Source organism: Argopecten irradians, chromosome 7 (assembly GCF_041381155.1).
Source record: "Argopecten irradians isolate NY chromosome 7, Ai_NY, whole genome shotgun sequence".
Lineage (NCBI taxonomy): Eukaryota > Metazoa > Mollusca > Bivalvia > Pectinida > Pectinidae > Argopecten > Argopecten irradians.
Window position 1 is genome coordinate 28,364,027 of NC_091140.1, and position 144,179 is coordinate 28,508,205.

The 144,179-nt window shown below is 35.1% G+C and overlaps 1 protein-coding gene and 1 long non-coding RNA gene across 4 annotated transcripts; one reads left to right on the forward strand and one right to left on the reverse strand.

The window, feature by feature from the left end:
* The first annotated feature begins 8,671 nt into the window (after nt 1–8,671).
* LOC138328049 (uncharacterized) lies at nt 8,672–120,789 on the forward strand. Of its 3 annotated transcripts, XM_069274645.1 has the most exons (7): nt 8,672–8,851; nt 28,416–28,588; nt 39,729–40,022; nt 64,762–64,865; nt 66,482–67,105; nt 106,745–109,831; nt 120,695–120,789. In XM_069274645.1, the coding sequence occupies exons 4-7, from the start codon at nt 64,806–64,808 to the stop codon at nt 120,779–120,781; spliced, it is 3,858 nt and encodes a 1,285-aa protein (XP_069130746.1). In that variant the 5' UTR covers nt 8,672–8,851; nt 28,416–28,588; nt 39,729–40,022; nt 64,762–64,805; the 3' UTR covers nt 120,782–120,789. The 3 variants fall into 3 exon arrangements, with proteins under 3 accessions (XP_069130746.1, XP_069130747.1, XP_069130748.1); XM_069274646.1 differs by lacking the exons at nt 8,672–8,851; nt 28,416–28,588; nt 39,729–40,022; nt 64,762–64,865; nt 66,482–67,105 and adding an exon at nt 78,522–80,086; XM_069274647.1 differs by lacking the exons at nt 8,672–8,851; nt 28,416–28,588; nt 39,729–40,022; nt 64,762–64,865; nt 66,482–67,105 and adding an exon at nt 96,653–96,817.
* LOC138328048 (uncharacterized) lies at nt 19,902–24,040 on the reverse strand. The gene is made up of 4 exons (XR_011209154.1): nt 23,658–24,040; nt 23,011–23,081; nt 22,352–22,419; nt 19,902–22,007 (listed from the first exon to the last, which is right to left on the reverse strand). It is a non-coding gene; the product is annotated as an uncharacterized lncRNA (long non-coding RNA).
* Nucleotides 120,790–144,179: the final 23,390 nt, after the last annotated feature.

Here is a 144,179-nt window from a genome sequence, read left to right on the forward strand (position 1 = left end):
AAAGAATTGAAAAAGTGAAGAAAAAAACAAAGATTGGGACCAAATTATTGCCAACCTATATTATTTTGATAGTTTTGGTCTTGCGTACAGGCATTTGAAATGAGGCGTCAAAAAGGGGAGCACGTTTATAAGGGCATGGGCGCTTATGGGGCCGAATATGGTATATCTTAGAGACAATTTCCAATACTGAATAGTATCGTATGGAAATTGATGTGTAGCATGTGGTTCATTGTTTTCCACTTGGTTTTAAGATCTTACTTCCACAGTTCTTAATTTGAATATTTATCAATATCTGATGTTAGCGAACGTTATATGTACTTCCCATATATTCGTCTCCTGTGTATTGTTTAATGTGGTATCCACCAGCTTCTATACATCAGAATTATGGTGGCTGTTACATTGAGCGAAAATTATAGTTCATAATGCAGTGTGTTTATGATAATTTCACATGTTACAATACCTCGGTGAATGAGTATTTTTGAAGTAAACTAACACTGGGGAAATCTTCCACATATCCTTGTCAATTAAGAGCACAATGAATTTCAAAGTGTGAACAGATAGTCTTCATCAATAGATCAATCCCATAGGATTTCATTGATTTAGATGCTCCTCAGAAGTTTTACGCTGGACATAAGGAGAAATAGAGGAGGTGTTTACGCTGTCCAGTGCATGAATACCCGGGAGATAATTAATGGGTTGTTTTCTTTACAGCTGTACCTGTCTATCTGCTACCCCGGGTGTAAAGATCTCCCTCAGAATGTGATGAGAGAACCATAAAGGATTGGGCTCAAGAAGCACCTGGTCTTTTGTGTGTAGCAGACCAATTAATGTCGGAGCTAATATAGCGAGGGTCAGAAGTGGATGCCTTGTATTGCATTATTCCTTATGTGGTGCCGGCGGTGGGATTACATGCACGGCAAATCATACATCTCTGTAGATTATATGCAAGATTTAAATTTTACGGATTGGAGGTAAGAAATTATGGATTTTGACATTGGTTCTGTTTTGTTTAGGTTTAAGTAATTGCCAGAATTAATTAAGGATATGCCAGGTTTTGATGGAGAAAGAATTTTTTTTTTATAGAAATTGTAAGAAAGGTATCAACTTGCAGCTAGAACCTTGCCTCCAATGTGCATCATTGCATGCATAATAAGAGTAGCTAAGGCTATGTCTGCCAGTGTCTTAACTGCATTGTCAAGTTCCATATTTGCATCATACAGAGTTACCTGCCCTTGGGGATAGTGTTTGTGAGGGAAATGCCATATTTTACAATGAAAACATTTTTTCTCAAAGTTGATAACTCTAATATGCAAAGACCAAATTGCAGCCTCACTCTTGTTGATCTCAATTTATATCTTTAACAGTTAGTTTAAACATGGTCACTGATATATTTATTTCATGAAGTATCACATAAGACCCTGTAGAAAGATGAATATTGATCAAGCAGTAAAAAAGCAATGAAACACGATCAGATATGTGGTGTAATATTTTGAAATATTTCAACATGGAGTTCCAATTGTTTGATTTTGTCTCTGAAATCTCTAAACAAAAGCAATTTGATGAAAAATTAAATTTTGTTGTAATTTATTTATGCTTTTGAAATCAATATATGCTTTGTGGAATGGTAAGTTGATATGCTTACATCACACATGCAGAACAAATATTTTTCATTTTCACTGTTGGAAGTCTTTTGTAAAAAATTATCTTATTGTACTGGTGACGTTAAAAATTACACAACTTTTGAGTAGTGAGTCATGGGCCCTAGTATCAAATGTTTCCAGCTTTAACAAAACGGTAAATTTCATAAACCATGAAAATGGCGAAGTGAAGTTGTTTGAAGTGATACGGTGTTGGATCTGTTACAATTAGATAATAGACCATCGTTTACTATGGCTATAGGGTTTCTTGTTTTTAAGACAGGAGAGTTACGCCACACAATTATAAACGTAATGTGCGAGTTAAGATTAATTTAATGTAAGTGCTCTGACTGAGGATTTGGAGATAAAAATGGATTTGTCGACTTTCTGATGTATTAACCTTTCTGATGTGTATTGCCCTATGATGAATTCTTAACTCTACACTACTCTGAACTGGACTATACTATACTTTAGGACAAGATAATATGTTAATTTTATTGAAAGAATAAACTAAGGTTTCTTAGTTGATAATTGTGGGGGTGAGGTACATTTCCCTATATTTACATTTTCACTGCAGCCCCATCATCAGTCTATGAACTGCTATGATTATTGTGATGTCACAATTGTTGTTCAAGCTGACTGTTCCATCTTTGACAATAATGAATTCTTTATTCATTATAGATGCAAAATCTCTTGAGATTTCATCATAAAATTATTATAAAATGTTCATGGAATTTGCCTCTGTCTAGTTGGCATTCAATTTGGCTATGAATGCCAACTGAAATATGTTCAATGCTTAAATTTTCACCGACAAGAAATCTCATAGCAATGTGTTTGTTTATTTTCATGTCCTATTAACAGCCATGGTCATTTAAGTACATGCCAGGTTTGATGGTGGAGGAAAAACAAGAGTACCTAGGGTGAAAACCATCAATCAACAATCAGTACCTGGCAACTGCTCCACATGAGATTCAAACTCGCAACCCAGAGGTGAAGGGTATGTGGTAATATTTAATTATATATCTTAACCACTCTTCAAATGTGCCCCCTCAAAGTAATAAGCGCCCTTTCTTTTTCTGATGTCTTTTATGACTTGATAAATACCCTATTCAATGCTTGCTCCAGACAAAGTCTCCTCAAATCACTGGGGGGAGATTTACAGTGCATGGTTGTGCTGATTCAAAGACAAAAAGGTTTTGCCATATCACAAAAATAAATACCCAACAATAATGTTCTATATCTTGAATAATCAAATTCATGAAAATATTGAAATCCTATACAACTATGCGCGATGTGCAATATATATAGAAGTTTAAATCGTGATCCTTTACATTCCGATCGATGTCATTTCTGGATTGACTCCACAAAATTAGCCTCTCTATTGAATCATAGAACTGTTCCGTTCCTTGCATATAAATGAATTTTGTATTGAATCTCTTGAACTAAAGGTCACACACACAATTTTAATCCTGACATACGGCAATGTCGTGTATGTCAGATCGGTCTTGAGGGTCAGCATGTACAGGTCACATGACCACTTTGAGATACGGAATCTCATGTAATATTCATGCAGATGGATAGCACCTTCTTCGGAAGTTGTCTCTGTGCATATGGGTGTCTTGTTCCATTACGAGTCTAATCCATCTATGTAAATGATGATTTACATGGAAAGCTGGGGTGCCCTTCCTGTACGATACAAGACTTTTAACGGGTAATTGAAAACGTCTCTTCCAAAGATATGCATCATTTAAAGCATGGTAGTCTCCGTGTCAAGCGCAGCGGAGTAGCTAAGCAGGAAAGGTGAGAGTATTATTGATTTGTTCTATGACTGAAAGAGAAATATATGTAATACTTATGTACATTTTTGTGTCTTTAAGTGACGTTTGGAAGGAAAATAAATGTTAAAGCAGAGAAAAACGCTATAGGCTTCATATAATTTACAGTTACATGTTGTTTGCATAATTCATAGAGAAAGCCATGCTTTCTGTTTGCAGATCAGCACATAGGTATGTCATTGCAGGCAAATGCAGCTAAGCAGTTTCTGCAAGTAATCGTATATTTAGTCTGTTTTGTATTCGCATATTAAAAGAGTTATCTGCCCTTGTCACGTATACAGGTATTGATTATGATGTTGTTTGTATACAACAGTAATAAGTTTCATATTTTCAGAGATAATGATGTGTTTTCACTCACTTTCAAATACATGTTTATCAAAACAAGAGCTGCCCCTTAAATGTCTGGACCTGCCAGAATTTCCCCAATATTTTATTTATTTACTGCAATAGTTGACCAGTGGGAAAGAATCAACCTGAGACCCTGTTACTATAATTACAGACAGATTGAAATGCTATCTAACAGAAAATCAGCAGTATATCCTACATCCATCCCCTCTCTATAAGAACATTACCCTCCTTATCTTCCAGGTACAGGTAGCTCATTTGGGAAATGTAACGTATCTAATTATACTTTTTTAGTGTACAGATATAACATGAAACTTGCATTTTATGTATACACAATTAAATAAGCGACAGCTGTGTATACTAACTGCATGCACTATAGTCATATAAGTGTAATTAAATACATGTATATAGTAAGGAAATAATAATGATTATAGAGAATAGATAATATCTAAAAAACTAATGTTAGAAATGCTTTAACTAATTTTATGTGATCAACAAAATAATACACAATTAAATTAAATACAATCAGAAACTTTTTTAACATCATGGTATATTATGCTGATATATATGTTCCAATATGAGTTCCAATATGATTCGATCATTAAAATAATTAGAGTTGGTGTTCGGGGAAGACCCCAATATAATGAAGCATTATGAACATGCCTGCAGATATAAATGTTATTGCAAATTGGAAACCTAATATTTTCCAATAAATAAATGGTGTATACAATGTGATGTATATATTTTTTTATGATCAATTTGTTTGTTAAAGTGTCTGCATTGATCAAGATAAAATACATTATACAATACCATGATCAATAATTGACATTAATTTGTAATACACATGTAGAAGAAAGGATATAATTATCAGGGATTATCTCAGGGCTATACATGTAGCTAGCATTGTTTTTATCAATACCACACAACAATTAATACAATAGGTGGGGACCTGTTTTAGCATTTTATGGATGCAGACACAGAGGCAGACAGAAGATATTGGATGGGGTTGAACATTAATTGAGCTGCCAATATATGAGTTTTGAAAAATTACCTGTACAAATTTTTATAACATCATTCAGGGTTTTTTGTGTTTGATATGCGTCAACATCCGACTATCTACTATAATATATAAATGAATTTGAAAATCAATTATAATCAATCATTATCTTTTTTTCAATGAAATCATCTTTAAACTAAAATACTACTGTATGTACATGCATGTATGGTGCTCATAAAATATCTTAGGGAGATTACAAAGTAAATATCTTTAAATCCAATTATGGAATGCATATATCACAATTTACGTGTACAAATAATATTTAAGAGTTCAAAATGAATTTTGGCAGTAAATCAACCACTGCAACAATCATACAGTGAAATGCGTACTTATATGCATTAAAACTAATTAGGTAAAAAATTTAATGTGGGTGTGGTCTACAAATTCATTTCACATTTCCACAGTGTTATTTAGTAATATTGTGAATGGACTTCTGTAGGTATGTTTTCATCTAAACCTGCATAGATCAAAAACATGTTTATCTTTCAATCTGAATGATTTTCACACCATCAAACATTTCACCCCGCTATGGACCATATAGCTTTAAGATTTGGAAAGCATATATACATATATATACATCAATAATTCAATCCTCAATATGTTTTAACTGGAATTTTACAAACAGGGAGGATAAATAAGTGTGTTATCTTGGGGGGATACATATCTGATGTCCATGCATGCATAGAAAAATTATCTAGGGGAGATAAGTGTAATATCAAAGGGAGATACATATTTGATGGCTATCGAGAAAATATCTAGATAGAAATTAGTGAATATCTAGGGTGGATACATATTTGATGGCCATCGAAAAAGTATCTAGGGGGAGATTAGTGTGATATCTAGGGGGGATACATATTTGATGGCTATCGAAAAAGTATCTAGGGGGAGATAAGTCTAATATCTAGGGGGGATACATATTTGATGGCCATCGAAAAAGTATCTAGGGGGAGATAAGTCTAATATATAGGGGGGATACATATTTGATGGCCATCGAAAAAGTATCTAGGGGGAGATTAGTGTGATATTTAGGGGGGATACATATTTGATGGCTATCGAAAAAGTATCTAGGGGGAGATAAGTTTAATATCTAGGGGGGATACATATTTGATGGCCATTGAAAAAGTATCTAGGGGGAGATTAGTGTGATATCTAAGGGGGATACATATTTGATGGCCATAGAAAAAGTATCTAGGGGGAGATAAGTCTAATATCTAGGGGGGATACATATTTGATGGCCATCGAAAAAGTATCTAGGGGGAGATTAGTGTGATATCTAGGGGGGATACATATTTGATGGCCATAGAAAAAGTATCTAGGGGGAGATTAGTGTGATATCTAAGGGGGATACATATTTGATGGCCATAGAAAAAGTATCTAGGGGGAGATTAGTGTAATATCTAGGGGGGATACATATTTGATGGCCATCGAAAAAGTATCTAGGGGGAGATTAGTGTGATATCTAAGGGGGATACATATTTGATGGCCATAGAAAAAGTATCTAGGGGGAGATAAGTCTAATATCTAGGGGGGATACATATTTGATGGCCATCGAAAAAGTATCTAGGGGGAGATTACTGTGATATCTAGGGGGGATACATATTTGATGGCCTTCGAAAAAGTATCTAGGGGAAGATTAATGTGATATCTAAGGGGGATACATATTTGATGGCTATCGAAAAAGTATCTAGGGGGAGATAAGTCTAACATATAGGGGGGATACATATTTGATGGCCATCGAAAAAGTATCTAGGGGGAGATTAGTGTGATATCTAGGGGGGATACATATTTGATGGCTATCGAAAAAGTATCTAGGGGGAGATAAGTCTAATATCTAGGGGGGTACATATTTGATGGCCATTGAAAAAGTATCTAGGAGATTAGTGTAATATCTAGGGGGGATACATATTTGATGGCCATCGAAAAAGTATCTAGGGGGAGATTAGTGTGATATCTAAGGGGGATACATATTTGATGGCCATAGAAAAAGTATCTAGGGGGAGATAAGTCTAATATCTAGGGGGGATACATATTTGATGGCCATAGAAAAAGTATCTAGGGGGAGATAAGTCTAATATCAAGGGGGATACATATTTGATGGCCATCGAAAAAGTATCTAGGGGGAGATTAGTTAATATTTAATATGTATTCCCTCTAGATATCATACTAATCTCCCCCTAGATACTTTTTTGATGGCCATCAAATATGTATCCCCCTTAGATATCACACTAATCTCCCCCTAGATACTTTTTCGATGGCCATCAAATATGTATCCCCCCTAGATATAATACTAATCTCCCCCTAGATACTTTTTCAATGGCTATCAAATATGTATCCCCCCTAGATATCATACTAATCTCCCCCTGGATATTTTTTCTATGGCCATCAAATATGTATCCCCCCTAGATATCAGAGAAATCTCATTCTATAAACACACTGTACTTCTTTTATGGCCATCAAATATGTATCCCCCCTAGATATAATACTAATCTCCCCCAGGATACTTTTTTGATGGCCATCAAATATGTATCCCCCCTTGAATTTAGACTAATCTCCCCCTGGATACTTTTTCAATGGCTATCAATTATGTATCCCCCTAGATATTAGACTAATTTCCCCAAGATACTTTTTTGATGGCCATCAAATATGTACCCCCCCCTAGATACTTTTTCGATGACCATCAAATATGTATCCCCCTAATCCCACATTTTGATAATACAAGTATCTCCCCCAAATACTTTCTTTTGGTCATGTATTTAAATATATATTTATTTCAATCTATAGATATTTTATCAATTAATTTTCCCTCTGATGGACATTATAATTATAACTGTACTGTACCTCCCCATCATGATATATTGTATAATTTTTGTCCACACGCACATCCTTTTAATATAAGTATCTCCCTGAGATGTTTTCAACAAAACTGTAGATTTATTTCCAGATTCATGCAACTATATATATATATACCTGCATATATATAGTGTATATCCTAATATAAAGTTGAATTACAATTGACACACCATTTTACACTTATATTCACTCATAAAATGATTTACATTGTATTCATCAAATTAGTAAATATATTATCTGAAATAAATATGACAAGTTTTATTTTTATTTTTTTTCCAGATCCAAAATCATGCAATCAAATATGTATCCCCCCTATGTATCAATTGGTACATATATAGACATATAAGCTTATAAATGTGTTTGTATCTATATAACCAAGGTCTTGATAATTGAATAATCATAATTTATATGAATTGAAAATATGTATGCAAGTAATGAGCTATATATATATATCGTTTTAAACATATGGTTGCATGAAAACATAAATAAATTGTATCAATTTGCAAGCACAATAAAATCATGGGATGATGTACCTGTACAGGTAAACATTTGGTAATACCACTGTGTACAGGTGACTATCTGACAGTGCCTATATATAGACACACCTGTACCTGTCCGTCCCACCACTAATTAGGTAGTTAGGTAATACCTGACCAGGTGTAATTAGTTACCTGGTACTTGTAAAGGGACTCCTGGTATATCTTTATGACCATTTGATTTACTGCCAACTAAAATTATAACAATCACTATTGATGTCATGGGGGGGATACTTTTTTGATAGGGGGGATACTTTTTTGATGGGCAAAAAAGTATCCCCGGATACTATTTTGATGGGCAAAAAAGTATCCGGATACTTTTTTGATGGGGGATACAAATTTGATATGACACCCCGGGTGTAAAGATCTCCCTCAGAATGTGATGAGAGAACCATAAAGGATTGGGCTCAAGAAGCACCTGGTCTTTTGTGTGTAGCAGACCAATTAATGTCGGAGCTAATATAGCGAGGGTCAGAAGTGGATGCCTTGTATTGCATTATTCCTTATGTGGTGCCGGCGATGGGATTATATGCACGACAAATCATACATCTCTGTAGATTATATGCAAGATTTAAATTTTACGGATTGGAGGTAAGAAATTATGGATTTTGACATTGGTTCTGTTTTGTTTAGGTTTAAGTAATTGCCAGAATTAATTAAGGATATGCCAGGTTTTGATGGAGAAAGAATTTTTTTTTATAGAAATTGTAAGAAAGGTATCAACTTGCAGCTAGAACCTTGCCTCCAATGTGCATCATTGCATGCATAATAAGAGTAGCTAAGGCCATGTCTGTCAGTGTCTTAACTGCATTGTCAAGTTCCATATTTGCATCATACAGAGTTACCTGCCCTTGGGGATAGTGTTTGTGAGGGAAATGCCATATTTTACAATGAAAACATTTTTTCTCAAAGTTGATAACTCTAATATGCAAAGACCAAATTGCAGCCTCACTCTTGTTGATCTCAATTTATATCTTTAACAGTTAGTTTAAACATGGTCACTGATATATTTATTTCATGAAGTATCACATAAGACCCTGTAGAAAGATGAATATTGATCAAGCAGTAAAAAAGCAATGAAACACGATCAGATATGTGGTGTAATATTTTGAAATATTTCAACATGGAGTTCCAATTGTTTGATTTTGTCTCTGAAATCTCTAAACAAAAGCAATTTGATGAAAAATTAAATTTTGTTGTAATTTATTTATGCTTTTGAAATCAATATATGCTTTGTGGAATGGTAAGTTGATATGCTTACATCACACATGCAGAACAAATATTTTTCATTTTCACTGTTGGAAGTCTTTTGTAAAAAATTATCTTATTGTACTGGTGACGTTAAAAATTACACAACTTTTGAGTAGTGAGTCATGGGCCCTAGTATCAAATGTTTCCAGCTTTAACAAAACGGTAAATTTCATAAACCATGAAAATGGCGAAGTGAAGTTGTTTGAAGTGATACGGTGTTGGATCTGTTACAATTAGATAATAGACCATCGTTTACTGTGGCTATAGAGTTTCTTGTTTTTAAGACAGGAGAGTTACGCCAGACAATTATAAACGGAATGTGCGAGTTCAGATTAATTAAATGTAAGTGCTCTGACTGAGGATTTGGAGATGAAAATGGATTTGTCGACTTTCTGATGTATTAACCTTTCTGATGTGTATTGCCCTATGATGAATTCTTAACTCTACACTACTCTGAACTGGACTATACTATACTTTAGGACAAGATAATATGTTAATTTTATTGAAAGAATAGACTAAGGTTTCTTAGTTGATAATTGTGGGGGTGAGGTACATTTCCCTATATTTACATTTTCACTGCAGCCCCATCATCAGTCTATGAACTGCTATGATTATTGTGATGTCACAATTGTTGCTCAAGCTGACTGTTCCATCTTTGACAATAATGAATTCTTTATTCATTATAGATGCAAAATCTCTTGAGATTTCATCATAAAATTATTATAAAATGTTCATGGAATTTGCCTCTGTCTAGTTGGCATTCAATTTGGCTATGAATGCCAACTGAAAAATGTTCAATGCTTAAATTTTCACCGACAAGAAATCTCATAGCAATGTGTTTGTTTATTTTCATGTCCTATTAACAGCCATGGTCATTTAAGTACATGCCAGGTTTGATGGTGGAGGAAAAACAAGAGTACCTAGGGTGAAAACCATCAATCAACAATCAGTACCTGGCAACTGCTCCATATGAGATTCAAACTCACAACCCAGAGGTGAAGGGTATGTGGTAATATTTAATTATATCTTAACCACTCTTCAAATGTGCCCCCTCAAAGTAATAAGCGCCCTTTCTTTTTCTGATGCCTTTTATGACTTGATAAATACCCTATTCAATGCTTGCTCCAGACAAAGTCTCCTCAAATCACTGGGGGAGATTTACAATGCATGGTTGTGCTGATTCAAAGACAAAAAGGTTTTGCCATATCACAAAAATAAATACCCAACAATAATGTTCTATATCTTGAATAATCAAATTCATGAAAATATTGAAATCCTATACAACTATGCGCGATGTGCAATATATATAGAAGTTTAAATTCGTGATCCTTTACATTCCGATCGATGTCATTTCTGGATTGACTCCACAAAATTAGCCTCTCTATTGAATCATAGAACTGTTCCGTTCCTTGCATACAAATGAATTTTGTATTGAATCTCTTGAACTAAAGGTCACACACAATTTTAATCCTGACATACGGCAATGTCGTGTATGTCAGATCGGTCTTGAGGGTCAGCATGTACAGGTCACATGACCACTTTGAGATACGGAATCTCATGTAATATTCATGCAGATGGATAGCACCTTCTTCGGAAGTTGTCTCTGTGCATATGGGTGTCTTGTTCCATTACGAGTCTAATCCATCTATGTAAATGATGATTTACATGGAAAGCTGGGGTGCCCTTCCTGTACGATACAAGACTTTTAACGGGTAATTGAAAACGTCTCTTCCAAAGATATGCATCATTTAAAGCATGGTAGTCTCCGTGTCAAGCGCAGCGGAGTAGCTAAGCAGGAAAGGTGAGAGTATTATTGATTTCTTCTATGACTGTAAGAGAAATATATGTAATACTTATGTATATTTTGTGTCTTTAAGTGACGTTTGGAAGGAAAATAAATGTTAAAGCAGAGAAAAACGCTATAGGCTTCATATAATTTACAGTTACATGTTGTTTGCATAATTCATAGAGAAAGCCATGCTTTCTGTTTGCAGATCAGCCACATAGGTATGTCATTGCAGGCAAATGCAGCTAAGAAGTTTCTGCAAGTAACCGTATATTTAGTCTGTTTTGTATTCGCATATTAACAGAGTTATCTGCCCTTGTCACGTATACAGGTATTGATTATGATGTTGTTTGTATACAACAGTAATAAGTTTCATATTTTCAGAGATAATGATGTGTTTTCACTCATTTTCAAATAAATGTTTATCAAAACAAGAGCTGCCCCTTAAATGTCTGGACCTGCCAGAATTTCCCCAATATTTTATTTATTTACTGCAATAGTTGACCAGTGGGAAAGAATCAACCTGAGACCCTGTTACTATAATTACAGACAGATTGAAATGCTATCTCCTACATCCATCCCCTATCTATAAGAACATTACCCTCCTTATCTTCCAGGTACAGGTAGCTCAGGGCAAGCTCTCTAACAAAGTACAAACGTTTCCAGATTTCACTGTGACCTCTAATATAAAGGTCAGAGAGATAAAGATGTGTGCCAATTACATCTAATAAAGGTCAGACATGGCCATGTAAATACTCTCCATATATCACTGGCCATGTAATATATCCTCCAATCCCCGGCCAATTCAACAGTAATCATCAGATTTAAAGTACTGCAAGCCATATTGAAGCCCATCACCTGTCTTGAGTAAATCAACTCAACACTGTACAATATTTTCTGAAGGCAGAGAGGTTTTAGAGTATTCCTAAAGTGGGGATATTAGTATAGCATATGGCTTCTGTTTGTGAACATACTCCCACGATTTTTCTCCCGGCAGAGAAAAAATATAGAAGGGAGCATACGTTATGATGAATATCCCTATGTATGTATAAGGTACATTAGTCTATAGTGCCAAGTTTTTAGATATAGTGAATATGACATGCCGTTTCTCTGACAGTTTTCGCTGATATCTTTACGAGAGTTGGATTGTTTCACGGAAAATTGCTTGCAACTTTCTGTTATTTCAGTAGATAAGACTATTTGAGAAAGCATAATTGCTGCACTGCTGGAGATGGTGCCAGTTTTTTCTGTACAACCTGTCTGTCAAAACTGCTGCAAAACGGAAAAATACCTTCCTTAACTTGAATTTGAGGCACACAGGTACAGTTTCACTAACGCTGGCACATACATTGAGTGTTGATCTATATTCTCTGAGAATATTTGGCTGGAAATCCATCAGAAATAGAGATAACTGTTTGAGAGTGGCACATATTTCCACTGCCCCAGGATATTAGAACTTCAGTGAGGAGATGTAAATACAGGAGTCCTGCAGCTGCTGACTGTTTATGTGTTAAGATCATCAAATTTCTGGCTACTTTAGGGATATGTGTGGAGAATATTATAACCACTGGTTGTGTATGGAGAATTCTAGATCTACAACCACTAGTTGATTGGTGTACAGTTGTAGAAATCATTTTCGGTGCCAAAATGATGAGTCTTTGAAATTTGAAGTGAGTGGATATAATATCTCTACAGGTGAGGTGTTCATAATGTTCTTTTACTAAACCTTCTACCAATTGCTTTGGAAATAATTTCTTATTACATGCATTTCAATTGCTCTATGCTTGAAATATGGTTCATGGTTTGTGGGGCATTGTAATATTTATACTGTTCGAATGCAGTTACAGAAATCTTCACAGTTTATCAATTTCATCAAAATTTCAGGCTCATTTTAAGTGTATGAATAGATATTTGATGTAGAAATAAAATTTTAGATAATAGGTTGTGCATTGAAAGATTTGATAAGTCTTGTAACAGATTCATATACTTGAATATTAGGTAAAAAAACCAAGGGGAGTATGGATCTCTTATTGATTCAGAAAACCATATTCTTTGGATTTTCGGAGCTTAAGAGCCATTTTCACCGTCTAGACGAGAACATTTTCATACTCAATGAAACTGTGCTATAGCCTTTTTACAATCACTGATGGATTTCCAAATCCTGCCAATGTGACAAGAGTTCCCTAGCCTGTATTATTGATGATCTATATGGTGTATACTGCAGCCTGTAGACACTTGTGTAATATCCTCACTCTATCTGTGTAAAGCAGACACACAGAAAATATAGCATCTTGTGGAATTCATGGAAGATGATTTAGCATCTTGTGAAGATGATCCCATAAAATCAAATATGATTGAGTATCTCAAAGTTTCAGACAAAAATGTTGTTAGATGTCATCTATATATCTTTAACTCATACACCCCTGCAATTTTTTAAATGGACAGGTCTAATCTTTGATTTAGAAGAGTCTAAATGTGTCTTCAGGGGTAAATGAGCTAATTACAACTTCAAATTATATAAACTAGTTTAATCATTGTCTTTGGTACTCGTGCTAGAACGGGTATCCGGATAACCGGTTCACGGTTCGGTTTCAGCTTGTATCCGGTTAGCATTTAAGCTAGCCGATAACCGCCATATACATTTCGTACTCCCCAAAGTAATGAAATTCCTGTACTAACAATTGTCTTCGCCAATAGTATAAAGTATACATGCTTTCAGAAGCGCAATTTTGTAATGAAATGAAAAGTGTTACAACAACAGTGTTGTTATCGGAAACTGGGTTGTCACTAAAACGCTTATAGGTGTCACTTGGATTCTATACAAACGTTGCAGTCAGTGTGATGTGCGCAAGTGCCGTGTTCAAAAGAAACCATGTGCAGGAATTAGGCCTACTTTGTGTTTACACCAAGTGTTTACACCAATTTCCATTCACCGTCATGGTTTTATTAAAACAAACAAAATTAATCTAATTCGAAGTAATTATTCTTTGAGTTAAATGAGCGTTTCCTGAAAGATATGAACAATTGTTTTGGAATCCAGACGAAGTATGACTAATTCATGGTATCGATGTACGACTGTAACATTACTTAAACAGCTACAAAATTATACGGTTATCCGGTTACAGTTCGGTTAATCCGATCCATTTAACCGGTTGGCATTTTTACTAACCGTTCCAGCACTATTTGGTACTTGAGATTGTGTCAAGTTTGACTTACCGGTAAATTGTTCATTTTTGTCTCTCTACAAAGTGATATAGATTGAAGATTTCAAAACAGGGGGAGATAATCCAGTATGAAAATTAATTTGACTAAGACATTTTATCAGCAGCTTATGATCTAGCGGAGACTATAGATGACTGAATGCAGAATGAAAATTTATTGTATACTAGTGTACATATTAAAATTTTAGCTTTGGTTTATATCATGTTATATAAATTATGACTGGTCATTCACCCTCACTCTTGACCTTATTAAGGCTATGTCCTTGCAGTTTTCACTGACCAAACAAGACCAGTGATATATAGATTTATATAAGGCTGACTACAGACCACCACAGCTGAGTGCAAGCTGTAATTGACCATTATAAATCGGACTGGTCAGTCTCCCAATCCGTCTCCCAGTCCGTCTCCCTATAAATCTGATAATTTGATGTCCTGGTAGAAGTTCACTTACAAATGCTGAACCAGTATATAAGTCCCTATAAGGGCGTTGACATTAATTGGATCATATTGATGCTGCGTTAACAATACACATAGATTTGACATTAGTTTTTCACTAATACTAGATAATAGATCATAATTTCTGATTGATAATTGAAGCTCCTGGTTATAACCAACATTGTATCAGAAAATAATTCTATATGAGGACATCAGTGTCATGGATTGCCACATTTGAGAGCCTCTTAATTTGGTTGAATCGTTTCATACAGATATAGTGTTTTAACATCAATTTAGGGTTTATGTACAAGATGTCAATGACCAATTCCGCTACAAAAGGTTTTTGCTAAATGTACTTGGAAAAATCATTATCAAAGCAGGCACAGAATTTCTCTAATATGACATCAATTTGGGGATTATGTACAGTTCTATCAATGACCAATTCTGTTTCAGAAGATTTTTGCTAGATCTACTTTAAACTTGGATATCATTGTCAAAGCAGCCAACAGAATTTCTAATGAAAATCTACAAGATTACTTTGAAATAGATCTTTCTATTCTAATGAAAATCCTAGATGTATCAACATTTAGTGTTGAGATGTATTAGTAAGAAGTCCTTGTGGTTTTAAGATAATACCCAGCTGTGGTATAAATCAATAGTAAAAGGAGCTGATCTATATGGCTGTACAAATTGGCTCTATGAAACAGTGGTGATCAATTAATTTTGGTAGATTTATCGGTAGATTCCAGCTAGGATCAGACATATCAATACAAAAACTAAGTCTAGAAAATGAAAATGGATAGAGGTGTACTTTGTTGTGTGATCAAGGCCAAATAGACTTAAATCTGTGTTTATTCCTCTTGGTCCTTTGTACAGTTCTGTTTGTATCTGCATGGTGACAACATGCATGACCATCACAGAGTCACACTTGATTAGTATTGTACCATTTACTTTTTGATTTTTTTATACCAAATAACTCATTTTGACAGACCTGTCTATAAAGACCACCCAATGGAACAAGGAAAAAGTGGTCTCTATAGCCAAGTGGTCTTTATATACAGGCCTTATTGTGTTATAAATGACCATTTTAGACGCTGAGAAAGTGGTCTTGATAAGCAGGTGGTCGTTATACAGAGGTGATTCTTAAGGCAAGATTCACTATATATTCATATGTTGGGCCTTAAATAAGGCAATTTATGATGAAGCTGTACCAGTATACTTACAAAGACTATTTTAAGCTTTAAGAATGATGAAGCTATGAATACAAGACAAGAAAAATTAACATAACATTGATATTCTTAATTAACTCATTCACCCCTGAAGACACATTTAGACTCTTCTATATCAAAGACTAGACCAGTCCATTATGAATTTTCAGGGGTGAATGAGTTAATCTCATATCTATAGCTATGTATATATCAACATCACAATATTTTTACAGCTTATCTTTATAAAGAAGTTGTAGTAGTTGTGATAAGAAGCTGAATCACTGTAAAAGCCATCGGTTGGACAATGTAAAAATCTGATGTGATCTTGATGGACAAGCCCATGTCATTACCATATATATAGAGTCTATGTGTTGATAGTTATGGTCTCTGAATCAAGCTTGGCCAGATAAAAAGGCAAGTTATCATCATTATTGGTTATGACAGGTCATAAAATGGCCCTAAACAAGATAAAGGACAAAAAAAGATTATTTATAAATATATTATACAGGGACCCCAGCATACACATTTAATGTCACGACTGAGATGAGGACATCTAAATGGTAGTAACTGCTTAGGTGACATTGATTGGCATCGGATAAGGAGAAAGCAAGAAACTTAAATGAAAACATTGGGTGAAATCATTGAATTTCATGATTCATTTGAAAGTAATATGGAAACTCATTTAAGGGGTATTAATTTCATTTTTACCAATAAATATATCGTATTATTTAACACTTAACTGTAATTTAATCATTTAGCCCTCATTTTATTAGGAAACATTGAAATACTATCAGCTCTACAAATGATATTGATCACAGGTTCAAATTTCCATAATTTAGTGGTCCTTGAAACAATTGAGTTCTGAGGTTCAATTTAGGATATAACTATTATCAGATATTGAATCTGTCACAAAAAAAACCCAACCCACAATCTGCATCTGTTGAACATAGTAATCAGCCGTTACACCAGAAGTTCCATCAGTATTATATATTAGTTCTTTTGTATTAAAATTTCATAATGGACTGGTCTATTCTTTGATTTAGAAGATCCTAAATGTGTCTTTAGGGGTGGATGAGTGAAGAAGCCCCACTTCTCAATATGAATAAGAAGCCTTATTCCTGTAGGTCACTTATCATTAATTAGGACTGAGATGTAAGGCTTGGTTGATAGAACACCATTATTATGACCATTAAATATTGGCAAGCTAAAGCTACCGTCAAAGTAGCACTATCTCCTAACAATGGATGGTGGAGGACATTAATTTGTAGGGTTGACATAGAAACACTGTAAAGATTCTTTGATGTTGTAGCATTGAAACCTTTCATAGTGACATTTTCTCGAACTCGATTATCTCTTGTATTATTTGTGGATCTTAATCATCATTAATTCTGATGTCCAGCATAACTTTTAATGATATCTAATTATAATAAATATTTCTATGAAGTTTTGTTTAGAAATTTGATTCTACTAATATTTCATGTAGTAATAAAATTTCTTTTGAACTCTTTGTTGTTGAATTCCCATCATATTTCTGGTCCATGTTTGGCATCATCAGTATGGATGTTTAAGTCGGCTATAATATCAAAGAATTCTAATATCAAATGTTTAAATAGAATTTAATCTTAGAAATTTATTTCATATTCCGTTACGGATGGATTCTTTTATTTGAAACTCTAAGATGCAACCTTCATGTGTTCTAAGATTATATTTATGCTCATGGGGGAAAACACTAATGTTCTTCACAATTTTGATGATTCCTATTATTTGTCTATAAAATTCATATTAAAAGAAATTTTTTTATTCTCTTTTAAGAATGTTTATTCTAGATGAAAATGTTCCAATAACATTAAAATCGATTTTAAAATTTTTTGTTCAAGATAAATTTTACAACCATCTTCAGAATTTTTGTTCAAGATAAAGTTTAGAACCAACTTGAGAACCACATTGACTTTGAGCCCCTGTTACTTCCTGTAACAAGTAGCAGTGCCTGGTGCTGTCTGTATATAATCACATGGCTGAATGGTTTCCTCCCCCACCCTGCCATTTCCTCCTACAGACAAGGACACATGTCCTATCAACCTCCTCCCCACAGGTGGTTTTTGGTGGGAGCCTGTAAAGTCAGGAACTAGGCCATCAGGCGAGGGAGGGTGCCATTTCTACACATCTTTTATAATGTACCCCTTCCAGAGACCAGTGATAAGGTAACTCTTTTACCCCTGAACTGTCAAAATGGACTGGCCTAGTCTTTGATTAAGAATAGCCTAAATGTGTCATGGGGTATAGGAGTTAAGGGAACTATAGCTTGAGTCCCCTTTCAGAGATTCAACCATATGTAAAGGACATAGTTTTGTGGTTGCAGAGTTTAAAGTTCCACTGCATCTCTACTACAAATAGAAGTTTTTGATAGTACAACTAATCACTTTAGATTTTATACTAGCTTTCTCATTTTGCATTGTCATATTGTTACGGTTTTGAATATTTCTCAATTAGCTCTGAAATTGCTATCTCAGGGCTATAGTTCTTGCTAATTTAGTCTACATATGTGCCTTGTCAAACTTCCAGGAATTCAGAAGTACATTTGTGCTTTATTCAAACCTTTTGGTATAATACCTTGTCCTTGCAGTCATCTGTGCTTTACACCTCTTGCTCTGACAACCTGTGGAATAAGTCTGATAGTCTGTTACTAAGTACCCTACAAGATACTCCTTCCCTAAATGTTGTTAGTCTGTAAATTGCAATGCCACACAAAATTGTGGTTATAACCAACGTCTTCCTGCAAGATACTCTTAATTGTAATACCACAAGCCGACCTCTTCTGTAATTGCCCATCAGTCCTCTATTTTATTGGTCCAAATGAAGTACAGTTAGTGCCAGTCTGACACCTCTCTGCTGAATTAAGAACCCTTTTAGTATTCAGTATTCTACAATGTTCATTGCCCATTCTGTCAGCCCGTAAATTGCAATACCTTACTGTTGCCAGCCTTGTACTTTTTGGATGTGATGACCTGTGGTATTTTTGTCCTATGGCATCTAACTTATTGGTACAAATTATTGTCAGTCTGACACCTTTCTGGTTTAGTATTGATAACTGCCCCCTCCACCAACCCTCCCTTCACCTTTTTGTTGAAGTAAGAAGTAACCCTGTTAACTGCTCCCCCTTTGATCCCTCCTCTGTCTGACACCTTTCTGGTATAGTAAGTACCCCTGATAACTGCCTACTCCTGAACCCATCCTAGACCCCTCCCTAGTCTGTCACCTTTCTGGTATAGTAAGTACCCCTGATAACTGCCCACTCCTGAACCCATCCTAGACCCCTCCCTAGTCTGACACCTTTCTGGTATAGTAAGTACCCCTGATAACTGCCCATTCCTGAACCCATCCTAGACCCCTCCCTAGTCTGACACCTTTCTGGTATAGTAAGTACCCCTGATAACTGCCTACTCCTGAACCCATCCTAGACCCCTCCCTAGTCTGTCACCTTTCTGGTATAGTAAGTACCCCTGATAACTGCCCTCTCCTCAACCCTTCCTCGACCCCACCCTAGCCTGTCACCTTTCTGTTATAGTAAGTACCGTACCCCTGATAAATGCCCCCCCCCCTTCCCCTGTGACCCCTCCCCATGATTGGTACCCACCATGTCTATACTTACCAGACACTCAGTGGGAGAGGGAGAGATTGTGGTGGGTTATCATTTGAGGTGTAGATGGTGCCAAGATCTGTGTCACTTCTCACAGACAACCACTTAAGGTAGCTGGCTCGACCGTTTGAAAGTAATTAACTTTTTTTCATTTATAGATATTTTTAATTGTATGGTCATGCTGTGTCAAAAAATGGACAAAAAAGTGTGTGTCATTGTGCTAGTTTTTTTGCTAGCCTCGTTTGAAAAGTGTTACCTTGACAACGACTTAACCAAACCTTTGCGCAGAAATATAGCACAACTGGACATGTACTTGGTAAATGTAATGCAATAAAATTATATGGAAATATAAGATTTTTTCATTTGTTCTTACTTTAATGTATTTGTATGGATGTCTTGTGACTATTAATAAATATAAAACATAAATCAATGTATTTATTGTTTCCTAGCGTCGATTTAAAAAGTGTCTCCATGGCAACGTTTCCCTCATTTTTCAGTACTGATATATAGCAAAATGAGTTGTCCATTTTAACATGATAAAAATATATGAAGGAATAATTAACTTTTTTCCAAAGATGCACATTTTGCAGAGGACATCCATATCTTTATAAAAATGATGAGAAAATGGCATGTCATTGTCCAAAGAAAAAAGTTATTGGATGTTAAATCCATAGCAACCGTTTTCCTTAGCAACATTTTTCTTAAATGTATAAATAGGGTTGTTGTGTACATTTGAATGTAACCTAATGTATATTTTTTTCTGATAAAGACATGTTATGCATGTAAAGATGATAAAATATTTGTTTTTCAATGAAAAACTATATTTTGGTTAACTTTTATTAGTAACCAACCGTTGCATAGCAACCAAGCAGTATTCTATACAAAAGTCTTACCTGGATTCAATTTTGCATTCTATTCAAAGTTATTTGATATTTATAGCATTAAGAAAAAAAATTGTCTTTGAGACATTCATAAATTTTCATAACTAAAACAATTTTGTGATGAAAAAGTACTCTATGAAAGGTTGTGTACCCTAGCAACCACTTTCAAATATTCCCCCTTCACATAACTGAATACTTCATAGCAATACAATTGCATTTTCATACATAGGAATGCTCAAATTTTGTGGTTTCTAAGTTATTTTAATCAAAGATCTCAATTTTTATATTAAATTATTAGCATCAAGGGGATATATGAATGTAAATTTTATATATATGTAAAACAACCACTGATAACAGGGCTGAGGTCTTTGGTCACATGACTTCCAAGATACCTGTTTGGAGGTCAGTGATTTTTATCAATGTACTATGTCTTCCCTCCATTTCCTAAACCTGGTACATACCTTAATGCCCCTGGCTGCTTAAAGGAAATTAAATAAAATCAAACTTAAAAACCATAAGAATTCCACATAAAAATCTAATAGAAGCAAGTAAATAACAAATATTGTTTATGAATTATTTCCCATACATGTATGTAAGCAGAAAAAAACATGTAATGGCACTCTATGATGACAACAGACAAAGCACAATAGCAAATTGGTATCCAGTCTCTGATGCAACATCATTTTATAGATTATCTTTTATAAAAAATCATCTTTTAAAATTTATTAAAAGTTTGTATCCTTAAATGATGATTAACAACATCAATTCCTGTAATATTTGATTTATTCAAAAATGAAAGAAAGAACAGAACTTGAGCATGCATAATTAATATATATATATAAGACAGATGTTCTGCTCATTGAGAAGTTGAAATTGACATAATCACAAATATGACATAATGAAACTTTTACAATAAATTCAGAAAAAGTTCTGACAAAGGAAAGATTAGCATTAAAACTATCACATTGATATTAAATGTATTATCTATACATATCATAGATTACAGACTAAAAATCCAACATTTAATCATAATGTTTTGTTTCTAATATCCATGAAGAAATCAATCTTTCAACACTGAATGTTGAATGATTACCAGCAACACTCAATCAACTAAGACATCTCTTAATAGTTTCTGTAAACATATTTCCATAATTAGCTGCAGTGCACAAGGCTTGAGTTATGTCCCCTGAAAGCTGCAGATTCAGTTCTCAACATATGCAGACAGGAACAACAGTTCAACTTCTTTTGAAAGCACAGACATAGTGTTCCTTATCACAGTTTGCAGTTGGTGACATGGTCAGTTTATTTACCAATCATGGAGCAGTGTCCTAAAATTCAATCAAGGGACATCATTATACAATAGGTACATGTAACAGGATACTGATGGCTCAAAAACAAGTTAATCTGTCTCAGTAAGCATCCATATGTGCCTTTCATCCTTTAAGACACATTCTTATGTCTTGATTCTCATGTAAAAGACTTGCAAGATCATGCAAAATGGAATACAAATCACAAGTAGTATGGGGGCATTTTTACAACTTCAACTGTTTTTCAGAAAAGGGAGTGGCGCTTATAGGGGGGAGGGGGGCACTAATTACGTACATATATATATTTACAGATTGCTGCTTTTTGTATAATTTTGACCTAATAGATTGTTTTCAAATATACACACCTCTAACAACATGTGAAAGTGCTCTTGTATTGTTCCTCTTCTGCCAATCTCTCCTCGAATCCTGAATCCTGATAAAATAAAGATGGGTTTGTTACATGACAATTTTATCGATTTAATCATTCTCATAAATTGTACTGGTCTATTATATGAATTATACAAAATCCACACAAAATGGTAAATGGATACACTGTTATTGTACATTTTATCAAAATTTTGAATTCATTGTGACAGGCATTTTTTTTATCTAGGATGTACATGAAGTTAAATAGATTTCTTTTATAATATTTTATCCCTTCAATCTTGATTGTGGATCAAGATAATTCATTTGAACTGAAGTCCATGACCAGTATGCTACAGATCAATACATACAATGAAATGTACATTGTAGGTCAAATTAATTATGAACCCATACATGTATCTCTTTATTATGACTCGGTAATGTAGAAAAGTATAATTATATAACAGTAATTGACAATATAACCTACACAGACACATGATTAAACTTGTGTTCACTTTATATAATTCATTCATTCATTTATTTCAAAATTTCATATTGACACAATTCAAATATGTATTATGATATCAACCCATATTCATACAATGTATGTCAACTTTTGTACACATGCATGTTTACAAAGCTTCCTCAGAAAATCACTTACAACATGGATATTGGATAACTGCTAGCAGATCACAAAATGTCAGCAGCTACATATGTCAGCATGTGTCACACCTATAAATTAAAAAACAAGATTATTAATTTAGATAAAAAACTAAATCAATTTAATATTTTAGAAAAAAAAGTATGTTACATGCTAATAAGCAACATGCACAAGTGACTGTACATGGTGAATTCTATAATGATGTGATGTACATGTATAATGGCATATTACAATTATATGTAATAGAACTATGTAGCTGGCCCCGAAGTGTCACTCATGAATACCCTTTATGTAGGCTTACATGTACACATAACAAATACATGTATGTACTATACATAAATGTAACAACATCTAACCTGGATATAATGTAGATAATATGTTGATGTGACTCATGTATTTTTATCTGTTTATGTCATTTGCATAGTTTTGTCAAATATATCTTGTTTCCCCCTAAGCAGTGCACATATAGTACACGCAGAGAAATATCTGAAATCGACACTGTCTGACTGCAAGTTATAAACAGACTGTTGATCTACTGAACTGAATTTCTTGAAATATTAGAGAAGGATCGAAAATAATTAGGTCCAGACATGGATTATTTATTCGCTTAATTTGATTAAAGCTTAAAGATAATCAATATATCTTACCGTGTCCGCTTTGTGGTCTTCGTAATGCATGTCAGTGTCGTCAGTGGATTTGTTGTGATTGTTGCTCGGCCATCGGTAGCGATTTGGCCTTCAATAAAACTTCCAATCCCCGTTTTCTATGCAATAAATCATTCTCTCATCTTCCTGTGTGTCTCAATAATCTACCTTTTTGGTTTAAAACGACCTAAATTATTATCAAATGCCTCTACTCAGCATGATAATGACATACCACACACTCGTCTGGTCTTGGCGTCGATAGTGACCGCCATAACCGGAAGTACGTATCATTGTCGTAAAACGAAATATATTTTCTTAAATTCACGTTTCCTGCATGTAATTTGACTGACTTATCAATAGTATAGTTTACTGATCAAATTAGATAATTTATAACGTCTTTTTTTGGATTTATTTTGCGAAAAAAATATACGACAATCGTGCTGGTTTACGATGCGCGCGCGCATTCAAAATCGGCCGAGCCAACTACCTTAATGGCTGTGGTATAGGGATGGTCACTAACAGCTGGACTGGAGGTTCTGATAGTTTTGATTCTGTGCCCTCTATGGATATTTCAGAATTTGCTGATGAAAGAACTCTAGAGAAAAGACATACATTCCTATGTATAGTACACCCTGAATCTGACCTGTACAGGTAAAATTATGCCTTGATTTTCCTATACCTTGAGCTAAGTTAAGGGTCATTGGTCGAATATTTGCAGCTTTGTCCATTGTCACTTGGCCAGCAAATTAAAGCCCAAAATTTGCCTCCTGGTAGATGAACCATTGATTGATTTATCATATAAAGATCAATTAAAGTTAAGGTTATGGACACAATGTACAAAATGTCTAGAAGTTCTGAACTGGTCAAAATGTCGGTGTTTTGCATATTTTAGAGTTATCTGTCCTTGCTGGTAGGTATTGATTGTTATATCATGTGTTTGCGAGCGTAGCGTCATACTTTTCAGAGAAAACAATGTGAATTGCGCTCACAGAATAATGATGTAACAATCGGTACCTACCCGCAAGGGAGCGAACTCTGTGCAAAGACGGAATAAGCAATATTTTATGTTTTGCTGGAAATACAGAGCCCATTTTACAAGGCAATTAGCGGCATGATTTAATGGAATTATGACTTGAAACTAAATGTTAACATGCTTCTTTTAAAAGTAATTCAAGTTGTCATTATAAATCATTATAAAGTATCATCAAAGAAAACAAATAGAACGAAAAATTTAAGTCATTCACTGTTAGTTAACAAAAAAATCTCAGAAAATCATAGTATTTTGGATATTGTGTACTGTGTAGTCCATGTTTTAAGAGATACCACCAAGCAGTAGTTGAAAGCACATGGCTTTAATGTTTACATTTGGAGGGGGCGGGGCTACATGAAGGCCTTCTCAGTCAATGGGATCCTCAAACTGGTACATAAACTTGAGAAGGATTTGTAAATTTCTGTCTCAACCTAATAAGATAATTTAAGAAACTACCTTCAGGCAATTACATATCTGTAAATGTAACCATGGTCTATTTCCCATGATAATTTTCTTGTCATATTTTCAAAATATTTGAAGTCATGCAGCCTTCCTTCTTGTCTTTGGTTGTTCCCTCATGATCTTTGAATGATTGTTGTTATGTTGGGGTGCATCTGAAGGAGGGAGTATAAGTCATCTGGACAATAGGTCTTGGTTGTTGAGTTAGAGGAAATCCTGAGCTTCACAGAGAAAAACCAGCGAGCTACAATTAGGGACTATATAAGTGTAGCCACTAACACAGACCAGTACATTTCTCAGAATCAATAACAATGTTAGACCCCTCCATTTCTGACTGATCCATTTGTCCAAAGAAATTTGTACCAATAAATTACTATAGAACCTAAGAATTTGCACTTTCAGATTACAGCACTCAATCAATTTTCAAAGGTTGTAAAAAAGTCCAACATAGTTACTGTTTATACAACCCCAGACTTATAAATAATTTTTTTTTTCATCCTTAACTTTTGGTTTGTTGCGGTTAAAGCCTCAAAGCCTCTTTGATACATTTTAGTTCTATTCCGTATATATTGAAATAACTCTATCAACGTAAATATCAAAATATTGTTATCTATTGCAACAATATGTTATTTGCCAATTGTTCGGAAATTAATCAAGTAAACATGTAAACAAGGGAAGAGTAAATATTTGACAACCTTTATCAAATTTGTGTGAACAACGACAATTCTCGATCAATATAAGTTCTGTAGTGTTATCATAAAGCTGTCTGGTAGTTTGTGTCAGAAAATTACGAGTACAATGTGGGTTTTGTCAGAGTAGGTAGAGTTCTAAATAAAAATCCTTCAAGGTACAAACATGTTTTGAATAAAAGTCCTCAACAAAGTAGTTTTCTTTTGGGATTATAAACTGACCCTGGTTTGACTCCAGACAGATTTGTTATGGCCGGAGACTTATACAAATAGTCATCGGGTTAAAGTAAATAGTTCCGTTTGGCCATAAGGAATCATTCACTGCCACAATGGTTAATGCAGTACTGTACTACCTCTGAGGTTGTACCTGAGGTTAAAGAAGTTGATTCGTACTGATATTTCTACAGAAGTTCATTAGTTATTTTTGTACAAGGGCTTGACCTATTCCACAAAATCTCCATTAATGAGTTTCTTAAGAAATGCAAAACTTCTCATTACAGATATATATTAAAGAAAATCCATAGGGTCAATGAACAATTTTGTAGAAATCAGAAAATTGTGACCATGCATGGCTTTGATCCTGATGAAATTTTTACGTTTCTATAAAGGTCTATAGGTCTATGAAACCTTCACAGTACTTGTATTGATGAACATTATAATGGTATTTTGTGTATACAGTATTTTAATTTTAGAACAAGTATTCTAAAATCTGATGATAAATTGACCTTTGGGAAATTTGCAAGGTCATATCAAATGAACGTGGGCATGAGAACCAAATGTCAAATCCTATTTATAGTGTTGTTCTGCAGACCATTGGGAATCTATATTTGTAAATGCATTGGATGCATTTTGTTTTAACATTGAGATAATTTTGGGTATAATTGATTTTACCTTGCATTGTCTAAATGGATGTGTCTGTGGGATGTATATAAATGTTTGATATTGTGTAGACCTTGCTGTGTAAACCTTTTATACAATTATCAGGGATAGTGAACTTATAATCTGCCTTTGGTATTTATCTCTTGATTTTAAATTCTCATGTGGCAGCCCACCAGTCCCGTGAATAGAATTAACAAAAAAAGTAAACAAAAAACGCCTTATTATACTCCTATCAAATTTGAACAGAAAATGATTCAATCAGATGGGAAGGAACAGGATGGACATGGATACCATTGCAGTTGTCCCCACCCCCATGCATCCCCATTACATTGATGCCATTGCTCCTAAGCTCCCCCTATCCCCACCCTCATAATATATAGCCTGAACATAGAAATATCAATAGATTTAGGATATATTGCTGTAATATCAGTGACATTGGATTCTGAAGTTCCATAGCAAGGGTAGATAACCTTGTTCATTTGTATTAATCATGATTCAGCTTAAGAAAATAATGTAAGGTTTGGTAACCAGCATTTGAACTTGATAACATTTCTCTAACAAATGCAGGACAATTATGAGAGCTTTTTGCCTTAATAAACTAAAAGAACATTATAAACTCCATGCATATCAATCTCCACCATAACATCAATCCTTTCAGAATTTGTTACTGCATGAAAGAATGAGAGATATATGGCTTAGTGGGTTTGTTCATTAGAGAATCGGTCATTTCTAAGTGTTTCCTGGAAGGAAAAGCTATCCAATAACAAGGATTTTGTGTAGTGTTAATTATCCCCAGTGGAATGTCCAGAAATTTTATGTCCACCAGAATGACCAGCAGATGGCCATATCTCTATAGCATTGACCATTGGTCACTGATGTTTGATGTCACAAATTCAATATTTACTGTTACCATGGCGATATAGATGCCACCTGAAATCTCTCTATGAGCACTGGAGTAGGACTTTTCAGAAAGCACAATTGTGACGTTGAGTGGTATTATTTGAGCCTTGCAATTTTTGAAATAGTGACTGCCTCAGTACACATTGGATCTATGACTTCAACAAATTTTATGAATTCTTACGAAAATAGATACTTGTGTTGTCATTTCATGTTTGCTGGGTGACCGAATTTGAAGATAAAATGTCATTGTTGGAAAGATTATATGTAAATATTGTGGTCTCTGTTCATCGTTGAAAAGGTTTGATATTTTAATGGCTTATGTGTAACGGATAATCAATATTGTTATTTATTCATTTTTTGGAGAACTTTCAATGACAGGGTATTATTTTCTATTGTGACGGTCAGTGTAGGTGATTAATGATCTGGACACTGACCAACAATGTCCAGTTCTCCATTAACAATCTGACCAATATTGATGAGATTTTAATGCTTATAGTTTACATATTATCATTGTCTGCCGATGATATGGGACCCATTTATCTTGATGACTTTCCCCTTCCCACCACCATTTTAAAGATGACGTCTGACGGTGGATTTAAGGACAGACTGGAATCTAAAGTGTAAATATATCATTACTGTCTAAATGCATTACTGTCGGAGGAGGGAGGAACCACACCGCTAAAAATAAACCTCCACCCCGCTGAAGAGACCTGCGTGTTTGTATATGGATTATATTTTTTCTCTCAAGATATTTTAAATGGATGATACATGATTTCTGTGTATAGCAATCTGTTTAATTTACAGATGCCACTCTTGAGAAAAGCGTGTGTACGGAACTGTTGACAAACATCAGTGACAGTAGTGATCGACTCCGAACTTACTACCACCGGTGGACGACGTTAAGTAGAATCTATGAGTGCTAATAAAACAGCTCTGAGGACAGGCTCTGGCTTCTCTTTGATACCGAGGTAATTCAGGTAAACATATTTTATATAATCCTCTCATAACTCATTCATAAATTCTCCACTTGAGTTAAAAGGTCTCAGGACACTTGACCAAGAAAAGTTATCAGTTTCACCTTTTCTTACATGTAAATGGGCAAAATTCAAAAGAAAATTAGGGATATTTTATAGAAACAATTCAAGTAAACAACATCAATTTCATCATGAAATTTCAAGAGGAAAATTTAAGATATCTTATTTAAACAATTCAAGAAAACTTATCACTTTCATTGTGAATGGGCAAAATTCAAGAGGAAAATTAGAGGTATTTTTAAACAATTCAAGAAAAAAAGTTATCAATTTCAGCTTTTATAAGATGTAAATGGGCAATTTTATTCAACCTGCCCAACGAAGTTGGCGGATAAGCGCATAGAGTTGAAAAAATGAAAAGGTGCCTAAAGATGCTGTACCGCTGACAAATGGTATTTTTTCTCTATCAAAAACAGGAACAGACGATTTAGTATTTTTCTCCAGTTACAAAAGGACTTACTTTACATAATTACCACCATTGAAAAGTTTGAGCTTCTAATTTTACTTCAACATGAAAATATTAAAAACAATTAATTGCATCCCGAAAAAATTCCAAGGCACTTAATGTCCTATATGGAATGAAGTACTGATTACGCATGCACCAAAGCAAAATAAATTGTTTCATATTATTTTTGTGCTTATTAGACATATATACACACAATTAAATACCAATTCTTGTTAAAATAATGAATATCCTTTATGCACTGTCAGCGGTGGAGCATCTTCATTAAGACAAAATTATTTCCTACATATACTGTACATGTACAGTTTTGATAGTCTTGGACTAATTTAAATTGAAAACTCAAAAGAGGATGGGACATACATAAGGACATGAGCGCTTATTAGGTAGAATATATGGTAATTCAAGAGGAAAATGGTAGAGATATTTTATTGAAACAATTCATTTCAAATGCTTTGTCATCAATTTGTAAATGGTTCATTAAGAGCTAGGAAGGAGGACATTATCAAGTGCTAGCTCTATTCCTCTATCCAGATGGTCTGATGGATGAAACTGTCAAGCTATCATAATATCACATCAATATTCCTATATTTAAGTGTTGCTGAAGCCTTCAGAGACTTTGTCATCCATGAGTGGAATTTCAGATCCAATTTCTGGCCTACTTTGTTTCTGCTGTCATTCACAGTAATGCATTGCACAATTTTTCTTGATGCTGGTGCATATTTTGTGCAGCTCAGCTGCTTTGTAAACTGTTCATTGAAAAATGAAAAAACTGTACAACTTTCAAATTCAAATCTGCGGCATGTCTTGTTGTAAGTGAACAGGAGCCACAGTGGCAAAGTGGTTAAGATGTCCTGACATATTACCACAAGTCCGCAGTCTCTGGGTTGAGAATTTGAATCCCATGTGGGACAGATGCCAGGTACTCACTGCTGGTTGGTGGTTATTCTTTGGGTACTACTTCTTTCATCGAGCCCTCAATCTCAAGGATGCGAATTGGAATCCTATGTGGGGCAGTACCAGGACTGACTGCTGGTCGGTGATTTTTTTCTGCAGGTTGGATCTCTGACTTTCCTCCACCAACAACCTACCTGGTTTTTAAATGACCCTGGCTGTTAATAGGGCATTAAACTGATAAATAAAGCCAAATATAAGGGAACGAAACAAAATTAAAAAACTGACCATCAAACCTGTAGAGATGGTTTTCCTCTCCATATCGAAGATAATATTTCAACTGAAGACAAAACTTTAGTTGCTTTCAACCCTAATGTCATCTCAAAGTCAACACCACTACAGTTTGTATTGCAATTTTTAAGAAATTTTGAATAAAAGGTTTCAATTTAATCATTTTGGAAAGATAAGCAAGACTTTTAGCTGAAATCAGCAGAACCCATTGAGTTGAACAGGGACCTCTAGTTCTAATTGTGTGAAATATCAAGGTTTGGTATACATACTTGCACTTCTGCACAAGATGGTCGATTATAGATTTGAACATTTTACATTAGTCAGATATATATAAGAAAATGCCTTTATAAATCAAAATGTTATTAAATGGAGATAGATTTTTTTAAAGATAAATGATTTCATCCATATATACAAGTCTATTGTCAAATGCAGATAATTGTTGTGTCTGAAAATGTTATTTATAGTCTCTGGATGTTTGTGCGTTGTGAGATTGTCTTTAGTACTTTTGGCTATAATTGAATGTCACCAGTCTGGAATATACAGGCTTAATGGCTTCAACTTCAAAATAGATTCAATCTGATTATATTTTTATCCAACTCTTATAATCATGCATTAGTTGTAAGGTTTCTAAGCACTCTTGTTGCCATGGATACTGATGAAAGAGAAACAATCTGATTATACTATAAGTAAAATCGTGGACAGTGCATGATTCCATACAAATAGCAGATTACGACTTCCATTTGCTGCAAATTCATTTCATAGTGTTTATAGTTACGAGCACGAAACATTTACCGTAACAAGCTTTGTAAAAGTTGATACATAGAGCTTGCAAGGATAACAAGTCTTTTTGCATGTGGTCAATCAATATGCTGTATTATGATCTCAACATAAATCTAAGGTATAAAAGCATGGTTTAAGTCTTGTAATGTGGAATATCCTCTCTGTTACAAAGTGGGATGTGCTTTTATAGTTTCAGTGCCTCAATCCACAAAAAATCTAAAAGGAGTCCCACTTTCAATCAGTCACTAAATAGGGCAAAAACAGCAGGATATTTTATCTTCTTGTTGATTTGGTACTGTGAACTTCAAATATTGTTTCAGTTGGCAATTATATGTGATGTGGGACAGTAAAGCCAGGTAGTCTGACTTGTTGGATGGGGATTTTTTCTCTGAGTACTCAGTGCTGCACACATTTTCTAAATTCTGCACATTCTCAATTGACCCTGGTTGTGAAAAAGTAAGAAGAAAAAAAAGCTTTGGAAAATATAAATCTTCTAAAATGGATTTACTACCTCAGTGACATGAGCAACTCAATTGCTATTATGATGGTAACATAAATATGGGAACTATAATTGTAAGCTATTGATTTTCAAGAAGTGGGTCATATATTGCATGTAGAAAGCATTTAAGGAGAATTTAAGTACTAGCTTTGCTGTCGGTATAGTAACATCACATAATGTCTTTGGGACAACACTACTAATGTCGTCATTGTATTAACCTATCATTGTGTTTTCCCTAAACTCCTCTAATGTACTATAAACCACTTTAATTCACAAAGTAGAGTAGAAATATCCTAAAATAGGTTTGATTTTCATCAAAATTAGAGTTTTTGGCACAACTTGGCATTTCCTGCCAAAGCTCCGAAAATAAACCGTTGGCCCACATTACAACAGACTTGAAGGCTCTCCCATATACAATTAGCTCCATATACAAACAGGGCTTACCGTTCAAGTCAAGGCAGTTCACACCAAGCCGCAAGATGTTTATTTTGTTAACGTAATATAGAAAATGTATGCTAAGATTTGGGTATCAACTCCGAAGCCAAAAACTATTTGAAAATTCAAGATAGCAAAGAGTAAAGATTGGCAGACAACATACATGGTAAATCAAGTATATATTGTTTTGCAAACTAATGTTTTAAAAATTCTCTGTGTAAAAATTGTAATACTTTTGAAAAGTCTTGAGAAATGTAAAGTAGGATTGATTATTCATTCCATTCCCAGTGTATCAGTTAAAAAGATTTTATAGCTTAGATCTGTATAGGATAGATGAAATTTAGCCCTATAGAGTTCCAAGTTTCTTATAATAGATAACCTGAATGAATTATTCTGAAATTTTCTAAAATTCTAAATACTCCACAGTTAAGACATTCATTTTTTAAGCCTAAAGGTATTGCTTCAATCGATAACTTTCCTTGGGCTTAGGTCGTAGAATATCAATAATAACCTATACTTCATGTATTTGTGAACTTAAAAGAGAATTAGTTTACATTGATTTATATATATATATGTATATATCTGTAAGAGAAATTTGTCTATCCATCCTGATGAGAAAGTATACTGTCTACAAACCGGAGATACAGGAAAGAAATCAATGTATTTGTTAGTCTGAGCATTGAGAGTCTCCATTTTAGTGGGACCGACTATTTATTGTAGTCGTCAGGTGCAAGGCCCTCAAAGTGGATTCAAAATGATATTGATAAACCAGCATGTTTCTTTCGTTTTGTGAAACAACATGACTTGTTTGCCTTTATAGTTTCTAATGTACAATATTAAATTTGATTTGGAGATGAGAAACTTTTAAGGAAGGCTAAATGAGAAAGTTTTAAAATAGCTAGGCTAGATGGGAAATATGATAGAAAAGCTAACTTATCGTGATGGTTTTGCCCATTGGTTAATCAAAATGTATCCCATTTCTTGGGAAACCTTTAACAATTTGTTCAAACATTTCTTTCCCCAATTCAGTTTCATACATCTCCCTAAAAAATGAGTTATAATCACAAATTTATCGTGATTAACTTATTTTCATTTGTTTCCATTATAAATTTGTGGGCGAGAATATATCAATTAAATGTATGACCTTGAAAATCTTAGTTTTCTTTGTAAGATATAACTTGATGATGACCTTGAGAACTTTATATAAATACATTCTAAAACCAGGAAATATACCCACTGATTTAGGTGTTATTATGTAAATACTGTTAGGAATGTAATCTGTTACATTGAGTAGATGGTAATTAACATGGCAACGATCTGACTCTGACATAACTACTCTAATCACTCCTGATCGCTGATAAACTCCATTCACCGATCAGTTGATTATGGTGCACCCGGGCATTCATTCCAATCCTCCGCAGGAATGTAAACAAATCGTCCTGAGTATATCTTTTAGAACTTTTGTTTACCTGCGTAGCTTCTGTGGATTTCAGGGTACAGTGAACATCTCTGTCATTTTTTGGCATCAGTATAAAGCAAAATGTCCTAAGATACACAAACAGGTTGGCTGCAGTGGTAGCATGAGTGTTGACCTTTTGTGAGAATGCTGTTTATAATATTTGTGGGTGTATACCAAGAGGTGTTGAAAGAGAGGATGCAAATTCCTGATCTATTAGTAGTTCACATGTGTTTAAAATGATGCTCTGTTACTCAAGCTTAATTTATTACATATAGATGGCTGGTTATGGGGTATGTTAATTGGTGATTAAAAATAGTGTAATAAAGAGTTATCTCCCTTGGTAATTTTCTCAATTTAATTGGTTTGAAAAGACTCTCTCACGTAGCTAGACTGCACAAGCATCAGTTTCTGGAATATTGAACTTTGAAGAAAATTTGGTTTTAGAATTTGGTCACTATATAATATCCCTGATTCCTTAATGCTCAACTAAGGGGAGATAATTTTGTATAAGAACTATATGATTTTATCTAAAAAATCAGCTTCTTGTGGCCAATCTTTGTCACAATTGTAGCAATGTTTCTCTTTTAATATATTTTCTGGCTAGAACTTTGATTTTATGAAATATTATGACATAATTTTTTTACAATTTAAAAGAGGGGATAAATAACCTTGGCGAAACATCACTGTGAATTGAAATAAATTGGAATCTTTATACAAAAGGCTATAGTATTGATGAGTTGAAAAAAAAATCTGACACTTAGATAGATAAACTAATATAGCAGATCAGTGAGCAATAATTTTAGCTGGATATTTGTTGGAACTTTTACATTTCCTGGCCATTTTTCTTCCCTAAACTCTACTTTGTTTAGATTTTCAAGCCACAGCACAAAGATGTGGGAGAACCAGACCGGTAAAGAGCACCTGTTGTGTGTACAAGGCTGATGATGAGGAACTGACACGTTGTAAATGATGGGGGTTAGAATTATTGTTATTACTATAACATGTGTCTGGTCAGCCACAATCAACATTTCAGGCCGACTGCTTCAATAAAATGTTTATATGTTTCCTCAAAGTACTGTCAGTCAACAGACCAGGAGGAAATATTCTAACTAAAAGAGGCAGGGAGTATTTCAACTAAACAGGCTGCCAGAGATTCTATCCACTAGCTTAGAGGCAAAGTGATTGATTCTAGTAGGGCCTGTTACAGAATAAAATTGGTGTCACATGTTCAATTAGAATAGAAACATATTACAGAAATTGGACCAGATAAGTAAATATATATATGTTGTATGTGTCCATAACATAATTTCCATAGGTAAAAATTAGGTTGCAACTGGCCTGCCAATCGTTATACTTGGCAATTTTAGTTTCTTGTGAAGGGGAGAAATTGACTGGTCTGTCCTTTTGTGGTTGTTCTAAAAAATAAAATCCATTTCACTCTTGCAAGTCGCAATGCTGTTCTTGGTGAATGTGTTTGTTAAGGTTGTGTTGTAAACATTTGCAATAAATCCATGCACCGAACATTTAACACCAGAAATAAATCACTGGTTAATTTGATAAACTCACTTTACAATTGGATACCTAAAATACTAAAAGTAGATAAGCTGAATAGATTTTGAGAAACAGGTGGGCGTATTGTCAGGAAATAAGCTAATTACATATATATATATATACAGGTATTTATGGTAGAATTTAGATATATTTCTCATGGTAGCAAGGATCCACCATCAATTTGTTTTTATTGACTGAAATCCAAAATATTTAGTTGTAAGTATATTTTGGAAATTGGTTAAATTGCCCTAGGTGTAAATGTCTTAAATTATTTAATTTTGTCACCGTAGATAAAAAATTCTATATCTTTCTGCGTTACAGAAACCTGTCGGATTAAATAAAATCATTGTTTTAAATATCTCTCAGTCTTGAATTATCTTTTATGATATTTTTGTAGCTTTTTAACATTTAGAATCTTAGCAAAGATCATTTCTTGGATAGTTTCAATTCTGTGACTGTTTTAGAAAGAGAGATTTGATTCAGAAATATTCTGTGGTATAACTTGCTGTGAATTCTGTTTTTGAATTGATCAGACGGCAGTTTGATTTAATTTTGATTGTAAGTGAAGGAAATTGAGAGAGACGGGAGTGCCAGGAGAAAATGGCTTCAAGGTTTTCCGGGGTTGACTGAGACGAAACAGAACATGTATGCGACTTCTCTTGTATTTGATTACAAGAGTCTTAAAATGAGAGGGCACTAAGGTTGGAACTTCTCCATCAGGATTACATCACAGCGATAACTAAAATTTGTTTGGTTCAATTTATTTTCAATTTCTGGAGTTCTGCGTTACTACAAAAGAATGCTGTTTTGAAATTGGATCTTGCTATTTTACATGTAGGCATGTGTGTCTTATCAGATGTTCTTCAGCTTTGTTACATTAGTATGATAACAGTATGTTAGATTGAAATTTATAGAGAGTGCTTATCACATCTGAAGTGTTTACCTAGCGAGGTCTTGTTATATAATTTCATAACTTTACAGATCATAATTTGTTGACTCTAAATCTTTGCATCAATTTAGGGGTTTTGAGATACTTAAAAATAATGAGGGTTGTGTATAAATCCCACCTTGATATGACGATTGTGACATAAAAAAATTGCATCAAAATATGGCATCATAATTGCTAAAAGGTGGAGGGGGATAGTCAATCATGATAACACGTTACCAGTGTCTTTAATTTCAAAATTGATTTTTGTTGTTCTTTCTTTAAATCACGTGTGCAATATTTCTATCCTAATGATGCAATAATTAAGGGACTTTCACTATAAGCTATACCTATTGAAAACATACGTTTCAATGAAATATATTCATACAAAAATAGGCAAAATATTCTTCTACATTCAGACTGATCTATTAATTTACCAGAGAGAGAGGCGAGGTAGAGAAAACAGAAGTGCATGCCTTTTCAATGTTCCTACCAGGGTTTGAACCAACAACCTCTGACTGAATTACATACCTCAGCAACTGACTATACTAAAGAAATGTTCTAGATTACATTAATTGAATTAATATTCTTACCTGTCCGCTCTCCGTATCGTTTGATACCTGGATGCCATCCACTGTACTATTCAATGTATCCATATTCACAGTTAAAGATATAGAAAAATACCAGGTGATTGTTTCAACGGTAAAAGAAACTATAAAAATGACCTACCTGTTCATCCATGTCTTTAGATACCTGTACAGCATCCATTGTGTTTACCGTATCCATGGCCACGGAAAAATACAGGTGAAAATATTGGAAGATGGAAGCATCTGATACTATCGAATACCTAGTGTTGAGGAACAGCAGGTTTTCATTACTTCTAAATTGGTGGGAGCGTGTTTACGGGTTGGTCTATCTATAATTAATGTGATTTTGCCTTCTGTTTGGTTTTTAATGTGCAAAAAATCACCGAGAATAGTACAGGTATGACGCATGCACAGGTATCTATAAATGGTCCCTTAATTCCCATTCTAACACCTGTACGTGTACATTAATTATGGAATTTGCCAATTAATGCTCACCTTTGGTTATTACTGACTTATCACTGTAAAAATTGTGTTTAGGTTACAATGTCATATATAAGAATGTTTGATATCGATGCAAAAGTTATGCATGTAAATTTTACGACGCAAAAAAAAAGAAAAGGCATCTATGAGATTGTATGTTTGGTGGGTTACCATTTGGTTTCAAGACTTATAACTCTTTAGGAGCTATTTAAGTATGAGTCAAAATACCTGTGAGATATGAGATACATGTACATACATAATTAATTATATGTAAGCTAGACAGTTCTGTTCATATGCTCAGGAGATTTTTCATATCAAATTCACAAATAAAATCCATATACAACATCTGCATTGATTCTTCACTACACTTACACCTATCTATTAACCCATTCTACAGAATATTTTCAATTTAGTATCCAATTAAGAATTTTTGAATTCCTGAATTTCGATGGCAAATTAGTTACTCCCTTTAATTTTTCCTTGATACACATTCAATTTTGTTTCATTGTAAATCCAGTAAGTCTTTATCCTTGATGTCAAACTTGATCAATAAGTAAATTAAGCTACTGAAATGCTGTTTGCTATTTCAGTATCTGGTAATTTTGTTTTAAAAGCCTCAGTCATTGAGAGAATGCTTTTATCGCCGATATTGTTAAGTATTATCCATTGGATTTTGCCATAAACTTCTGTAGGGCTGTTTGTTGTGATGTAATCCGATTATATAGAGGAAGCTGAAGCATCATTTCAGTTCATGTGGACTCGAAATGGAGAGACAAATTGTAAGATATATTAAAAGGGATTACTACACAAGCATTAGGATGGTATACCTACAGTTAAAAGTTGCTATAAGAACCTTAACTTTATCACATCAGCCTGTCATTTGTGTTGGGCAAAGATTTCTGCTGTTAAACAGAATCAATGATTATTTATTAAATCTGTGGGGACTAGCAAAGTTACTTATAGGCATAGTATCTTATATAATACACATATTGCAAACATCAATATCTTATAAGAACCTTGACGGGAATTGAAAAATGCTATGTCACCATAGAGTAATTGATACTCAATTAACCACTTCTAATATGTAAATGGCGATTGTATCATAATGATATTGATCTTTATTGAAAGTGATAAAGTCAGATTTTGATTGAAGTTAATTACATTTCAATGATAAAGTTAGTTAGCTACTTAGTTTATTAGATTAAATGCCCTATTAACTGCTAGGATCATTTAAAGAAGGCCTTCCATGCATGTGATGTGATATATTGGTGATGTAAGTGTGTATTTTGGGAGGTTGCAGTATGTTTGTTTTGTGTCTCCTTACAATATTGGAACTCTTGCTTTTTTATAGTGCTATCTCACTGAAGTATGCTGCCAGAGATACATAAACCAGTCATCCCACTTCCCACCAGGGACTGTGAAGAACTTTTACACAACCAAGAGATACTAAGAGATCTCATCAGATCTTGTATCATTTGTGTTGATGTTCATTCAAGGTCACAGGGATAAAATCTTTTGAAAGTTATTCGTTGATTTTCAAATGTATGTTAGAGATTCAGATTAATGCTACAGGCCAATTGGGCCTCATGTTTTAGACAACATGATCAGAAATATCTGATCACTTCCTAGACAACGCTAGATTTTCACATTAAAAAAAAAATAAAAGATAAAAACTTTATTTTCACTATCTACTTAATGACAGTGAAAATTATGCAATTTTACTAATGCAGTTGCAATATTTATATACTTTTTAGGCAAACTAGTAATAAATCTGGAATTCAAAAGGATCTATAAAATCGCATGTAACAATAGCAGTTGAGTTGATGGAGCAGAGCTTTTGATGTATGAGCTGGCTTGAGCCATTATTGTCGTACACAGTATTATCACAAACCTCCCGAACTGCATGGGAGTCGTAATCACTGCGACTGTACACATCTACTGAAATCATCGGAACAATCTATAAACATGACATAGTATTCTATAGACATATTGTTAGTTGACAGTATCTGCATGGAATTGGAAAATGGTACATTACTGTCAGAAACATAATGGTGCTTGATTTTTGTTTATGGGCAAAAATCCTTCAAAGGATTATTTGAAGTTGTCTCTGATATCCTGCAATGCTTTCTCCCGCAATTTTTCATCCATTAGATTATTCAACTGATCGCTGTTTTGAGTTACGAGTTAACACATGGGAACTGTTACATCTGTAATGAATCAAGAATTTTATGACAAGTTGAACACTGGTAAAAACACAAGTTCATGCATTGTAATTAAAATCCAACGGATTATTTACAGGTTTCGTCTGTTTTAAACATCAATTCTTCACACTCACATTTTGATAGTAATCGCCATATTTTTGCCCCAACACGAGCTGTAAGTTTTGTGTCTTTTTAATCGTTTGTCAGATCTCGTCAATATTTCCTTGTCATAGTTATGATATTGATAACCTTAACTCGTAATCATGTTAAATCTCTGAAGTAGCCTTCAAAGCATTGCCTTGTCAGCAAGCTTGGAGTGGTGTTCAGGCTTGCTATTCTGGCACAGTGAGTATAGGACCAGATTTTTGAGTGCTCTCTAGTTTGTCTCATTCTGCTTGCTGCAGCGACCATAACACAGGAGAGAATTCTGTTTGTAAAGAGACGGCAGTGAACAGTGACTATCAACTCCATTGATTTCTATGCAGGGTTTCACTAACTGTTCGCTATGTATTTTTCTCCTACAGAAACGAAAACTGCACCAGGATGCCATTGAGACACGAGGATCTTGCTGTTCACTTTTCTTCTTCATCGTCAGCAGCCGAAATGAAACCTGAGTAGTTGATGGGAAATAATTACTTTCTCAAGAAATTTGTGTTTTGTTAGTTTTTAAAAAAACATTGGCGTGTGGAGCAGCTAGCTCGTCTAATAACCTTGGATACGGATGCTGAAAGTGATTAACTTCAAATTTTACACAGGAAGTGACTTGGATTTTAGTTTGATTTCAAACACTACTTTCTATTTCTGGTCATTTTCTTCAGGTAAGTTCATCATGCCTTTGTTTTTCACCTAAGTGTGAATGTTCATTCTTAAAATGCATACTTGGAAAAGTTATACACAACGAGATGCAAATTAAATTGGCGTGTCTGTTGGTAATCAACATTTTGGAGGGAAAACCGTAAACTAATGGAATATAACGAAGCAATTAGTTTTATAGTGTAAGTTCTTACAAAATACTTGTTATGTAATATTTTTTACAACTTAGCCACCTCAGTGTGTATCTTCAGAAATATAAAAGAGGTTTTTCAAATTGTTCTTGTTGACAGACAATGTACAATGCAGATATTCATGAATACATCTGAGTTATATTTCAATGATGAACTCTGCTCATATTTCTAAACAATTAATACCCTGTTTTCAAAAATATGTAATTTAATAACAAAAGTAATTAACTCACAGAATATTAATTGATTGAAAATATTTGCTGTATGCATACATGTGAAAAAGCTATAGAGCATATCGCGTAAGTTTATGTTTGCATGAATATTTTACAGTTGTAGTTACAACAGTGTGGGTCTACTCCGATAGTGATCCTCGCGTTGTGAATGGAGACCATTATAAGAAACATTCTGCATGTAGCATGCAACATGCATTAGCCTTCTATTTTAGATAAGACAATTTATAGGTATTACTATGTGAAAAAACCCAGCACTGCAACATGTTGGCTTTAATTCTGGCTGGCGTTGGGGTGTTGATCAGAAACATTTGGTTTAACCTGCATTATTACAGGTCGTTGTGGTTTTGCCAGATAGTATTCATTGAGGGATTTCCATGTGATACACGTAATTTTTCTCAGACAAATTTTGATTAAAATGTTCTGATCACTACATGTACAGTATAGTTTGTATCCCAATAACCTAAATTCAAACCTCGTTTACTTTAATCGAAACCTCGTTAACTTTAATTTGGAGTCAGCAGGACCAGGATGACATGTACATGTATATTTATTAACACTCAAAGTTCTGTGAATTTACTTGAATACATATAGTGGGTTTTTGTTTTGTCGGTTACAACAAAATATTTAAAAATAACAGTATTAGAGTCTTCAAGGTATAAACTTGTGTTAATTAATGGGACTCATTTTGGTTCACAAATTTTATTCTTGTGATATTTTTTGAGGTCACACAGTAGGCCCGTACTGAATTCATAGTTCTTTCCATTAATAAAAATCAAAAGTTATATTTCTCAAATGTTGCATAATGGATAAATGAAGTTTGTACATCAATTTATTTCTGTAAGACTGTGTGAGACAGTATCAATTTTCACATCTGATCACAATTGTGGAATCATTAAATGCATAAGTACCAACAGGTAACATAGAAGCAGTTGTACATGTTACATATTGCATGTGCAATATGTAACTAAAACTCTTCATAATTTCTTATTTATCATAAAAGTAAAAGATAGCTTTAAGAAGCATCTGATGAAGATGTTTTTGATTGTCTTGAATTAGTTTAAGTATCTTCTACATTATAACGATGAAGTGTAATTAAGATAATTGGGGTACAGGTCGTAGATAAAGGAACAACTGGAGAATCGTTATAGGGAGTAGAATTCTTCTTTAACAACAACACACCTGGATGTATTTGGACTATGTTCTATGTGCATTAGAGACGGAAATCTTAGCAGATTGTGTTACCTGGCAGCTTTCTTTAATAAACTGAACTAGATTCAATGGTGGAAGCAAAGTCTGGTTAACTTGAAGTGGAAATTAGAAAACTTTAGAAAATAGAAATATCTAAAACACAAAAACAAAACACCAAAAAAAACCACCACTAAAAAATTATTTTTCGAACCTGATTTGTCACTTTCAGGGCTTTGAAGGGTTCTTACTATATAATTAGGGAGGAATAATGGACCCCATTTCTGATGTAAATATTTTTTTTTTATTTAACCAAATTCCCTAGAATACAGTTTATTTTCAAAATGAGGTCAAACAAAAAGGATGCATGGGTAATATAGAATTTGTCGATCTCCACTGCATGTTTGTTCATGACATGTCTGAACTCTAGGTCTGTATTCTGCCAGAGGTCAGCCTCCGCTATTTCCCAGTGGTCAAGTAACTATTGATTGTGCTCTGTCTAATTGAATGTTTTAATCAATTTTGTATGTTTGATTATGCTGACATTTTATTGACGGAGCAAACCTTTCAACAAACAACTCTAAAGAGCAAAGTACACGCAGTATAGTCTCTCACTGGAGGACGACATGCCGTATTTGATTGACAAGGCGCGTGTTCTGCCCCGTCATCAAACATGCAAGATATGCAGCATGTCTGTAGGTCTTTGATAGTCAACGTTACCATTTCAGAAGTATATGATACAACAACATCACTTATATAATGTCCTTTTCTGAAGTTGGCGTGGAGACAGTTTGACTACCTATTGCAAGGGTACAGGAAATACCGAGCCTTTTTGTCGTAGCTGTATTCGATCACCTCTGCCTTTTAGACAGATTTATCCTTTTTCTCCTGACTGCTGCTGGTAACGTCATCATCACTGCTATTATGAAGCACTTGGGTTGGTGGTGTTTTATTGCCGTTGGAAATAATGGCCACCAATTTGATTACTCGTACAAAAGTGAAACATTTTATTGATGTCAAAGCTCAAAGTAGAAATCAAAGACTTTTTACAAGAAAATCATTTAAGTGGTGATGTGTCTTTAGCATGCAATTCTGACTTGTTTGGGAGTTGATGGATCACTTACACTCTGCCAGAGCTATAGCTAGACTATCGGTATGTTAATGCTATCTAAATATGTTTATATTAATAAAAATAACCTGTAAAACTTGTTAAATGATCAAAAATCTGATCATTAAAATCTTTATTTTTTGATATCTTAATGTCAAACCTGTCTATAACGACCACTCAACAGAGAATGATCATTATTGCAAGTGTTCTTTATACACAGGACACATTGTGTAAGAATTATCCATTAAGGATATAAATTATAACGTCCTCTTAAACAGGTGGTTGTTATGCAGAGGTACTCATGATCAGCTAATACAAGGTACCATTAGAGCTAAAAGTAGTTTAACATCCTACAACAAACAGGATCATTTAAGACTGTGACAGGTTTGTTGGAGGAGAAAAGCCAGAATACTCGGAGAAAAAACACCAACCAGTCAATACCTGGCAACTGCCCAACATATGAGACCTGAACTTGAGACCCATGAGGTAAAGAGCTTGTTGTAATATATAAATATGGGATATCTTAACATCTTGTCTACTACTAAATGACATGATTTATAAAAGAAATTGCCTTATTTTTATATGGTATAATTGTTTTCTCTCGGAAATAATGAAGTAAAGGTTAATCTGGATGTCTATGAAGATATATCACCATTCATTACTTGTCTAACTATAGCATGACTGTTGGAATTTAATTTCCAAAAGATAACCACTAAATATAAGTGTCCCTATAGCTAATACACATAGATGAATGGACTTTTAATTGTTGACTTTTCCCTCTCTGGTCTCTTTTTTGTCTTCCTATCTATATTTAACCTGAAGTAGAGGTAACTGTACACTGGATGAAAGAGGAATTAAAATCAGTCTGTTAGGAATCAGAAATGTTGGGAGGTCAACCCAGACTTTTGACCTGGCTGTGATGACCTGATTTGGCCCGACCTATCCAATTAGAATGTCAGAATCAACTGGTATGTTTTGTTTTGTGTGCTCCTTTGAGTTGGGACAGAACAGAATCTGGAAATGTAAATTATGGACTTAATGTAGAACCTGGAGATGTGTGTGTATTGTGAACTTTTAGCTAACAGTTAGTGTTGTCTTCTGTACAAGGTCTTGTTCATCATTGCCAAAAGTTACAATAAACTAGCAGTGCTATGTACTGCTCAAGTCTTGGCAGTGTTTGGATTTTGTGGACTATGGACCAAAAAAAGTGTTGACGTTGTCTTTTGGGATCAACCAGCATATCAAATCAGTGCCTTTATATATAGTCAGTACTATGCTGTTTTTTCACCATTTAGCACTCATTGTGCTTCCAGCTTTATAAACTACTGTTTTCAGAAGTATACCTTCTAGACCACAGATTTACTGAAGTTTATAAAGGACCTCCTACTATGGACATTTTGGAATATCTGGAACATGCAGCCATAAGAAAATCTGTGAAATTAAAAAAAGTGTCATAATGTGTCTTATGCAGTAATGATGTGTATGTTGGAAAGCGTTTTGAGCAAAGTAGATGGATGCTACACTGTGTGTATAATCTAGCTAGAGTGAAGTAATATGTGGTAAGTTATCAGTTCTTACTAATAACCTCATTAACACAAGTGGAGAAGTGTTGTATTTAACTAAAGTGTGAAAGCACTGTCATCTTAAAGCTTGATCACTGAATTATATAGTGCCTTTAGACTGGTGAATTTGTTGTAATAAAAGTATGGCAATAACATTTCTGGTCCAGATGATCTTGGACATGATCATCATTCACAAGTACATTTATATAAACTGACCCCAATGTTAGACTGACGGCTAGACTGACCACACAGAGGTCATCTAGTGAACATTTGTAGGTGATTAAAGCTACAATTGCCAATAAACCTGAATTGAATGGGGTGTGAAGTAGTCTCCATGTTCACACCCTAGTAATGTTCTGCCTCTCACCTGTCCGTCACAATTATATACCTGCTGGTCAAGTTATTGTTCAGTACTATTTATTTATCAGATGGTCAGTCTTTTGTGGTCAGCCAATTTCAACCCAGACCCATACATCACCATTGTCCATTTTATGTCCTCTATGGTGAGACGATTTTGACAGTGACTGACTTCTGGTCATCATAGATATGGGAAGCAATTCATTGACCGATTCACTGACCGTTATGATCATGATGGAGGTCAGTTTATTGTATATGTAGATTGATAAAAAGCACAATAAATGTGTATTGACCTGAATTACCAAAGATTTGATTGATTCCTTGATGAATTTTTATGACAAAGTCTCATTTATATACGCATTGATGTCCCTGAATATTTATGAATATGGTATCTTTCACCACATATCAATGAAAGAGGATTTTGTTTTTTACTTTGAAATAATTGGCTTGTTTAGTTGTCTAGAGCTGTCTTTCAGTGTAATGTTCAGCACAAAGGGTCTATGAAACAATTGGTTTTTCTGTGTAATATATATGACCTACCTCACTTACGAAATGGAGCCAGAGATACAGAAGTTCTATCACAAGGAGACACAACACCAACATACCACAGCCTCCTAAAAATAGTCATGGACTCACCATATACAGTACATTGTTTACAGGGGAATCAGCCTTGAATGACACAATATCAAATGAAGCAAACCAAAGAATTCAATAGATAAACCTTAAACTTGAATCTAAATATATATTACCGTAATGAAGGTGATATATGTTGCAATTTTAAGCTTGTGTCCAAAAATGAAATATATGATGAGATGTTTTCATAAATTGTGCATGTAGGTATGAAATGGAGATCCATGTAATGTTGTTATATCCTGATTATTGTCTATAAGGGTAGGTAATGAAGACAAAGAGTGAAGTAATTGCCAAGCTGATAGTGTTAATTGTGTGATTGGCCACAGACAAGGGATGTGTAATTGTTTATTATGGCTGGGTATATAAATAAGATCAAAGCTTTGATATACACATAGGAACAGATGGTATAGGTGTTCTGGGAGGGAAAGTACATCAGAATACAACAGATACTGAACAGAGTTAGATCTGATTATGTAGCAGGCTTATTTATTCTAGTTAAGGGTAAGAGTCAGTACTATAATTGGAGTTTGGTTGTTTTATAAATAGCCAGGGTCATTTAAGGATTTCTCAGGTTTAGAATTTGTTGAGGAAATCCAGAGTTTCTTAAAGAAAAACCAGTTGATCTTCAGAGAATACGTGGTATATATCTGTTCGGGATCAATGGACTGGATTTCCAACTCAAAGCCAGAGGTGGAATGCTGTAGAAACACTTTTACACAACTATAGTAAAATAGGTAACAACTGCATGTGATAGCAGTGCTTTCATATACTGAAAAGTACTTCTTTAATGACACCCACCAGTCTTGTTCAACTGATAAAGGGGATACATGAACCAGTCATCACACTCACTAGAATCTACAATTATATTCACGCACTCAGGTATTGTCTTGGCTAGGTTGGGGGATAGAATCCTGATGCAGAGCCTTTGTGATAATTCATGAATTTTCAAAAAGCAAAGTGTGAGGTTTTTAAAAAAAAAAGGTATAAAAATTTTGAAAGGCATATCGGTGATGATAGCATTTTCACAGAAAAATTAAAAAAAAAAAATACAAAAAAAAACCTTAAGCGCGCTTCAAGGTGTAATTTATGAAAATGTTTAAGAACTGTTATTCAGATATTGGATCTGGTAAAAGAAACACTTGTTTCACCAACCACATGTGTTATAATGTATCTCCCAGACTGTAGCTGATAAAGCACTTGTAAAAGTATTATTGTTTTTTCCCTGATTATGAAAAAACAAACATAATTGAATTTATTGGATGGTGAGCTTTAAGAGTAATGAAATACATCGCAGAATACCAGATAAAAATTATGTTTTGGTTTGGATATTGCCCGCTATCTGTATTGTAATTATGTTATAACAACTTTTGTGATAGCAACCATTCCCCTTCCTTATATCATATATTACAAAAAAAAAAGTAAATGACATGAAATTAGACGTAGAAAATTACGGTGGTTATGCTGAAGGAGCTGGCTAAGGGAAGAAGAATTACATTTTTGAGTGTGTTTGTGGAATCTGGAGCTGTAGTATCATACTGGTAATATTTTTCTGCCGTTAAGTGTAAAAAAGTGAAGTGACGTCTCTAGACTGCCAGAAACATTTCTTTGGATGCTTTTAACAGTTGTCTGAAGTTTCCAGTAATTATGTGTTGGTGCAGTTAGTTTTCGGTGCCAGCCGAGCATTAATATACCTCGGGCCATGGAGAAATGGTGAGGACTTACTCCATGGTCATATACATCTTTTACTTCTCTCAGACTGAATTAATCTTTCAACCCATGAAAATCTATCAGTTTTGACATTTTGTTAGCTTTGTCCAAGAATTCTCTTTAAGATTATAACTCATGTTATGTACAAAATATGGGTTCTGTCCTCAAGCGATCAAGAACAAATGTTTGTGTAATGCATATCTATATATTGTAATTATTGCACTCTTTATCTTTAAGACTAGTTTTTGCATGTTATTTCATTTCAATGCCTTTTTCAATATTTTGTATTTATATATTACAGAGTTACCGGCCCTTGCAGTTAGGTATTTATTGTGACATCATGTGTTAAGGGAAGGTAACGTCATATTTTCCCGAGAAAACAATGTGAATTTCACTCAAAAGATAATGACATCGTAATGGATACCAAATTTCGCTCAAAAGATCATAAATGACGTCATAATGGATACCTATGTGCAAGAGAGGTAACTCTGTAATATGCAAGACGGAATTATGCAGAGAAAGTGTTAGCTGTCATGGACTGCCATGATCTGTACAGTACATATATATTCAATATCTGCTGGTTTTGGTACATTTAAGGTAATAGGACTGTCAGGGATTGGTGAGTTAAGGCTATTGAAACAGATTTGAATAAAAAGAGAACATCTTATAATATAGCTGGATTTTTGTTATAAAAGTGTCGTTATAAATTTGTAAAAACATGTCTATCATGACACAATGTAATTTCCTGTACTCTTTTTTTTTTGGCACATTTCCACTCAATATGATTATTCTCAGTTACCAATGATGATGCCATTTGTAGGGGTTAATTTGATAATAAAGAGTACTTGTAAGGTTCAACATGTAGGCTGACATAATTTTACATACACTAGCCATTTCAAAGAAACAAATGAATATAGCTTTGTCACTTTTCTGGTTCTTCTAAGTTTGGATTAAATGGTTATATCACTATAGCTATGAAACCTGTGGTATGCCTGAATCTCCTATAATGATGTGCAGTGCTAATTACAATTTAAGTAATTACAATTAAAGTACATCAATTGACATTTACTGAATAGTCAAATGTCAAACTTTAAAGTATCTATTTATATTCTAAGACGCTTGCCTGCAAGCGAGCAGGTGTTTTTTAGAATAAACTGAGAATCTCATCTAGATTAAATGATATAATGGTGCCTGGTGTATCAAATATATGTTATTGGTCATTAACTTTCAAAAATTTGAAAGTGTACATCAAGGTGGTATTATTTGTCACGAAATGTTGAAAAACAAATCCAGCGAGGAAAAGTTTTTCATCGCAGTGATATTGATTAAACCATCATCTGGAAAAAGATAGCTCCTCATGTCAACAAATTAGTTTTGAGAGATCCTTGATTTTGTTGCAATTCTTCAGATATGTAATTGCTTGTACAATTTGGAGTCTTAAGTGTTTCTCATATAGGATGCCAAATCTGTTTGAAGGCTGGAGACTTTCTTGTAGACAAAGATTATATATATAATGTTGCCAAAGTTTTAGACACATATAGAACAAGAAAATTCCATTACCAAATGATTGCATTTTTTTATATTAAAAATAATTCATGACAAATGAACTCGGACATTGATATATACACAGGTACACTTTTTCTGCAAGCAAATTCTAATACTCGCAGCAATGAGAGCACTATTTACTCGGGACTACTTAATGTGCTGCAAAGTATTGCTATGGTAGTCACTCCCGAAATAAAATGATTTTTGCTCATAAGTGTCCGTGAGAGTTTTAAACATGTCATAGACAGTGAACGATATCAGAGTCAAACAGTAAGTATATTTTGAAGTATCTACAGTGATCTTTCAGTCAAAAGCCCAATGTAGCAAGTCTTGGGAAGCATTTGAAAAGAATGAAATTACTTGATTATTTTCCCATATTGTTGAACTTCACTTCCTGTCAGTGGATTTTGTGTCTGTATATTGTTATTTGTGCTTTAAATGAAGGCTTAAAATACTGGCGAACTGGGTGGATATGGGAATTGATATAAAATTGATTTAGTTGTGCTTTGTATAGCCTAGACAGGATACACAATTTCATGCACGATCAGATTCATTGAGTCTCGTATCGACGACATTTCTACACTTTCAGGCTGTTTTTTGTGGAATTAATGTCAAGATGAAAGGAAGCAAAGATATTTAAGGTTTCAATTCAGGCACATCAAGAAAAATGAACAGAAAATTGTGTAATGATCAGAAGTTTATAACATGATTTTAAATCCTCTATTTCATTCATTTTCTTTACATTTCAACTTATTTAGTTAAGTTTCTTTTTATTATATGTATGCGCTGTAGGCTTCAGGTTGCGCTGCCATTCACAAAATTTTAATTGCACAGTATCAGCGATATCTGTAAAATCTAGGTCATACATGGTATTGAAATGTTGAGGCTAAAAATAAAGTTTTCATTCATAAGACTAAATTTGAAATGGTAATATAAGTGTTGCCAGAGACACAAGATAACAGTAAATGTAGGTCAGTGTTATTAAGTTTTAATAGCTTTTAGCTGAAATAATAAACAGATGCACTTTCAGTAAGGGCGAATTTCTTCAGATTTGCTAAGTGGTTTCATATACATACACTGCTGTAGATATAAATGAATATATTCAAATTAGCACACCAATTTGGAAAAGTAAGTGGTATGTTTCAACACGTTACCTCTAGGTTGCGAGTTTGAAACTTAACATATGTCACATATAGCAGTTGCCAGTCATTTAAACTATAGGTTGGTGTTTTTTCTCTGTGTATTACGGCTTTCTGTCACCTTCTAAACCTTGCATGACCCTGACTGTAAATAGGATTTCTAAAACAAAAATAAAATCCAAACTCAAGGCTTTAACATGCCCCTTGATGTTTTGCATTAGGTTGACAAGCCTGTCATTTATATTTTTCAGTTTTGTGAAAAACAATATTTGTGAAAACTGTAATGTTGGAATTGGGACCTCGTACATTCTCTGACCTATTTTGTGTCACAGACTGTCTTGCACTGGGACCTATATAATCCTATTAGACAGCATTGACACTAGCCAATTAGATAAACTCGATGTTGGGAGATTTCAGTTTCCACTGGGACAAGGATGTAGGTATATAGCCCTTAAAGTTCTCCTTGTAAAATAGATTACTACAGGGACTTTACATGAAGGTTGCGTTTCATGGCTCTGTCTTAGCAATTGAAGTAGATATTGGGTAATTTGTTTGTTACCATAGTAACATGACAGGTTTGAATTCCCATCGCTTCTTTGGCTCTGGTGTCTTGTACTTTATTTCTGCCATTTGAAGATGAATTGTTAGGTCAATAATACAAACACGTGATACAAAATAGCTTCAGGCTCAGGAAAAAAAATATAATTGAAGTTTCCCTTTATCTGATTCTGACAAATGGGGACATTTGCAAATTAGTTTGTAAAATCTCTTTCCTATAGGCTTTGCTTGCACTGCAGTACAATGCAACTGAGATTACTGCAAGGGATTGATAAGGGACACAATTGCGAGATTTGAGTTTTCACAATGTATGGCCATGCAGTTGAAGTCAATCAGGTTATCATTTTAATTTTCTTGGTTCATAGATCTGTAATTGTTGAGTTAATAAATCAAGATTGATATTTTGGAAGTAAAAGATTCATTCTTGAATAAACTATTTCCATTATCATAAGCCTAAATTCTTTGTTATATAGAATTGCTATTGGACCTTGGTAACAATTGTCATTGATGTCCAACATCTTCTATGATTTGTCAGTTTCTGTCTTACTGGTGAACTCTACGATTCCATTGATTCCTTTCAGACTTTACTCCTTGTCCAAATAATGGAAAAATCTGCCAGTCATTGAAGGTAATTAAAAAGTCATCCATACTGGTTTGCATTAATTGAGATGGAAGGCTGGGGTCCTCCTGTCGGAGTGTGGTGACTGTATGTACTGTAGTACAGTACCTACTGGTACAATCATTGAATTCAGAATTACCTCTGTAATTGTCACAGCAGACGGCTGTAATTACATCTGCTGTTTGCTAAAGTGGAAGAGATGAAGCAAAAGTCAAGACTGCTAAATTAATAACAGTTACTTGCAGACACAATCTAAGCTTCAAATGGACAATTTCCTGTAAAAAGATTCCTAAGTGTGACCTTTATCAGACAATGGAAGCGGCTTAAATGTTCTGTTCCAGGAAAAGGCTACAAGATACAGTCAAGATTGGCTATTGGATTCATACTAGTGCAGCAGGTGTTTATGTAATATGTGTGAGCAGCAGCATTGCTTTCTTAAATACTGTAAATGTACTGTTAGATAAATAGAATTGAATGGCATATAGTGGTTAGTGTTCTTGTCTGGTTCTGAATATGATTGTGATGTGTGCTTTAGCTGGCCTGTTAACTGGCTGGTAATTATGGTTTTAAATACTGGTATATGAAGAATTTCTACAAGCTATTGCTGTAGACATATGATGCTATCACATGAGGTCTCATTGTGATGTTGATATTACAGCCCTATAAAGTTTAAGGACAGAAAAGCATAGTAGTTAGTGTATAGACTGTCTTTACGGTTGCAGGAATGTTCTTACTCAAGATATGAGAATAAAAATGCCATGCGCATTCTGAAAACCACTTAGAGAAAATGTCTCCTTAATGATTGATATGCAAAATAATATGAATGGCATAGATATAGTGCTTTAGACATACACCAAGACAATAATAGTATGATTCCCAAATTACAATTAAGTCTATCCAGTGACACCATTCAAAAATTCTGATCCATACAGTTTGGTGCTGAAGTAAATCTGAGCTAATATATAACCATCTGAAATGTTTCAGCACAAAATTGTAATATTATATTTGTACTACACATAAGTTAAACTCTTATAATCCTTCAGAACACATATACCCTATAATGATACAGAGTAGCTTTACTTTATACTGTACAAACTGATAAGGTAAAACACTATTATATCTCCACAGAACATCACATTAAAAATGACCCAAGTGTTCCCTAAAAGCCTGAAGTGCAATGTTTATTCAGAAAAACCATCACATGTAATTAGCTTCTTTAAGCTGACAGATGGATGATGGATTACCTAGCTAGGAGAAGTTTACTAACTCCTGAATGGAGCTGGGCTAGCAAACCAGTCTCTTCTGTTCAGTATTACATATATATATGTAGGTACACTGAATCACTGTTTCTCTCAGTATTATTATGGGATATATTACATGATCAGACGATAACAAATGGAGACAAAATTATCTTTTGATTAAAAAATAGTATCTTTTGCATCTTTCGCTGTTGTGTACAAAATTTTTTTAATATAAAGTTAAGTCTGTAGCATAATATACCTGTGGGAACTCTTACACACAGTTATAGATAAATCTATATCCTGTTTCTGACTATGGGGCCGTGGTTGCCAAGTGGTTCAGATGTCCCAATATTACCACAAGCCCTCCACTTTGGGTCTTGAGTTTGAATCCCAAATCAAGAAGTTGCCAGGTACTGACTGCAGGCTGGTGGTTTTACTCAGGGTACTCAGACCTTCTTCCTTAAATGACTCTGGCTATTATATGATTAAAACCAAACATATCAATCCTTCAGATTTTGGAATATATACTGTTTAATATTTATTAATCTAAATGTAACATCCCTGGAGTTCGTGACCACTTTTAAACAGAGACAGTTGTAGATGCATACAGCTGTTGTTTAAACCAAGTTGAAATAAAAACCACTAAATGAATATTGAAGTTTATACCACATGCTGTACTTTCAAAGTGCATCCTACTGTATTCCTGAGTCTGCGTGCCATAGGGGACTATATAAATCAAATGAAATTGCCTCTAAATCTTGCCCATATTTCGAAATTGGAATGGGAAAAAAAATCCATTGTAATTTCCTAAAAACATTTCAAGTTTAAAGTATATTATGTAAGATGTTGAGGGATTTGAGGGGACAACAGAACTGTTAAGCTGCCTGCTTGTATTTGGTTTTGATAGAGCTTAAATCTCTGTAATTATCTCTGAGGGATTAAGTAATGCTCACACAGCTCAGACGTATTACAGAGCAATTTCACTACCCATTAAGAAAAAATCTTTTTTGCACCAAAGCAACAATTTATCAGCTTCTCAACACATTCTACCACCCACAGAATTGCAGGATTCCCAGCCTCCCTCCACTGCAACTGTGGCCGATGCAAGTAATTACACCATCTAACATTTTAATTATACCAACAAAAAATCCAGAATTTGTTTTTAACACACGCATGTAAATTGTTGCAGGGCCTCATAGAGAGCTGTGTTGGTTTTGAAATGTTGAACTTTTTTCTTTCATCTGTTTTATCATTCTCTGGGAGTTTTGTTCACTGTTGGTCCATTAGTTTGACTAATATAAACAGGATTCGCCTCCTTAAGCATCAAAGACAAAATTGTGTCGGTTGAAGTCATTGTACAATGTTCTTACAACTGGATTCTGATCGCTCATTTCTCCATCTGTGGATGTGAATAGCTGATAGGATGTACCAAGCCAGAAAGAGATAGCTGAACGAATGTTTAGGGTGACGACGCCTTCAAGGTAAAGTCTACCAATTTAAATTTTCTGCAAGTCGTTGGAATGTTTCATATCAACAACCTTTCATCATTGTATCCTATGACTGCCAAAACAATTGTATTCTCAGACTTAATGTGGTAGCTATAGTACCCAATAGTTTTGTGCCAATATATGTAAGTTTAGTTGTATTCTCTGGTGCTCAGTTGAACCATTATCTTGCCTACTTACTTAGCTGAGTCTTCATTTATTGTCAAGTCATATTACTTTGGCGGTTAATGACCCAGGTTATGACAGCTCTAGACCTCTGTAATGGTACAGAGGTTAATTAAGGTTCCAACTGACAAACTCAAAATTGGCACTTTCTACTGTTCATTCTGTTCATTACTGTATTCTCTGTAATTAGCACCCCACCCTATAAGCGCCCCTCCCCTTTTCTGGAGAAGGAGTTGAAGTTGATAAACACCCCCATCCCATGGCTTTAATGATGTATGTTTTACAACATGTGATGTTTCAAACATCAGCATTGTATTCAATATTGCATGAATTACGAGTCTTTTACATGTGAATTAAATTGTGACATGCATAATGTGTCTCATAGATTAAAAGGCATATGCATATTTACTGTAACAGATTAATGCTTTTGCAGATTTTTCTTCGTCCACAATTTACAATTTGGTTCACTAATAAGCGCCCCCTTTGTTACAATTTTATAATTGCCTTGGGTGCTTATTACAGCAAATACGGTATTTACCTCTAAAAAAAGTTGGAGACTTTTGTCAGTCTATAGCTAAAAAGATTTCTTTTTCATATAAGGTAAAAGTGAAAAACTCTTCTATTATCCAAAACTAGTTATTTGTGATTTGGTATGTTACCACCAAGAACAAAAGATTTGTTTTTGCACAATTGCAGCAATGCACGTGTGTTTGTTTGAAATGGGAATCTTCCTGGTCTGATAGTGTTACAGTTTCAGAATGAAAAATTGGATTTATGAAAAGCTTTCACAATTGCAAGATAAATTTCCTGGCGTTTTAAATTTGATCTGGCAGTTTGATACACATGTTGACAACAGTTGTTACAATACCTGCTCCATTTCAAAGAAACGCTCCGAAATCCAATATCTAATGTCATCATATTGATTGTTATCTTACATATCAAGGACATCAATTAACTGCAATTTGAGAAGTTCGTCTAAAAATGTAATATAATATGACTGTAAAGTTTATTCACCCCTGGAGACACATTTGGACTCATCTATTTCAGAGGCTGGAATAGCTCACTATGAATTTTCAGGGGTGACCAAAAAGTTGATATATTTGAGGCCCAAGAACTTTGAGTGATGGAAATGTTGGGGTGTGTAAGGGTTTATACTTGGCACCTTGATACACTTGTTAGATATATATTTGATAGATCAGCTTACCTAAGGTTATACATTTTAGGTGTATCAATCATATTCCTTGGGTGTGGAGTGTAATGTTATGTAAGTTTTATGACTTATATTTTGACCAATCATACAAAACGGATTGATTGCCTGTAAGCCTGATGTTATATGAATGACTTCATTGAGATGTACTTGAATCAGCTGGTCTTGGTTAAATCAGATCTCTGTTCAAGGTATTATGAAGTCAAAGGTTAGTTTAAAGATGCTCCACCGCCGACAGAGCATAAACGATACTCATCATTTTAACAACAATTAGTGTTTAATCGTGTGTGTATATGTCTAATTAACACAAAAAATAATGTAAAATAATTTATTTTGCTTTTGGGTGCATGAGCAATCAATACTTCATTCCACATAGGACATAGTGCTACGGAATTTTTTTGGGATGCAATTAATTAAATTCTTAATATTTTTGTCTCTTTTGTAAAAATTGGAGCTCACACTTTTCAATGGTGGTAATGGTGTAAAGTAAGTAACTTTTGTAACTGAAGAAAATACTAATTCCTCTGCTCCTGTTTTTGATAGGGAAAAATTGCCATTTGTCAGCGGTGGAGCATCTTTAATAAACATTTAATTTCAGTTTGTACATTTTGTCAGTATAATGTGACAGATTGAGGTGTGCTATTTGGTGTCAGTGAACTCTGGTGTGTTTCAGTGAGATAGCACTATAAAAAGGACAAGAATTTCACTATTACAAAGATGCGATATACAACATGGATATACCACAGCCTGCCAAAACACCGACATTCACACGCATGGCATTCATGGGAGGCCGTCCTTAAATGATCATGACCAGTTTAGCTGTTGATAGCTTGGGCATAATGCCTAACCAACCAACCAATCAACAATGGCATATAAAGAAAAAAAATGTATTTAATCTCCATGCTCCTAATATAGAGGTGGTTTCACTTCCGTGTGGTGCTTCCTGTTTGGACATGCATACATTAGCAATTAAGTGTTTTTACTTGCTCCCTTGACATGGCATGGCGTACTGACACTAATTACACTTTGGCATAATTATGTTTTCTTAATTGCATTTATATGTTTTAAGCTCAGGATATACTGCATCTATGTAGTTAAAAGCGTTATGCAGAATGCGAGTCATAAAAAGAACGAGCTTGCATATTATTATGCAAAGGTCATCATCCAGAGGCTATATGTTTTTAAAATGTAGGTCAGAATTTCACTATAACTTTGGATTTTTCATGGTTAAGTTAAGACTGTTGTTTTATATACCTTCAGATATCTCCTCCCATATTTTTAATGTTTTTTTTGCACATAGACAAGTAGATGTATTTATTTAACAGACCATGGTATATAGGTGTATATCTGTAGCAGGTGACAATGATAATCAACAGGTATGCTGTCTTCTCACATTGATGGTGTACAGGTAACACTGGCCATTTACAGGTAAGGTTACATTTCAACTTCTGTTTGTTGTAATGGAAATGTGTAGGCATACATTACTGCAGAAAGGTGATACTTATACGATCATGTGCTGTATATTTTAAATATTTTGTGCATATTAAGTTATATTTCTGAAAAAAGGAAGCAACACTGCGGTCTTTCATACGTATAAGAATGAAATGTGATAATGCACCTGTGCATACCTACAGCTGTTTTTGACCTGTGTGTGCTTTAATTAAAAAAAAATATATTGCTGTTAAAATTAAAAATGGAAAAAAAAATAATTTAAAATATTAATTACTGCAGAACAGTACTGATGTTATAAATACAACAAGCTATTTCAATACCACCTCACCATGTGTCATCTTGGGTGGTAGATTTCTAAACGCTTTCATGACTATACTGTATCCTAAGGCTACTGTGGCCAAGTGGTTAAGATGTCGCGACATATTACGACAAGCCCCCACCCCTAGGTCACGAGTTTGAATCCCATGTGGGGCAAGTAATGGTTGGTGGTTTCTCTCCAGGTACTCTGGCTAAAAATTGCTCCAACTATAAACCTGGTTACAATGTCCTTAAATGACCCTGGCCCTTATGAATTGAACCAAACCAATCTGATTCAGTGTTTCGTATTAAAGCTGTGTATTTATTTAAAGTAGATCAAATAAACGAGAATGATGACACGAATAAAATGACAACATTGTATATCTCTACTAGTTATGAAAATGTATATGACCATCTGTTGCCTCTTATTGTTGTATATTCAATCAAATTGATAATATATTTATGTATCTATTTCTGTAAATATGGATTTTGTCCTGTTTATAGGAAAAATACTGACACCATACACTATTTACATATGTAATTGACGAAGGAATTGATCAGGGAGTTTCTCTAAAAGTTTCATGTTTTACATCATATATAGTATATTAGATATTATAGATTTGTGTCATAATTTTTTCTCATGTTTTATCGTTGTGCTAAAGGTCGTTGCTAAATACTTGATAGATACCAACATTTTGTCTGTTTCTTAGATTCTTTATTTTTATTTCATCTTGGTCTGAAATCCAATTAACCAAATATGTATCTCATGTCAGTTGTCTCCCCCTATTTGAACTTTTCTTGATTACAAAAACTAATCTAATTTATAATCTGTAATTATACTTTATTTAGCTTCCCATCAACTTATCCCTGGATCCTCTGTTCACGTCTCAACCTTCACTATCCCAGCCCTCGATCTATCCTATGTACTCTATGTTCTAGCTGTGCACCATAATCCTTTTGTCTGCTCTAATGAATGCCTTTCTCCATCACCCGGGGTTCATGTAAGGTCACCCTGTGTCCTCAGGCCTACCCCTCCCCTGTCTGACCCCCTAGGGAACTGTGACTGATCAGTACACTGATTGGTCTAGTCTATCAGTTCCACATTAGATTACCCTCCAATCATGCCCCTCCCCGGTGTCGTTTGTTTTGAGGGCAATATCAATGATGGAAGACAGACATTCATGTGACAGCTGTTTTATGACATTTTATGGTCAATATTACCCGACTAATTGCCATGGATTTTCTGCTCGTTGATTTTGCGTGCCACAGCATTATGACAGTTTATAGATCTTGGTCGGAACAATCCTATGTCCTTGGTCATATCATCAGGAGATACAATCTCATTAAATTCAGTAATATGCTGCAAATTTTTTTTATTACTAATCATTAAAAATTCAGAAGGATCTCCGCTAGATTCTGTTTTACTCTGAAAGGCAATTGTTTGACTTCAGTTTTGTGATTTCACATGTTTGCCTTGTATTATGTACTTTGTATTAGATGACCATCATATTTGCTTGAAAGGAACCTGGAGTTTATTATCATAAAGATCAGATATCAATGCTTCCAATTTTAATCCCAAAATTCTAGAATATTAAAGCTTTGTTTATCCATGCATTTTGACAGTGATAAGCATACATGTACTTTTGTAAAGAAAATTGGATAACCATCCCATTGTTTGATACACTGCCTTTGTATAGCGATCAAAGCTATATTAATATTAAATGCATCATAATGCCATTGTATGTTTGGACATATGTCAGTAATGTAGCATTGCATGTGTATTATGATATAACAAAAACACTAGCCATTATTGTGTAATACAAGCATGCATTGTGTAATTTAAGATAGCCTTGTCAGATTTACATGGTTAATAAACCGTTATTATGTTATCCAACATTTTAATATGTATTCAAGAAATTTGATATCATTGTAAATATTTTATAAACTTAAAAAAAAAAAAAAAATTACCCGATGTTTTGTTTGTTTCTGAATAACTGATTTAGTAGGGGGAAATTGCATAAACAATCTTTTCAATTTCTATTATGTATATCTTAACATTGTAGCATTGAATGGAGTTGCATGAAATCTACAGTAAACATGCATTACCTAAAATCAATGTTCAGTGCAAGTCAAAGTTGAAACGTGTATTATAAATTTACCAATGATTATAAGAGAGAACTAGATTATAAACCATTATTAGATCAAACATGTATCATCATTAGGCCTCTTTTTTGTCTTGACCCTAAAATGTCACATTCAAATATTTCTTCAAATCAGTAATCCATATTTCATAAATTGAATGGATTAGGAACAGATCATAGATAAGTAGAATGAACATCTTTTATGAAGCAATTGGAACTAGGGAAAAGGGTAAAACTGTAATTTTATCATACTTTGTAGTGTTACAATTAAATACAGAACATGACTGACTTGGCCTGAGTGTAACACTGTGTAATCCTATATACTATACACCCACACCTACTGTAATCGACCAAGTAAGCGCCCAGTGTGCTTTAAAAAATGAAGCAAATAAGGGGGTGTTGCAAAGAAACAAATTTGAACTAGCCTTTCATAAAATGATTATACAAAGTAAGCTATAAATCAATTTACAAAAGAAATCAATAAAGAAATCCACAGTTGCCATATTCCACTCTGTATTTAATTTGAAGTAAGTGAAATTGAAACCTAAAAAAGGGGGAGGGGCGCTTATAGGGACAGGGGTGCTTATTGATCAAATACAGTATAAGATTATCTGTTGTCCTGTAACAACCAGGATAAGGAAGGTTAAAGGTGTATCACTTGAATCTCCATTGCCTGTAGTAGCAGCTAATTCTAGTTCAAAAGAGGAGTGATGAAGGTGGTTGGTGAGGCTGAGAGTGATCAGTACAGCTCTGCCTGATAGCCATCTTGTATCCTCTTCATCTGCTATCACCATCAGTATCTTTTTACACCACTGCTGGTGTCGATTATCACATCATTTAAATTCTTTTTATTACGCCCTCAGGAATTCCTACACAAGTGTTATTTTGGAGGCTTTCAGGAGCTTAATGGCTTGATTTTGTTGTGGGTAAGGTTGCTTATTTGGTTGGTAGAGGTCATTATAATGTGGGCAAGGTCACTCATCTGAAGGGCAAGGTCACTCATCTGAAGGGGAAGGTCACTAATCTGAAGGGCAAAGGTCAATGTAATATTAATAGAGCAATGGCTCCCTGACTAACTCTTGCTGAAGTGATATTGAAGATAATGTAGACTGCAAAAGACATTGATTTTAGGACAAAGTTTAGTATTGTTAAGAACAAATGCCATTAAAAGCTTTTCAAGACCAATGGTCATTTTATTGAGGCATGTTATAGGTCATAACATCATTGAGGTCAAAGTTCATCGAGTATTGAATTTCTGTTTGAATTTTCATGCTGTGTATAACTGATTTCACTGTATGAATCAGCCATAATTTGTCCATCTTTCCCTGTAGAAATTTCCATTCATGACTTGTTAATTATACTTATTCAAAACTCTCTTTAGATATATTAATATAAATATATACCCTTGGCATCAGCTCAATTACAGCAGCCAATTTCTGGATAGATTAGTTTATCAGCTAATTTTAGCTAGATGTTAAGATAGGGTTGAAATTGGGTGTGCCTGACCTGGATAGGGATACAAGGATCTATCAACATCAACAAACTGAAGCTTTTATGAATATGGTTTCATAAATGATAATACCACCCAAATGGTAAAAATGCAATTCAAAATTGTTTTAGATCAGAATAACAAAATTAATGTCATCTTTGTGCTGCAGCATCTTTAGGATGACATCATGGGTCAGTAGATGTTAATATTCACTGTGTCAATCTAACGTAAACAAGAATCTAATATTGGAATATTTTTTGTTATTAAACAATTAAAATCGATTTACAACTTCGAAAATAATTACTTGTTGTTCGTTTTAAGTGTAAATAATTTACTTATTTATCAAGTAAGCGAAACGATATATTATTGCCTGTTCACATACGTATGTGTGAGGTCAAACGAAGGTGCAAAATGTCATCTCCGCCTATTCGAATACTCGGGTTATTTGCATATTTTCTTCTGGAAAATGACTTATTCAAATAAGCGGATAAATCTTGATGAATGATATTTGACTTTTGGGCCAGAATTTCCCCAATATTGACTCAGATAATTGAGATTTGTATCAGATGTCACTGCTTGAATCAAATTTCTGTTTCTGTAGCAACAGATTTCATTAACAAACTGGTGAGAGTATTCCGTACAGATATTTCATAGCAGAGGCAATATTTGAATTGAATTTAAATAAATCTAAATATTTCAAACTTCCCCAAATGGCATCGCATGTCCCAGAAACATTTTCAAATGTGGTACAAGATTTAATCAAACCTTTCATTAAATAATGTTTTCTGAATGTGATGAGGATAATCCTATCAATGAAAACAATAGTTTTTCTCGTTAACCATGTAATTACGTTATTTGGCACAGCGTTGATCATTCAGTCGGCTCTAATTGTGTTGTGTTGTTATATCAGGATTTTTATTGCCATTCTGAATATAATCTTAATTCAGTAATCAGCACAAGACAACCATCTTGTCTCCATCACATATCCTTTTTCATATGTCAAAAATTAGAAGTGAAGGAAAAATCCTTTCTAACGACTGGAAATGACGCTGTCAATCCAACCAACCAGGTACTGTACATGACTTTGCATTTTGCAAATAATTGTGTATGCTGCGGTGTTTGCTCCAACATTGAATTGCACCAGGCATGGCTTTTTACTGCCTGAAAATCGGTCAAATGTATTCTATGTCTTGAAAAAAAGATCAAGTAACTATGGATAGGAACAACTTTCCTAAAATTGAAAGCATATAGCCACAGTCAATATTGTAATGATTTAAACTTCAGTGTTTCATTGACACATTTAGAAACAATTAAATGTATAATCATTGTGAAAATTCTATTGTTGATACAATGTATAAATTAACTCTCAATGCTAGTTAAAAAAAATTAAATAGCTGATGGTTTTGAACCTGCTCTTGAAAAAAATAGGATAATTTAATTCCAAGATCAGTTTTAAGTTAAGAACAATATTGCAGTAAATCTTTCTTCAAAATTGCCTTTGAAATAGATAAAAATTGAATAGCTAGTTGATGGTTTTGAACCTGCTCTTGACAATTTAGGATAATTTAATTCCAAGATCAGTTTTAAGTTAAGAACATTATTGCAGTAAATCTTCTTTCGAAATTGCCATTGAAATACCTAGATATAATATTCTTGCAAGATTGATTAAAAAAGTTCAGAAAATAAAATCAACTTTATAAATTTTAATTTTTTTATTGATTTCAACTGTATGATTCGGCAATTAAATGATTTTTCCATTAAAGTAATTATACAACTGATACCGCTGAACCTAGACCCCTGACATTAAATCCTTGTTAGCTGTGACAGAGAAAGTGTAGTTCATTAAGTTGATGGAAACATCTCCCCCAGCCTTTCTATTTAATTAAGAACTGTTGCAGAACAACTAGTACAGTAGTAATTACACATCTTATAAAACTCTCTCTCACTCTCTAATTAATTGTTCTGTCATTACTGAACTTCAGCAAAATGGATACGGTACTCTAATATTTCAATTCTCTTGTAAAAGTACCAGGGAGACATGAATTACAATGGTTATTTTTCTTTTGCATGATGAAATACAGTTAACTTTACATTCAAACTTTCTGTTTCTGCTCCTCTGCCAAACACTTTGTAATGTTTCTTTGTATCAATTAATGAAATTGATTGTTCTGAGTGATTTAACTGAGGACTTAGTACCATTGTAAAATCTTTGTCATTTTTATGCCCCTTCATGAAATGAAAGTAGAGAGGGGAGTAATTGTTACCCATGTCCATTGGGTCATATATGTCACATTGATGGCTGCCTTGGATACATGATTGAGGCATATAACACATATGCTTAAAGCTTTTTTTCCATGATAGATCTAGAGTAGCAGGAACTCTGTACTGTGCTAAATTAGCATGACAAATTAGATGTTTTGTGTGCCGCAATAAGTGTAGAAAACCTCTGACCTTTTGACATTGACAAACATCCCTAGATTGGATAAATTTAAAGGGGCTGACACCGTGGGGGGATGAATGTTTGATAAAATGAAACAGGCTTTAATAACAGCAACTTGTATTTAGTGTTCAAAACACAAATTTGCTTCAGTTTTTAAGGCAGCATGGCAAGATGCAAAGGTCAAGGTCATTTGAAGAAAATAGATTATTTTATCATTGAATCATTCAATGAATGGGAAAAACAAATTGTCCATTAGTATCTGTCTAATGTAACAACTAATTTGTATAATTAAAATTGAATTCAGGTCAAAGGATTGATATTAATGCATTTGGAATCAAAACCCTTCCTAATTGGGTCAAGGTCATGAATATTTCTAATATATTTGTTGCAGAAAATTATTAGAGATGATGATATAAAATTATTAACTGAAATAGGGGGTGGGGGGGTCAACTTTTACTTACTTACTTTTCTTTTTTTTTATTGCAATTTTACTTCAATTTGAATATAAATTCCCTAGTTTTAAGACCAAATCTACATCAATGGTACCCTTTTGATATAATTATGGTAATTATGGAATTACCATAGATCGATAAGGCTAGAATGGGGTTCCTGTTTATAAATATCTTCAGTCATTTCCATGCTTTTAAAGAATGTTAAAGTCTCACATATTACAAAAAGTGATTTGGATCATGTGCTTTAAATTGTAAGAATAAACATTGCGTTACTGATTTCAGTGAGATTTCTCCATTCTTTATTTATCTCAAAACTTCACTTAAAAGGAATGTTGGAGAAAATTGATTTAGACCTTGCATGTAGAGACATAATTTGTAGCCACAGTGTCTGGCTTCGGTACGTTTGGAAACAAGGAATAGGAATTATAGCATTGTTGACCTACCTATCAAAGGTGTTAATTAACCCACACAGGTAGATGTCTACCTGATAACGTATTGAGGTCAGAGGTCACGTTTGTTGACATTAGAGTTTCAGCTCGGATCAGTTTGCATTTGATATTATTGTACCTTTAATAACCTTAACGACTAGCCAGGTGTTTCTTTGATCTGCCGTTAGAACCATTCAGTAAAAATATCCCTCAGATCATGCGACGTAAAATTACGTAAAATTGTGTTTCGTCAACACCATAGAATATCTGGGCTATCACATCAGCTGTAAGTCGCAGAAAATCTATATGGTTCTGTATGGCGCCTTTTGAAATGCTATACTTGCAAATTAGGAATTGGTTGATATTCCTTTGTTGGCAGTATAGAACTGCTTGAAGAGAGAGAGAGATCTACCAATGGAAGCTACGTCGGTAATGATGCTGCGAGATCGCGATCAATTTACAGGTATAATGAACAGGTAGACCTACCTGCTTAATGAATTTTTCCAGGCAGGTGACTGTCTGTTATGGGAGTTCATGTAAAGTTGCAAATCGTTCCAGTGGGGATTTATAAATATACAATGTTGTTGCATGGGGTGTGAAGTATTACGTACATGAAATACCTGTTCTCAGCGTTCCTTGGCGTACCTGAAGGGTGTCGATGCCAGGTATGCCAGGATTTATAATATTCAACCAGGAAACATCATATAACATTTCCTAAATGGCGTAAGTGCATTGCGTCATTCAGATATGAAGGTATGGATTTGGTATTGAGAGGGTGCTGAGAACATACTAGGCTGGTGGAAATCATATTGATGTGTTGTATGTTGGTGACGATGATTGGATTTCTAGCCAACAAAGGATAATTTCAGTTCCCAGTATTGAAGCTGTTTTGTACGGTACTTTAACCTCCACAGGAACTGAGAGAGCATATATTGTGTCTGTGGTCAGGGAGCATATATCAAGTCTCCAGTTTAGGAGTTATATTGGATGTATAGGGCTGAGGTTGAGAAAATGTTTATGGCCAGAAAATTGCTAGGTTCTGGTTGTGAATGAATTTTGAAATGTTGTGTTATGAAATGTTGTGTTATTTCAGATGAAGGAAGTACATCATCCCACAGTGTCGGATGGTAGGATGAGATGAGTAAGCAAGCTGAGGAGGACTACAGAGCCTTGGAGCTGTACCTCATACAGGCTGAGGTAGGTATAGAACAGGGAGCTGTACCTCATACAGGCTGAGGTAGGTATAGAACAGGGAGCTGTACCTCATACAGGCTGAGGTAGGTATAGAACAGGGAGCTGTACCTCATACAGGCTGAGGTAGGTATAGAACAGGGAGCTGTACCTCATACAGGCTGAGGTAGGTATAGAACAGGGAGCTGTACCTCATACAGGCTGAGGTAGGTATAGAACAGGGAGCTGTACCTCATACAGGCTGAGGTAGGTATAGAACAGGGAGCTGTACCTCATACAGGCTGAGGTAGGTATAGAACAGGGAGCTGTACCTCATACAGGCTGAGGTAGGTATAGAACAGGGAGCTGTACCTCATACAGGCTGAGGTAGGTATAGAACAGGGAGCTGTACCTCATACAGGCTGAGGTAGGTATAGAACAGGGAGCTGTACCTCATACAGGCTGAGGTAGGTATAGAACAGGGAGCTGTACCTCATACAGGCTGAGGTAGGTATAGAACAGGGAGCTGTACCTCATAACATAGACAGGCTGAGGTAGGTATAGAACAGGGAGCTGTACCTCATACAGGCTGAGGTAGGTATAGAACAGGGAGCTGTACCTCATACAGGCTGAGGTAGGTATAGAACAGGGAGCTGTACCTCATACAGGCTGAGGTAGGTATAGGACAGGGAGCTGTACCTCAGTAACATAGAACTAAACGTTGAGACCAAGATTCAGGATTATATACTTTGTATTTTCATGGATATCATATCTTCTGCAATATTCCATGCATCCAATTCTTATACTCTGTAAACATGGTGACCCCCTCTCAATCCCCTCCCACACCCACCCTCAATCTCTAAAATGTCCAACCCACCCACAGCCTTTTTCCTATCCTTACCAGATCTCTATTCTTTGTCTTTTGTCCTCACTATTAGACTGATTAGGGATAAACTCTCCTGCATTGTATCATGTCCTCCTCACCTTTACAGCCATGCTATTGCGATCAAGATAATAATTTCACAACAGGTCTATCTGAGTCACAGAATTTTTTTTATAATTGCTAAAATTGCTCACCTATTTCAATACCTATTCAATATTTGTTGACTAGCAGAAAGAAATAGCCCCATGGAATCAATAATAACTTTTTAAATTGAGAGCTGTTTCCTCAGAGTACCTGAGTGACCTTGTCATCCCATCTGATTTCATACATTCTCGTTGTTTCATATACCTTAAACACCTTACATTATCAGACATCTGAACGATGCCTTGTCCACTGAGCCCTGATAGGTTAGATTACAGTCGAAACAATGATACCAGTACGCTGTAACACTGATCTATTGTTCCTGATGACCACGGAGTCAAGATGAGTTCACGATGGACACATCATTATTGTCACTTGAGCGATCCCCTGTCATTTCAAGGTCAACAAACGCGACCACTCCACCCCGGGTACATTACATATAGACAACGAACTGATAATTTTTCTTCCTGAGTGTCCATATTTCAAATTTATTACTAATACAACAATGGAAGATGTATTTGGAAGATAAATGGGTCCATTTTAAAGTGAAATAAATATTCGAAGTTTAAAGGTCGTTTGTATACTTAGAAGTAATGCGATCTTGTTTACTTTGTTGCAGGAAGAAATAGGTTTGACCCTCTCCGGTACATTTAGCCCCCAGGACTTCTGTGGACCAGCGGGATCTGAAGATCACCATGGCAACAACAACAACAATGAGATGTGTACTAGCGACCTTACAGGGTCCTCCACCAGTAGTAACCTTGACCTTGATACATCCATCGGTTATCAGGAAAAAGGGGAGGCAACTGATGTCACCAAACTAGATTTACCCGGACAGACAGTGGATTCTGGGTACTCGAGTCAACACAGTAATGACCTTGAAAATGAACTTAACAGTACAAGTAGCACAGCTCCTGTGAATTATCATTACCAGGGGGAGATAACCTGTGAAGGTAAACATGACCTGGCAGGGTCGCCAGTGGACTGGAAGCCACTCAATGGTCAGGCCGAACAGACGCGAACTGTTGATAAACACCAAAACAAAACACGAGCTGGCGATTATCTCGCGAATAAGACGTCTCTGGATGGTTATCACTACATACCGGAGATAAGCGACGTCGACAACTACTGTTTCAGCGACAAAGACCTGCTGTGCAGTAGCGAGGACTTTGGAGATAACCAAGATTTAGGAATACTTTGCGGGCGTGGCATGTCGATACACGATAACAATTGGAATTTACAGGTAGGTACTATATGTGCTGTCGTCTGCTTATTAAATTGATGGAATATTTACATGATTGTCGTTTCTTTTGTTTGACTCCTAGTAACATTAGGTGATTATCATCATGGAAGTTGTAGCAGATGTTCATGGAGAGGTAAGGTAGTCATTGTTTTGATGATTTTTTATGATATAAGTAAGAATTGATTCTTTCTGATGCTAGAAAATCAATCATTTTGGACAAAAAATGTGAACTTTTGATTTTGAAAATGGAAACACCATAGCTATTGTCTTTTTAGATTCTACCATTGACGGATCGCTAACTGTCCATCAAACCGCGTGTGTCTTTGCATTTTGTATTGTGTATACTAATATGTTTGCTCAGACTTCAAATAGGTAAACATGCGATTGCGAGCGTGAGGCATGGCTATACAAACTGTTTGGCAGATACCAAAATGTTGCAGGAAAGAAATTTATTCATCTCAGAATATTTTTTAATGCAACTCAAAGGGACAATGAGAATTGGACAATACAAAAGGCATATAACTTGAAGTGATAATTAAAGCAGTAATTTTTACTCTCTTCATTTTTATTCAAAAATACACAGGATTGTGGCTTGTCTGTTGAATCCCTATATCTTTGAACCGTTAGAGATATCTCCTTTGGAAAGGAATGCACGGTTCAAGTTGAAGATTATGTTATAATCTTTTAAGATAATTTGTTGTGATATCCGGATTTGTAAACAGGCATTTTAGATACCGTTTATATCTTAACAAATCCAATAGGATGGCCCTAACCTGGGCCTGATAATCCTAAAGGATTTAATGATTTTGTGATATTAAAGTTTGAGGCCATGTACAGTTTTCAACACTACAAAAACACAAAATATCTCTAAATGCCTGAATGGCCTCTTAAGACCTTTGTCATCATGTGTTACCATAAAGAAGATGATTAAGAATTATTACTTACAGTTTTGAAATTTCGATAGTTTTGACATTAATCTTATACGAACTTTGACCAAACGTTTTGCAACATTTAAGTACTTTTTTGGAAAATCTTGGGTTACATAGCTTGGAATCAAGCAACATATATTCAATATTTTAGCTAGTCTTTAGATGTTGAAACACATTGTTCTTCTCATCATAGAATTGATTATGATGATGATGATGTGATGATGATATGATGATATGATGATGATGATATGATGATGATGATGATGATATGATGATGATGATGATGATGATGATGATGATGATGATGATGATGATGATGATGATGATATGATGATGATGATGATGATGATGATGATGATGATGATATGATGATGATATGATGATGATGATGATGATGATGATTGTGATTACATGTCATAGTATCACCATTTACTTTGGGTGTCGTTTGTTGCTGTCCTTATTTCATTGTGAGATACACACTCAAAACTTTGTTGGTTCCACTTCCTTTTATTACTATCTCTAACATGTATATACAGTATCCTTACACACATTGTTCCATGGAAACATCTGCCTTCTGTCTTTCTTTCTCTTACTTAGTATTGTAATTACTTTAGTACAAACTCTGGACACTCTATAATTCTCTGTCCAATTCTGACCACATCTTCCCAATCTTAACTTTCAACTTGTGTCTCTCACTTCAATTCTGTCTCTTTTATTTCTCTCCTATCCCTTATAAGCTACATGACTAAATTTCTACTTTTACTCTGACAAAATCTACTATTTCTATTGGCTAGTTTATCTATCTGGAGGCGGGTCTTCATCTATCCTTTTGAAGTCTTAGGTGACCATTATGCTGTCTCTGGACCTTGTTTGAAACTATCAATGGCTTTAATTAAATTGACCATGCTTCCACACACCATTGTCCTCTGTGTGTCCTCCATCCTTACTTCCACACACCATTGTCCTCTGTGTGTCCTCGGTCCTTACTTCCACACACCATTGTCCTCTGTGTGTCCTCCATCCTTACTTCCACACACCATTGTCCTCTGTGTGTCCTCCATCCTTACTTCCATACACCATTGTCCTCTGTGTGTCCTCTGTCCTTACTCCCATACACCATTGTCCTCTGTGTGTCCTCCATCCTTACTTCCACACACCATTGTCCTCTGTGTGTCCTCCATCCTTACTTCCACACACACCATTGTCCTCTGTGTGTCCTCCATCCTTACTTCCATACACCATTGTCCTCTGTGTGTCCTCCATCCTTATTTCTACACACCATTGTCCTCTGTGTGTCCTCCATCCTTACTCCCCACACATTGTCTCTGTGTGTCCTCATCCTTACTTCCACACACCATTGCCTCTGTGTGTCCTCCATCCTTACGTTCCACACACCATTGACCTCTGTGTGTCCTCCTCCTTACTTCCACACACCATTGTCCTCTGTGTGTCCTCCATCCTTACTTCCTACACCATTGTCCTCTGTGTTGTCCTCCATCCTTACTTCCACACACCATTGTCCTCTGTGTGTCCTCCATCCTTACTTCCACACACCATTGTCCTCTGTGTGTCCTCATCCTTACTTCCATACACCATTGTCCTCTGTGTGTCCTCCATCCTTACTTCCACACACCATTGTCCTCTGTGTGTCCTCATCCTTACTTCATACACCATTGTCCTCTGTGTGTCCTCCATCCTTACTTCCACACACCATTGTCCTCTGTGTGTCCTTCTCCTTACTTCCACACACCATTGTCCTCTGTGTGTCCTCCATCCTTACTTCCACACACCATTGTCCTCTGTGTGTCCTCCATCCTTACTTCCACACACCATTGTCCTCTGTGTGTCCTCCATCCTTACTTCCACACACCATTGTCCTCTGTGTGTCCTCCATCCTTACTTCCACACACCATTGTCCTCTGTGTGTCCTCCGTCCTTACTCCCACACACCATTGTCCTCTGTGTGTCCTCCGTCCTTACTCCCACACACCATTGTCCTCTGTGTGTCTTCCGTCCTTACTCCCACACACCATTGTCCTCTGTGTGTCTTCCGTCCTTACTCCCACACACCATTGTCCTCTGTGTGTCTTCCATCCTTACTCCCACATACCATTGTCATCTGTGTGTCTTCCATCCTTACTCCCACATACCATTGTCATCTGTGTGTCCTCCATCCTTACTTCCACACACCATTGTCCTCTGTGTGTCCTTCATCCTTACTTCCACACACCATTGTCCTCGGTGTGTCCTCCATCCTTACTTCCACACACCATTGTCCTCTGTGTGTCCTTCATCCTTACTTCAATACACCATTGTCCTCTGTGTGTCCTTCATCCTTACTTCAATACACCATTGTCCTCTGTGTGTCCTTCATCCTTACTCCCACACTCTCATTCCTGTTGTTAACATCCTTACTCCCACACTCTCATTCCTGTTGTTAACAGTTTTAACTAATTACTTTATTGCTTTCTCTGAACTCTTCTGATGACACTCATTCTCATTTTTTCAACTGTCATACTAGCTTTATATTATTGTTATATGTCTATTGGTGAAACAATTGAAATGTTATATTTGACATAATCATGATGATCGTGACTTATAGATCTACAAATAACGGAAGTTATAATTATTTATCTATTTTGGAAATGGAAGCAATTTATGTGAAAATATAAAAACTGTCAAACATACTATCAAAGGCATGATGATAAATGTTTTATCACTTTTGAAGTGGAAAAACAATTTCCTCTTTGGGAAATTCATTGTTTTAAATTATTCAAAAAAGTATTCAAAATTCAGGATAGAGGAAGGCAATTAACGATTTCTGTATGTGACTGAAAACAATTTTCCTTTTCAAGATATTAATTGTTTGCATTTGTTCTGATATTGATTCATTTTAAATATGGAGGAAATAATAAACAATTTCTCTGTGTAATTTGAACCTTTAATCCTTTTCCTTTAAAAGGATCAATGACGATTGGGTGTAAAAAAAGTATAATGATTTTTGACGTTATATGTACAAGGTCGAGGTCACATTAAACAGTTTATTACAAGTGTTTTACAAGGTCATCAAAGTCTTTTCATTTTCTTCAGTTTGGCTTAGATCTTGGACTCCTGACTAGTTTTAAAATAGACCAAGAAATTAGTACATGTTGTGGTACATATTTGATTGGTGTTAAAATGTCACAATTACCTGTTCTTAGAGCTCCACTGTAGGGTAATATAACACAGAGGGATCATTGGTAGACATCACAGATTAACGATTCCACCTCATGCCGAGATTTAAAGACTTTGGTCAGGAAATACATCTAACTATTGAACTCCAGTGTTACTTACAAATGTTGTATAAATTCTTTTGTACAATAAACTTTTGGTAGCAGGTCTATGGTAAGTTTTCCATCCATTGTGAAGTAATTGATATAAAATAGGAATTGTTGTACCTCAAATAACTTTAAGTTTGATTTGAAATTTATACCCCAACGTCTTACTGTACAGTTATATTGTGAAATATTTAGCTTTAATTTACAAATTTATATGATAATTTCACAGAACATCAAATGATATGTGGTAATGGATTGTTATTTTTCTAGTCATATACAGAATTATAGCCCTTTGATTAAGTATAGGAAAAATTGACTTGTCTTGTGCCATAAATCTAAATCATTGTTGATAGTCATATAAATACCCATGAATCATAAGTTTCCTATATCTATTCAGTTAAAATGTCATTGCCTTAAAGAACTCTTTATGTTGGAAAAGGATATCAAATGCCTCATAGATTTGAGTTACTGTCTTTGAGGACAAAAGTTTGAGGGTATTTAGTGAATATTTTAACTTTTTGGGAGATTACCAGTCGGTTTCCTTTTAATAAAAGAAATTCTCCACTCGGCTGAATTAAATGATAGGCTGTACAATTATTGTGAAAGTTTACTGAAGTCGTGTACTGTTTCACATTTCAAGGATGTGCTGAAAATAATTAGGTTAAAACTAATTTGAAAACTACCAAAATGTAATATATTTGTTTAGAAAGAGAAAACCATCAAAGAATCACCTGTGTTGACCTATTTAGAGATGTGTTAAAGAGATAATACCTGTGTCTATTGGAGTGGAGTCAGATAGGAATGTCTTGTGTAACCTGATAAACTTGACTTTTAAAGGTGTATAACCTTAATTGACAAATGACTAGGCACTTTATGCTACATAGATACTATGAGTGAAATGCACCAGATAAAAACAGTAAAGAAAATACATTATATTTGAACTTGCACTAATACTTTTCACATCATTGAGGTACAGTGGTCCCTCCATCATAAGACCACACTTTGGGAATGAAAAAGTGACCTGGTCTCAATTGGGAGGTAAAATCAATATTACTATAACTATCGTAATGCACACGACACTGGTCTTATGAGGGAGGGTGGTCTCTTGTCAGAGTGGTCTTATTTAGAGGGATTACTGTATACATTATACATTATCAATATTTATTCAATGTTATTCTTATGTATATATATGTGTTTAGAAGTTTGACGGCATTTCCCTTTGAAACATCAATGAAAGGCAACAGATGTGCTTCAAATCAATTCGTATAGCCACTATCTTGTATTATTATGATCCTTAAAAGTATTTAAGGTAGAGTTGATACTAGCTGTTTTGATGTAAGCATTTGATGTAGGGTTCTGATTCTGATAATTTCAGAAGAACAATTACTGATATTTTCTAATTAAAATAATATAAGATATTGTATCAGCTATACATATCAAATATATCACAATTGTTGTAACTGGCATTTAAGCGCGAAATATTTCGAAAAGTCGTGAAACAATTGAGTCAGTTAGCTTATACTTGAAATCCATAGAAACGCAATGTCATTGTATGGGCAGTTGATTACTTTGACCTTTATGAATTAGACCATAGAATAGAATCTTGACTGTCCAGAATGGCATGGTCAGTGTTTTTCGTTTTGAGGAATCAGGGACTATTAGAAACCATTGTGTTATCTCAGCATTTCTTGAATTCCTTCATTCCAGCTTGATTGAGATATAGTCAAATATCAACCACCTCTGTATAAAGACCAACTGCCTTAGTGACCACCTCTCTATACAGACCACCTACCTTAGTGACCACCTCTCTATACAGACCACCTACCTTAGTGACCACCTCTCTATACAGACCACCTGCCTTAGTGACCACCTCTATACAGACCACCTACCTTAGTGACCACCTCTCTATACAGACCACCTACCTTAGTGACCAACTCTATATATAGACCACCTACCTTAGTGACCACCTCTCTATACAGACCATCTACCTTAGTGACCACCTCTGTATACAGACCATCCACCTTAGTGTCCACCTTTCTATACAGACCACCTACCTTAGTGACCATCTCTCTATACAGACCACCTACCTTAGTGACCACCTTTCTATACAGACCACCTACCTTAGTGACCACCTTTCTATACAGACCACCTACCTTAGTGACCACCTCTCTATACAGACCATCAGCCTTAGTGACCACCTATCTAAACAGACCATCTACCTTAGTGACCACCTCTCTATACAGACCATCTATCTTAGTGACCACCTCTATACACAGACCACCTACCTTAGTGATCACCTCTCTATACAGACCACCTACCTTAGTGACCACCTCTCTATACAGACCACCTACCTTAGTGACCACCTCTCTATACAGACCATCTACCTTAGTGACCACCACTCTATACAGACCATCTACCTTAGTGACCACCTCTCTATACAGACCACCTACCTTAGTGACCACCTCTCTATACCGACCATCTGCCTTAGTGACCAACTCTATATATAGACCACCTACCTTAGTGACCACCTCTTTATACAGACCATCTACCTTAGTGACCAACTCTCTATAAAGACCACCTACCTTAGTGACCACCTCTCTATACAGACCTCTCTATACAGACCTCCTCCTTATACAGACCACCTCTCCTTAGTGACCACCTCTCTATACAGACCATCTACCTTAGTGACCACCTCTCTATACAGACCATCTACCTTAGTGACCAACTCTCTATAAAGACCACCTACCTTAGTGACCACCTCTCTATACAGACCTCCTACCTTAGTGACCACCTCTCTATACAGACCACCTAACTTAGTGACCACCTCTCTTTACAGACCTTTTGCCTTAGTGACCACCTTTCTATACAGACCACCTGCTTATTAAGACCACTTTCTCAGGGTCCCACTGATGGTCAATTTCAGCACAATATGCCTTTTGTCTTAAGCCCTGACTTGGCTTTACTTCTTGATCCCGTGGTAGGTCTTTATAGACATATTTAACAAAGTTATTTTGACCCACCTTAGTCTATTTTTAAATGTAAAACAAAAAAAACAAAAAACTCCACATTTAAATTTCCTTAACATGCTTCCTTATCTTTATTTGAATGATACAACACCTACACTGTAGAAACCACAAAGGAACTAGAATTGGATTCATGTTATACAATAAAACACTGATAGCAGAGGAAAGAACAATTGACTGACGGCTGTGTAACAAATGTTATAGGTGTGGTGTGAAGGCTACAAACTGCTGCAGTCACTTACAGATAAAATCCACCTGTCCTCTGGAATCATTCCGACAATGGTAACAAAATACCTAGATATTTTTTTTTAAAACAATACTTTGAAGTTTTACATTATAAAATTTTCGACGCAGTTTAGAGATATTTAGTTGTATTGAAAGAAGTTTTCCTGTCAGAACCAAACTCAGGGTAGAAAATGTTGCTCAGTGTCTTTGAATGTACGTTTCAGTGAGATAGTACTGTAAAAGTTGGAAATAGTTTTCTTTATCACAAGGAGACTTAAAATGAGTTTAGTGCAGTTTAAAACGTTATCTAGCGTATGTTTTTGCCTATAACAAACACAAACAAGGCCTTCATGAAGCAACCTTAATGGTTGATTCTAACTTCTTTAAATCTAAATACCCTATTCAATTTGAAATACCAGCATATTGTTGTTCTTATACAAATATTTTCAACATCATTTTCAAATAAATATCAACTCAACTTCTCGGATTACTCAAAGAATTACCATAAGTCCAGCTGACTTTAAGTTTACTGTGTTGTACTGAATTTAAAAAAAAAAAATATTGTTATTGGCGTAGGTGTAAGGATGCAGTAGCTTGACTGTATTTCATTTTCTTTCTTTACTTCCTTTTTTTCACCTGACAAAGACAAGGTATTTCATTTTGTTCTTAATTAACATACCTGATAGGACCAGACAGGTATAAAAAACATGTTAGGGGTGATAACTTGTACACTTTTATATACGGTGATGAATTATTCATGAGACTCATGGTTGTGACTTAATTATGGAGAAACAAGCAAACAGGTGTGTCCAAATACCAAGTGACAGTAAATGTTCTAATATCAACTGTTCACTTGTTGTCTGGTAACAATGCCACTTATCAGTAAAATCTGTCTATAAAGACCACCCAAGGTACAAAGAAAAAATGGTCTTTATAGCCAGGTGGTCGTTATAGGCAATGGATAATGTATTGAATTTGACCATTTGGGACCCTAAGAAAGTGGTCTTATTAAGCAGTTAGTCTTTATACATAGGTGGTCGCTAAGGCAGGTTTGATTGTATAATTGGTTTGGATTTTCTACCTAATTTTGTTCTAATAGAAATGTAAATGTCATACTTTGACTTATTATAAAGTGTATTGAATTAAGGTAAATTCCACAGCTGTTTTAAGTTCTGTAAATAACTAAATGCCCAAACCTGTTTTCATGTAAAAAAAAATGTTTCAGAACTCAATATTGATAATAGATTTGGTTGGATTTGGTTTCAATTGTTTTAAGTCTTTTAAAGATTTTAGTCATCTGCGGATATTCCAGGATATTATAGTGTGGACCTTGACAAAGTGATCATATATAAAGTAGGTGGTCTTTATACAGAGGTGGTCACTATTAGGCAGGTTTTGCTGTACTTGTGATGTTTGAGCTATAGTCTTATTGTAAATAACCTAGCTCATTTTTACCATAAATGCTCTATATGTGATTTTTAAGGTAAACTTCGATGTAGAGAATTCCTTTATTGTATGTTATATGTTCAAGATCCCATGTATGATTGATATTGTAAGCTTTCATCGAGATCTGTGTTAACAATAAAGAAATGAAAAAAGGGATTACCATATAAAAAAGTGTGCTGTCTGTGTCAGATAAGAAATTGTGAATTACAGACGCATTAAACGACTGTAGTCACAAAACAAGAATAAAGATTAGTTCACTGATGTTGTTAAATAGTTTGCTGAAAGTGTATGATAAAGATATGCATACATTAACACAGATATCATTGAGTATAGTATATGGAAAGTGCCCTATAAATCCTAACGTTTACCTGGAAAGTACCTGATAGATGAACGGGCGGTGATAAGTTCAAAATGGCTATTAACTGTCTGGACAGATTCTAGGCGATACTTTGGAAAAATTTGTAAACAAAACTCAAATTTCTATCTCTCTTCATTTACATTATTAAAATAAAAATAGCTGATGCTAAAGTTTTCATAGAAGTGGGGAAACAAGAACATTGCTAAAGAGTTTAAATCTTATGGAAATGTTCCCTACCATTTGTTATCAGCAGAATGAAAAATTGTGAATCTGATATTTTGATTGGCAATAATTGCGTGCATCTTTACATATGATTTATTTATTTATTGACGGAATATGATATTTATTAAACGGAAACTTACAAAGTGAAAATTAAATAAATCAACAAGGTCATTGGAGTAAAAGTAAACGACCTTGATTAAGTAACACGATTGATTAAATGATAGATGGACAGATGGTATTGTCTTGTGATACAGGTAGATTGGAGCATTACTAATGGACATTCTATAAAGGTTCTCTAATGGTGGGAGTCGGTCAGGTCATATGTATAATTACAGATCATTCACCTGATTATAGTACAATACCTAGCGGTTAGAACTGACCATGACTGACCACTACACTATACCTGAGTCTAGACACGGAACATATGTACACCTGACCGAACACCTAGGCTTTCTTTGATGATGCAGAAAGGAAAGGACGTTTGTGTGCATGTTTAGGAATGGCTGACATCTTTTACACCAAGAACCTTAATGGATAATGATATAAATTTGGATTCATGTTCTACGTAGATCTCGCATTCCCTCGATTCTGTATATATACAAGATACAAGTAATTGTGAAAACCAGTGTGGGAGTTAATAGAATGCATTTCATATTATTAGCAGTAATCGTGTAAATTTGATGTGCGATTCACCCAATATGGAGCCAAATGATGACCGATAAATATCAAATGCAATAAAAATAAGTTTAAAGGTACAGGAATGCGACAGAGTAGAACAACTTTAATAACAGATGACCAGAGTCACCTTAAGTGAACACGGCGACTACAGGTTATAAAACATCTTTGTCATTCCTTCATGTGTGGTAAATGTGTTTTGTGGCCAAAAAAATGTCTGGATGGAATACGAGAATCGTTCGGATGAGTTAGAGATATGTGTGTGAAGGGTAGTAATTACACTGTGGGTATCACTGAGAGGTGATATAGAAGTGTTATATGGATGTGTACCTGTAACTTACCTGTAACGAACTTTTAACATGTGTCACACAGGTAAGGAGGTTAGCTAAGGTACATGTTGTAACAGTATATGTACAGGATTCAAACTTATACAGGAGAGTGGAGTTTAATTTATGTGTATGTAGATGTAGATATGTGGGCTGTCACTTCGAAGGAATATGTATGTAATACAGTTAGCACATGTTACATTTGTACAAGTGATAGATGAGTATATATCTACTTCAACCTTCACCTCTTACAAATCGTAAACAGATATACACTGATCCTAAGTGAATGGTTAATGACATATCAATTTACTCAATGATTGAGTATGATCCCTACATGTTTCCTTGTGGTGCACCAAACCCTTCAGGTAACATCTCTCTTACAAACTTCATCATCACTTACTTCACATCAAATACCTCTTTAGCTACAAGTTTTTACTTCACATGATATTCTTAGCCATCAACAACTACACCAGAGTATTTCCCATATCAGATATTCTCCCACATCAGATTATCTCTTCAGCTACCAATCTCCAACATCAGATTATCTTTTCAGCTACCAATCTCCCACATCAGATTATCTCTTCAGCTACCAATCTCCCACATCAGATTATCTCTTCAGCTACCAATCTCCCACATCAGATTATCTCTTCAGCTACCAATCTCCCACATCAGATTATCTCTTCAGCTACCAATCTCCCACATCAGATTATCTCTTCAGCTACCAATCTCCCACATCATATAATCTCCCACATTAGATAATCTGCCACACCACCCATATATAATCTAGCTCCCACATTATATAATCTCCCATATATTTTCCACATCATATAATCTCCCATATTAGATAATCTCCCACATCATATTATCTCCCACATCATATAATTATCCCCACCATATAATCTCCCACATCATATAATATCTCACACCATATAATCTCCCACATCATATAATATCCCACACCATATAATCTCCCACATCATATAATATCCCACACCATATAATCTCCCACATCATATAATATCCCACATGAGATAATCAGATAATACTACCAACCCTTGCATCAGCTAACAGAACACACATTTCCTCACTATAGAAATTTGTTATGAGAATCTTTATAGATTATCTGTTGTTCTGTTGTAAATTTCATTAATGAAGTGCTCTGCAATTATTAGAACATAATTGTGTAACATTTAAAACTTTTTAAAGCATTATAACTCTTTTAGTCAGCATGAATGTCTAACAGTTAACTATTGTGCGATCAAACTACAATGTTCACGAACATATGTTTTTGTTACAACATAAAGGATTTAATTCAATGTGAAAAAAATCATTTTGGAATGCCAGTGCAAAAGTAATATTTTGTGTCAACACAGCGTAGTGAGCATTAAAGTTCATCATACGGCAGAGTGGTTTTACTGCGGTTTGGTACAGGATGGGGGATCTTGGCTGTCATACCTTCGTGAAGTGACGGCCTTTACCTGGCTGTGAAACGGGGATTTAAAGAAGACACCAACAACAACATGTGCTCAAGGACTAAATGGCCGTGACTACAGCGGAATAATTAGGAAAAAACGTCAGGTATCCAATTGTCAGGGATAGAATCAACCTGTGAGTTGGAGGAGATATATTGACTTCCATTGTCTGTGATGTGACTGATAAAAGCATTGTGTATATTCTGATGGTGGATTAATCTATATACTTATACAAAGCAGAGGTAGATAATACCCCGATAGTGATGTACAGAGGAACTCATTTACAGATAAAAAACATCACCAGATGAGACTGCTGGAATGCATTCATTATCCATGAGTGGAACTTATCGGTCACCAACTCGTTGTCAATGTTAGTGGATTATAGTGCTGGTGTTTAATCTGTTATAGTGGACAGGATCGCCGCATGGGATCAAGTCAAAATACTCATGAATTTCGGAGTAAGAGACAAAATTTATCTTGTCCCAATAGACCTGATTGGGTCGTATAATCCCAGGGGGAGTGTAGATGTGGTAAACAGTTTTACATAAACTACACCTGGAGTTGAAGTTTACTACCCAATAAACCTGGAAACTGCGGTCAGTTTTATTGACTCTATATTAGTCAATGTTACTGCTCGCACACTATCAACTTGACCTCCATTGAAGAAGTTTACTGTTGGTATTCATAACCATGTGTGTAACTTGTGGCATGTGGCCATGTGCTAATGAGGAAATGTACACTTGGTGAAGATTTTAAATGCTCTTCAGGGATCTATTATACTGATATTATATATACACAACAACTATGATGTTGTGGCCACTGTGTTTTGGATCTACCGTAATGTGATTTTTCGTGATTCCGAGGAGATTTTTTCGTCATGACATCCAATTTGTATTACCTGGATCCCAGGTACAGGTATAAGGACACGTCGTACCGAATCTTCCTGGAACTTCAGCGGAGGAAGGACATCAAATTCCCTAAACAACTGGTATGCACTATCTATTATTAGACGATAAATCTATACATTGAACTCATTTCAGGTTAAGATGCTACATGTCAGCTTTAACAACAGACGTCATACTATATACCTTCAGCATGCTAAATACAAATTACAGTAAAAATTGGGTTGGATAAACTTTCAGAAGTTGATCAATTCTATATATTTATCATTTGATCTACCTATATAGGGGACAAGACTAAAATTTTAAATGGTGCAGGAGGAAGGATCTCAAATTTTATAGCATGTGGATTTTTTTTTCATTTGTTAATTCCCTCTATTTTGACTTCTATACATTTTTCAAACTTTACACATTCTCAAACATAAAGGAATATTTTCCTTAAATGTCAGATCTGTATACTCACCTCCTTTGATTGCTAGACAAACATTAAAGGTGTGCTATATACAAATAGAATTTTAATCTGGTAGATATTAAAGTATTTGAATTTAATCCCAAAAAGGTGTTTTGCAGAAGATTTAAAGTTAATAGGCTCAAACACACTATATACACAGCTTAATATCTTGACTGCATAATCGTAGCCTGATGAAAGACACACCCATTAATCACTCGCTATATATATATAGATCTCGGCTGTATGTACATAAATTAGACTTTATGTAATGTGATTTCATGCATGAGTAATTAACTACTGTCATAGCTAAATCAGGGGTGTTAAGTCTAGACCTGTGTAATGGTATTGAGGATAAGGTGTTGAGGGTGGCTTGTAATCCTGAATAGAGATGAGGGGGGAAATAAGGAATATGGCTTGAATGAGAAGGAAGAATAAGGTACTGCATGAACAGAATGAGGGGGGGAATAAGGATACTGACTGAACAGAAATGAGGGGCTGGGGGAATAAGGATAAGACTTGAACAGAAATGAGGGGGTGGGGGAATAAGGATAAGACATGAACAGAAATGAGGGGGTGGGGGAATAAGGATAAGACATGAACAGAAATGAGGGGGTGGGGGAATAAGGATAAGACATGAACAGAAATGAGGGGTGGGGGAATAAGGATAAGACATGAACAGAAATGAGGGGGTGGGGGAATAAGGATAAGACATGAACAGAAATGAGGGGGTGGGGGAATAAGGATAAGACATGAACAGAAATGAGGGGGTGGGGGAATAAGGAATAAGACATGAACAGAAATGAGGGGGTGGGGGAATAAGGATAAGACATGAACAGAAATGAGGGGGTGGGGGAATAAGGATAAGACATGAACATAAATGAGGGGGTGGGGGAATAAGGATAAGACATGAACAGAAATGAGGGGGTGGGGGAATAAGGATAAGACATGAACAGAAATGAGGGGGTGGGGGAATAAGGATAAGACATGAACAGAAATGAGGGGGTGGGGGAATAAGGATAAGACATGAACAGAAATGAGGGGGTGGGGAATAAGGATAAGACATGAACAGAAATGAGGGGGTGGGGGAATAAGGATAAGACATGAACAGAAATGAGGGGGTGGGGAATAAGGATAAGACATGAACATAAATGAGGGGGTGGGGGAATAAGGATAAGACATGAACAGAAATGAGGGGGTGGGGGAATAAGGATAAGACATGAACAGAAATGAGGGGGTGGGGGAATAAGGATAAGACATGAACAGAAATGAGGGGGTGGGGGAATAAGGATAAGACATGAACATTAATGAGGGGGTGGGGGAATAAGGATAAGACATGAACAGAAATGAGGGGGTGGGGGAATAAGGATAAGACATGAACATAAATGAGGGGGTGGGGGAATAAGGATAAGACATGAACATAATGAGGGGGTGGGGGAATAAGGATAAGACATGAACAGAAATGAGGGGGTGGGGGAATAAGGATAAGACATGAACAGAAATGAGGGTGGGGGAATAAGGATAAGACATGGAATGAGGGGGTGGGGGAATAAGGATAAGACATGAACAGAAATGAGGGGGTGGGGGAATAAGGATAAGACATGAACAGAAATGAGGGGGTGGGGGAATAAGGATAAGACATGAACAGAAATGAGGGGGTGGGGGAATAAGGATAAGACATGAACAGAAATGAGGGGGTGGGGAATAAGGATAAGACATGAACAGAAATGAGGGGGTGGGGGAATAAGGATAAGACATGAACAGAAATGAGGGGGTGGGGGAATAAGGATAAGACATGAACAGAAATGAGGGGGTGGGGGAATAAGGATAAGACATGAACAGAAATGAGGGGGTGGGGGAATAAGGATAAGACATGAACAGAAATGAGGGGGTGGGGGAATAAGGATAAGACATGAACAGAAATGAGGGGGTGGGGAATAAGGATAAGACATGAACAGAAATGAGGGGGTGGGGGAATAAGGATAAGACATGAACAGAAATGAGGGGGTGGGGGAATAAGATAAGACATGAACAGAAATGAGGGGTGGGGGAATAAGGATAAGACATGAACAGAAATGAGGGGTGTGGGGAATAAGGATAAGACATGAACAGAAATGAGGGGGTGGGGGAATAAGGATAAGACATGAACAGAAATGAGGGGGTGGGGGAATAAGGATAAGACATGAACAAAATGAGGGGGTGGGGGAATAAGGATAAGACATGAACAGAAATGAGGGGGTGGGGGAATAAGGATAAGACATGAACAGAAATGAGGGGTGGGGGAATAAGGATAAGACATGAACAGAAATGAGGGGGTGGGGGAATAAGGATAAGACATGAACAGAAATGAGGGGGTGGGGGAATAAGGATAAGACATGAACAGAAATGAGGGGGTGGGGGAATAAGGATAAGACATGAACAGAAATGAGGGGGGTGGGGAATAAGGATAAGACATGAACAGAAATGAGGGGGTGGGGGAATAAGGATAAGACATGAACAGAAATGAGGGGGTGGGGGAATAAGGATAAGACATGAACAGAAATGAGGGGTTGGGGAATAAGGATAAGACATGAACAGAAATGAGGGGGTGGGGGAATAAGGATAAGACATGAACAGAAATGAGGGGTGGGGGAATAAGTATAAGACATGAACAGAAATGAGGGGGGTGGGGGAATAAGGATAAGACATGAACAGAAATGAGGGGGTGGGGGAATAAGGATAAGACATGAACAGAAATGAGGGGGTGGGGGAATAAGGATAAGACATGAACAGAAATGAGGGGTGGGGGAATAAGGATAAGACATGAACAGAAATGAGGGGGTGGGGGAATAAGGATAAGACATGAACAGAAATGAGGGGTGGGGGAATAAGGATAAGACATGAACAGAAATGAGGGGTGGGGAATAGGATAGACAAAAAAAGTGGGGAATAAGGATAAGACATGAACAGAAATGGGGGGTGGGGGAATAAGGATAAGACATGAACAAATGAGGGGGTGGGGGAATAAGGATAAGACATGAACAGAAATGAGGGGGGGGGGAATAAGGATAAGACATGAACAGAAATGAGGGGGTGGGGGAATAAGGATAAGACATGAACAGAAATGAGGGGTGTGGGGAATAAGGATAAGACATGAACATAAATGAGGGGGTGGGGGGAATAAGGATAAGACATGAACAGAAATGAGGGGGTGGGGGAATAAGGATAAGACATGAACAGAAATGAGGGGGTGGGGGAATAAGGATAAGACATGAACAGAAATGAGGGGGTGGGGGAATAAGGATAAGACATGAACAGAAATGGGGGTGGGGGAATAAGGATAAGACATGAACATAAATGAGGGGGTGGGGGAATAAGGATAAGACATGAACAGAAATGAGGGGGTGGGGGAATAAGGATAAGACATGAACAGAAATGAGGGGGTGGGGGAATAAGGATAAGACATGAACAGAAATGAGGGGGTGGGGGAATAAGGATAAGACATGAACATAAATGAGGGGGTGGGGGAATAAGGATAAGACATGAACAGAAATGAGGGGTGGGGGAATAAGGATAAGACATGAACAGAAATGAGGGGGTGGGGAATATAAGGATATAAATAGAACATGAGGGGGTGGGGGAATAAGGATAAGACATGAACAGAAATGAGGGGGTGGGGGAATAAGGATAAGACATGAACAGAAATGAGGGGGTGGGGGAATAAGGATAAGACATGAACAGAAATGAGGGGGTGGGGAATAAGGATAAGACATGAACAGAAATGAGGGGCTGGGGGAATAAGGATAAGACATGAACAGAAATGAGGGGTGGGGGAATAAGGATAAGACATGAACAGAAATGAGGGGGTGGGGGAATAAGGATAAGACATGAACAGAAATGAGGGGCTGGGGGAATAAGGATAAGACATGAACAGAAATGAGGGGGTGGGGGAATAAGGATAAGACATGAAATGAGGGGGGGGGAATAGGATAAGACAGAAATGAGGGGGTGTGGGAATAAGGATAAGACATGAACAGAAATGAGGGGGTGGGGGAATAAGGATAAGACATGAACAGAAATGAGGGGGTGGGGGAATAAGGATAAGACATGAACAGAAATGAGGGGGTGGGGGAATAAGGATAAGACATGAACAGAAATGAGGGGGTGGGGGAATAAGGATAAGACATGAACAGAAATGAGGGGGTGGGGGAATAAGGATAAGACATGAACAGAAATGAGGGGGTGGGGGAATAAGGATAAGACATGAACATAAATGAGGGGGTGGGGGAATAAGGATAAGACATGAACAGAAATGAGGGGGTGGTGGAATAAGGATAATTAAGGCATGGAAAGAGATGAAGGTAGAAAAAGGACAAAACAAACCACATTCAGAAAAGTACAGATGGAGATCATCTATGAAAATTTTCTTGTTACGAAATGTACTTTTAGTGAATAGAGGTATGGTGATCGAGCTCTTAAAAAAAAAATAATGATTGATGAAAAAATAAATTGAGCTTTTGTGGCTCAGCATTTTAGATAATTGATATCTGAATGATAATCTCATTCCTCAAAATAGAGGTTTACCAATATTGATATCTTTTAATTGCTGTAATCCATTTAAGTATGGTTATATCGTGGTATTAGGTTTGAAGGTCATGTCAGCCTTATCAATGAAGGTCAATAGTGGTATTAGGTTTGAAGGTCATGTCAGCCTTATCAATGAAGGTCATATATAATAAATGTGTAAGATTATATACATCAGAAAATTACATAGATTATGGATGTCTGACACATGACCTTCAACCCTGACCCCTAATGGTTCTGGCCGATCCCCTTACTGTGTATGGCTATATAGGAGCTTTGATTTACCATGGCACAGTTCACGGCTGTCACAAAAACATAAAATTATAAAAACCTTGATCACATACTTAACTTGGTACTATATATAAATGGATTTCAATATTGATAAAGCTGGTGTCCCCCCAAATTTAAAAATAAGAAAATTGAAATATATAATTAAGTTGTTGTTCGTTGTTTTTCCATGTTAAATTTGTGTTTATTTTTTCAAAAGCCCAGATAAATATTGATTTGTCTCTTAATTGTATTTATAAATAATCAACTCTGTATACTTACTAATACTAAATAACAGTTCATTGTTAACAAGGATCTATACACAAAGGTAATTAACTTCTAGATGTAAAGACTTATTAGTGAGTCGTTGAAAATTGTAAATTGAGCTGTTCTGAATATTGAAGAATATTTTACAGACCTTTGGCTAGACATTTCCTAGGGCCGTAGTTCTCTTAACAATTACATTTGAATTTTGACTAAACCTCTGAACTTATACATAGAATATATACACCTGCATACTGATGTATATTTTTCAACCTTTTTAAAAATTGTTCATTCATGAATATATTTCTAGTAATTGACTGGCATGCCTTGGTGCAGAGCCAATAATGTGTTTATGATTGTATCGCGGCTTGTTTGAAAGCATAGGAGATATTGCAGTGTGCTAGGATAAAAGCATACCTGATTACATGTAACGATAATTACACTGCACTTCTGGCTATGATATATATATACAGCCTTGTTATCACAGGTGTTGATCAATAGCCACATACAAACATTTCTAGATAGTTAAAGTGTTTGAAATAATTCAGCAAAATTTTATGACAGCAAAGCAAAATGTTTCACTTCCTTTACAGCAGAGGTGCATGGCCAATTGATTTGTCAATCCTCTGGGTTTTGAGTGTTAAAACATGTGAACTTCTACTTTTTCCCCATATGGCCATATCTATATATATGACAATTGAACTTTCACATACACCTTATAATGATATATGATACATAACAATGTGGACCTATTCAAATTGCGGGTATAAACTTAAACAAAGATTCAGTTAAGCAAATATCACAGAGGATAAATACTTTGTAGCGACCAAGTCTTCATCTCACACTGTACATTAGATGTGTTTATATATTGGCGGATACTCCTGTTTATTTTTGAGATACTGTGTAGATTGTAGCCAGATGTTGCTTGATGTATCAAGGAGATTATAGGTAGAAATTCAGGTAAAATTTTAGATGTTTACAGTCACATTCAGTTCAACATACGATTATGTACAAGTTACTTGCTTTGAACTTGTAATAGATGTCAAACCAATACAAGTTTAAGCTCAACTGTGGCAAGAAAAATGAGTTGGTTTTAAGTTCACCGACATTTAGAGAAAGTGCGTTTATTTTAAGCTTACCAATTATGTCTACAAAAAGTCTTGAGTTTAAAGTTTTAGTCTTATCCAAAATGGAAATTAAAGCAGGCATAAAATGTATTAAGCTTCAATTTGGATTCTTTTTACTTCAGTGAGGTTGCATCATTTTGAAGCGTGCTTGACTGTCACATCCTTGTTCAATGAAACCAGTAAAAATACTCCATTCAATTTGTAACAAGAATTGCTGTCACCATTATACAAACTAGATCATGATATGTGCAAATTATGTACCATCCGGTGACAATATGCTGTAAAATAAAACATTTACATAACCTTGATCTGTATCACGTAACTGTCACCACACTAAAATAAAACATTTACATAACCATGATCTGTATTGTGTAACTCTCCAATACAGACCATAGATTCCATTAGCTTTTTGAATACGTAGCAATCCCCTCCGTAAGAGTACATTTAAAAACTTGAGCCAATCGCTACATTAAACTGTCTTGAGCAACAGGTGAAGCGGTGGGATTTGTAACTTATGTTAATCGTTATGACAGAGGAAATAGCCGTCTGGGCCATAACAGGAAGATAAATTTCTGGTTTAGCAGTTTTTTGTTGCCTTTTCAACACTTTTATGGTTATGTAGAGCTTGGAAACATTTCCTCTTTTGAAAAGTCAGAATATTTTGAAAATCAATTTGTTAGCTAAAAAAAAAAAAAAAAAATACATTAAGATTTAAACCTAGCTGTGGAAAGCTTGTACCTATTTCATGATGTAGTGAATAGTATAGCTGCTTAAGGTAAAATGATATATAAATTTTCATATCAATTTGTTGTTTTGTTTAACTATCATTTGGTTATTTTAATACAGGCATGTTCTGAACAATTTTGACAAATGAAAGAGAGAAAAAAACGAAAACTCAAGGTTAATTGACTCAAATTTCCCTTAGTCATTTTTGATATGAAACCTTTCTGTCGTAATCAAGCACTTATGAACCCCTGGTAGGTTCAAATTACTTAACACGATTTATGCAAATATTTCTATTTTTTTTGTCAAACTTCACTGTATCAATGATTACATTCGTAGTTTTGATGGCAGTTATTTTAAAACTCAATTCAAGTTCAAGTTTGACTTTCTGAAGAAATCGTGACCTCATTCTCGTAATTGCCCGACACCCTATACACGAAGATTTCAATGAAAGTAACTTCTATTTATGTTCCAAGTCTTTCACGAATTAAAATACAGTGTCACTGTTTGTGTATGTGGACTCGTTTAAGACACCAGCACTTTTGTTGTTGTACACGGTTGACAAGACTTTACTACAAGGATGAAACCCCTCTGAGGTATCCACCCCACACACTTCTATCCCACTAGCCACGATCTTCCTATCGTAAAAGTTCACTGGGCTTGACGAGATTTTATTTACCTGACCACAGGTATTCCATTTCCTGGCCAGATGACTTATCACAAGTATGACTTGAAGTTGTAGAGTTTGGCACAGGGGCCAGTGTTTGCTTTAAATCTAGCGATCCCGACTTAACCAATATGGCACGGTGTTACAATCTACAGCATTAGCTCCTTATCTGCCTAAGAAGGCATCTAGATACCTCGTAGGCAATTGACCTTACTGAGGCTAGTTTACCCCGTAATTCCTTCACAATAACACTATTTAAAGGTATTCTCTTTTATACTACCGCTGTACAATGTATTTGATATAATATTTGTCAACAAGATCTGGATATTACCCGTGCTATTTTGAAAAATCTTTATTGAAGAAACCCAGGTTGAATAGGGATTACAAGATAGAATAGAGAGATAGTTGGTGTCGTGTTACGTAAAAGACCAGTCAGGGGGTCCCTGTCAGCGCGATTACAGGTAAACTTGTGTGTCACAGTATAAGTACTAGTAGCCATATAGTGACCAAGCAATATATATCGTTAAAGAAGTACTGGGTCACAAGAGATATTTACCTGTACTCAGACGTAATTCCTCTTTTGAAACTTTATTTTACTTAATTTATGTCACACTGGAGTTCGGACGCATGCTAATTGAAAGGAATAATTGACCTGATTTAGAAATTGAGAAAGTCAATTGGCCTACATTTGGGATGTGTGTGTGTTTACCTGCATGTAAAGGTGTGGTGTACACTTTAATCAAATTACCTTGACAAATTTAACAGGTGTGCTATGTGTGATACTATGGATCAAATTGAAGTCAGAACTTCAGATTTCATTTCTTAATGTGCGTGTGCTATACATTCATACGGAATATGTGATAGCGACAAATGATATATTAGGATAGCGTCAACATTACTTATCCCTGGTACTACAGGTAAGAAACTCTACTTAACCAAGGTGATATGTTTGTGACTGAAACTAATAGGAAACGTCTCATCATTTTATCCCTTGTGCCATGTGACCATCCAACACCTGGTAAGTTATTCTGACACCTGAGTTAATTTGTCGTAGACCATTATAGATATATATATTCACAGTGACATACTCTACCCTTGTATACTTGGTATGGGAGTGGATGTGACCCTATTAACTAAATTCCTCACATGTTAGCGATGTTTTTTAAGGAAGATAGTAAATATAATGTCTGGGTTTAATTGTGAACATGTGGTTGGTGTAACAGTGCTGTATTAGATAGAATAAAGCCATATGTATACGCTCTGTATAATTGCTGTTTTACTTAGAGTATATTGTAGTTTGCGGTGTAGACAGGTGTAATTTCACGGTCTATGTTTGCCTGGTATGTTGTACATTATAAAGACATTGGCTCATCCCTCTACCTCTATTCTATAGAATATCATTGGTACGCTCATTGGTATGGTTCATTCCACTGTCAACGTGCTTCTCTTGATTAAAGACTTGAGTACCTGTTGTTTTATTTAGACTTGAGTACCTGTTGTTTTATTTAGACTTGAGTACCTGTTGTTTCTATAATTGTTTATTGCCTATTGTTTGCTGATTTTGTATCCTCTGCTTAAATTTTGCTATATGTTGCTCGTTTGGTTAAGTTTGGTGTTGTTTCTATGGTGATGATACTGTTGTTTCTATGGTGATGATACTGTTGTTTCTATGGTGATAAAGCTGTTGTTTCTATGGTGATTATACTGTTGTTTCTATGGTGACGAAGCTGTTGTTTCTATGGTGATTATACTGTTGTTTCTATGGTGACGAAGCTGTTGTTTCTATGGTGATGGTACTGTTGTTTCTATGGTGATGCTGCTGTTGTTTCTATGGTGATGAAGCTGTTGTTTCTATGGTGATGGTACTGTTGTTTCTATGGTGATGCTGTACTGTTGTTTCTATGGTGATGATACTGTTGTTTCTATGGTGATAATACTGTTGTTTCTATGGTGATTAAGCTGTTGTTTCTATGGTGATTATACTGTTGTTTCTATGGTGACGAAGCTGTTGTTTCTATGGTGATGGTACTGTTGTTTCTATGGTGATGCTGCTGCTGTTTTTATGGTGATGGATTTGTTGTTTTTATGGTGATAAAGCTTTTGTTTTTCAGATTCTATGAAGATAAAGTTGATGTTCCTAAAACTAAATAGATCTAGTTTTCATTTCTCAAGTTGTATATTTAGTTCTATGCACAGTGATAGAGCTGGTGTTTCTATGGGATATAGCCTTGTTTTCCATGAGTATTGCTACCATGGATTATATGGGCATATAACCTTGGTCTCTGGGAATAACTGGGCTATTTCAGGGATGCTATAGTTGTTGACTTTGTCTTTTACTGACATAATCATTTCTGTATTTGTACATGCCAAATTGGTAATTTGTTCAGGTCATTCAACTTTGTTCTTCACCAAACTTTACCTTGTATTTTCAGCGTTTGCTGAACTATGACCTTATAGAAACTAATTTTGTATTAAGAAACATTCTGTTTGCAGAACGATAGGTTAAGTTTTCTAGCAGAAAGGTACTTGCGAGGCCTGAAGTACAAGCTCATTGGATAGAAAACCCTCAAGTTACAATTTAGAATTTATTTATAGGCCTATACGATTTAGGCGTTAAAAGGAATTGCATTTGTCAAAAGCGAGTCAAGATAAAAATAGATTATAAATTCAAAAGAGGGTTAATTCCCCTGGCCATACAGTTCTCGGCTCCATGTGCGGTTGCTGGGTTGATAAATACATTACATCTTGGGTTCACGAGTAAATAATTTCATTAACACATGAACTTGTCGGGTTTTGTTATGAGAAGTATCGTGTTTTAGGACCTATATAACACCAATGTTTGCTTAAAGTCAACAAAATATGCATCAAGGCATCATCATGTTGCTAAGTAGCGAGGTCCGGGGTGAACGAAGGGGGAGACCTCGGTATGTATGAAGGAAAAACGTCCAAGATAAAAGCGTCTGTATAAGGTATATCCTTCCTGTGCACAAGTGATGAAGATACTACCATCATTAATAAGCTGTCTTCTTTAACACCTGGATAGAAAGTGAAGTACAAAGTGCCCTTTTGGCTAAAAAATGACTCATTTGCCCCTGTGTCATTGTGTCCTCTGTTTCTCAGAGCATAATTTCTGATGAAAAATAAAGACACAAAATTAAATATTTGGTTTAAATAGTTTAAATGTCCTGATAACAGCAAGGGTCACTTAAGGAAGTGCCATGTATTTAGGTGGAAGAAAGTTAGAATACCCAGAGAAAAACCACCAACCAGCAGTCAGTACCTGGCCACTGCCACACCTTGGCTTTGAACTTGTGACACAGACGTGGAGGGTTTGTGGTAACATATATTTCTTTGTCTTTACATCTTGGCCATAACTGCGGTCCCTTTTTCTGTTTATGGCATATCAAGTTTAAGAAAAATTTGAGAAAAAATTAATATGATCTGGAAACATTTCTGTTTGGCAAATGTTCCTAGCAGCATCCTTGAGTAGAGTTCCAGGAATGAGACACTACTAAATATCAGTAGTTCCCTGATTTGGATGGATGCAAGATTCCAATTTTTTTATTCCACTTACTAATGTGCTGGCAGCTAGGGAATGTACAGCATATTTCTTAGTTTTTGGATGACTTATGTTCATGTAAAGAATTGGCCATATATTGATGCAGTACTTAGGTTTGCTTGTGTTGTGACTTGATTGTTAGACACCCTTCCCACAGTAGCCAGTCACCTAGACAATGTGCAATGGTTAGGAAATGGATGAAAACCAGAGTAACCTGAGAAAAAACAAGCAGCTGTCCAGTCACATATGTCTGATTATTTATTTCTGTTCATTTGTTTCCACATTGAACATATATATACTGAAATATGTTTCAAAATGCTCTTTCCTTGTGGGAACAAAGCTTGAAAAGTCATGAGTGCAATTTATGGATTAAAGTTCTATCAGAAATCAAATGCAATTTGATCAAAAATGTAACCCAAATCGTAGTTTAAAAGCACATGTATACCCCTAAAGGTTGATTTTGATATGGATTAATGTTAAGATAGTTCAGGGTAAAAAAATTTACAAAAAATGCCCTGTGATCCTTATCATATATAATAATAATTTAAAAAGGTGCCTAAAGGTAGTCTAAAGTTTCTTAAGTACTTAACGTCAAATGAAACATCAAGGGTTTTATGAATGAATAAGGATATTGATGTAATAATTTGTTTTAATATTAAGTTTCTCCAACAATAAAAATGAAACTATAAGGATATACTATTGAACATTTAAACTTTTTAAAGTTATTCTGCTGGTTACGGAGTCTCTAAATTTTTGATAATATTGATATGTAATACCGGATGTACATTAAAAGGTTTGAATAGATCGCGATGATGGACAACTTTTTCTTTTCTTGTGGATGTATTACTGAAACCCTTAATGTTTTTATAAAGTGTTAGAATTCACAACTTGAAAGGGCTGAAGATTGACTGAATCCCTTCAGGGTCAGACACGTTGTTTATGTTATTTATTGTCAAGAACATCAAAGAGTGATCTCAACCATCAACAATAGGAATGACGAATCTCATTAATACAGTCGCCCCTTTGTTTTGTAAAAATGCTTCGTAAATATTTTGTGTATCATAAAGTCTAGTTGAGAAATTTAAGAAAAAGCTGGGCACAAAAGAAACCACTAATTTTACTATGAAAAAAAAAAATTTACCTGCAAGTTTAAACTGCAATCCATGCAGATGTAAAGTTATTTGAAAATAATGTATGGAATATCCAGTTATCAAATAACCAATTTCCCTTTATTATAAGTAATGATATCCAAGATCCGAAAAGGAATTTTGAAATATGTTGAGGTCACGACATCAACTTGAGTGCTTGAATGTGCCTCTACCTATGGGGGACCACAAGTTCCGCTTTGGTGATTTTGAAAGTGGAGACTATGCAGCGAAGACAAAAATGTGTCATGTTTTGGAAGTGTAGAATTGGCTGTCATTTTCAAAGGGGGTCATGGTAATAGTAGCTTTAATGTGATGATTTATACATAGTCTTTATGGTAAATACTACAGAAGTGTCCGGTTTCTTCTCCCGCCAGTTTTTATGGCCAGGCCTGAAAGCTAAATGACTGGTTATCATTGCTATGGTTGTGTGTTGTAAGGTGATGGGGTTGGATAAACAGTCGTTAATGTGATAAGCACCCTATATTTCTACTTTGACAGTCTGGGAGAGACCTGTCCCTCTGAACGACTGTTTTAGTGTCTCCTCTTAAGTTGTCTCCCTTTGTCTGGAAAGTATCCTTGAGTTTAGTTTATGGTATACAGTATTTGAATTGTCTGTGGAGCCTGTTACCTGGTCTGTATATCGTTATTATGTATCATAAATAAATTAATGTCTCCTTGTATGTGCATTTATCAAAAGGCATGTACTAATTATGATGACTTGTCTTAAATAACTGTGAAATTATCTCCCCTTGAGTAGCCATGCTGCATACAGTATCCCATATGGAGAAGATGAATGTTGTTTGGATATGGAATCTAGTAAAGGACTGGTGAAGACGTAAAGTTATTATAATATTGAAATCAGTAGACTGCAACCTTAAGGCCCAGTCCCACTGGCGTTTAGGAAGATTTGCGAATGTATTGCGCACAAAATTGGCTGATATTCGCTGAACATACGCAATATTCTTAAATCATACTTGTATCTGTCGCCCAACATCCACACACGTCCGCAATTATCCGCAATGGCATGTATTTCCTTTCCCAGGATTTTTGAACTGCACAAAATTTTGATTGCGGAAATCATTCGCATTAGATACGCTATTCGTACACAATACATACTCAATACATGCTTACTGTATGCGTGTATATCCGCTGTTATTTGTTGATATCCGCAACTGACTGGGTTTTGTGGCTTTATAGCGAACTGGGACAGTGTGTAAAACAAATGTATAGCATACTTTTACATTCACATCGCGAAATAAAATAATTTGTAGCGAATGTATATTGAGTTCAGCGTTTGTATTGCGTCTGTTTTGCATTTGATTTGAGAAAACATGTTGCGTAAACCAAAACTACTGTATAAATATGGCAAAAATCAACATATTTGTCTATTATTTCCTGTCCGTCAGGAAGTACAGGTGTAATAATGGGTCATCGGCAATAATACCAATGCAGCGTAACAATGGTATTTAACAACATATTAATCTACTTGTTCAAGTCATGAAATTGTTTCAAAGAAAGAAAAGAAAAAGTTATCTGCTTTGATTTGAATTTGAAACAGACTGGACCTTTGTATCTGGAGGAGTTAGGATGAAAATTGCAGCTTCCTTATCTTTGTTGCAGTCGTGTTGTGAAAAGCGATACCGAAAGGCCCGAGCGCGCTTCTTTTACCTCCGTAATTCAGATGCCTTACATGCGCAATACAACTGTTCTTTCCGCTACATCTGTGCAATGCATTATTAATAGATTCGAAATATTTCCGTAACAATCGCAATACTTCGATCTGTTTCCTCAATATATGCATTATATGTTCGTAATTGTTAGTTACGTGTTCGCATTGTTGGATAATCTTACCGATTTTGTTGCGGATGACAATGAACGGCCAAAATTTATAAACTAAATTCATCTGTAATTAATGTGCTCTTCAGTGGGACCGGGCCTTTAGAAGGAAAGATAAAATGCAGGTCTTCTTTAGAACTTTTCCCGGCCCCACCACCAACTGACACTGTTTATTCTCAAAAGGAGTTAATTTACACTGAAATTAATGTTAAATGTCAGAAAATGTCAGAAAACTAAAAAGGAAATACCTGTAAAATAACCAGATATAGCATTCTGTTGAATGTTGTGTCATATACAGTATTTCTGAATTAGATAGTGTATATGTAAACTGGATCTCATTTTAGTATACTACTTTTAAATATGTTGTACCTATATGGCTCTGTGTATTATATTGGTTCAGGGTACTATATAGGTAAGAGTCATTGTACTATTTTCTCTGCTGGGGTCTGCCAGGAATGTTTTGACTTACACTTGACCTGAGAGTGTGTGTATTCTCTCAACACTATCAATATAGAGACATAGGCCAGGTCATTGCAACCAACATCTCTTCATACCACCATTCATAAGTCTAACCGGCTGAAAAGACACGATTTGATATCTATCAATTAGAGATTTATTTGAACACGCCTACAACACTAACTTCGAAGGTCATGTAGTGTGGCCGAATTTTGACATTCCGCGGATGACTTGCAGGAAAAATTATGTATTAAGTTACCTGAATACTTACCTGAAAATTTATCACCTGTTTGTTAGAGCATATCAAAGTGACAGGTAATGCCAGTCACTTATTGGTGTATGTGATCTATAAAGTTTAACTATCAAACAGGGTTTAGCGAATTCTTTGTCAAATGAGTATTCAAAAGGAGAGTACTGTGTCATATATCTTATGTCAGAATGATATTTCCCTTGAAAATTTTATTGTATTGAAATGGATGCATCTAAAATAAATTATTATTTAATTAAAATGTTCATATACACAAAGCCTTAATTAATCCAGACTGAGCATGCCATTGTTTCATTAGAATACATGAAATAAATGAAATCTGATATGTAGATTTTATTTGAGAGTTAGCCATGCCACATACCTGTATTAAGTTCTCTCTTGTGAGCCATGCCACATACCTGTATTAAGTTCTCTCTTGTGAGATATGAGATCTGTCCCTTGGGATTTGGATTAAAGTTACCAGGCTTCAGATGAGGATGATTTTGCATCAGATTATTAAAGCAAATTAAGTATCCCCCCACCTCATCCCCTCATCCCATTTTTCATTCATTATCTCTATCATACAACGTTCTCCTTATGTAATTGTCAGCTGATTATTAAATGTTTTGTCGACAGTTAAGACTATGGGAGAGGTAATGATTGTATGCATTGTTTGTGGGGGGGGGGGGGGATTACATTATCTTTTTTTTTAATAGGGACAAGATTAATTTGTAAAAACTGACAATGTTTCATTCGTTCTCACCTCTACTTACTTAACCTATTCCTTTTATACCCTTGAATGCCCACCGACAATATGAAGGTCAAATTGACCTTGGGAAATTCAAATTTAGCATCTATTGAATGAAGGAATTTAAAGTATCATGTTTTCATTTTTATGCAAATGTAAAATTTTGAATATGAGAATGTGGGTTCATACTTAAAGGTTTTAGATGATGTGTTCATTTTGTTTGGAGACGGTGTAAAGAAACGATGGCTTTTCTTATGGGTGAACTTCCTCTTGGAATTACTTGTGTTTTATGAGCGTGTTGTGAAAACTTTTACCAAATTAATGTTACTTCTTCCTTGTCCATGAAGGTTTAATGTCAGATCATAGTTTTTATGTGATGAGATTCCGAGGAGAACGGATAGGAGATTGGTGTGTTTGGATTAGTATCGGAGACATCTCGACATAACGTGGGATAATATATGACGTAATCCGCTGGGAATCTCTATCAGAGATGGATTAGAATGGGCAGCATCAAGGATACACATCTTAAATGATTTTGAAGGAGATCAATCGCTGGCGTAGCTTTATGTCGGAAGCTGCTCAGCAGTAAAGAAAACTGAGATACAGTCTCAAGCTCCTAAAGGATTCTGTTTATATAGATATATTGATCCTGTAAACTCTTGAATCGAATACAGCGTCGATGTAGAATGGGGGATATGGCATCAGAAAATCCAGGGATTTATTCCAGCGTGACCGGCGTGGTCACTGGTCTCTACAACAGCCTTCGGGTAGGGTTATACTGTATGTCATTCCTCCTTTCTTCTTTGTAATATCCTAGAGAATGTTAATGGTTTCCTTACTGCTTTGAAATATTGCACACAGTGAACTCTCTGCATTTGTCATTGTACCATATTAGTTTACTGGCATCTTGACTTCCAACACTATATAACCATCCTCTGGAGGCTGAGATGATTTATATAGAGGCAAGGCTGTAGGGCTGTGGTTTTTGTCCAGGTACTCTTGCTTTGCTCTACCACAAACAGTATACCTAGTATGTTCGTAATACAGTCAAACCTATATCTCAGTGACCACCACTGTATAAAGACCACCTGCTTATTATGACAATTTTCTTATCGTTCCAATAATAAGCCAATTACATCACAATTTGACCAGTGTATAAAGACCACATTTCCTTTAAAATTGGTCTGAAAATTCTCAATAATTTTGCTGTGATCATATTAAACGTTAAACAAAATATTGATATCTTAATAGTGATGTAAAACTATAGCCCACTGAGGGTTGCTCTAGAACTAGATTTAAATGCATCTAATTTACTTTCATACGTATATGATAAGGATTCTTATCGTGTATAGTAAATTAATTTGTATGTGTATAGTAATTAACTGCTTTCATCTTAATTACATTCTTCCAATTCGACCATTACAATTATTCTGCCATGAAATTTTAATCTTGTAATCAGAATTGCAGAATAGAGCCTTGCTTAAGTTTAAAATCTACTTGAACCTTTGTTATATGTCGTAATACAACGAAGCTATAGTACAATAGGAAGAGTTGCAGAGTTGTCACAGACCACCCAACCTGAGCCAATTAGGGCAATATTTGACCCCCATTTTGCACCATTACAAAGCATTTTTTGAAACCTAACAAACAAAATGCAACACAAGACTTTGGGAAGAATTGAGCCATGCTCTTCATTAAGCTGCATGGCCTTATTCAAAACTTTCTGCTGACACCAATCGAAAAATTAGATATTGTATTTTACTGACTGCAAACACTCAATTTGGCTTCAAATTATGCTCAAACTTCAGAAATGTTTCAAGTTTCGGACTTAACAGGGCTACGTGGTATTCTGCTTAACTATGTGTTGAGTTAAGAGTCCAGCTGAGACTTGTTCCCAAAAATGTTTGTAATCAAAGGGTGGAAGTAAAGGCAGCATAATCATTTCCGAGTGTAATAAAAGGCTCTGGATTAATTGCCCTTGACCCGTATATTTGAATTGATACTCATCCCTAATGACTTGCCAGTGATGCCCTCTATGTGCAGAATCCAAATCAAAGGGCCGTAATCCTAGGGGTTGATACTCTTCATTGACGTATTGATTATATACTCTTGTTAAGGATTACCATGATTTAAATACCTGTCGTAAATTTACGCCTTCATCAGTCCTTTTCAAACAACAAATTCAAATTTTGATCTCTCTTTATCCTTTACCTAACAAACCCTTGCAAAGATTGTCAGAGAAAGGAGATGAAAATTACTACATTCTGACGTACACATAACTTCATATCTCAGTGTTTCCTGTCGCAGGTGATGTCTTCTATATTTAAAAATAAATCTGTCATAGCTTGAGCCTTCGAATTTCTGTCAGTTTTTACCTCCCCTGGACTGGAACAAGATTAGATTGTTGTCAGGTATTTATCCCTCTGTCAGTCCATCACGCCATCCACCTGTTTTACAAGATCTAAATGCTATAATTAGATCTTGTCCTGTTACCCAGAGGGAGATGGGGGAGGGGACTATTGTTTGAGATAATCTGTTTGTATGTCTTCCCCAATATTATCTTTTTAGGCTTTATCTCGATAAACTCCTGTCACTAAATTTATTTCTGGATCTTAGGTGCATCAGTGTAAAGCAGTGCATGGGACATGTACCAAAAGACAAAATAAAACTTGTACATTTTGTACTGACTTTGTTGAAGTTCATAACAATAAACAATTGTGGGAATCCTAAATTGTCAACAAACTGTGATATCATTACTTGTTTCAATCAACCCAAATATTGCCATTTTAAAAGTTTTTAGCTGGAAAACAAATAAGAAATAAAACTTCTTAGGAACTTACCGTATTTCACCGCAAATAAGACCCTCCTCCCAGAGAAGAAATAAAGGTCAAAAGTGGTGGGGGGTCTTATTTGCGGACAACCCGCCTGATAACATCGATCTATGAGGTCGCCATCTTGGATTTTTTAATGTCCTGTCATCGTTGTAACAGTCGTATGACAGATGGGTAACAGCAAGATGTTCAAGTATTTATAATAATAATGAAGACGTATGAGTAAAATTAAATCAAATATTATGACAAATTAAAATATAATTTGTTAAACAATATTAGGGCAGTTGTAAGTCTGAAAGGAAACGCACATTTTTGCAAGAGTCACGCGGACATTCACCAATGAATCAAAACGAAGAAACAGCATCATAAGCAATGTCATTTTAATCTAGAAGTTTTAATAATCGTATTGTTATTTTAAAATATTCAAATTAGGTTATTGTTTACGATCACAACTACATCTCCGTCTTAGTAAACACGTGAATCAATCGCCGTGAATCGGAAGGACGATCGCCGTTCAGACTCAGGCCTATTTAAAATTCATTGCAAACGTTTACATATCAAATTTGTTCATAGACAGAAGAATTTACGTACATTTGTCTCAGTCAAATGAGCAAACGATCGTGATTTAACTTCAACGTGCCGACATGCACTGATGCAGTTGTTTGTAACATCGTACACACATGTGTAGGAAAATGGCGCCGGGTTCAAGCCATACTTTCACATTTTGACACCGGGTCGTGTTTGGGAATTTGATCGGTATTGCTATTGATACGACGATAGTTTTTGATAATATTTCAGATATTAATCCAAGTATTAACTGCATTAAAACATCGTAGCAAGTATTTTGGTATCCAGAGTAAAATACGAAACTTTTCTGCTAATCATATTATACTGACTGCGTAAACAAAACATGGCGGCCGAAAAGTAAAGCATGGTTTCTCCAACTGATCATGAACTACAGGTACGTTACGTTCACAAATAAACATATTTGAAACTGTAAATGCCTTAAGTAGATATTTTAGGTAATGATTGTATTAAGTTAGAATCTACGAATGCAGAAACGATCAATGACGAATATCTTTGCCGATGCATATAAAATATGACAAGCCGTACGAACACTAAAACGTGTTGAAGTGTTCATGGAAACAAATATCGGCGTATTTTGTTGAAAATAGCCTCCGATTAAATATAAGCACTGTTCACATTTCGTAGTTATTGATAATTAAATTAAATCACCCGTGAATTAACTTGAATTAAATGACAAAAATAACAAGCACACAAACAGTTCTTTACTACGTGATTTTTCTATGCCGATAAAATAAACAAAAAAAGTTCCGATACAAAGTCATTTTGGTGATATTTTTAATTACTCCATTGCTCAAATCCATCATCCAGTAAACTGAAAAATAGGTGGGGGGTCTTATTTGCAGACATCCCCCCTAAGTCTGAAAATGTGTCAAAATAGGTGGGGGGTCTTATTTGCGGGAGGGGTCTTATTTGCGGTGAAATACGGTAGTATTCCTTGGGATCATTTGATAGAGAGCCTTTCAATGAGATTTATTCTCCCTAAAGTAACAAGCAACAGTCCAATTCAGCTATATTATTAGTCCCAAGAGTCTGCTAAGTATGTTTGATTTGGTTTGATTATTTCAACTTTTAACAGGGACCATCCCACCGACCATCCCACCGCTGCCACCAGAGATTCTATCTGGCAGTTCATTTATCCAACATCCTTTTAACAGCAACCATCCCACCGCTGCCACCAGAGATTCTATCTGGCAGTTCATTTATCCAACATCCTTTTAACAGCAACCATTCCACCGCTGCCACCAGAGATTCATTTATCCAACATCCTTTTAACAGGGACCATCCCACCGCTGCCACCAGAGATTCTATCTGGCAGTTCATTTATCCAACATCCTTTTAACAGCAACCATCCCACCGCTGCCACCAGAGATTCTATCTGGCAGTTCATTTATCCAACATCCTTTTAACAGGGACCATCCCACCGCTGCCACCAGAGATTCTATCTGGCAGTTCATTTATCCAACATCCAAGCCCAAACAACTTGGATAAGGGTTAAATACCTGAAGTTCATTCAGTACACACTCCTCTAATGAAAGAGGATTATATACATCAGTTAATGCTACATTGGGTGGTCACATTGTCTTTTAATTTGATAAAGTTAATTGTTATGTTATTTTGTTTCATTACCTATATAAACATACAAACAATTTCTGTGATAAAACAGTATTTCGGTGACATTTGTGCTAAAAGGTTCTGACTAGATTTATAATTGTTGCAGTTTCTGTACACCATTTTAGCACCTGTTTTGTCTCTGTGCCAAGTAATAAATTGGCTTACATACTAAATTTGGCTATCTCTGTAATTAGACATGCTATATTAAGAACCCATGCTCTCTCTGATCTGTTTTGTCTAACAGGATGGAATTTTTGTATTGACACTTGTAGGATTGTATCACCCTCAATATTCACTAATAGCATCAGCCTATAATGTAAACTTAGAATAAACCATACAAGGGAATTGCCGTATTCGACCCAATAAGCGCTCAGGGCATTAAAAAAAAATGAAGAAAAAAAAATGAATAGGTGCTTGATAGACAAAATTATTGCAAACCTATACAGTTTTGGTCTTTATGCAATTGGGCAATTAAAATTGCTTATTAGGTCGAATATGGTAAGTTTAAATGAATTTTTTATATTAGAGTCTGTCTTCAGGTAAAGGAATTCCTGCATAGGTTTAAATGAATCCTTTTATATTAGAGTCTGTCTTCAGGTAAAGGAATTCCTGCATCTACGTTTTATATTGTTATATTAGAGTTAATATCATGCAGTTTTTATTCTGAAGCTTTCGGGTTGAAATGTTTAAGCAATTTCAGCATATATAGGCTCATCGATGTTCAAAAAAAGATAAACGGGTGATTTTATCTAGACTCAAAGCTCTTGACGATTCACCGACTATTTTCAAATCCATTACAAAATGAAATATATCAAACGATTAGGTGTGAGGTGTCAGGAACGAGACATAAAATCAATATGCTATGATCCCACTGGACATTTGAGCTTCCTTGCTGTTTGGAGAGGCAATGGTATTAACTGAAAGGCATGGCGAAGCAGGTTTCTGACAGGAAGTTTAAAAATGATGAACATGTTCATTACTGTCAATTAGGGTAATGGACACTACTGGGAAAGCGTTCTATTGATGGTTCCTACATGGGAAAATACAGACCAAATTCTCACCGTACAGTTCATTATATCAATAGCATGACAGATTGCTCAAAGTATTTGTCTAAATTACACGGAAGAGTTATCTACGATGATGAATTTAGGGAAAAAAAATGATGAAGAACAGGTTTTGACGTTTAATTTGCTTCAGTGGGCTGTTATGATTAATTATGTGGCATTTATTGGAGGATAAGTAAATTACCAGATGCTATAACATGGGGAAATTGGTGTGGTTTTAGGATGTGCTACAAATACAGACAAAAAATGGGGGGAGGGGATGTGGTTTTTTTTGTTTGTGTTTGTGTTTTACTTATTTTTGTTTGTTGTTGTTGTTTTGGTTTTTTTTTTTTGGGGGGGGAGGGGATTTTTATTGGATTTAATTGTCAGAACTTTGTATTAATCACAATTATCTAGGCACCTACCTAATCAAGATAGAACTATAGATGCTGGTACCTTCATATACCTAGCATATTACACCCTTAAGCTGTATATATAGACTTGTAGAATGTCTTTAGCTCGCCAAACCATACAGTATTGCTGAGGGTTATGATGTAACGCAGGCACTGTAAAGAATCTGTCCATTCACTTGAGTATTGTGCTGTTACTTGTAGACATTTTCTACTGTAAATGAAGGGTTGCCATGGTAACTCATGATTATTACCTCATAAGGTGAATGTGATGGAATGTATAACTACGATTTTGTCTGGCTTTTCTGGAAGTCTTATGCATTATATGGCGGCAAATCAGATGTCATTGTGTCAGCGAAATGGTCCAGGGAAAATATGTCTTGTTTGGTTACGTTACGCCAGACTATCAATTTGGTGCCATGCTACATCCTCATAGGTCAGTTTCTATGGTAACCATATAATATTGATGAATTCGGGTGAGAAATTTGATGAGTTTTTCGTCTCATGTAGTATTTTTTCCGCTACATAAACTAGTTGCTTATTGCAGTTCTTGCTGAATCAGTAAGTTGAAGTAGGTTGGGATTTGAGCTCTGTCGGTAGGGATTTGAGCTCTGTTGGAAGGAATTTGAGCTCTCTGATCCGTTTAGACGTCTGCTCTAACACAGAAATGGTGCAGCTCTAGAAATAGATCTGTCTTACTAGATAGAAAAAGCTGTTGACATACTAGGAAGATATATCATGTAACATTGAAGAATATTGTAAGTTGGTCTTGTGTAGACTTTGGGAAGTTTAGCCTTACAAAACTACTTCTCATGAAGAGCTTCATGGAAGTTGACTTTAACTCATAGCACTGGATGAAGTTGAAGAAGAAAAAAGCATAATTATGAAGCAGTGAATTAAATTTTTAAAAAATAGTTATGATAATTAAAATAAATTGATTGTTACTGGGGACATATCAATGCATTCACCCCTGAAAACACATTAGACTCTTCTAAATCAAAGATTAGACCAGTCTATCATGAAATTTCAGGGGTGTATGAGTAAATGTTTAACAGAATCTTAAATTGTCTTAAGGTTGTTTGAACCTGCATGCCCAATGACAAAAGTAATTGTCATTAATTATGCAGTTTCATAAGGTTTCTAAGGTAATTTCAATACAGATATTGATTATAGCTGAATTAATTTGTTAATTAAAGTGTCGTACTAACGACCAAGGTCATTTTAAGACATTCAAGAATAAGAAGGTACTGATATTCCTGGAGAATCTACATACAACTGCTTCACATGTATAATTTCAATGCAATTGAGTATTTAAACATAATCGTTTTGTGATACAGATTCATCTGGTGATATCAGCTGCCAAACTGCTTGTCTTTAGTGTATTCCAATCTTCCCTTCAAGGAACTGTGCATGTGATAAGAAAAATCCAAGTCATTTAAAATCTTCAGGGAAAAAAAATCACTCCATTTGTTTGTGTAATTGTCATTTTGATTGAGAACAAAAACCAAATTGCAACGACATTATACATGAAAAGAAGATCTAAATGGTTTTACAAGTGTTGGGGACAGTCTTCGCTATTATAGATTCCCCAGAAATGTTTAGATCATCAACCACAAATTACTCTGGAGCCTACTTCAAAACTGCTGAGACATTTAGTCTATGAAGGAGATATTGTAAAAGAGTAGAGGGGGGGGGTGTTCTAATACAGTGCATAATTATGCATCAGAGACAGACATCGTAGCATGTTACGTAATAGGTAAATACGCAGAGCCAGGTGTCTTCAGGCTAAGTTTGATTGTGGATTTGTATTGTCTTGGCGTTGATCTGAATTAAAATCATGAAAGACTTCTGGAATTGCTTTGGGTTTGAAATTAATGACTCTGTCTGAAGAATGCTTTGTGTTTTCTGAAAATGATAAGTTGCTGTTTTTGGATTTGAAGCCAGTCTGCTGATAAGAAATATCAGGGATCTAAAGTTATCAGAATACATGTTATGATTTCAAAAACATTTTGAAAACACTTTTCTATGATCATTTTTATCATGAAATGTTTCTTGATAAATAAAAGAGGGAATTCTGCAAATATCTTGAAGTGTCAATATTATTATGCGTATAATAACACTACTGCGATAACATTGGTAAGATTGTCTGGTTTCAAGTCTTGTGTGGCAGCTGAGAATAGGATCCATTTGTAATCTGTCTGTCATAAAGGAGTTCATTATTTGAACCTTAATTTGCATATTTGAAAAGTCTTAAATTTGGAAAACCAATTTTCAGAAAAACTTTGTAAGGTAAAATAATATAGATATCTACTCTAAAATCTTTGAAAACCTGTAAGTTTGAATACCACAGAAACTAATTGTGTATAAAAAATGAAAAAAACATTGATAGTTATAATGATAGATTCATATGTATTAATAAACATAAGAAGGTTTGTAGTCTAATGTTTATTTTGTTGAGGAATAAGGGAAAAATAGTTCTTGTACGAGCTAGATGATGGTATTGTCAGTTTAACAGTGACATTTTCTTGACTTTTCTGCAGCCTATTGAACTTCAATTGTTGTTTATAAATAGGTCTTGTACCAGCAGACCTTTGAAATAAATTATTTTGGCTATGATTGCATGCACATGTTACATGATAAGGAAGCATTTCAAATTGACAAAAAGTTTCAGAATTCTTTTGATAAATTGCTTTCTGATGTCTTTCTACATCCATTTAGATCATCAACTCAAATTGTCTTCTTACCAGAAAAAAAACAACATCAATAAAAAAAAACGGTTATTTATTCTCTCTTATTTCACAACTACTGAAATAGAGTAAAAAGCAGCTACAAAAGAAAATTTGAGATATCTATTTTCTTAATGCGTTTGGTGTGCGTTTGGTGATCATGTAGACGTATCTGTTTTACTCAAAATCCAATTAAAGTTTAACATTTGGCGTTGGTAGCAAACTGAAATCCACTTTTAAAGTGCGATATACATTAGTATGTGACACGAACAATAGGACGATACGTTACATTTGAAATTGAAGCTGCGATGTTCATGCAGTTTGTATTGTCATTGGCTGTGGTCCAGGTAATGCATACTGTCTGAGAGAGGGCGTACTCGGTTGACACATGCCAGCTGTAAACCCAATACCGAAGGTGCACTCGGTTGACAGCTTCCTGAAACTTTTCTATTCAATGAATTTGCATAATTCAGAGTTATCTGCCCTTGCAGGTAAGTATCGATTGTTGCTTCATGTTTTGTGAGCATTTAATGTTACCTTTTTCAAGAAGAAGAAAAAAACTAACGTAAATTTTGTTCACAAAATGATGATGTAACGATTGATACCTATACCCACAAGGACAGATAACTCTGTAATATGCAAAGATGGGAAAATACAGAACATCATTTGAAATGATGGAACATTATACAATATCTTAATAGTTTATATGCAGAACCTTGTGTTTTAATTTTGAAAATGTTGAAATAAAATTGTTAGCAGCTGTTCAAGTATTTAAACAGATTCGAGAGCAGCTGTTTCGAAAGGTTTGCTGAATCTATTTTAGATATTTAAATGTCAGAGATTTGTAGTGTGTAAATATATCAGTCTGTGGAGTGAAGTTACAAAGTAAACATTTCAGCCGTCTATAAATAATAATATACCTGTAGGCTTGCTACTGTAGACAACCTCGCGTCATATAGCTATTGTTATGTGGAAATAAGCTAGGTAATCAAAAACAAATGTTAATAGCTAATTAAAATTTATTTTTCATGAATATACATGGTCATAAAATGTGATACTGTTTTCAAATATTCTAACAGAAAATTCTTGGTGATCAATGTGAAATCGACATGGCACATATTCAAAACAGTTGTAAATGAAGTGGTTTTATTCCATCTTTCTAACAGTAAAACATTGTTTCTTTAAATGATGTATGGTTTAGGGGAAAAAACTCAGAATAGTTAAGCTCTCATACTAAATACTAAAATCGATCTTGGGAGATGTTGCTGTCTATTTGAGCTAATCCTTTATAGGTTTAGTTAAGATGATAGAAATGTTCTGTTTCCCAGTGGTATTAAAGGATGCCAAAAGTTTTAATGATCTCAGATCCTGCTTCTCATTCCTACAATCATATTGATCCTGTTAAGCTTTCGTAGAATTTATGCAATATGGGCGAAGTATCAATGGAATTACTCTAAAACCTTTCTTAACTTTGTGTCTTTTCAGGAGCTAACTGCAGCCATTGCCGAGGAAATACGGGTCCCGGATGCCGACAGGAAAAAACAAAATGGTGATAAAACAACAGATTCGGAAAATTTAAAGGTCGTACTTGGAGAGTGGAATGACGATTTAAATGATTCTTCATCATTAGAAGATGATGCTGTTCCCATAGCAACGTGTAACCTGGAGGATTCTGTGTCGTTGCTTAGTGATGTAAGTTCTGAGGCCGTTTCCATAGAGACCTCAGAACTAAATCAAAGGACACCAAGTGCATGTGTATGCCAAGTGGAGGCTGTTGTTCATGAAACAAAATCTTTGGAACCTACACAAGAGGATATAAAACTTTCAAATAATGTCAATGTTCGTTCTGAGGAAAAAAATCCTCAGAAATGTGAAAATAAAATATCTTTAGACGATAAAAATATTCCAAATACTCCACCAAATGATAATTCTATAGATTTATACTCAAGATTTGATATCAGAGAAACAAATATCGATGAGTGTGGTAGTGATTCTTCGGAGATAGAAAGAGATATAGTTTCCATTGTTGAGAAATATACAGAGGAATTAAATAATACTACATTGGATACATGTACCAGTACTACCAAAGAAGACAATATTTCGACTCAATGTGTTGAGGATTCCTATGATTGTGAAAGAACAATATCAGTTGAACATTCTATAGTGAATTCTGTTTGTTCAACAGATCCACATAACAATTCTACTCTAGAAAAATTGTGTTCTGTGGATTTACAAAACAATTCCACTAAGGTAGAATCTAGCTTGAAGGAAAGTTCCACTTTGAGTAGTTCTACTGAAGAAGGAAATTCTACTGACAATACTGTGTGTTCAAAAAATCTTTTATGCTCTTCTGACGCACAGGAAAAATCTACTGCAGATTCTGTCTATTCTCCTGCTCAAACCACTCCAAATCCTGTGTGTTCACCTTGTCTTCAGAATTCTGTAGTGGAGTTAGATCATTCCGCGCCTGTGGGCAAAACACTAATGAATATTCCTGTGACAGATCACATCAATACAGAATCTGTAGGTAGACAAGATCTAAAAGACAACCAGAACAGGAACCCAGACATTAGACTAGTAGCAAACAGTGTTCTGGTAGACTATAACAAGACAAGGTCATCAGTAATTGCGGAGAGTGTGTTATCACCCGTCGAGGAAGACATCAGTATACCAGAGTTGTCTTCTCCTGTTGTTGTTGGTGATGATTCCGTAAAGCATGTCACTAACTCTGCAGTGTCCGCTGACATCACAGTGTCACCGGACGAGCATGATTTTCGAAAGTCCGATACTCACGTTGATAGGCATGTATATGATAATGTTTACGTAGGGGAGGTTAAATGTTCGCCGTCACATGTCGGCGCTTTCGACCAGAACGAAGCAGATGTAGGGCGGTGTAGCACTCCAACTTTCGTTCCATCTGTCGACCGGACAGAACAAATCATAAGCCTCACTTTGAATCAACATCGAGTGCTACGAAGGTCCAAAACACTGCCAAACTTTTCGCCATCAAAGAAAAAGAAAAAGTTAAACAGTTCTGCTGTTGCTGATGATCATGTTCGTTCTCCATACAAGGGAGATAATTATGTGTTCAGAGACAGTTATTTACGTGGTTCTACTAGCTCCTCCCCCGGGGGTCTACTAGTCACTGATATAGACGACCCAATGCCTGTTTTAAACACTCCAAAACATACACTCTCAACAACTGCTGTGCAGACATCTTTCGATGACGGTAGTAATCCTTCCAGTCCGAAGCATGCAGTGAGTCTCTCACAGCAAATCAGTATAGGTACCAACACCACTGACTCGCTGGAAAGGCCGAAGACTCGAGCAAAACGGCTGGAGAGACTTCAGCAGTCGGGGATCTCCAACTCCGCCACTACCGAAATTTTCCACGATAACAGCAATATCAAGGTCAACCCAGTTGGTCATGTGACATCTGTACCAGCCAATCACATTACTGCTCTACCCAACCATGCATCTGTGAAAAGTGTTTCCCCAAATCATAAATCTGGTTCACTTTCTAATAATGTGGCTGATGAGAATGTTACGCCGTCGAATCATGTGACTAGTGTTTCAAAAAATCATGTGACTGTTTTACCATTCAATCAGTTGACTAAGGTTTCCACAGCTACTCATGTTAACGTGATTCCTTCGAGTCATGTGACCGTCAGCCAAACTCTAAACCAAAGCGCAAAAATTGTGAATAATATAACACCGAAACCAAAGTTACCAATGATGGAACCACTGCCAGTTACCTCCCCTGCAAAATCTCCTGTTCCTAAGCCGTCAAACTTCCCTGAAAATTTCCAGCCAAAATCGCAACAAGGATACATGATTCACGATGAATCTCCTGAAATGCAAGTCGTCGTTAACGCTACTAGTCCTGTGTTACTAAGGCGTAAGCCGTCCAGCACCAGAAATAAACAACGGGATAACGCAAGGAAGGAGCTTGAAATGTACGCAAAAGATAATGAATATTCAAAAGTCAAAAACGAGTCGAAGTTCATGGACAAGGACATGTCAAAAACATGGGATGGTGTTTCGCGTAAAAAGTGGAAGCAGTACTATGCGCCTATAATGCAGTCCATGCTTCAGAACGGAGCTACAACTGATGAAAATTGTAATGTGAAATTTGGTTCCCAGAGTCTCCAGCAGAAAACTCTCCTAGATCAAATGCATAAGAAATACTGTGCATACCAGTATGAAAAAGGATTAGAAATTCCATGTCTAGCCCAACAACCCCTTGTACTCAAACCTAGCCCTCCGCCTCCAGATAGAATGAGATCTAGGTCCTGGCTACTTAAAAACTACGCAATAACTCTACCAGACCCCGCAGGTGGCTCCAAATCCATCACCACAAGTGGCTCTAAGCCCGACACCGCCAGCAATCCAAAGCATGACTCCACAAAAAGTAGTTCAACTCCAGGTTCCCCCATCCTGCCTCCTTCTAGAGACGGGACTCTGAAGAGACGGAAATCTGAAGACCATCAAGCTTATTCTACAGACAGTTCAAGGGACACAACTCCAACAGCCCAGCTCTCACCAACCACTCCAGAGTCTGATGGAGATCTGGTAAGTGATTTAAGATTTACCTCCCTTGGTATGTTGAAAATATGATCTGGTGAAACTGGTGTGAGATGTTAGTGCCATTGTTAGGATTAATCTGGCTCGAGGTCATTTGTACCCACGTTTTCTTATTCTTTCTGATTTTTTCGCCAAAAAAAGGGTGATAGATGTATTTTTTAAAAACAAATCCTATCTCAATTCTATATGATTTTGTCAAAACCCTTAAAATCTCAAACCTCACTGATCAAATTTAATTTTTCCTGCTTTAATTCAGTACAAAATAATCATATTTTGGAGAATCATCTTTTTTTTCATCTGTTCCAAATTCAATGCTTTTGATCTGTCAACCTTCAGATGAATTTGACCAAATTACTGTGCTCTGCCATTACCTATGTGGTATAGTTACAATTTTTACCTTGGAATGAATACTGATACTTCACAAGGGGGGTCAAAATCAGGTGACAACGCTCCTCATTTAGATCTAAACGTATAGAGGCTTAAGCTGTGTGAGATATGAATATACACCTATTCTACAGTATGTGCTAAAACAGAATATGGGTCGCAACATTGAGTTCGTTTTGTTTCATAAATATTCTAGGATATAGTTCACTCGGCTGGCTATTGATTGGATGAAGAAATCTTACTACCTGGTGGTATATATTTCAATACAGCATATCTCAAGAGGTGTGAAATATAGATTATCCGGGATGAAGTTTGCTGTAATAAATTCCCACTAGCGGCAATGAGTGATTAGAGTCATATTTTGGCTGTGTTTAGCTGTCAAAGACATTAAACAAAATATAAAATATCCCACCGGAAAAGGTAAAAGGTAGCGTTTTAATGTTACACTATGTAATGCTTGCCATAGGGGCTTCCTGTTGTTCAGATAATCCGTCCAGATTATCAGATCATTTTAGTTTATAAACAGAACTTAATCCGCTTTAGAAACTTACGTCCTTGTCCTAAAAGCTTACAAACATGTAACACTTTGGTATTGTTGGAGAGAAAACAATCCAGGCTAGTTAACTAGTAGTCAGGTATTATTTACTTATACTGATTTCAAAGGTGTGAATAGATTTTGTTTGAAAATCTGGTAATATATGATAATCTGGCTTTAATTTTGTTAAATCTCTTAAATCAAACATATATCTATTTGATGATTTATTTTACCTGAAAGACAGCTACAATAGCTCAGGCGTTGAATTTAATACATACTTTTACCTGTGTGAACTTTTATAGACCCGAATCCTTTAGTAGTTTAGTTTGTTAATCGCCAGGTAAAAACCATTTGTAATTTTACGTCAAATTCTATAGGTATCTAAAGATCAGGCATATCGACAGTCAGCCACCAATTTATTATGAAGTAAAACTTTGACGTATAATCCCTAAATCTGTGTAAACGTTTATTGATCCATGACCTCAACACCCCTCTAGGCAATAATGGACTACCCATTCCCTGTGAGAAGTGTTAAGTACAGGTAAATAGACTGATCCTTACCTAGGGGTGTCCAAAGATAGGTGGGTAGCTAGGATCTCATACTTGATTACCTGTATACACCCTTAACCCCGGCGAGGAGGGAAAACGTGGTCAAGACGAAAATTATTATAGGAAACGTTAACCATGGATAACTACTCACGTTTCATTCCTGATCCGATAAAAGTGATCTAATGCTGCAAGTGGGTTCATGAAGGATGACTTCTAGCACGTATGCCAGCAAAGCACGTGTAAAAAACAACGATATTTGTTGACATTTTGTGCAGGATATATAGTACCCCAGAAACACTCCACAGGATCTGTTGTTATTATGCTTCTATAATGGCCGATTTGTGTGATGTGTTTAAATCGCTGTCAATGCTGTTCAGGCCGACTGGTAAAAAAATCCAGGTAAGATTTCACTAATTGGCAATTTACCTGTAATTTAAGTGAAATTAATGTCACGCCAGTCGTTTACTTCACACTGATATCTGACGGTGATATTTATATTTCATCGATAAGTAGATGTTTTTTCAAATTGACTCGAAAGATTTTGTTATTTACGTGTTAAATCATTTATATACTTCATATTGAATGGGATAATAAAATCAAAAGGAAATAAAAATTTATTATTGGTAGTTAGAGCTCTTCTGATAGAATTACACTAAACATCTGAAATAAATCATTGAATATTAAATGGTAATGGTATAAATTCTGAAGCTTATAAATTAATTTGGGATGTTTCTCTTTTTTTTTAATTTTATCTGAAATATAAGATAATAAATAAATCACAAGGAATTTTATTGTACTTTATTTTTCATGCATTATAATCATATGCAAGAATAATATACAATATTCAGATTGATCACTTAAATGCTACTATTACTAAATTCTTTTCAAAATGTAAGAAATTTTTGTTTTAAAAAATGATGCATGACATCTCAAAAAAGTTACATTCCACCTTTACTTTTAGAAAATATAAAACAAAAAAATGCGGACACAATGGTATTTTTTCTCTTTCAAAAACAGGAGCAGACGAATTGGTGTTTTTCTTTGTTTACAAAAGTTACTTACTTTTTATCATTACCACCATTGAAAGTTGAAGCTTAACATATTTAAAATAATTATATTTATAATTGCATCCCGAAAAAAATCTGTGGTACTATGTCCTGTATGGAATGAAGTACTGATTGTGCATACATCTAAAGCAAAATCAGTTACTCGATGTTATTGTTTTGCATTGATTAGGCATAGTATAGAGTATTGTTTGTGCGCTGTCGGCGATAGAGCATCTTAAAGCTTTGTAAACATTTTTTTTAGAAATTAAAACACATGATTGGGTAATTCAATTAACATATTTCTATAAGTAGGTATAAATTAATCATTATCCAGGTAAGAGGGACTATAATAGGTGTGGAGAGTTGGACAGGTGTGACCTGACCTCCAGCCATACATACAATATAGGACATTTATTATCACTAATGTGACAATGCTTTATTACCATGAGCTCCATATAAATCATTGGTATAGTAAAACTCTATACAGAGCCCAGGATAGGGCTGACCCCAGGATAGAACCGTAACCTACAGAGATGGAAATCATGATTACTGATTATCATAACATAATTAATAAATGTCCAATTTAGGAATTCTTTATATAGAAATGACCTTGACATTTTCATTGTCACACAGATATGTCAGTTTACGGATATTAATTTCAGAAAGTTTTGCGGACAGTCATATGTCATGATATTGCTAATGTTTTTCAAAGTTAACTTGTCATATAAAAACTTGGCCGATTGTTCTTTTTATCAAACACAGAAATTGCAAGTGATTATTTATGGTAAATCATTATCATGATTTTATAGGAAAATGTATGTTAGATGCAAAGTGTTGATCATTTTAAGGCTCCAAATGTTTTCAAATGGAACCAAAGTTGAAACAAGGATAGCTAGTTCTCAAAACTGTCAGAAAAGACTAATGGATACAGATACTACACCAGGAAAATTCAATGGCCCCTTTATATGTTCTAGGGACACCAATGTCTCTTTTAATGTGAGCAGGTAAAAATTGGCTCCTGATATTGTTTCAAGGGACCAATTGCAAATTGGCTTTTGATATTGTATGAAGAGATTAAATTTGAGGCAATTAAACTCACACCTATTGTATAATTGTCTCCAAACTATTGGCTCCCAATATTGTCTGAGGTGACCAAAGTGTCTCTCAGTACTGTCTGAGCTAGGTGACCAAAGTGTCTCTCAGTACTGTCTGAGGAGACCAAAGTGTCTCTCAGTATTGTCTGAGGAGACCAAAGTGTCTCTCAGTATTGTCTGAGGAGACCAAAGTGTTTCTCAGTATTGTCTGAGGCGACCAAAGTGTCTCTCAGTATTGTCTCCGTCTGAGGAGACCAAAGTGTCTCTCAGTACTGTCTGAGGCGACCAAAGTGTCTCTCAGTATTGTCTGAGGAGACCAAAGTGTCTCTCAGTATTGTCTGAGGAGACCAAAGTGTCTCTCAGTACTGTCTGAGGAGACCAAAGTGTCTCTCAGTATTGTCTGAGGTGACCAAAGTGTCTCAGTATTGTCTGAGAAGACCAAAGTGTCTCTCAGTATTGTCTGAGGAGACCAAAGTGTCTCTCAGTATTGTCTGAGGAGACCAAAGTGTCTCTCAGTATTGTCTGAGGAGACCAAAGTGTCTCCAATATAAGGATATCAAAATGGCTTATGATATTTTCTGAGGAAAGCAAATATTATCTGAGTATAAGGCATACTGTTTCTTTGTATTGTCAGAGGAAACTACAATTGTTAGAAGAGACATAGTGAAATTGGTTTTTATGGTTAGTTGTCTGGGTTTTAGATAAACTAAACACTATTTAAGGCGATCCAGCAGAAAAATTTACCAATTCCTTGCTTGAACTTATAGCCATAATTCTGCCTGCACATGTATACATATATTCAATGTTGCAGCGAATTTGAAATACAAAGTCAAATGTTTATTATAGTTGTTTTGATTGACAGCTGGCAAAACGTCAATTAAAGCCTACGTCATTCCGAACAAAATCATACCCAGGTGTGCTTATGTCACAACTCTTATACCGTCAAATTTTAAGTGGTCCAAATAAAATTAGCTTTGTTTCCGTCGGTAACATCATAGAAATGTTGATACAAAATTTGATTTATCCCCGATAACACCCTGTACCCCCTGCGGCTTTTATCAAAGGATTACATAGGTAATGATAAAAACTACATGTATAAACCATCTTACCCTCTTTAAAGCCGAGAGCTATTTATTTGCATTGAATTTGATGAGAGGTCAGCATATTTCGTCTAAAATGTTACCTTAAGTTGACCTAAATGTGTTTCACAGCACGTAGTTGGTGGGAGGCTAAGTAAATATATATTTTGTACAATGTTTCCAAAACAAACTGTGAACGTTTAATCCATAAGACATCATTTGTAGATCTACAAATTCATAATATGGCTCCACCTTACCTCAGACTTAAGGTCTAGCTACCCTTTCATTGTGGATTTTCTTTGAGGCCCTTTATATACCACTTCAACATATTCTTTATGGTAGCTTTTATCAAAAGCAGATAGTCTTTCCAAACCAGTTTACAACAGACTAGAACAAAAACATATTGTACCACTTTCAAAAAATCTTTGTGATATTTTTTTGGTGATATTAATTGTGTAACTGTTAGAGTAGCCATTGTCGTAGTCTTGAAATATTTGTTCAGAGATTATTTGTTTGACAAAGTGTTAAATGTTTTGAATATTCTGCTTTGACCTCAATGCCATTTTCATTTTTAAATCTACAAAAGCATAGCTTAATTCTTTGGGTCAAGCATTACTTTAACTTGTTTTAATCTTTTGCTGTTTTTGAATGTCATAACAGTGTCCGCCGCTTTAACCTAAATATGGTTTAATTCTTGAGCGAGAAGTAAAGCATTATAAGTAAGAATGAATTTCCTGTATGAAGTCTTGATCTCTCCTTTCTATATGGGATGGTCATTCAGTGGTCAGTGTAGGTTAGGTGATAAGGAATGACTAATGTTATGACCTTTAACTGTAATGTCCAGTAGTAAACTGTAAATGATTTATGCTACCTAGAAAAAGTTAAGGCCGATCTTTCAACATGTTATTGCCATGAACATATAAATCTAGATGTCCTGAAAAGTACTTCTTTGCCATAATATACAGACATTTGTGAAGTCATTTTTCTGGAAAGAGTGTAAGTGTATATTTGGATGATAAGTGATTAGGGTAGTATGTGTAATTTCTCATGGATTAGGTTGATTTCATTTTGAAGGTAGGTCATTTAGAATTTTACCTGTACAATTTCAGGCATTGTAAGAAATTTTAATAAATATAGGAAGCAATGGAAATGCTGACTTTTTCAAATTAGCTAATGTTTTGATAAATCAATTTTGAAACAAAATTAAGAGCAATATTCATTTCAATAAGTATTAAAACTTTTTTGGCAAATAAGCTGTTATATGTGGTATACTTATTTGTATGAAAAACTAAATAATTTTACATACATTTGGAATCAAATAAGCTATGCATTTGTAATACTTTTAGAGCTCTTAAAATCTGTTAAAGGGAGATAATTCACTAATGGGGAAACTTAAGTACTTAAAACATTGCTTACAAAAATTATCTTGTCCATATATGTACAGAGAGGTATATATGTCAGCAGGAATCCTAATAATGTCTTTTAACAAATATCAAACACAGTTTACCATAGTGAAGGTGACATTCAAGGTGAAGTGGCCATACTTGGAATTATTTCGTTAGAATTTTTGTGCTATATACTTTTCTGATTAACACATACTCCCAAAACAATCTCAGGTACTATGAGATCTGAGGTATCATATTCTAGACTTAATATCTAATTTCTCCTTCTGAGGTGTTCTGTCTTAATGATATAAAAGATTGAAATGCTATGAGCTTTTAACACATTCATGTATGTATTGACCTTCAAATGTTGGCAACCTACGTACGTTATGATATAGTTTTCTATCTCCCCATTTAGACATGAAAAAAGTAATCCTTTGTGCTTTAATCCAAAGCTGTATTAACTTAATCCCAAAACCTCAGAATATTTAGTTTCATATGCCTGGCTCATAATTAGTACATTGGATAATTATAATGTTCTGTTTTGATTCAAGTGTATATTGAATAAACAATCCTGTGCACCATGCAGTTGTACAGAGCAGCTTGTGGATATTTGCCAAATATTACAATAACTGTTTATGTACAGATTTACAAAAATTATAAAAATAACCCTGAATGCATGCAGGCTACATATAAACACTATTTGCATTTGGCAAACATCTAGAACATATGGATTATCATTAGTTGTATCAAATTTTGTAGTTACAAAAAATAATTGATCCTCATGAATGCTTCTTCTTTTAAACTGATTGGTTCCCTTATTCGTTTGAGTCAATGTCAAACCTGTCTATAAACACCACCTATGGGATGACAAAATTTGTCTGTATAGACAAGTGGTCTTTTTACACAGGTCGGATTTATTAAAATTGGTCATTTGAAAGTAGGTGGTCTTATTAAGCAGGTGGTCTTTAAATGGTGGCTTTGGCAGGTTTTTTGTACAGATGGGGGCCGCTGTGGTCGAGTGGTTCAGATATCCGACATACTACCACAAGCCCTCCACCTCTGGGTCGTGAGCTGGAATCCCTTGCGAGGTAGTTGCCACGTACTGAGCAACCACATGGTCAGTAGGTGTTTTTTTCGGGTACTCCGGTTTTCCTCCACCACCAAACCTAGCACATCATTAAATTACCCTATTTGTTAATAGGATGTTAAACTTATAAAACTAAAACCTGTACAGATGTACCAAAATCAGAGCACATGTTCCACATGTTCAGGTTGTCAGATAAAAATTGTGGCAGAATTATTAGCCTATAGAAAATAAGGAAGCAGCGCTGAGATCTCCACATCTGTCTATCATAGCTCCCGTAAGTTACACAGTACCTGTCAGTAACAGAACCCTAATATTACCCGGGGTGTCCAGTTCACACCTGGCCCATCACGGACACATGTCCTATATCCCTATGATGGCTACCTATTAATGTGTTAATCGCAGGTAACTCTTTGACACCTGGGCCGTAACCGCCTGTCGGTTTTACCTGACTGACCCGGGTTATTACCTGATTATGGCGGTCACCTTCTCACCTGTGTGGGTGTAATTAATGACCCCTCTGGTCACTTCCTGGCTCGAATCCCTTTGATCTTTGTCACTTACAGGATGTTTCTGTCGTGTTACTGCAATAATGTTTAGGTATGACTCGGAGAATCTCCGGCCATCTCACATTCCATTGTCCAATTGGATAACAATTTGACTGCATGGTCTGCTAGTAGCGGTATGATCATCCAAATGGCTGTAACTGACCATTAGACAGAATTGGAAATTGCTATGCCCATTAATTTGATTAATTGGTAGTGTTAATTGATATAAAAGATATTCTTATAAATATGGATGCACTTCTTATGACTCATGATCTTAGAAAGGATTGATGATTAAGATAATTTTGTTCTTCAAAGCAGAATTATCAGGCTGAATTTGATAATGATCTCAATATTGCAATAAAAATTTGTAAAAAATGACATGTTTAAATGATATTAAAAAAAAAAATGATATAATTTAATGAAAATGAAATAATATTTATAATCTAAAACATTTAATACATAGAGATTTTTTTTTTTACTTTATTTGAATTTTTGTTCTGTGTAAAAAATTAATACATGATTAATTGATTTTGGTTAAAAAAAACAAGTTTCAAAATCTGCACTGAGTTTGTCCAAAAACCATCAGAAAATGGGAGGTAAAATGAAATTAGAAACTTGACCCTTGTTTGTGTAGATTTCTGTAGATTCATCTGAAATGAATATGCAGGTGCTTGGATTGTAATATAACAGGTGTCCAATAGTGTTATGTTTCATTTTAACAGATATTTCAATTCTTAAAAAATTCAAATTGAAAATCTTACAAAACATTAATAAAAAAATACTAATTGTGAGATAGAAATTAAAAGGATGTATTTGAATTTGTTTTATTCACAAACACTATCAATTTCCCACGTTTAAATGTGAGTTAGGTACAGATGTCACATCATGTATTACGATGTTTGTAGTTGCCGAGTATTTTTACGTGTATGGCTTATGTCAAAAAGATAAAACAGTACAATTTAAATGGGAGGTTCACATCAACAGTATCTGATTGTCTCAGATTTTTGCCCAACAAGTGCTTATAGAGGAAGGCCACATAGGGGATTGTCAGTCAAGCCTGGAGTTTCCAGTTAGCTCAATCCCTCTTGTAGAAATTATTGCATGTTAATTTTGATAACTTTTCTCATATACTCCAAGTGAAGATGATTGCTGAACTGAGGAAAAGGTATACTGAACTTTGAACTTTGGGGTAAATTGCTTTGATCCAATGTGATACTTGAATTAAAACAAAAAATGAACATGCAGTCACAGACCTAACAAAACAACATAATTTCAAAGATTTTTCACTCACTTTTACAGAAATAAGGTGATTTATATTTATATAAATTATGGTACCCATACTTATCCCATATTTGTCATCCTAGATTACATGTCCCACATGGCTTTTTACAAGATAACAAATGAGTCAACTTTTACCAGTGAACATTTCATTGATTACAGCATCCTGTTAACTTTCCCCATATGATATTAGATTCCTCGAATGTCAAAGTTTGGTTAAAAAGTGAATGGACCAATTGGATCACCTTGTCTCACTCCTTTAAATGTTGGAATATGATTTTCAGCTTTTGAAATTAGAGTTTGCTAACGACAAGACTAATTTGAGGTCAAATTTACAGTAGCAATAGGCTTTATGAATTACAGCTCATCAAAACTTCGAAAAAGCTTAGAATGTGAAAGCTAGAATTAAAGACAACCTGTATCTGTATAGAATGTCTATGTTCTAAAGGTAAAACATTGTTTTCAAAAACATGATAGTTTTAGTTCAACTTTTGAGGAAAAGAAATATTAGCATGGTATGAAGCTTATCAGCAAGAAAAAGATGTGATTTATTATAATCTTTTTATGAAAGCTTTTCAAGCGTTTATAGTTTAATTGCCGCAATAATAGTAGAATTAAAACCTTTTGCACAAGTAAAATTCAGTGGAAGGTTAAATTTGCTCGTAGTAAAAATTTCAAACCTCTTTAGATATTGGACAATTCATATGTAGGTCAAGAGCATAAAAAAAATAGAAACGTCATCCCTTCAATCTTCTTAAAGGTGAATTTTACAAAGTATTTGGTTAGGAGAGAGCAAGCGCTCCTCATAGAATGTTAAATCATTTATTGTAGGAATTTTAATCCCGCCCTTCTAGATAGGGCAGCATACACTATGGTATGGTACATGGTTCTATCGGTCTCGCTAAGCTCCTCTTTGACAGGCACGGAGGACAACTTAAAACTTGATAACTCTCGAGAACGTTTGAGACACCATGTGCAAGGCCCTTGTTTAAACTGGACTGACTTTCATTTTAGTTTAAACATTATAAAGATGGATTTGTGAAATTCTTGATATATTTTTTGTTTTTATTGGCGAGAAAAAAATGTCAACGTGGCATTTGTTGGAAAATGATTACAAGAAATTATGAATTAAAACTGCTGTATAAGCTTATAGATATGATTTTCATTCAATCTTATATCATGACTCACCCTTTTCCCATGTATATATAATACATATTTACTTTCTATTTTTTCTGTCTTGTAATCTTGGGTACTTGAGTACTCTGAGTATTGTACCAATAAAAATGTACTAGGACACCATGTGTTTACTAGTACAGAATGTTTGCAAAGTATTATAGACATATATTTTACCTAGGAAGAAATTCACTGTTCTAGTGGTCCAATTTCTAACCCTGCAGGATATTGACAAAGCTTTCGTTTAGTATTTACTATGAACTCTTTAAGTAAAGAAAGCATGCTTGTCCTTGTGTTGTAATGTGACACAAGAAAGGCTGTGTGAATTTTAAACATTTTTTTATCGCAATTCAAAATTAGAAGGGCAAACATGTTTGCATTGATCAACAAATGGACATGTTATTATTGTCCATGGAATAAAGTTTGTTTTATGCTCACTGTGTACAAGAATTTCATACAAGGATATAATTAAAAGAAAAAATATGTAATTCTAGTTTGCAAACCCTAACTAAGCAATGTTACTTTTAATTGCCATATCTGTCATAAATTTCTGATGTGTTTTTCAACAAATTGATAGAGATAATGTCCATCTGAAAGAACCTCAAAATAATTTGATTACAAATTTACATAAACCCATTGTTATGAGTCAAATTTTTTTATTTGATATTTATTTTTATTTTCTTCTATATTTTTCAGAAACTTCAACCTGGCAAAGGAGATGCAGGTAAAGGAAATTTTTCAACACATTTTCACTTATATATTAAATCTAACTACAATACATAATGCATGGTAGATGGATAGATAAGCATTGTGCATTTTATTAATAACTACTACAATGGTGTTTTGTTGTATATCTCAGTAATTAATGCCTAATATATTTGAAAATAATTTACTTGCATATGTTGATATTACAAAAACAAATGTGAAATTATAAATGGCTGCGTTGCAATATTGACAGAGGCAGGTAAGTCTTATTTGCTAATAACAACAAAGGGATGAGTTGATGTTGATTACCATATAAGGTAAAGGAGTTAATTGATGCTGATTACCATATAAGGTAAAGTAGTTTAATTGATGCTGATTATACCATATAAGGGGTGTAAATGATGCTGAATTTACAGACTGCAGATATCTTTACTCAGATTGCTATATATGTTTTTATGATGTCATCACCTTGAGGCAGAAAATAAAGTTTAAATTATCTCTCTTAAGATACAGGGTTACAGCCCTTTATTGGTGTACTCTTTCTGATAACTTATCTTAATTCATAAGGTTTTCTGTATGTAACAAAAGTAAACCTAGATTATAGCATTAATGTTTGATTTCAATTGATTATTGTTTTCTTTTTAAAAATTAACATATTTGCCTAAGAATGCTGGCATTTCGCTATCATATAACAGTAAAATGAGTAAGCAGCCATGTTGTTGGGAAGAAAAGACTTATTGTTTTTTGAGTAAAATGTAATTTTCAAGTTCTGTAGAACTGAAATATTTTTACTTTTATGATGAATAATCCTATTAAAAAGAAAAAAGTATTATATGGAGACTTCTCAGGGGTATAAAGGTTTTGTCATAATTTTGGCAAAGATGACCCAAAAATGAATGATTACATTGTGTGTTTCGTTTACCTGTGTGACTCAGAAACCCAATAGATTAAGGTCATGTATTTGAAGTAGAAAATTTAAACACTGTCTATATTTGATTAGAAATTCTAAACAGCGAGTTGATGTAGATGTTTACAAATACTAAACCTTGGCCGAGAAATTACAAGCCAATCTCCTGGTGTGATTCATACCAAAGTAAATATAGTGTAACTTCACATCAGATAAAGGTCAAAATCGATTGCCCTACATCACTACACCGCTGGTCAGTCTTGACCGTTTGAAAGTTTCAATTTAGCGCCAAGTAAAATAACTTTGTATCCAAACAGACCCTGTTCATTTCAAGTGTTAGGATTAGAATGTTTTTGTAGAAGTATTAAAATTGTCATCAAAAATGTACTTTGGATCTGCTGTTCTTGGTCAGGCAGTGTTTGAGAGGTTGTGTGTTATGTAGGTAAGTATGTTAGGTAGATATATAGGTTAATACTTTAGTTTACAGAAAGGAATCAACAAAGACTCTCCTGTGGAGATATGTCAGGGTTATCTCCCTTGTCACTGACTTTGCACATTTACTCAAAGTACGATATACCAGACCCAAAGTTTTTGATAGAATTGCTCAGCATCATTCTAATTCTAGTATATAATTTTCCAAAGTTTGAAAAATCAGAAAATCAGACATATTTTAGTGACCAAAATCTTTAAAGCTCAATTTTATTGATAATTCTTTCATTCTGGAGAAATATAATTTTGACAGGACAACTATTTGGGAGTCCTAAGGTTAACCTGAGTAGAATTGACTATATATTATGATTTTTTCCTACTTTTTCTGTTGCCTTTTTAAAAGATAATAAAAAATAATACTTGTAAAACGTTTGAAATTTGCTCATTTCAATTTCACCAGTTGACAAACTTGTGTACCTAAGGATTTATTCTAATATCCACTCTACAATCAATTAAATATTCCCTATTTGATAGATGTTGTGATCTTATACACAGTATAAAATGGGGTCACTGCAATGTTAATTGTAGAGCAATTTGCTTAACATTTAACAGAGAAACATGATAGAAATCAGATGCTTGATAGGAATAGATTAGCCGATATCTTAATACTCCAAAGCACCTGTTTGCAATTACAGTTAATTGTTTTTTGAAGATTTTGTAAAATTTCCAAAATAACAATCTGCATGGAGATATGTTTGCAGGTCTGCTTTCTTGAATGTGAATCATTTTTACTGATAATTTATAACCAGATGTTTTCATAGGACTATGAACTGCAATAGATTATTTTTACAATTTGCACCTGTACTTATGCACTGCTCTACAGGTGTCTATCGTTGATCTATATTTGGCCTGACCTCACAGCACATTGTAATAACTACTGATAATATATCAGAACTTATATTCGGTAAGTGTTAGGTATATCTATGTCTATATCATACCTACATCAGCTCTCCTACGTGTGTTTCGTCATGTATACAGATACGTTGATGCTGGTTTTTTTATATCCAAAGCCTAAGTAGGTCTTTCAGGGGGTCATGTAATTGACTTTGATATCTGGGAGTCGGTTAATTGTAAATAAAAGAGGATGCCAACGAGGTATTTATTCAGATCCAAAAACCTTGAAATCATTGTATCTCTACAAACATTTCACCGAATTTTAATACTCCTCTCATTCGTGTTTCTGTTTTATGCTCTAGTTGAGTTAGTTAGTAATTTTCCATAGCAAAAAATTGTGTTCCGTAATTTCTCTACCAAAAAATTGCTTTTACGTTATTACTGTAACCGAATTCTTGATGAAGCAATTTGGCAACCTGTCAGCGGTATTACGTTTATAACAAAAATCAAAACACATGTATATTTCTAGCTGGATTAGAGGTCCAACTCTCCGCATTTATTGGTAACATTGTTTGAACTTAAGTATGGTTCTATAAAAATATGAACATCAGACTCTTTGAATTGAAAAGGAAGCTAGATGTTGCCTGGTTCCTACTTGTAAAGTGGTTCTGTGTGTGTTAGGTATATCATGTCTAGTTTATTTATATAGGGAAGTCATACACACAATACAGTAGATATAAATCTTAATTAGAAGGAAATATACAGCTACCAGAGCTGGCTTATATTCATGTAGGATCCCTCTGGTGTTTCATTTGTAAAAGGAGTTGTTTTGTTGAAAAGAGGAGAATTTCTGTTTTTGTCTTGGTAACCTTTTGTTGGTGAAACAGCTGATGGGTAACCAGTAGTGATATACATATGGAAGAATGAACAACAAATTTTCTAAATGTACTTGGAAAACTGGACTGAGTGCTCTAACAAACTGAATACAAAATCTGACATTCAGGAACATTCTGAAAAAGCATCATAGATTTTTAGTACTTTATCCTTGCAACAATTGTGTTACATTAATAAACAGTTGATGTTCCTTATGTATTTGGAATAAAAGGAACTTTTAAGCATCATGGTGATTCTGAAGCTCTTGTAAGAATCAGGCAACAATGGATTGTGGAATAAAGAAACATTTACGAATCCTGAAGCTTTTAGAATAACACCGCCTTGGAATTTGGAGCATAAATGATAATCGTTTCTCTTAAAGACCCTAACAAAATCAAAAGCCAGTTCCAGTTATATTAGGAACGTGGAATTATACAGGGTCACGTTAAGGTAAAATTCAAGGCGGGTCTCGGTAGTCATATGAAGAGGAAAGCGCTGTAGCCACAATCAAGGAGGTTTTTGGTTTGTTTTTTTCCGTGAAGCTTTTCCTATGTGTCAGTACATTGTACTACATCAGCAAGTATTTATGAGAAGTGTTTATGAATGATAGGAGTATGATATTGTATGTTTGGGTGTAGTATCCCAAAACCTGACCAAGATATGATCAGCGTGGAACACTGATACGTCTATATATCTATCAAACATAACTGACACTCAGAGTTTGCTTTTCCTGTACAGTTTTGGGGCAAGATAAGTACCGATCCAACAAGTGTGCAATTGAATGGAGAGCTGGGTTGAGTTTGGCCTTCGTCCCACAACCATATACTTTCATAGTGTACAGGTCACACATGGAAATTTGTTCCGGAGTGACCCAGGGCTGTAAAATTCTCAACAAGTGTTCCGAACACTCTCGACAGAGTCAAGCAGTTGGCTGAATCCCAAAGTGAAGGAGCCGTAAGTTCGGACATATGTAGACTTTAATGTAGAAAAGCTTATAAAGGAAGGTTATATAGGTCCAACTGACTGAATGCACATACTTATTTTTCTATATCTGTGGTCTAAGCGATGTCTTGATATCAACGAGATTCAAAAGTGCTTGCTGTGATGGAATTGTCTACCTATACAGAGATCTGAGTGAGCTTGTGCTAAAATGTTGCGCTCAATTTTGATTTGTTTATTCTTGGGGAAATTTCGCCAACAGAAACACTATTAGTGCCGTTGAAGTGAAAAAGGTCCAATTTGAAGGAGACATTCTTTTTAACAGCCGTTACACAATTTCTTTGCATTTTTGTTTTTTCTTTTTTCATAGTTTTCTTCAAGGTTAATTCATTATTGTGAAGATCATGAAACTGCTCTAGTGGAATTTTATTGCACGCCATGAAACTAGGAACAATTTCGGACAGGTGGTTGTTTGTAGAAACTCACTATCTCTCTAAGTTCATGAGCCAAGCCTCATAAGGCTTGACCTTAACCATTGTCTAGGCTGGGCAGAGATCAGCCTATCTTCCTTGCTTTCATTCACCTGGTGCAGGAGGCCAACCGTGAGATGGTTAAAGCCTATAGTGTCAGTCTATTGGTCATTAGTGAGTAGGCATGCTCAATGGCCTCAGCCATAAACACCAGCTACTCTTTCAATCATGCAATAATTGCTTTTACAAATCAGCAAGTATTTATGAGAAGTGTTTATGAATGATAGGAGTATGATATTGTATGTTTGGGTGTAGTATCCCAAAACCTGACCAAGATATGATCAGCGTGGAACACTGATACGTCTATATATCTATCAAACATAACTGACACTCAGAGTTTGCTTTTCCTGTACAGTTTTGGGGCAAGATAAGTACCGATCCAACAAGTGTGCAATTGAATGGAGAGCTGGGTTGAGTTTGGCCTTCGTCCCACAACCATATACTTTCATAGTGTACAGGTCACACATGGAAATTTGTTCCGGAGTGACCCAGGGCTGTAAAATTCTCAACAAGTGTTCCGAACACTCTCGACAGAGTCAAGCAGTTGGCTGAATCCCAAAGTGAAGGAGCTGTAAAAGTTCGGACATATGTAGACTTTAAGGTAGAAAAGCTTATAAAGGAAGGTTATATAGGTCCAACTGACTGAATGCACATACTTATTTTTCTATATCTGTGGTCTAAGCGATGTCTTGATATCAACGAGATTCAAAAGTGCTTGCTGTGATGGAATTGTCTACCTATACAGAGATCTGAGTGAGCTTGTGCTAAAATGTTGCGCTCAATTTTGATTTGTTTATTCTTGGGGAAATTTTGCCAACAGAAACACTATTAGTGCTGTTAAAGTGAAAAAGGTCCAATTTGAAGGAGACATTCTTTTTAACAGCCGTTACACAATTTCTTTGCATTTTGTTTTTTCTTTTTTCATAGTTTTCTTCAAGGTTAATTCATTATTGTGAAGATCATGAAACTGCTCTAGTGGAATTTTATTGCACGCCATGAAACTAGGAACAATTTCGGACAGGTGGTTGTTTGTAGAAACTCACTATCTCTCTAAGTTCATGAGCCAAGCCTCATAAGGCTTGACCTTAACCATTGTCTAGGCTGGGCAGAGATCAGCCTATCTTCCTTGCTTTCATTCACCTGGTGCAGGAGGCCAACCGTGAGATGGTTAAAGCCTATAGTGTCAGTCTATTGGTCATTAGTGAGTAGGCATGCTCAATGGCCTCAGCCATAAACACCAGCTACTCTTTCAATCATGCAATAATTGCTTTTACAACCTGGATCCATACAGGCGAACAAGAAGAAAAAATATCTTATTTTTATTTTGTGATCAGCGGATAATTTATCAACGTGACGTGCGTGTGGTATAAATATATTGTGAATGTGTCTGTGTTTGGTAGGGTTGAAAATCGTTAGAGATGATTGCCATCTGAAATAAGGTCTTGTCACACCCGATGATTTCTTGACAGATGAAACGCAGGTGAATGCTTGGTTCTCTGTCTGACATTCAGTACCTACATGAGTAGGGCAGTGTGACCAATGAAATTCTATACAACCCGGGTAACTGTATAGGAGTTCTAGTGACTGCCACACACATTTTTCATTACAGCAAATTGGATGGTTTTTGTTTTTTTAACAATGGAGATCGTTTAATATTTATAACACCTGTGAAAAGGATGAAATTATTCTAGAATATCAATGTATGTTTAGTGATCACAAAATCATAACAAACTGGTATCTGTTTGTAACAGAAGCATTTTGGATGAGTTTGTGTTAATGTTCGTTGTTGGAGTTACATGAGCCTTTTCACTATATTCATAAATCTTAATTATTCTATATGGAACAAGATATGTTTAACAATGGAAAAAAATGTGGATGGATATTCTTACACTTTCGATCGATTACGGATTATTGAGCTTAATACCTGAAATCATCCTGATATGATTTGTGGAGCAAAACTCCAATCTTTTGGGACGATAAGCATGGCGTTTGGGAGTCATAAGTGGACTCGGAGTTTTAGTGAGCGTGTGCGGGGGCTAAGGTGTACGGGACTTGAGGAGGTCCTCGGACGTCAGCGACAGAGAAAAATTGCAGGTACTAATGAAATTTCATGTTGTTTTTTAAATCACTTAAACTCTCATGTCATTTTGTTCTTTAATTTTAAAAAGTGCAGTATCATGATAATGCTGTTGTTTAAAGCATTATTTGAGGATTTGATACTTGAATATTGGGAATATGTCACAGAATTTTGTGACACTATCTGTAGTTGTATGTTATGTGGATATAAAACCTTGTGAGCTGCTTAGCTTGAGCAGCTGATAAAAAAAAATCCCAGGCTCCTTAGAAGTTTCACAGACATTATACACAGCTTTGTTTTTATTGCATTTTACAAGAACCAGCTAATCTAATTCCTAATTTGTATACAAGCATTTTATCTAATTTATTAATCCCGGGTTCAGGCCTTATCAGAGCAAGTGGGACCTGGGGAATGTAAGGAATATGTTAGGGACCGGCTGTGATAAAGCTTCGAGGTGTTACATAATGAGGTGGACACAAATATATAGACCTAAGACTTAATAACCTGATTATAGACTCTGTGTACTACTATTAGTACTGATAAGACCAGCATGGAGGGGCTACAGTTAATTACCCGGCTTGGTGACACAAGATATACAAGTAAATAGTGGTCCGTGTGTACCTAAACGTTCCCTATGGTCTGTGGTAGATACTTCGCTGTACATAAGTACTTTACTGTCGTCAAGGAGAGCCACAAGATACTATATGTCTTCTCTACTTCTGTGTCTCCGGGGAGGGGGCTTTTATAGATACTTATAGAATTATGTAATATTTCTTAATTATTTTCTTACGTAACATGTCTGAGTATGTCTGAATATATGATGCTGTATCAGCATAGCATTGATTGTTCTTGACATCTTTCGCTCTCGCCAACACACCTTGCATCATTAAGCTACCAATCATAGCTACAAGGACATGTGCAAGTCTACATTTAGAGGAGAGAGAGAAAAGAAAAAAAGTTTGTTTAAACTGCTTGACAGATCTTTAATTTTTTATGCAAATCTGAGTCAGTGACCTAAATATCAGTTGTTTTTTTCTGTTTTGTATAAATTATTTTTGTAACCTCAGGGATGTATTGTACACAACAAACACCAAACCGTTGCATTCTCCTGGGGCGAAAAGTCTATAAATCACATTGGAAAACACATTTTCGAGTCCGATTTTATTATTTATCATTTATCACATTCAGTTGTCTCGCATTTTGTAAACATATTTTTAAAAAGGAATTAATGAACAATTTATCTGCCACAATTTATCAACTTTTCAATTTATTTTTTTTTTACTTTGACAATGAAAAATTGCCAAATGCTTTGTTTCTTTATTCACCATTAGCAAATGAATTAAATTATATCAGGTTTCCAGTTTTACCTGACATCAAAGCTTTAATGAGTGATGGCGTTTTATGGCGGCAGATGTATACAAAATGAGATAGATTGGCTATGCTCTGAATGTCATATAGAAAAGTAGGTTAGAGTATACAAAAGGTCTGGCCATACTACAAAGATGAAGAATGTCTTATAGGGCACACCTTATAGATGATATGTCCTCCTACTGACCAGGATATAGGTGTATTGTACAGGTATAATGATCAGAGCTTTGTAAACTTTGTGATACACAACAATGGGATACTTAAACTGTTTGTCTCGGTTTCATTCAGGAAATTCTGTGTATAAATATACTACTTATACAATAGAAAGATAAATGATCATCAGCATGATGTCTAGTTCAATTCTGTATGAATGGAAATATATATTTGGTTGATGCAATGTTTCTGTGTTTTAATCTTGAAAGTGAGAAATGGACTGGTCTGTACTGTTGAAGTTGTGACCTTGGGCATTAAATTACTTTACTTTGATTGCTCTTGGCAGCTTGATTGTACAAGTGCCCCTGCCTCACACGGAACTAGCTAGCTTAAAGATTTGACATTTGCATTAATTACTAAGTGCTCAGAGAAAGTGAGAAACAGGCTGGTCTGAACTGTTGTAACCTTGCATCAAAGAAGCATCAATAATGAAATTATTTACAAGCTGGTCTTGTGCTATGTGTCAAATGCTGACTAATACCATTGTTATGTTGTTGTTATATGATCGACTGGAGGAAGACAATTGTTTCAAGTGCTATGCTATCCACTTTCCCATCCCCAGTGTGAAAAACGAAAGGTATATATAGTATCCCTGAGAAAGGGACAGTCTAAACATGTCCAGATTCACCCTATAAACAGGGGTGTGTCAGACAAAGTTCAGATGTAATCCTATCCTGATGGTGTGGGGTAGATAGTTCTGTTTTAAATGACAACAAATGATCACTACACAGAATGTACATGAGACAAATGTTCCTTTATAGTGATAAAACCCTGGGTACAGCAATCTGCCAAATACAACAAAGGGTCAAGGTCATTCACCTGGCCTGCTACATGTAGTGATCCTGTGAAATATGTCAAACTACAGCTTTTCTGTTTCAGAAAAAAAAAAGCTTCAGAAAAAGTGACATTGAGCTAAAGGTATCGGTGAGGTCATGACCCTTATGGTTTTGTTTTGTTGACAGACTTGTTGAAGTCACAAGTTTTACATTTATTGTTGGTGTCTAAATGGTACTTAAGATTTTTTCCGGTGCCCTTTGCCTAAAAGCATTAACCTAGTAAATCACTGATAGGACCATACAGCCTTCAAGTTTATTTACTCCTTACTTTGATAAACTTTACAGTTAGATTTCCTGAGATGTGTAATGTTTTGAAACCTACCCATTCACTCCACAAGGTATGTAAGTGCTCAACATGATGCATCTACTGTCATGGAATGAAGTTGATAAAAAAAAACATCATTGACCTTGAGATTAGGTTTGATCTATTTGGGAACAGTTGTTTCATTGAGGAAATGCTAAATACAATACATTAGATGATCAGCTTAACCGAAGGCAATGTAGAGTTTCTGGATTTCATGAATTATGAAAATTGGGAATTGGATTCCATGTGTGAAAAGCATTATATTCATTGCTAAGAAGAGAGCCTTGCTGGAAGAGTTGAAATTATAAGGCTGATGCAGAGACAAAGTTCAAATTGTAACTTTTGAAGCTGACTTGCTATGTTTACACAGACCCAGAGGCAGTTTACGTCATATGTATAGAAAGATACTGGAAAAAATTCAGACATTAATCTTACTTCCTTTGAAGAGGAAACAATCTGTTTAAAAATTTGAAAATACCTCAGGCTTCACCTGACTGAATCAAGCGTGTTCACACAAAGCAGGCATGTGCATATACCATATTCGACCCAATAAGCGCCCATATCCCTATAAGCGCCCCTCCCCCTTTTTGAGGCCTAATTTCAATTGCCCATGCATAAATAAGGACCAAAATTACATTAAACGGTATAGATTTGCAATAATTTTGACTTATTAGCACCTTTTCATTCTTTTCAATTTTTTAAGCGCCCTGGGCGCTTATTGGGTCGAATACGGTATATTAATATACTTCAAGGTCACCGGCATGTCAAAATGGAAACAATGTCATTGTCAATTTAAAACCATTCATACTACAAAGAGAGCATCCTCAAAAGTAATGAAAAAAACAAAAGTGTGTGAACAAAAATAAAACTTAAAAAGATCTGCATCTCTCTGTTAGTTTACTGTAGCCAGTTTTTGTGGTGTCTTTCATGTTTCAAGATTGGTGGTAGCAGTGGGAAATAAGATAATCAGAATCGGGATTAGTTAGAAATCGGGATTAGTTAGAAATACTTATTAAAGGATCTTCCTGTGCTGAAAATTATTAAAGAACTTGATGACAAAGGGAATTTTTGGCTCTAAATTTGTATGCTGTGTCACGTTGCCCCAGTTGACAAGTCTATTTATAATTGTTCAGGGCTTTTGACATCATTTGCAAATTGAGATTAATGTGTTTTTGGGAACCCTTGAGCAGGTGCTCTATGACAGTTACAAAGCTTAACTAATTATTGTCTATATTACTTGGAGTCAGATTACACTTAGCAGTCACGTATAACAAAAACATCTCTCTCACAAAGTAAAGTCTTGTTGAGTTTTTTAGTAATTCAAAGTGTTTCAAGTATCAGATCTGCTTGTCTGGGTAAAAAAGAAACTTTAATAGTAGTTTTGTGAATACATGAAAACTCCATTTGAAGGGTACATTTCGCTTATCAGTTAAGTTCAATCCAACTTCATACACATACAGTAGATTTGCATCAAGGCTTAAACATTCTCAAATATGTATAGCTGATAATCAGGTGTAGTATTACTTGGTGGAGAAAATAGTAATCATCTCAATAATTCATTCAATTTAATTGATAAGAAATTCATATTAGACATATGGAAAATGAAAGCATGTGAAAGTTTGTGGTTAAAATGTCAAAATAACAAGGGGAAATAATCATAATAACCAAGGGGAAATAAATTAACTAGGGAAGATAACTAGGGATTGTTAAAAGCAACCAAAAAAATTTGAAGAGAATTTTAGCAACACGCGCCATAAATACAAGCTGTTTTAAAGCTTTCATGTTGCTCATTGTGTTTTAAATCCTAATGAATATTCATGAAGTTGGAAATAAATAGTTCATGAATGCTTCCTAAAAAATTTTGATTCTTCAAAATGTCAACAATTCAGAGATTGGCAAGTAGCACTCTTTTTAAAATGCAAATTGAGGTGAATATCTGTGAAAGTTAGAAAGTTCTATGAATAAATGTCTTTTTAAAAAAGATCTAATTTGGCAGATGTTAGGGATGAAATGTGCAGAATCCTGGCACAAGTGGGTGATTAAGTGAGGCGTGGAGTGTTACATAATTATCGTGGAGAGGTGTGGAAATCGGAGCTTTACAGGAAAAACTCCCTGCTAGCAAGGAAGATACTTTTACACCAGGAACAAGACATTGTGGACACCAATGTTTTTCATGATTGCTTTTGTTTAGAATGCAACTTTAAGATATGATTATAAAGTGTTTCATTTCGCACAATGCATATTTTAATTTCATTTTGTATAAGAAATTTTTAGGTACCTCAGTTTAAAAGTCTTTTCCTAAAATAGTATATGTATTTAATACTGGCTGGAGATATTTGATATAATCTTTATTAACATTTCAGGTGAAAAGGAGTGAGGAGAAAAAAACTTTAAAATATCTTGCTTGGTTTTTTTTTTTTTTTTTTTTTTTTTTTTTTTTGGGGGGGGGGGGGGGGAATAAGAAGAAGAATGATCATGCATTTCTTTAATTGAAGATATATGGGTGTGACAGCCAGTTCATATTTTTATAAATCTTAGGTAAACTGGATGTTTGGACCTTACACATTGATTATTTCTTTGACTGGGGAGAATCTTTAAGCATACCTGTTGTTTGCCAATGAAATGTCAGACGTTCCACCTGATCTTGGATATAATTGATGTATTTTTTCACCATGATAGATAGTTAGGATTAATCATCCCCACTATATGACAATAAACTTTCTGAAAACCTGTAAATGATTTTCATCAAAGGAACTCATATATTTCTCCGTAACAAATACCTAGGCTGTTATTAAAAGTACATCCATTGAAAACGAAAGACAGCAGTAAAAAAGATGAATTTCATTACCGAAGATAGACAACTTAAAGCTATATATCTGTTATTGCTATAGGATGAATTTGATCATCCCACATTTGGCTTTAAAGAAAAAGTAAAGAGCGATTTAAATATTTGTAAGATAATAAAATCTATGTATCATATATCACGATATATTTTTGTGTGATTGAAGTGAAGAGAAGGGGAGATAACTATTGTCGTCAAAGAATTCAAAAAGTTTCCAGAAGAATTAAATACTGGTGTCTAAATTGACTCATGTACTTTAATCTGGTAATATTTCAAACCATTGATTTCAAAAAGAAAATCCTTTAGAAACGAAAAGAATTGTTCAGAAATATGTGAAGAATTTTTGACATTGAATGACCTTGATTATTTGCTCAATTTATCATCCAGCGGGATCTGAAGTCATTAGATAACTAAGGACATAACAACTGACCACACAATTGACCACCCGAATGGACATCTGGTCTCCTTATAGGGAATGGATTAACCAACAAATCCAACTGAATACATTCAGCAAATAAACAGGCCCATAAGTAGGGCAAACACGTTGATCATCATATTAAGAGTGGGATCACGAGATAGAGACATGCGTGGGCCTAAAGTGTCCTGAAAAATAGGTGTGGGGACTTTTATTTCAAAATTTCAGAATTATGTCTGCTCCTTCACATATACATGTATGTTCACCTAGAATTTTATCCATAATCAGAAATTTCAAATTTGAGGTAATTTTGTGAAGGGGAGAACCTTAATGCTCTTGATTTCATGTTCAGAGGATACATCTGTCTCATTTATAATGGCAGAATATATATATAACATTTATAGGTGACCATGTAGAATTCAAAATTATCCTTTGGTTTTGAGATCAGGAGATTCCACAAATGAATGAAACATTTCCATATGGTTAGTTTTCAACATTATAACTAAATAATTTATTCTCACTGAGGTTGTTTACATAAAAATGAATCTATATAGGATACCATCCCTGTTAAATGAAGACTTCAGCAGGCTATTTTGATAAAGATATGACCTGGCAACTTTTAAATGAAACTTAGATGTCCAAACCTATCATGGTGATGATTGCATGGTCAGTGAACTGGACGTCCACTTAATGTCCAGTATGTCCTTGGGCCTTGTGGGAAGTGACCATATGATCCTTACTATTGCCCTGATTAGATGGCCAGTCGGTGATAGCCTAGGTGTAAGTACCAGGGTTGACATTTTATGATTGATGAATTAAACCAATTTCATATCATTAGTTTTAGTATCTATATGTCCATTGACACCTTCGGTGGGTGGCCAATGCAGTTCAAGGATAAAGCCAAGGTTTATCATCATATATTACAGTAAAAGTTGTTTACATCCATAAACAATTACACAAGTATGATACAGTATTATACTGCCAAATACCATATTGTACCAAATAAGCGATGGTAGTTCTTGTAATGAAATGTAATTTAGAAGAGGAAATGATAAAGAGGTCTGCCTTAACAGGTCAAAAGGGACACCTCTAAAAACTCTTCAGCTGGATCCAGTGCTCTACCATATTGAACTACCTGGTCAATCAATGATCAACCTTGCCATACATATTGGAATGCATTTAAAAGGGATTGTTAAATTTTCAGTAAAAACATTTTTGGAAATGGACACTGTCAGACCATTCCTTTGCATTGATTGCAGGAATAAGGCCACATATCAGTATGTTACAAGCAAAATAATTATTTTTTACATATGTTGAATAATAGAATCCAAAAAAGCATCTTCTTCCTTATGGTAAAAAAATTGAGATAAGAGAATAATTACATGAAATGCTCTGTCACGATTTGTGTATTTTGACTTGATGCTCTAGTGATTTTTTTCCGGGCAATGATAGTTTCACATTAAGGTGCTGAATATAGAATTCAGAACAGGAAAAAAAGTAGTCATATTCTATCTAAGATGGCGTGTAAATCTCACCTTATTCATATTATCGTTGTCATCTTCTCGTTTTCAAGGTCCATTGAAGACCCAGATTTAGTGCATTCTTTCATCAGGGACAATTTCACTGACATCAAACGCTATGCTGAACAAAGCACTGTGTCAATATTCAATGAAGTACCCGAACTAACTTAAAAAAAAAATTTGCAATTTTCTGAACATTCTACCGTAAAATTCTGTTTGTAGCTACTATTACATTCCCCCATTAAAACCATCTTCGGAAATTAGTAAATATTTAGTTTTTTGAGATGTGCTAGTTAATACAACATAACGATAACATTAGAATGATGCACAAATGCTATTCACAGGTGGTTTTCTGCGGCAATCTGGCTGATTTTGTTGGAGCCAATATTATAAGGTACATTACTACACAATTACTTCCCAGAGAGTACTACTCACAGTTGCCATTACATAAACATAGACAGGACAATGATAACACAGAGTGTATTGGTAGAAGGTCCGACATGTGGTATTAACTGCTGATGGGTTGTATGGTATACAATATTTCTGGTAGTGTATTCACCGAAAACTGCCTTCCTTTCATCATTGATGCTGAAACAGAGGTTTTCGGGAAGACCACTCACTTGATGAGAAACACAATCATCTGAGTTCTGAACCTTTGTACGTTGATCGTACCTCTGTATAGCTAGACCACCGTCAGAACTTGTTTTCTTTTTTAGTGTGGCATGCAAGCAAACGGCAACAATTTAATTATTCTTCAATGCGTCTTAGTGCGGCATGAAGGTATATGGCAACGGAAAACGGATTTTAAGCATATTTTCCTTCCGTTCTATATATTGATTGCATCACAGTGTTTATTGTTCTTGATTAATGACAATTTTCATATAAAAGCAATCCTTTGGAGAATACTTCATCTGATTGCTGTTTCTATAAGCTTTACAATGTGACTGGAGCAATTTTGTGTTAAGTTTAAAACTTTAAGATAAAGTTTGGTTGATAAATGAAGTGCTGACAACACCAAGAAGACAAATTTGATGGTGTGTTGCTATTATTCGATGGAATTATTGGAAACCCTAATCTGAATCGTGAACTGATATTTAAATTTTGATCATTATGCCTACTCTTTATTGCTGTGATATGATTTTGGATGAACAGTTCAGCATGGGGCTGAAACACAAGGCAAGGCTCCTGAGAGGTAGGTGAATGATCCCATCAGTTTGCAGAGAAAAAATGATGAAACATTCGAGGAAACATTTGCCACTGACCGTTTCAGAATCACTTACCCCATTCACCGTTGGAATTTAATAATAGACTGGTCCTGTCCAAAGGCATCTTCAGGGGTGGATGAATTAATAATTCCATATATTTGTGGTCTTTATGTATTCCTAAACAAGTTGGTACAGTTCAATCAAAATTACAGGGGTGAACAAATAAATTTTTGGCCCTGTCTGTTGCGGAAGATTTATAAGCAATCACTTTGTACACAATATGAGGATTTGCTTCCCTTCTTTTGAAAGCTTTATGTCAAGTTTTCCAAAGTATGTTTTCTACAAATATTAAAAAATGCACTCTAAAAAATGTTATAATAACTTGGATAATTTCTTTTCAAATGTTTTTTTTTTTTTTTTTTTGAGTTATCTCCCTTACTTGAGAGATCCACTTTTATGGTACATCTATAATTTCATCATGCTTCATACTTTTGATATGGTTGGCGTTGAGCTTTAGAGTAAATGATTGTTTGAATCTGAGGATGCTTGAGACAGGATGAAGTAGGTGGCCTTCCTTGTGAGATCAATGATATAGAAGGAGACATGATAGGGGCGATATTGATAGAGTAACAAAGAGGAGATAGTACAACTAGGGGAGGCAGATGGTAGGTACACTGGGGCAGCTGGTCCTATAAAGAATAACGAACTGGAACACCCAGGAAAAACCAGCAAAACTTGTCTCTAAATAAACAAAAACAAGACGCTTTCATCTTTGTGATCATGTCTGTATTCTTTCTTTGTTTTCAAAAAAAAAATTAAAAGCAATAGTTTTTATATTTATGAAATTTTAAATATTTTCTAAATATTTCCAGCATCAAATGACTATGCAAGATTTATTTAAGAAAAAGTTTGGGTTTTTTTTATAATAAATATTCAGTGTTCAAAAAAAATACATATTCTTAATCTTGCATGTGCACATTTCATCCTTTATACTTCTAAACATTTACGATGTTAAGAAAAAAAAAAAAAAGTAAAAATATAAATTTCCAAATGAAAATCACTTTCATTGCTGCATTAGTGTCATTTTGTATTATTATTTACAGTAGATGTCCGTGTCTTTTATCACTATTACACTAGTTATAGGCACAGAGTTAATGTGTTGAATATGTCCCGTTCAGAATGACAATTCGGGGACAAAACTAGGTAGTAATCTTATCGGCAGGTGACAATGGCATCTATTGTACGAGGGTTACCATGTCATTACCCAGAAACCTTCACTTACGTGTGGCAAATGTTCGTAGTTTTATGTCGTAAAATAATGAACGTACCATCTTCAATATATCTACCAGCGTTTTTATATTAACATATAATGAATGGGAGGTTCCTTTTGAGGACGACACATTCCTTTTCTATAGGATAATAAATAGATATATCTCATCCATAGAAGGTGTGCTGATTTCGCAGTTATGAATGGAAATTGCTGATGCGTGACTCTATCTTACTTTATATGGTGAACTGAATATTTTTTCCCTCGCCAGTAAACATTAAGTGTATCAGCATTCACTCCGGCTTCTGTTGCAGAAATGTTCCGTTTGTTAATCAGGAGTGGAAATTTTGTAACTGAATTTGCAGGATGATAAAATACCTGTATTAGCTATGTGGGGATAATTATGGGTGGTTTACTGTGGATATAAGTGACAAGTGTTTTGATATACACCTCGATCTCTCCACCCCATAGGATGTACTGGTAACATTGGTGTGGAGGCTCAATCAAAATACAACTAAGTTTTATTCAGCCGGTTGTTGTTACATGAGGGAAGAGTATATCCATGTGCCACCACACGACAAAGTGGGACAGGGTGAAATAAAATACACACAGTACAGATACTGTGTACAGACCAGTCACACTCGGTCACCTATATCATCTCTACTGATAAACTGGACATCATGTTGCTCCAATGGCTGACCACTGCCACTGACCACTGACCTAGGGATTTATAACAACACTATGGGATTATTTATTCTGTAGATGTATTTTTTATCTGTCCACTGTTCCCTGTCATGTCGGATATTCACGATGCTGTGGAAACAGCCCTGGAAACACTATGTGGTAAGTAAGGGGCTACTGTGTCCAGACTTTGGCCGTTACTGACCCATGTCCAGTCTGAAGTGATGGTCAGTCAACAAAAGGGACACCAGGGTGTTTTAAGTAGGAAGTACTTGAGTTTGAGGAAGAATGTGTAGTTCTTTCATTCCTGGTTTATAATGATGTGTGGTCTAAGGGAAAGATTGTTACAGAAGTTCCTTATACCATAAAATGTAACAGGAAACTGTAATCTTACCGCATATTGACAGATTCAGTTATTGAGGGTAATGGTATTGAATTTAAATCGTTTTGGTATGAAACAGGTTCATGAAACAGGTATAAAGATTATGACATGTTGAAAATCTGACACATGTGATCAAGCTAACCATGTGAATGTTGTAAACAAAGTAACCTCCTTGTATTGTTAAAACATTGCTGTAACAAATCCATTATTGTTCTTCTTCAGTGTGTTATGTTTAGGAACTCCATATAGTTTAGCTATGTTTTAGAGTACAATGTTTTGCAACTTAAATTCAAGAGACTTTGCTAAAATGGCTTGTCTTTGAATATATGAATGGAAACAGTAATTCATTCATTGAAATATCTACACTTTGTCCCACTTTTGAATACATGTCTCACCTCCAACCTTTTGTAACGAGTTTGGCAGTCAATTCTGATTTTGAAGCATTGTTTGTACACCTGAAAATGCTGTCTGTGGCTACGTATATAAGAAACTTGTTGAAATTCAGATTCATTCATTTTAAAACATAAATGGAAAAATATTCAATTCATTCAATGACATAGATCTAATATGTCCCTCCGGATGAATAATTTGAATCAATGAATTCTGTGAAATAGTTTATCTCGACAGCTGGACCTCTCTTTGAAGACTACCACCTCATTTGAATTTTGTCTATATAAGAGAAGGGGTGTACTTTAATGAAGCGCATTTAATTATCATTCATTTGGAATTAAATACTGCTCCTTATGTTTACTTTTTTGAAAAATAAGTGCTTTCAAGTTTTCTCCTGTTTAATATGACAAGATTGTTTAGCTGTAAATAAGGATTGAATAAAATATATAGGTATGACGAATTTAGGCCAGAGGGGGTTTGGCATTTGGTAGAAAATGTATGTGTCTAGTCTAGGTGTCTGTGTAAGGATCCTGTGAAAACACACCTCACCTTAGAGAAGAAGCTTGATACTGTAGCATCAAATTACAGAAAAAACAATATTGTTTAAAACTATTTCAAATCAGATGAGCTGGAATCATCCTCAGATAATCGATCAACCCACCGGAGTCCTATCCCAGGTCAGGGTGACGGGCTAAAGATATCAGAGAAAGACAGAGGATGGGTCGAAATATTATCCTTGCTAATAGCTTCCCCTCAGGTGAAGATCCCTAACAAAGCTGATACAGTAAGAGCATTGTTAATCCTAAAATACGTCTCATTTTCTTCATACTTGACATAATTATTCATGATTTGAAGAAAAAATAATATGAAAAAAATTCTGATGCGAGGCTTTTATGAAGTGTATGGTGTAATATTAGCGGTTAGAATTCCTGTTATTGACACCATAGAATGTGACAAAGGACAGCCTAGGTAAGCGATATAAGATTCCACCTGTTTCTACCTGTCGTTACAAGGTTTTTTAAAAAGTTATTTCAACATGACCCAGAGCACGAAATGAACATCTCATATCCAAAGAAATAAAAATAAGTGTCTACAAAACAACATTGTATGTATGGTAAACATTTTTAGCTGCTGTAGATATATGTATTATGTACATATGTTTATGAAATAGGCGTTGAAATAGAAATCTTGTGTACATGATTTAGATTTCAAATGTAGATTGTGGATGATACAAGCTCCAGTCGCCACCAGGTATAGGATAACATGAAATATTTCAAATTTTTGTTTTGGACCCGAGGCAAGGCGAGATGGTGATGTAACATTTGGCAAGGGGACATAATTTTATAAATGTGATAAAGTGAACTGGTGACAAGTATACCTGCATCTTTGTATAGGAGACACATATTTATGGCTTTGATATAATAGGACAATTATATACTTATATTAAAGTGTTAATGTGAGACGGGTGGGGGTTTATGAGAATTGAAAATTCAATAGAAAATAGTTAGTGATAGTTAATGGAGAAAATTATGTTTACAATTTTGAAATGTTAGCTTTTTAAAGTATCGTATTTGACCCAATAGCAGGTGCTCAATAAAACCTTTGGACTAGCCTTTCAAATAAAATATTGCACAAAATAATTAGTCTTTAATCAATTTGCATAAAGAAATCAAATAAAGAAACTTAAAGTTTCAATTATTTTCAGTCTGCATTTAATTTGAGGTCAGTGAAGTTCAGGTCTTAGAATGAGGAGGGGTGCTAACATGGATGGGACACTTATTGGCTCGAATACGGTAATAATTTTTTTAGCATAGAGACAGGTGTAAAATTGAGGTGAAGAAAAAATATGTTTATTGTTTATGAATGTCGGAGTGATATAAAAATATATGCTTTGTTTTTATTACAAATGTATTTTCACTTCATTGTATTATTTTCATCCTCTTGGTCTGTTAATGTTACCCTTTAATCTTGATTACTACAGACTTATGTGCAGTGTTAAGTATATCTCAGTAGATCATACCAGCCCTCACATCCTTATTACAACAGACACAGGATATAAGTCATCCCCAAGTCCTACAACAGGCTTATACAATGATGGCAGTAGCTATATACTCACATCCTGTCGTTTGTCATATCACTCTCCAGTATTTTATCTTACTGGGACTTTTCCACCATGTATCCAGCAGTTTTACATGGGCTCATATCCCTCTAATTATATCCTGGTACGATTAATATCATCATACTAATATCTGGGCTGAGTGCACAATGACATGAATTGGCGTATATTATAGAAAATATTCAAGGCATGTGATAATGTTGTATTAGAATGTTGTTAGATATAAATGATAGCTATCATTACTGAATTCCAGCAGAAAATGAAAGCTGTGTGGCTAGCTTGTCACTTTGATTCGGACTGACATTATGGAACAATATTTGAAGCGGGGAAAAAACTTGCCAAACATTTAGTTATTTGACTATAAAGTCGTTCTGAATTAGTGCTTTAGATTATCTCCCCTTAGGATTACCACTCTTATAAAATTATCTCCCTTTGATTCTCTAGATTACAGGGACTGATTTTAAAGTTCATTATGATTTTGAATTAATTTCTCTCCTAATTTTGCAATTATGAATTAATGTCTCCTTATTTTGAGTATTTAGGCTTTTTCAATTTGTATGAGGTGTGTTTCAAAGACCCTTGAAGTGACAATTAAAATATGATAGAATGATTAAGACAAGTTTTTTTAACAGCCCACACAGTTTGAGGACCTCTATAATTCCCAGTGGGTGGACCAGAACTGATAGTAATCACATCTGATACAACATTATAATTTTATATTACAAGATTGTGTACAAACCAGGACTAATTGACATATAAGCCGTTACTTCTATATCACAACATTGTCAAGTCTCTGGTATGTAGAACACTTATAATAATAGTGCTCACATACATAATACACAAATTCTTGCAACTTTTTTTGTCAACAATAATATGAAATATGGGCACGAGTCCAAAATGATATATAGTCCCTGCATTATTACTGAGATGTACATGGTAATTAATCTATGTGTTAATGAGAATAATTAAATGAACTAAATTCCCTAACCTTACTGCTTTCTATGCAGATTCCAAATTAAATTTTCTATGGTTTCCAAACATTGTTCAAATGAATATTATGAAATTTGAATTTAGTTCAATATTAATTTTCTCCAGCTTGAGGAGAAGATTTGGGTGGACAGGTTATATATGTATGCAGTGTCAGAAGTCTATCTCTTAATAAAACTATTCTGGAGTTTCCAATTTGTTTGTCAAAATTCGGTACCCACCCATTTTGATAATGATTAATTATACATTGGTGTGATTATGCATACACAAAACTTTCACTTCGTATTTTGTTTGATGGAGCTACTCGAGCCAAAAACAGTCCCATAATTATTTTTAATGCGTAAGTTTTGCGATAGCATCTGACATGAGTTCATTTTAGAGACCATTCTTTGACTCCCTGAAATGTAAAATAGACTAATCTGTGATTTGATCTAGACCAGTCCATTATTGTGGAAAGGGTGTTCAGAAAGGATTGCAGATTTTCTAATTTCCTTTAGTCATGATAAGATCAGCGTAAATCGGGATTTAGAAATAAATACTTCTACAACTAAAATCAAACGCTGACAAATCCCTTTACAACAGTAAGGCTCAGGCATATTAGCTTTCTTAGCTGATTATGTTTGACTGCTTAAATACAATGAAAACCTCATCATCATTACGATTTCTAATTTTCTCCATTACTTGAAAATCAAAAGATAAATTTCTCCAAGTCTCCAGAAGTCTGTGTGTAAAATTTGACCTCCTATCCTGGCCCGTGTATCATTTGTGGGTAAAATTTGACCTCCTATCCTGGCCCCTGTATCAATTTGTGGGTAACATTTGACCTCCTGTCCTGGCCCATGTATCAGTTTGTGGGTAAAATTTGACCTCCTATCCTGGCCAGTGTATCAGTTTGACCATTGTGTATTATTTAGCAGACATGAAGCCTATACAGATGAAAGTTAATTTACACAATGAAAAAAACCCAGTGTATACACAGACACACTATACCCTTTGTGGTAGGAATAGGAAACAGTTTTGTCCTTGTCCATGTTATACCGAGATTTTCTGGACGATTAACTAGTAACTGTAACATTAGCAGGATGATGTACATAGAAAGCACAAGTCACTCTTTATACTTCACCACAGTAAAAATCTCACATGTTAACTAGAATTTGCTTCATCCCCCAAAAAAACTTTCTTCCATTTTCTTCCAATGCTTGATTTTATTACCCTCTCTCCCCTGTGTCCCACCCAGATACATTACAAAAAGCTTGAAATCCTCTTTTCTATAGCTCTTTCATCCCCTAAAGTTTCTTTCTTCAGTTTTGTCCTTGTAACTTCTCACTGTCATTACCTCTTCCTCCTCATCCCCTCCTCTCATCATTTATCCCCAGGGGCAAGCTTCAAATCAATCATCATTAAAGTTAATTAGAATCTGGGGCCTTCTTTCTCAGATCTCCTCTCTACTAAAGCTGTGTGCCCACCCCCTCCCCCTACCCCCACCCCCACTACCACCATCATTTATTCCCCAGGGTTTAATTGTTACATCTGTTATCTCTGATTGGAATCTGAAATTTTAAATGTTCCCTAAGTGGTTGTACATGTGTTTTAAGTATGCTCCAATATGTAGCTCCTTAATGGCGGTTCATTGATCTGTGAATGCCCTGTGGCATTCCTATCTATAACAGGTGCTCTCGACTGATATCAATTAGACCACAAGTTTTACATTCATTCATACTTTTTTTTACTGTGATTTGTTAAAAATTAAAAAAAGGCATTTACACTATCAGATAATTGCAGTACTTTGCTTCCGCTGAAAAAAAACTCTGTGACATCTATACCTCATAGCTACAGGTGTCTTGCGATACAAATACAATAATTTATGACAATGACATATCGCAAAATGTTATACTAGGCCAAAAAAATCACCATTACACTACAAAGCGATAAAACTGTCTCAAATGAATGAAAAAAAGAGATTGCAAAAACAGTTATTTCCTGTAGATAATGTGTTCTTTAGAAACACAATTGAAAGAATAATAGGCAAATAAGAATAACAATGTTTGAATTTCCTGTTCAAGTTTATTTGAAGGTTTTATAAATCAATCTGAGAAGCTGACTGCAGTGGGCACTTCAAAGCCCTGAGGTTGGGCCTTCAATCGCATTGGTTTAGGTATAGATGTAGGGAGGTCAAACACATGGGAAAGGTTATCTTTTTCCTGTGCTTATCTATAGTGCTTTATCTTTCTCCAAAATTTGGTGCTTACAGTGATGGTAGTGACCTGACAGGGCTTTCTAAATGTGGGCTGAGGCAGGATA

Excerpts from the sequence above, each read along its gene's own strand:
- LOC138328049 (XM_069274645.1), top strand. The coding sequence starts at position 64,806 with ATGAGTAAGCAAGCTGAGGAGGACTACAGAGCCTTGGAGCTGTACCTC. Across the intron at positions 64,866-66,481 it reads TGTACCTCATACAGGCTGAG|GAAGAAATAGGTTTGACCCT; the intron begins GTAGGTATAGAA and ends ACTTTGTTGCAG. Across the intron at positions 67,106-106,744 it reads ATAACAATTGGAATTTACAG|GAGCTAACTGCAGCCATTGC; the intron begins GTAGGTACTATA and ends GTGTCTTTTCAG.